The 144,179-nt window shown below is 37.7% G+C and overlaps 1 protein-coding gene across 7 annotated transcripts; it reads left to right on the top strand.

The window, feature by feature from the left end:
• The first annotated feature begins 25,860 nt into the window (after positions 1-25,860).
• Positions 25,861-136,295, top strand: AHI1 (Abelson helper integration site 1). 7 transcript variants are annotated; one of them, XM_068938391.1, is made up of 25 exons: positions 25,861-26,178; positions 30,215-30,286; positions 31,120-31,235; positions 36,797-37,407; positions 37,971-38,137; positions 38,963-39,182; positions 39,924-40,116; positions 41,558-41,653; positions 42,881-43,075; positions 44,300-44,416; positions 46,523-46,655; positions 47,631-47,754; positions 50,215-50,444; positions 51,856-51,959; positions 52,551-52,669; positions 55,752-55,882; positions 57,404-57,544; positions 59,752-59,954; positions 81,593-81,710; positions 108,351-108,409; positions 113,825-113,890; positions 116,022-116,184; positions 117,653-117,753; positions 130,915-130,994; positions 135,047-136,295. In XM_068938391.1, exons 2-25 carry the CDS (start codon positions 30,277-30,279, stop codon positions 135,273-135,275), a joined length of 3,726 nt encoding a protein of 1,241 aa, XP_068794492.1. In that variant the 5' UTR covers positions 25,861-26,178; positions 30,215-30,276; the 3' UTR covers positions 135,276-136,295. The 7 variants fall into 7 exon arrangements, with proteins under 7 accessions (XP_068794492.1, XP_068794491.1, XP_068794488.1 ...); XM_068938390.1 differs by having other exon boundaries at positions 44,264-44,416; positions 117,656-117,753; XM_068938387.1 differs by having other exon boundaries at positions 44,264-44,416.
• Positions 136,296-144,179: the final 7,884 nt, after the last annotated feature.

Genomic DNA, 144,179 nt, shown 5'->3' with positions numbered 1-144,179 from the left:
TACTGACTCACTATTCTTAAATGAATTGGTCCATAAGATATTCGTATCATCACAGCACAACTCAGTCTGAAAGGGACCTCAGGAGGTTTCTGCTCCAACCTCCTGCTCAAAGGTCAGCTGTGAGGTTAGATGAGATTGCTCAGGGCTCTGTCCAGCCAAGTCATGGAAACCTCCAAGGACAGAGAACGCACAGCCTTGCTGGGCAACTTGTTCCACTGGTTGACTGTCCTCATAGTGAAAAGGTTTTTTCTTATATTCAGTCTGAACCTCTCTTGTTTCAACTTACACCTGCTGTCTCTTGTCCTCCGCTATGCAGCCCTGTGAAAAGCCTAGCTCAATTTTCTTAATAATCTTCGCATGGCTAGGGGAAGGCTGCTGTTAGGTCCTACCCAAAGCCTTCTATTTTCTAGGTTGAATAAACCCATTTCCCTCAGCTTCTCCTCACAGGGCAAGTGCTCTGGCCCCCTGACCATCTTGGTGGCCCTCCACTAAACTTATTTCAGTTTATCAATGTCTTTCCTGTACTGGGGGGCATGAAACTGGATACAGTATTCTAGATATGGTCTCACGGGTAGTGGTCTCATGAGTACTGAGTAAAGGAGGATAATCACTTCACTCGATCTACTGGCTGTGCTCCAGTATGGCCCAGGATGCTGTTGGTCTTCTGTGCTGGCAGGGCATGCTGCTGGCTCATGTTCAGCTTGCTGCCTGCCAGGACTCCCAGGCCCTTTTCAGTAGAGCCCTTTTCACAATCTCTCTCTAAGAATCCCTAATCTCCAAATCTCTAGTCATAAAAACCAAATCCCTGTCAATGACACCAGCTGCACAACCCAATGTTGACCCACAGGCTCTGTCTGCTCTTCCCCATGCCTTTTGCCTGCACCAGCAGGACGGAGGGAAACACCAGCTGGGCCCCCATGCCTTTGGCTCTCACTCCCAAAGCTGTGCAGTCACCCTTGATATGCTCAAGGTCTTCCTGGAAGTATCACTAGTGTGCACGTCTTTAAGAAGCAAGAGTAATAGTGTAAGTGCCAAACAAGCCTTGGTAGTTTCTCTGTAACATCCTGGCTCCAAGCTCACAGCAAGCAACCAGCCTCCCTAGAGAGCAAGTCAGGTCTGCAGATGGGGGCTTCTGTCATCTGCAGCATGGTGTCTCGCCCCTACTATCACTCGCAGCATCTTCTTCATCCTAATGCATAGGTCACCAGGTGGCTCCAACTCTTCTCCAGAGGTACCTTTCTCCCCCTTGTCTACTACCAACGCACTGAACCAAATCTGCAATTACAAATCTTCAGGTGGAAAAGGAGCCATCTTCCTGTTGCCAAAAGTCACAGTCTTTTCCATCATGGGACCCCCCCCATTTGTCCCACAACCAACCAGAAGCTGCCTCTCCCTTTGTGCAGTTAGAGGTTCCGAATCTTGCCTCTGAGTGGTCTCTGTGAAGATCCTGTGCATCTCTTTAACGATCCTTGATGCTGTGCAGTTTGCCCTCTTGCTCCCACAGCTCCTCATCTTGGCAACACCACTCCTCAACTAGCACACAGCTCCTGCAGGCAAGGACACTGTCTTCCTCTGCCCCAGCCTTAGGGAGAGGCAACAGGCACTCCCTGCAGTCTGAGATCTGGAGAGCTTCATCCTCCCACTGGAGCTCTGTCTGAGTAAAGGCCTCTCCTGTGTCAGGGGTAGTTGCTCCATTTGATGATGGGAACCATACTCTGTGGTGCAATACTACGATTGTTGATGAGTTCCATATGGCCTTTAGCAGATTTCTGGCCCTCTTCTACTTGCCTTTCTGCACAAACTGCTGCTTCTGAGAGCTGCACCTTGGAACCTATGCTGTGCACCTGGCAATAATGTAGCTCTTCCCTAGCACTAGCTGAATGGGCATTTGACCCTCCGTAATCAGGAATCAGCCTTTCCCAGCAGAAACAGTCTAGATCTGAAGATGTCAGAAGAAGCTCCCAGAAGATCTAGAAAAGAAGCCTGGAAATGCTAAGCAATCTGCAAGCACTAACAGAGAACAGCAGCCTGAAAAGCACGCCAGTTCTCCTGCATGCACTCTGCCCCATGACCTGCCACTCTAACTGCTGAGTCCCTCTTTGCAGCCCCTAGTTGCTGTGTTCTCTAAGGGCCAGCTAAAAAGCAAGCCCGCCACAGGTGCCTGCATCTCTGGGATTAGGCTTCTCCCCCACCACTGGGTCCCTTCTCTAGAGATTACATTTGAACATCTCCTGACCGCAATTCCTTTGGCTCATGAAATCATCCCCATTGCCTGCACTGCCCTCACAGCAACTAGAAGCCTAGCACAAGCATCTGCTGCTCCGGGATGAGACTCTCCCCCCACCCCAGGAGTTGTGTCCTTCTTGCAAGATTAAGAACCTACCAGGATGCCCCTCAAGCACTAGTCACTTAGCTCACGAAGGCCACTGTCACCCACCCGCATCACCTTCACAGCAACTGGAAATTCACTGCAGGCATTTCCTGCACCTGGGAAAGGACCGCCCTGGACCGCCCTGGTTCTCACAAGACTATGAGACTGCCTGAATGCCCTCTGAGTGGGACTCACATAGCTCATGACTGCCATCAGCATCCCATGCTTCTGCCACTAGCGCTGCCCTCACAGCACCTTAAAGCCAGTGTGATTCCCAGAGAAGTTATCATTTGATTTTTAAGACAGATAGATTGACATTTGCTACCTCCCAGTCCTATAGCACAGCAGTGAGTTTTAAAGAGACTGCATTGCTTTGTTAGCATTGCAGGCACTTCGTCTGTAAATTCTCCAGAACCCTTGGGTGAAGACTATCAGGGTCTAGATATTTGCTCCTTTTTAATAATCATCTTATTTCAGTACTTCCGTTTCAGACACTTCAATCATTGACAAATGCTTCATCTTACTTAAATGAAAAGTGGATAGAAAGTCCCTTAAAATGTTATTTTTCCTTTCTCTGGACTTAAAAAAACTCAATGAACCAAACAAAAAAACTATGTTATAAAAGCAGACTAAGTTACACATTTAAGGTCATACTGTGTCCTTGGATATGCACATACTGCTCCCACTAAAATGAAAAGGTTGCATGCATACTGAGGGGTAGACTTTAGGTTAAAATACTGACATCCTGTTTAGACTGAGAGAGATATTATCAGAAGTGATAGGCTAAAAATGTGACTAAATATTTTTCTTGTATCGTTTTACAGAGTCCATGTAATTCCTTGGGCAGGAGGGTAGAACAAAATAAAATGCAACTTTTCAAAGCTTTACACAGGCTAATAAAATAAAATAAATGCCAACAGTCATAAGTTGTACCAAACTACTATGAGATGGAGAAAATATTGGTAAGAAAGAAAAACATTTCAAATTCAGAACGCCAAATAGACTCTCACAGATGACTATGAGGAGAAAAGACTTTAAATACAAGAAGAATTTGCTGAAAACTGAAATAGAATAATAAACTACAATTTAATAGTAAAGCAAATAAGTACTAAGATTAACTAAACTATGCTATGTGGATGGTTATGAAAAGACTGTGGAGGAGGAGCAGTCTTTGATATAACTGCATTTTGTCACATTTGAGGAGAAAGTGGGCATGTGCAGTTCTCACTACTATTGATGGAATTTGTACCTATCCATCAAAGACAATGTGGTTCATTGCACATAGTAAGATTCATAAATCAGGAGAAAAGTTACATAAGAATGAGGAGCTATGATCTATTAACATTTTTTCTGCCCGTGGGTATCTTCTCGAACAGTTTAAATGGAACTGAAGGTCTATGCGATGAGACTGAACTCATGTTCTTTGCATAACAGGAGGCAGGTTTGGATGGATGAAGGGAACAGAGACAGCACTTGCCCCTGGTAGATATAACACTGCCATCATGTCCTTTCAGATTTGAGAATTAATTAAAGGATTTGCCTAACAAGCTCTCTCCTAACGTTTAGGGTTCTCCCAGACAATAGAAGCAGTGAATGTCCATTACCTACTTCTTGTCACTCAAGGATTAAAAACTTGAATTAAATATCCAGTTGTTTTGAACACACCGTTCTGAAATAGTGTCCAAGGAAAAATACTGGGAGATTTTAGTTTTTCATAAATGGTTACATTCCTGACATTTTGTCTCTATGTAGGATGAAAAATACTTCCAAATCTTGAAAATTTTCACATAACTAAAATTCAGTTTGCTACATACCTCTAGTTAGCACAAAAACCGTTTCAAAGAAAAACACTACTATTTGATGTAACTATGTTCGAGGACACATATTTTAGAACAAAAAAGGGCTAAAGTAAGCTTAATTTGTTGTTTTTAAAAACAAATAAATATTTCTGTAGTTGCAGGGAGTGAGCCTGAGAGGCCTGGACACTGTTCACATGTACTAAGCTTAGAAGCACACCAGGATACGGTTTCTGGAATCGTTCATGTTTGCAGGTTCATTGCACAAGAATTCAGTGAGGTCTGTGACATCTTATACCTCCAAAGTTACTATCAGGCAAAGTGAGAGCCTCTACCCCGGCTTATAAGAAGTTTCTCAAAACCTTGTTTTCCTATGGGAGCTGAGGAACATGTTGAGAGAGATTCCTGGAGCAGTTTTGCACACAAGTATTGAAAATGTTTTGTATTCATTAGCTGTGTCAGTTCTTTCGGGTAATGTTAGCCTGTCAGCAATGTAGAAGTTATATACTTTATGTCTTTTGCAGTGTACCTTGATCAAGCTAGTTCATATACCAATACACAACTTTGGCACAGGAGAGATGAGACAATACATTCGTCAAGGCCCTCTGTGCACTAATAGGGCTTAATGGCCCTGACCAGCCTCACCTGGGGCCTCCACCCAGACCCTCTGCCCACAGCCTCAGGAGCCCCATTTCAGCTCAGCTCTTGCCTGAGCTATGTTGTAGGCATGCTTCTCTCTAGCCCTGCCACAGCTGTGCCCCTGCCTGGCCCTGGGCCCCACTGATCCAGACCCCAACCTGTGTGCCATCTGCCCGGCCTCAGACTTGTCTCATCGCTATGGACCTGCCTGGCGATCACTGGACTATGTCCAACCCTGGCTGCCATCACTGGACCTGATCCTGACCAGAGGACTAACTTCCCAACTTGACCTTGAGCCTGCCTTGTCCCCATGGAGGTGCCTGATCCCCTGCGCTCTAGGCTGTCCCCAAGTGCCCCCTGGTCTGCTCCTTTGTGGGGTGGTAGGATGGGCTTTGGCTGGCGAGGCTTTGCTCTGCTGCCATGGGGAGCCCTTGCGGCTCACCAGCCCTTAGGGGGCAATCAGCCCTCGCTGCACCCTGAGAGTCGTTTAATTTCAAGGGAAAAATTCTACAGAAGACAACCTGCTTTCTGGAGCTGTCGTGATAAGTACTCTTAACTGCACAGTCCCCCACTATATTCCATATGCCACTTCATCTTATTAACGCAGGAAACATTTAAATTATTTTCCTCGCCTAACATATACTTTCATATATATTACTGAAACAAGCTGAGCTGCAGCTAGTTCTCCCTGAATTCCTGATTTTAGTATTTAAAATCTAACAGATTGATAATTACTTACACCTTTTTGCACTGCAAAGGATGAATTAAGAACTCTGAAAAGTCTTTGCTACTGTTATCATCACTTATTGAGTCAACCTGGAAGAATTCACTCTAAAACTAGAAAATACTAACCTTGTAACAGATCACATTCTGTCTGATTGATAGAATGATTTTGCCAAGCAGGTTATACATGTAATAACATATTTGAGCTGATAAAGGTCAGTATGTTAACAGAGATATAAACTGAATAACACAGCATCACGAAATTTCAGTGCAATTCACCTAAGTTTTCCCAGTCTGTGACCTGCAAAGATGCTTAATTCTTTTCAGACTATAGTAGATCAGCATTTCAGCATCAGTACCATAAGAGGTCATTCAACGCCATCACTATGTCCAGTTATTACAGATATATTATATAACATTAATGACCAGCTTTTTTCACCCAGCCAGCTTCTGCATATAGCACTATTTAGAAAAAGATAATAAGATTAAAATAAGTTATTTGAAAAAGAACTTAGCAACTTCAAGTGATTTGATCTATTTGTGATCCTGAGAATTCAGCAGGACTGTTTACCTGCAGGTGACTAAATATAAGGCAAAATATTTCTCACTGTCAATTTCCAAAAATTTTCCTGCAAATAAATAGTAAGATAAAAATAACTCAAGTATCAACATACCTTTTTTTCCCTGTACAATTGTATAATCATTTTGGACAGAATGTCATGACTGATCTTATGGTTTGGAAGCTCTACACGCAAGTATAAGTCAGTACAAAACATGACCTTCAATTCTCCATCTGCATCACAGTTATTTTTTCCATTAGCAGCTTGAAGAGTAAAGCACCCAGCTAGATTCTAACTGGAGAATATAGTCCTGCTCATAAATGCCTAAAAAGTAACACCTGTGTGTCAAATTTGAGAATAAAGTTTGGCATATAAACTAAATCAGTAATTTATCACGGCAATAAAATATAGGGTAGATATTAATAGCGTGCATCCTTTGTTTCTTTTGTTTAATTTACACAGACAATACTGCTGTTCAGTTAACAAAATGTATTCCAGCTAAGCTACGGTGATATGAAGCAATTTCACTTTTTTGGCACTGCTTGAAATAAAAGTTCCATTGTATTTAGCCAGGGTATTTTTAGAAGCGTTAAGAGTTTAATCTAATTTTGCTCATCAAAATCACTATTCAGTTCCTCTGGAACAACAGCTCCCAAACACCACAGAAATTTCCTCTAAAAATTAGATTTAGAACATAGCTGAAGACATTCTTCGCAGTCAAATTCAGGGCTGAAAAACTAGGCTTACTGCTTAGTCCTGTAAGGCCTGCAAAGGGAGGATGAAGACTGAAGTTGGCAGATGGGTTTGGTTCATAGTTCATTTGGCAGAGCACAGGGGTTGTCGGCCTGTAGTTAAGGCTGAGGTTCAGGTCTGATTGTGTCAGGTTTTAAATTAAGGACAGCAGGGACTGAAGACCTATGTTTATCCTGGAGATTGCAAGGACTCTGATGCAAATCGCAACGAAAGATTCATGGCAGATTATTGGACATCCGGTGGTCACAGACCTAGGCCTGTAGTTAGGCTAAGCTTAATGTTATGCTTAGGATTCAAGACAGGAGGGCTCTAAGTTTGTTTTGTTGCTCCATTGCATGAGGTTCAAAGAAGTAGTCAGTGGACAGTGTGAACGTGGCCAATTTAGCATTACATCAGTGTCACTTGGCAATGATTATAACTAGTTTGAATTATGTTTAAGATCATGATTTGGTAGAGTATGGCCTGAGAGTCAATTTCAATGATGGATCCTTGAAGGCCTTGGGTGACAGCTGGTGCCGGAAACACTGGAAACGCTGAGTTGCTTATGGAAGGTTTTATGGAAGTTTGGACCTCTCAGCTATGATTAATTCTAAAACTGGAGTCAAAGTTTAAATAGCACTGTATACTGGGATCTCTTCCCCATCTTGTTGGGAGATGGCCTCTGCGTTCACTCGGGTTGGGAAGCATTCCTTGGTCCTACAGTATAAACAGTGCTGAAATTCAGTGGTGATTCAGCAAAATCTGCAGGAGTAGAAAGCAATTGATGCTGGGAGGAACAATGGCTTATGATAGGGCAATTATGGACCTCTTGGTTATAGTTGAATCTAGAAAAATGATGTTAAACCATTTGTACAGGAATCAAGTTTGACACATGAAGATTTGTACTGGCAGTGAAAATGAGTTACAAATCTTTTAAGTTAAATTTGGTGCAAAATATCCAATAGCTTAGCCACCACAGTCATGATCACCTTCCTACCTCTAACCTAGAGAAACTGGCTTCAAGAGGTCAGTATAGTAACATCTGTAACAGAATACAGAAGGCACAATTGTTGTATGGTAGGGAGCTTTGAGTGGTAAAAACGTATGTTATATGTTACTTGTATGTAGATTGTTTGATTTCGCTAATCAGTGTATCAAGGTACTAATATCTCCAGCTATTTAATAACGCCTTTGTTTTTGTAGTATCTAGTTGTGTACCTCTGACGAAGAGAGACAACTATTTATCTCCCCATTTTTGTAATTTCTGAACCTCTGACTGCTGAGCCCATTGCATGAGGATATTTCAGAGGACAGGTTTCTGTTTGAATACTACAGATTTATATCATATGCAGCTCTGCAAAAGATAAATATATTTCACATCACTGTAGCAGTAGTTCCATTTTCTTTTAATATAAAGCATGAGAGTTGGTCTTTGTCCACTGTAGCAGTAGTCCCATTTTCTTTTAATATAAAGCATGAGAGTTGGTCTTTGTCCTCCAATCGGCTGGACTAATAAGTTGTCCAAATTTGAAGACAACGGGAGCAAACAAATCCCTAGTGTATCTTAGGAGATTGAGAACCTCTTTTTATAAAGGTCACTGAAGATCAGACAATATATGAACTTACATTGCTTAATTTACTATTCAAGATGTGTAGCAAAACACAAAGATATGGAAAACTATAAGCAGTTAAACAGTTTTACCACAGATAATTGGATAATAATAATAATGTCAAGTAATCATTACTATACCCGCAAGTCTCTTAGGCAAGGAACTACTTCTACTGATTTCTTGAAAAACAGGTGATTCCTTAATTAGTATTTAAAAGATACGTTTTCATTATCTGAGCATGATAATAAAGTTCTTTGCTTTTTGATTTGTTGTAAATTGGTAGCTCAAAAATGTTTTTTGTATTTTACAAATGTAAACAAGTTTGCTCGTTTTGCCCTGTTTAAATAACCTAAGTAGCAAAGGCCTCAAACATGGAATATGATCTTCTCTTTCCTGACCCACCATGTATTTAGCTTGGATATCCAGTTATACAGCAAGAATATTAAGAGTATGCCAACAGTTGTTGCTTTTCACTGTGTAAAATGAAAATTTCAGTACGAAATTTAAAATTTCTTAATTTTTTTGAATAATGAAAACACACTAAGTACCTAACAGGGACTGCAAATTTATAAATGTTAGTTGTATTATAGTCAACTGCTTTTGTATGAAATGGTGACGTATACAAAAAGTTAAAAATCCTCAGCAGTTTCCTGTAAGCCAGGACTTTGCTTGTGCCCTCTAAAAAAGCGAGGTGATGAGACTGATATGATACAGGACAACTGTAATGAGTAATTGCAGAAAGCAGGATGGTATTGGACTGATTCATCACTGCTCACTACTCTTCAGTATCAGTTAAGGCACAGTCCCACTACATATTCAAAGTGTGCAGAAATAGAGTCACAACGATTATTATGATTTATTTTTGAAATATTTGATCTTCATGTTAAAAAATGTGCAATGTTTTCCCCAAATCACTATGTGTCCTTGGGTTTCCCCAAGGAGAAAGGGAAAAACCCAAAACCCAGTAATAACAGAAAGTCAATTAGCTTTCATCTCCTGGTAAAATCTCTGCTAGCTTGTCACTACAGTATTTTCAGTAGTGTAGAAGTCCATTATAAGACCAATTTTAAAAATAAGAACAAAAAGTGTCACTTAAACTTTTATTCAGCTTTTCTATTTGGTGCATTAGAAAGTAGTAAATGGAAATCAATGATATAGTTGTTGGCAAACAGGACACATCATTATTCAGAAAATAACCGAACTGATTAATACATTTTGGTTCAGAAAATAATCACATAGCACTCAGTGAGAAGGGCAGGTGTTAAGACATGGATGCCCAGTGGATGCATATGGAGTCATGTTCTTAATTTGTGAAAAGGTAATCTGTTTGTTTGCCACGCTCATGGATGTTTTGGATATATGATTTTTTAAAAACAGGCATTCTGTTTTTAACTATCACTCATACAAAACTCTAGGTACATGAAAAAACAGGAAGAGAAGAAACGCTGTCCTCTTAACTAGGTCTGTTACTTACTCCCTTTCAAAGCAGCGCTAAGATTTTTAGCTTCCATTTAGAGCATAACATTCAGATAAAATGTGTTTGTTTTAAATTAAATAAAGGGTTTTTACCAGTACACATATTTCAGTACTCGACAGAACTGTACAAAGCTGCCATAAAGTCAAAATAAAACTCTGTGTATTACTTGGCCTCATTCTCTTAAGAGCATGTAGAAAAGCCAAAGGATAGATGAGAACAAAGCTCTACAAACAGTACACGTAAGCATAACTCAGAGTTTTGAACAAAACTCACATGAGAAACAGTGGCTTTGTATTCTTTTCACCCCAAAAGAAACTAGGTATCTTTACGGTTTAATATTTTGGTGAACATGTCACTCATAGTTTACATCCCCACATTTACCTCATGTCCCAAATCTGAAAGACATGGCTTCTGTAAAACAGCTGAAACTGCTAGAGTTAAAAGCCTCTGTGTGTTCCTCATGCATAGGGGAACAGTGAACTACCAGCAGAATATCCTTCAAACGATGGAAAGAACATATTAACTAAGAAGATATTGTAAGGGTTCAGGAGAAATCTCCTTTCATCTCCCCTAGGCCAGGTGGACATCATTGAAATTAATGTCAAATGAAAATTATTCTTCCTCCAGTTAGTCCATGCTTAGATCTTTCCATTCTTCAGGGTGGTCCTGAGGTTCTTATAAATATTTAGCACGCAGCAAAGAAAAAAAAACAAACACTCAACTGATTTATAGACCTTTCCTAGCCTCAGAGAAAGCTACATGAATGAATATTTCAACTTTTCCTTTCAGAAAGTAATGACTCCTTCCCTGTTTACCAGGAAAGTTTTAGTTCTCACGTCTCTAAAAGGCTACCCTTCCCAAGGAAGAATGAGCATATTATTTCTACCAATGAAATCATCTCAATCTCTTGCATATATGTTAGCCACAGAGATAAATGGTCCTTAACCTGGTGATTTCACCATAATCATTCTTTTCACCAAGAACATTTTCAAAAGCTTATGTGCAGTAGAAATTACCCAGTATTGACAGGTTAAAAGTTATGATTTTAATAAAGAACATTTTATGTGTTCTGATTTTGGGATGTCTTTAGTTTTTTGGGTTTTTTTTGTTTTTCTTAATCCTTGTGTCCCTGAAGAATGTGTTTGTATAACAGCTTGTTAACTTGCCAGCTTTGGCCAAAGGATGAACAGGACAGTTTAAGGCAACTCCTGAATCTCAGATCCTCTCCCTCTAAGGAAAGATTTTTACTAATATGCATTAGAAGAAACTTCTTTCCCCAAATGTTACCAACTTCCAAGTTACCAACTAACAACCATGCCATTTCACTTCAGTTGAGATGTGCCAACCAGATTCCTCAGGACTTCTCAACCACTACAATGGTATGCCACTCCAAGGGTAGTCCAGAAATGTTAATGTTCCCACCCACAGAGGAATGGACCATCCACTATCTGCCACTGTGAAAATCAGACTTAGGACAAGAAAATATGTAGGAGAAAAGTGAAAAATAAATTTATTTCAATATATTATGAAAAAAGTCCCTACTAGATTTGGAGAAAAATACAACAAAAATGACAAAAAATACACCTGCTGTGCATTGGATTCTTTAACTTTAGGATCTCTCCACGCTTTTGCTTAGCTGGCAGAACTGAGAATTAAAACTAGTGAAAAATTTCTGCAATATTTAGAGTTGTGACCCAGTTCTCGGAAGAACTACATCCTCTAGGCATTACCTTCCTGAGTAAGAACTACTGCTTGCAGTAGTCAGAAACCCCCCCTGAGTGTAAATATATCCTTTCATACTTCCTGTATCATTTAATCAGGTAGTTGTTTTAACAGAGGTAACAGATTTTAACTCCTCTGCTAATGAAATGCAGTTTGTCACTAAAAAAGTGAGGTAACTTTGAAATCCAACCTTTTGTTCGATAAATCTGGAGAGATTTAATACTTCATTTATCAGTAAACAAACCCACTGGTATTACACTGGCTGTTCTGTGTAAACTGAGTGTGACGGGCAATTTTTTAGGACTTGTGCACACTAGCTCATTTCACTACATAATTTCTCTTTAATATACACATTTGAGGATCAGCTAATGTATAATCAGTGCATGATAACTAAGAATGCAGTTTTCTACTAGCTCTTGGAAAAACCTAGACATGCTCATTAACAAGAAAATGATGAAAATAATAGCATGCTTGCATTATGTGCATCTGAATCACAGGTAACCTTACCTGGAAAATGACACCACAGCAATGTAAGAAAATTTGAACTTCTGCTACAGGAGTTCACAGTTTCTCATATATCAGATCCCAGCACCTCAAATCAAACTGGGTTCTCTTGCCCCCAAGTTCATTCTGCACTTCTCAGTCTCATCTCTGCTTTCTCTTAAGCTAGCAACACAAATCATTTCCAACTTCTGCACCATGACGAAAAAGGAAAGAAAGATGAAGAGGGGAATTACTAACAGTCACAGGCTAAGAAAAAAGCAGCAGAACTTCCTTAAGCAGCTGGATTTTCTACTTCTCCCTTCCTGGCTTTTAGAACAACCCTGGCTCCTGAAACAATATGGAGAAAGCGTGGTCTGTCTCCTGAGGCAACGCTGTTAACACAAGGATGGCCAAGAGAAGCTTAGGAGGGAATTAAGACTGCTCTTTAAAGCAGCTCTGCAGTTCACATGCTAGAGTTTCTTGAAGGATGGTGAAATGGACTACAGCTCAAGCTGAAACTACAGCTGAAACTCACTGGTTCAGGCAAATACTATGATGCTGGCAATGCAGATAATGGGTTAAATCGTTACCGTCTTTAGCCTTGGACCAGTCTGAAGTTTGTATGATCCATCACAACATCTGTGAAATGTCTGACCAAATGTGAGAATACTACCAATAAAATCACTCTCACATAAGGGCATGAGACATTAATGCCTTTGTTATTCAAGTTGCCTTACCTACATCATAGCTCAATAACATGAAAAAGCATAAGAAAAGCAGAAAATCTTTAAAATCTTTTAACTGAAAAGAAATTAATAGGTAAAAATTACAACCAAAGCAAAGTGTAAAAGAATGGGATATTTCTCAATGGCTAAAAACCAGACTATTTCCTAATATATTTTTACATCTGTATGTTACTGAATAAGCACTGCATTTTCTCCAGAGAGAGAAACAAGCCTGAAACAGGCAAATGAACGCTGTTGTCTGCCAAAGACTTGAGTGATGATGAAGGATTCACAGCATACGTGGGTCATCAGAATAAATGATACATACTAGGGGACAATTTGGTCCTCCCTTCTGCCTGAGGGACCTTATGATATTTTGAATATGCCCTGGTAATTTTTTAAAGTGGAAAGAGGACTGTGAAATTGAAGTGTTGCATCTTTAGCCATTTCTAGCTGGCTGAAGATAGCTAATTCACTAAAAGGACCCAAAATTTAAATTATTACTCTACTTTTATTAAATGATTTTGGCACAGATTTTCCTTCTGAGGATGGCTCAAGGGAGATAAGGCCAGCTCTCTTACTCCACAAACAGGGCTTTGGCATTTGTAGTTGCAATGCAGTGGTTACAAGATGGCTAAATATATTTGTGACATTATTTTTCCTGCAATTCTTATCAGATTGTCATCAAATAGTAAAAATTTGAATAGCATTCAGCTACCTTGAAAATACCTCAGCATCAAGTCTTTTATGCTTTTTGTGCAAAAGATACGTTTAGTAAGTTTAATATTACAACTACACTTAAGCACATTGTTCTGATTCTACTATATGTAAAAAATATGCATTTTTAAAAAGTAAGACCCTATAAATTTTAAAAAAGCAAGGAAGACTCTCAGTTGACTATGAAGCAGCAGAAATCAATCTAAATTATTATTTGCTTCTAACAGAGATCTTGTGTTGTAGGAATGTACGGAAGGAGTTTCCAGACTGGTAACACACAATTACCATTTGCCAATATGTAGCATCATATTTGAGGCTGCAATTAAGTGTTTGGTCTTAGTCTAAGAAATATGGATTTCTTATGCCATGCACAGAATAGCGCTCCAATAGGACCTTGGAGTAAAATCATCAAAGGAGGCACACATGTTAGTATCAGAAAAGGAAGCAAACGGAATCTGAAGAATTCTTCTATGACAGATTACTCTTAAACTTCATAATATTCACGGGCTGAAAGGTCCATCGAATCACCTAGTCTGACCTATGGAGGTCAGAGGCCGTTAGTTTTCAACCAGATACCTGTAAAGGTATCTTAAAGATTTCAACAAAATGTTTCATTTTTCAGATGAGCTCTGTGTCCCGAATAAAGAGAAGGCTAGGCTCTCAGTAGTGAAAGACACTGGCTAAGGTGAGAGACATGCAGAATGGTATTTGCAGACAAACCATACCCTTAGCTATTGAAGAAAGCACAAGTTTGCAGAAGTCTTTGCCAACCCAAGCCAGAGAAAAAAATCCTTGCATTTCTAAAGGTAAGGATTAGCATGAGCCTGAGCAAATGAACAAGACTTCTGTAATCTAGCAGCTAAGAAAATTATTTCACCTCAAAGCTAGTCTGATGCCTAGTAATGTTTCATCTCTGGTACTTCACAGGCAGATGGGGAAAAAAATGCAATGTATCTTCTTAACTGAATACTGACCTTTGTAGTCTGACCTCTGCAGGCACTGCCTATCGTCTTCAGCATAATAACTGAAGTAGAATGATGATGAGCTGCAAGTATTGTAAGTGTGCTGAAGATAACATATACTCTCATCTTCTCCCTAGAATAACTCAAAGGAATGAACAAACGGATTTTCACAGGTGCACATGTTCCAAAGTAGCTGTGCCCTGACACAGCCCTCTAGTCTAACCCTCCCTTACAGATGTATTTTCCATTTTTAAGTACCTCAACGCAAGCACTTAAGTCACCTCAACTTTCCTTCTAATAAATGGAATTAGCCTTAGATGTTAACACTCTTTTACAGTTCTGTTTTTGTGATCTATTTTTGTGCGTCTCTAGAAACTCTAAAAACTGGAAAAGGGTACACTTGAAAAAGTAGGGGGACAATTAAAGTAATAGATACGATATTACATAACAGTCAGTTTAGCATCAGTTCCTATAAAAAAATTCATGGAGTGAATAATCAAACCACTAAACGACTGCAGTAACAGCCATCATAGTTGTGTCAAAAAGAAATTGTGTTAGAACATTCAGTTTCTTTGTGTGACAAGGTAAGAGGCTTTGTGCATGAGGAAGAGACAATAGATACTATACATCCATCTTTTGTAAAAAGTTTTTCACACTGCCTCATATGCCATTTGCATAAGCAAGCCAGAGACACCAGTCTAGATGAAATAATCATATAGTTGGTATAAAACTGGTAGAAAAACTATTTAGAAGTAGCTATCTGTGATTCACTGTCAACCTGCAAGGCTGTATCAACAACAGATTTGCAGGAGTCTGTCCTATGTCTGATGCTATTTGATGTATTAGTTATTGAACTGGCTGGTACAATCAAGAGAAAGCTTTTTTAACTGCCAGATTACACCAAGCCATGAGAAACTGCAAGCATTTTAGACAAAAGGATTATAATGCAGAATGGGAAATAGATTTGAAAAAAGAGTGCAATTCAGTAAGGACATACACAAGACTAAAGTTATACAGGAATAATAATATGTATACAGGACGGGAAATGCTTAGCTGGCAGTTCTGCTGGAAAGGACCTGAGATTATAGGGATCACAAACTGAATGTGAGTCAATGATATCAGTGCTGTTGGAAAAAGCATACGTGACTATCATTCAGAAGACCTGCAAAGCAGTTATTTATCTGTTCAACACTGCTAAGGCCTTACCTGCAGTACAATATTCAATTTAGGCACAACCCTTTAAAAAAAGACTTGGACCAATTGAAAAGAGTCTAATGGAGAGCAATGATCAAAGGTCTGTAAAACATGATCTATGAGGAAAGACAGAAAGCACTGAGATTGTTCAGGCTGGAGAAAAGACTGAAGAGAATAATGATAACAGTTCAGATTCTGAAGAATGTTTCTCTGTACTGATGCAAAGAAAAAGGCAGTAATCTAGTCTCTTTGTGGTTAATAGGAATAATAGACCTAATGGTAGCAAAAGGGATTTACGCATTAAAAATAACTTTCTAGCAACCTTTGGGAACACAATAGTTGGAGAGATTGAGGAAATTCCAGCTCTGGAAGATTTTAAGAACTGTCTGCAATGATATAGGTATAGTTGATCTCGCCATAAAAAAAAAAAAAAATAGACTGTAGATCACTTCAGAATCCTGTATTATATGACTCTAGGATAAGTATATTTTCTCTATAACACATTTGATTAATATCAGGCACTGCAACTACTAAAACTACTAAAACTGAACAGAATCAATTCAATGAGCTAGCCTAAACTAGACAGGCTCTGTCCTGTCACAAAAAACTTTAGGTTCAAGCAGTGCAAACAAAAGGTGAGAGCTATAAAACATCAAAAATACACGGAAATGCAAAGTACACTAAAAAGCATAGTGTAAAATGAAATAATTTCAGACCCATTCACTAGAAACTGGACTTGCAAAGGTTATACAGCAGTGAGGATTCAAGTGATTTCCAGCCTTATCCAATAACACAGAAAAAAAGCGGGCTGCAATATGGAAAGGGAAAAGCAAAACCACTTAGACAAGAGTCTAAGTTCTTCAAAAGTATTGGAGAAAGTGAGAGCTGATCAAGAAGATAATGGAAAAATGAAGGTGACTTATTTTGTAAATGAAACTGGTCTGCCAACTCAAATATTAGCAAATAAGTTACTCATTATAACTTAATACAAACTAATACAGTGTTTGATATGTTCTAAATTGAAAGTTATTCGTAGGTTCAAGACGAAAAATGAAAGCTTAAAAATGGAGAGAAGAGATTCAATAAGCAGTTCAAGAAAGCTTCAGAGAGACGGAGCACTCCAAAGTGAGTTTTGTAATCCTGTGGAGATCTGCAGGTTAGAGCCACAGAAATGTTCAAAAGATCAGAGACACAAAAAAGTAAAACGATTGAATCAACAGGTGTAATTCTGAAATGGAGAATAAGGAAAAATTACTGCATTTGATAGGTGAACATGAATATCTATAATCTTAGGGAAAGTTGCAATAAGTTGCAATAATAACCTTTAGGCAAGGAGTTTGCAAAATTACAAAAACACCTAGCAAGAAACCTTGCCAATTAAAATACCAAACAGATGAAAGTAGTTAAAGTACCTAATAATTATTTCACGAGTAACTCAGTGAATACTGATACTGTTATTTTCCAAAGGTATTAGGCAAGCTAGGTTTTCCATTTGACCTGTTTATGTACTTGCAGTTTTGTATCTGATGTCTTTGTCTCCAGTGTGGTTTTAGTTGCTATGTCCTTGTTTTACAAGGCTTTTTTTTTTTTTTTTTGCGGTGATTTGAAACCAGTGGCCAAACACATAGGTTAAGTTCTACTTCCTGAAGCAAAAGAGGACTTACTTAGCATTATTCTCTTGCAGCATTCAGAAAGAATAGCTGCCTTTAGATTCCCTAATTTAACAGAAAGAGGATTTAGAAAGACCATAAAAGAAGAAGTTGTATTAATCAAGAAAAAAGCGTTACAAACAAGGGAAGAGAAGGCAATATCTCATTAAGCACAAATTCTGACTGCATTCCAAACATAGACAGAGAAAGCTTTAGAGACAACCGGAATGCAGAAGATAGATAAGGAAAAGTAGGAGGACCAAGGCTAATTCACAGAATTTTGGCCTTAGAAGCAGAAGTTAAAAATGGAGTTAATAAAAATATATCCAAATCAGGAACTTAGAAAATAAAAAATTTTTGCTAATAATTTCTTTCTAAATAAATAAGTTATGTCTGTACCCAGGAGATGTCAGAATCAAGATGGGCATACGAGTAGGAGTCAGAAAATGTAGAACTGATAATATGTACATAGAAAAAATGGATAAAGTAGATAGCAGTAAGAAGCTGTGACAGGGTAAAGATATAAAAGAAGCCTGCCAACAGCAGATTCTTAAAAATCTCTAAAGAGAAGGGGATAGAAATTTGTGGAGCTGGTCAAGACTGAAAATTGAACAGGTAGAAAAGTAGGTTTTGAATTAATCCCTGGTTTCTTGCTCAACAGGTAAGGCAGAAATGGGAGAAAAGAGACTTAGATCTTGTCTATGCTAGCTATCTGAATTACTTACAGGATTTGTTTTTAACCGTAAGCATCATTACAAGTAATTTCTGTTCTTACTTTGCACATTACTTAAGGAGGAATATGCTACAAAAAATAATGTGTTCTATTAATTTTACTCTCTGTCATCAAACCATTTGGATATTTAAATTAGTCATCTTCTTCATTAAGTTTAATTTTCAATTTATTCTAGTCAGAAATAAATTTCAAATGTCAACTTACATTGACTTCTAAATTAAATATCTTTATAAAAGTATGTCACTTTGAAAAAAATTTGTATTTAAGTAAGACAAATTAAAAATAAAGTTTTCAGTTTTGCTGGTCAGATACCAAAATCTGACCATACCAGTGTACCAGTGCGTCACTTAATAAAGGTAACATTACTTAACCATTACTCAGGCCCATTGCTGTAGATAAAAAAATCTCTGTTTGGTTGAGTGCAGAATTTCAGTACAAAACTAAGTTGAGATTTCTCACGTTTTTTGGTGCCAGACTGTTTCACAGCAAAGTAAAACCCAGTCATAACTTATTCCATCTTTCCTAGAATTTGGCCAGATTAAAAAGTTTTTGCAAGATTCCTCACCTGTGACTGGTATTTAGACATGCTCAAGCCCAAGTTGCTCTCTACAAAAAACAGCTCCTTTGTATGTATTGGCCACCAGTGACATAGTCTACTGGGCCACATAAAGCGTTCCTAGACTCTACTTAGTCAGTATAAATCCATAGTTTTGTTATTCCATTGCTAATAACAAAAGGATGAAAAATTGTTATGGCTTTGATACAAAAATATAAAGCGTGGAGAACAGCAATGTTTGTGATAACTACAGTTTGCAAAATTGCAATGAAGGCAGGAGAACTCATGCTATTTCATTTACTTTACAGATACCTTCAGTGAAGCAAGACTCAACAACAGATGGATTAGAAGTAAATAAGAACAATAGCAGATTTGCAATAGAAATATTTCCCAAATTACAAAATGACAATTTTGCTGACAGGAATAGTTCAGATAAAAAAAGAACCTACCAAAGGACCAAGAACCAAAACTCTCCAAACTGACCTGCTAAAAAAGGCTTTAAGAGAAAGAAAAGATATCAGATGAAACAAATCAGTAATTACATTTAAAAGAATAAATTACTTACCTAAGAAAAGATTGTGGCAAGTAGTCTGCAAATAAAAGACTAATTATCTATTAATCATAGGAGACACTAGGGAAATAATTCAGAAGAGTCAAATTCTCATCATAAGTCTTACTCAAAGCATAGTGTATAGCTATTAGACAGCATAAGAGAAAAACTATGTAATTAAAATGTATGCACACTGTTGAGCAAAGATGCACTAACAGTTCAAGGAGAACAATGATATTTTGAAAAGTTCAAAAGCAATAATGCTGCACCTGCTTGCAGGCAAATTCTAGCTCCAATAGCCAAAAACCTTCAGAGACATTAGACTTAAAGACATGTGCTGTTACACTGCCATCGTGTGGCGAGTTGCCTGCAGCTTTATATGAAGAGACAAAATGAGATTTCTTCAGCTGTTTCTTTGTATTTTTTTCCTCACCTCCATCCCTGGAAAGGTGATGGAACAGCTCATCCTGGAGGCCATCTCGAAGTGTGTGGAGGACAAGAAGGTGCTCAGGAGTAGTCAGCATGGATTCACCAAGGGGAAATCATGCTTAACGAATCTAATTGATAACCTTCTACAATGGGACAACTGGCTGGGCAGATGACAGGAGAGCAGCAGCTGTTGTCTACCTGGACTTCAGCAAGGCTTTTGACACTGTCTCCCACCACATCCTCGTAAGCAAGCTCAGGAACTGCGGGCTGGATGAGTGGAGGGTGAGGTGGATTGAGAACTGGCTGGATGGAAGAGCTCAGAGGGTTGTGATCAGTGGCACAGAGTCAAGTTGGAGGCCTGTAGCTAGCGGTGCCCCCCGGGGGTCAATACTGGGTCCAGCATTGTTCAGCTTATTTATCAGTGACCTGGAGGAAGGGACAGAGTGCACTCTCAGCAAGTTTGCTGAGGATACAAACCTGGGAGGAGTGGCTGATATACCAGAGGGCTCTGCTGCCATTCAGAAGGTCCTCAACAGGCAGGAGAGTTGGGCGGAGAGGAACCTCCTGAAGTTCAACCAAGGGAACACTTGCAAAGGAATAGCAACATGCATCAGTCCAGGCTGGGGGTTGACCTGCTGGAAAGCAGCTCTGCAGAGAAGGACCTGGGAGTCCTGGTGGACAACAAGTTGACCATGTGCCAGCAATGTGCCCTTGTGGCCAAGAAGGTGAAATGATATCCTGGGCTGCATTAGGAAGAGTGTGGCCAGGAGGTGGAGGGAGGTGATCCTCCCCATCTCCTGAGCCCTGGCGAAGCCACATCTGGAGCACTGTGTCCAATTCTGGGCTCCCCAATACAAGAGAGACACGGAGCCACTGGAGCGAGTCCAGTGAAGGGCTCCTAAGATGATGAAGGGACTGATATGAGGAAAGGCTGAGGGAGCTGGGACTCTTCAGCCTGGAGAAGAGAAGACTGAGGGGAATTCTGATCAATGTGTGTAAGTATCTGAAGGGAGGGTGTCAAGAGGATGGGGCCAGACTCTTCTCAGTGGTGCCCAGTGACAGGACACGGCAGAGGCAACAGACACAAACTGCAACACAGGAAGTTCCATCTGCACATGAGGAGAAACTTCTTTGCTGTGAGGATGACTGAACACTGGAACCGGAGAGGTTGTGGAGCCTCCTTCCTTGCAGACATTCAGAAGCTGCCTGGACAGGATCCTGGGCAACGTGCTGTAGGTGACCCTGCTTGAGCAGGGGGGTTGGACTGGATGATCTCTAGAGGTCTCTTCCAACCTCAACCATTCTGTGAGTCTGTGACTCTGTGACTTCCTAGAGCCTGGGTCTCATACTGGAACTATTCTTAACCACATCCTCAGTAAGCTGTTTACTAATTCAGAACTAACCATAACAGCCTTTTGGACTATGGATCAGTAATAGGCGTAGCAGAAGCCAGGGGCAGGTGGGACTGTTAGATTTATTGCTAGGTACCTTTCAGGCTGCAGTGATAAACCGAAGATCTATACACCAGTCTCTTGACCCTTCGGGCTCCAGTTTTAACATAATCTTGAAAGTCTTCCGTAGCCATCCACAGAAAAATAGGGGCTTTAATTTCTCTCATTCACAAACCTGTAACTAGTATCAACCTTTATCAAACCCCAGATTTCCTTCAGGGTCTACTGCAAATCAGATGGCTGAGGCCTGAAGAATAAAGTAGAAATCTTTCTTCTCCTAGAATACCGGAAGGCGTAACCCAGAAGGAACACTCTTTTGATATATGGTGGAAAAAAGGTGAATTGAACATAAGAGAAAAGAGTAGATAGATGAGAGAGAAAGAGAGAAAAATGTTATGAAATGAGGAAAACTGTCAGTTGTAAGGCTTGGAGCCCTGGGATGCAAACCTAAATACTCTTTGCAGCTTTGCTTTAAAAAAAAAAAAAAAAGCTCCAGTGAACTAGCATTAGTATTGCAACCAGCATCACTGGTGGAGCAAGACCAGTAACCAGTAGTACGGATCACTTCTTGCTACGAGCAGGGATACAAGCAGAGATCACCCTAAAGTTTTACTAAGTATGAGTGAGATGGTCATTTTGGAAGTCAGAACGAGCTAGCCACCCAACCCTTCGCTTACCCTGAAGGCAGGAAAGAGTAACAGGTACACTCCAGGAGAGAACAACTAAGTATTGTATGTTATGTAGTCTACCTCTGAAATGCCCTGTCTCTTCCCACCCTTCAAAAGATACTTTTTGTTGAGCTAATTTGTTTATGTGAGCATTTAATTTTTTCAGGTTTCTGGCTGGAGAGGTTGAGACTGTTTATTACTGAACTCATTAAAATATGAATCCAGCTATTGTTGCTGCAAGCCGAGTCCTGGCTGAAGAGTTAAATTTTAGGGGCTGTTGTTTATTAATTCTCACTTAGTATGCCTCGCAAATTAGCAAAACTAATTTGTGTAACATGGGAATGATTCCGTTAGAGAACTGGTGAGTGGCAAAACATCCTGATTCATAAAAAATGTCTCCTGGAGACAGACACCAGGATAGGTGCTGCACTGGTATCACATGGCAGACTGCTCTAGAATATCTGCAGATGTGCAGTGTGTGTAGCCTTATGTTTATGGGGAAGGACAGCATTTGTGTGGCATTATACCAGGTAACTGCGAACCTTTGCAAGGGAGGTCTAAGGTTGCAGTAGAACATGGTATGTGGAAAGCTTTTGGGAGTCTGTCTTCACCATTGTCCTATAACAGATTCTTAAGAATATATCTAGTTTTCAGCACAGGTTGTTACACCATGTCTGACACACTTGGCATAGGGCTACTAGCCACAGTCCTAGGGACAGCTGCCTCAGCAGAAGTGTCAGCCAAAGCTCTAATAAAGCACTGGAAAAGGCAGTGCAGCCCAGTTCCAAGTTAGTTAAGCATAGCCTGTGGAGGTATAGTAACTACACTAGGGTTAAAACAACAACCTTTATTTGACCCCTGACTAGAATATAATTCGGAAAAGCCAAGAGAATATCAAACATCCAAAACAGAGCTGGAGGCCAAGCAGGGTGTCAAAGGTTATTTTGGATAATATCAGACACTTATATTTAGGCTATATTTAGAAGCTAAAAGTCCAGAAGTGGCAGAAACAGAGCTATGGTAGAAGTTTGGAGCAGAAACCATGTAGGCCCCATTCTCATATTCTCTAATCGCAGATCCTGATTAATAGCTGCAATTAAACCACAATAACCGGTAAACTAAATAAGGTTTGAGGTCTCATATGCAACTGCCCCCATTGTTCAATTGTCAGCATGGTTCTTGACAGTTTTGAACGGGGCCAAGTAGCGCTCTCTTGACAATGCTATGGTAAGACAGGTGTTAGCAAAAGTCAACGATTATTATACTCAGTACTGCCTACAAATGCAGCCAATAAAGCAGCACCTGCTGTCAAATCTGAAGGACAGAATGTTCTGCTGCCCTTGATAATGCATTTTAAGTTACCTTTCAATCCTTCTACAGTGAGAAGGTAAGACATTCTAAAAGAAGTAAGCTGGTGTTGCTTTAGTAAGAGACAAACATCTTTACCACAGCTCTGTCCCTTCCCTTGAGGAAGCTATTGAAATAGCTATTTCCTATTGAAATAGGAAAACTAATAAACACTCTCCCTGACCTGCAAGATGTCCATGATATAATATGCAAATGGAGAGCAATTCTAAGTTATTTAGAATATTAGTTAATTACTGCAAACAGAGGGTAAGAACAGTCCCTGTAGGTTTTGACAATTCTGTCACTATAGTCAACATCCTATAGAAAAATCAAAATCATTATTATAAGAATGCTTTTTTTTTTTACTCAAGAGAGCATTGATGGACATTAGCAAGACTGCAAGAATGGTAGTTACTGGCAGAGGTGAAGTAGGTTTCAGTAGGTTTCACAGCTGTATTAAAAGCCTTTTGCAGCTGTATTAGAAGCCAAGGTTGAAGTTCGGACTAGGGCTTGTTAATAATGCTTAGATGCTTGTTAGAAACTTAGATGGCTGGCTTGCAAATACTTATGAGGCTACTCTTAAGTCTCTTGACACTATTATAATAGAGTTTCCTGATTGTACCAAAGTGTTAAGATTGGTATTGGTGTTCGGGTTCAGGGAAAAAGGTTTTGAAGAGGTAACTTTTCTGCTGGATCCTAAAACAAACCATGGAGATAAAGTACGGCTAGTCGAACAGAGTAAACACATCACAATAATCATCAACCAGTATTCTCTTTTGGGGGACCATTTTGACACGTACTCTGTATTGAAGGCTGGGGCTAGGATTTGCATCAGAGTTTGGGACATACAAGGTCTGGAAAAAACTGTTAGGTTCCTTTTTTCCTGAATCCTGCTAGACCACAGACGTAGAAATTTACCTGTAGGATGGAAGAGGTGGCATGGAAGGCTTCTATTCTTTGCTGGAACTTCCTGGGACCACAACGCCAAAATAAAGGCTGCCGCTGACTGAGATATCTAGCTTACGACTAGCCCAGAGACCATTAGGTGGTCAGTAGAATTTCAGTAGAATCGGTAGAATTTCTCATAGCTTTAAATATAAAAAGGATTAACTTCCACATTTGGTTCTAGTTTGGTTGGTTTTCCATATTTTCATTTTAACGATAGGGACAGTCACTAGTAACCAAGAAGCTCCATATTACAGGGATTCCTATATATCAGTAATAAGCAAAAATGAAATTATCTGAACCGTGAGAGGCAATAGTTGTCCTGCTAATACCTCATTCCCCTACCAGTTGAACATTTGCATGCATTTGAGAAAGAGGAGGGCAGAAGAGAACTGGAAAAAGAAAATAGCTTCTGCTATTAATGCATCTTGAGGAGCAAACAAAGAAGGACGTATGTTCTTTTGACACAGATGGTGTATCTTGACAGAATTCTAGGAACTGTTATACCTGAGAACAGCGAATGTCACAACCACAGTATCACAAGCATTCACTGACCTCTAGGTCATACAAATGGTACATGGTCAACTGAAAGTGAACTGAAGACTAATTTTGCCTGATTTGGCTTATGAACAGATACAGTCACGCTAATTCAAGACCGGCATTGATTTCAGGAGCTAAAACAGTGAGCCCTCTAGCGTTGAAGAAACCTGCAACATCCACTTACAAATAAGAAATGATCAAATCTGTCTTGATAATCATCAGTATTTAATTATACCTAGAGAACAAAAGATTGCTTAAATTAGCAACTAAATCACAGAGAAAACAAAAGTTTCTGAAGCATCTGTCTAACTTCAGTACATACGTCTGTGCTGCCATTTGCAAGAGCAGATGTCTTTGCTCTGCAGTCCACGGAAAAACTCCCGATTGCAATAAAGATCTACTAGCCAGAGACTTTATTATTCTAAAATAACTTTCACTGTTAGTATGAGCCCAGAGAAGGGTTTTGACTTTTGAAATGAACTACAATTTAAGGTATCTTTACGGGACTGCTCTGTTATTAAAGCTTTCCACGGTTTTTTTTCCTGTTTTAACTTCCCACTTTATGTTTTTCAAGAAGGGGCTTATCAATCTGTCACCCATTAGAACGCAAAGCTACGAACAGGCTCAGGACGCCTGAGCAACTGCAGAACTAATGAAAGCTTCTGACCTTTCTCTGTTTTGTAAAATACACTGTCCTGGTCTAATAAAGAGATCTGTGCAAGGCACATCGCTCTTAAATGATTAGTATTTCTCTCCCATTTTCCACACGCAGTCACGTAGGCGCAGCGAGCAAAGGCGGGGTGCAAACCGGGCCAGCGCACTCCCGCGGCGGAGAATGTTATCTGAAGGGCTTGTCTCGGCCCCCGCCACCTGCCAGCTCCGCCAGGCACCGCCTGGCCGCAGCCTGCGGCGGACCCGGCGGCGGGAAGCGCCTGCCGCCAGGCGGCCCGAGCACTGCCGCGAGGCCGGGAGGCTCCGCAGCGCCCTGCGCCGTGACGAGTGGCACTACACCGCGGGAAGCGGCGCCTCCAGGCGGCGCCTCGGCGCGGGCGGCAGCAGCGGCCCGAGCGCTCCTGGCCAGGCCCAGCCGCGCCGCGCCGCGCCGCGCCGCCACCGCCGCCTCGGGGCGCCAAACGCGAAAACGGACGCTGCCCGGCCCCGCACGACGGCGGCCCCACCCCCACCAGTCGTCCTCGCGCATGCGCACGAGGAACACCGCCGCCCCCCCGCGCGCCCCACAAACTGCCGAAACGCCTGTCGAAGCACCTGCCCCCGCCGCGCAGGCGCGCTCCGCTGAGCTCCGGCAGCTCGCCACGCATGCGCCCCGCTGCCGTCCAGCCGACGCCCCCTGTCCGGCAAGAAGGGCCGTGTGGGTGCCCCACCTAATCCGACCCGACGTGAAACCCAAGCCGTGCGGGCTCCCCGTTCCGCCCTCCTGCACGCATGCGCGCTGTTTCCTTGGCAGCTTGTAGTTGTTTTCGGCAAAACCAACTGCGAGGCACTGCGAGGGGGGGAGCTCGCGGGATGAGGGAGAAACCAGTGACGGGGGGAGGCAGTACAACGGCAGGACGGAGCCGAGCGTGAAGCCGACAGGCCAAAGTGAGTGATGCCCTCGCGCTGCTGAGGAGCTGCCGGGCGGGGGCGGGGGGGAGCGGGGCGACGCCGGGCCGTGCCCCCGCTGTGGGCGGGAAGGCCGCCGTAGGGCCGCGGTCCCGCCTGGGCGCTGCCGCCGCCCGTTTACGGTGCGCGGCTGCTGGAGAGGCGGGTAGGCTGGGGCACGCCTCCCCGCCGCTGCTCCCTCCCCCGAGCCCCCTCCCCTCGGAGTCGCCCTATCCCTCTCCCCTTCCCCCTGCCGGGGGCGGGGGGCTCGGGCTGGGGGTTGGCAGCCGTTACAGCGCGCGCCGCGACGCAGCTGTTGGCGCGCGCGGCAGCTGCCGGAGCTCGCGCGGGCGGGCGGGGGGCGCCCCGGTCCCATGCGTTAGTCCCCTGGTGCTGGATGCTTCTAGTGGCCCTTGATATCTCTGTTGTTTTCCGTTATTCCTCTAGGCAAAGAGAAACAGCGTTCCGGAAATAAATACCTAAGCGTGGTCTGTTACCGAGAACTCATTTTTGTAATTGTAATCTGTGATAAGGCAGAGACTTAAAACTGTACGAAGTAATCAAGTGAGATGTACTGCTTTATAGGAAACTGAAATCCATAGTTTTGCCGTTAGGGCAGGGACGGATTTTAATTCAACCTTCTAACTAACGAAAGGTCCCGAGAGTTCTGGAAAAAATGACGACTACTCAGAAACTAAAGTTTTCTGGTATGTTACTCGTGCACAATTCAATGGATAGATAGCATCAGCGCTTTTAAATGTTCTTTTAAAGTAGTGTGGACACAAGTTTGTTGCAGGTACGTCTAAACAGCTAGAAAGCTGCAGTGGCTCTAGTAATACTTTCGATACGCTGATTCATAGGTGTTTATGTGGTAATAATAAGGCTTTTAAGAAAGCTGACAGCCAATGCCACTTAAATAACTTTCATGAATAAAAATGGGCTCCTTTTTGGTATCACATCCATCATTAGTAAATAGGGACAGATTCTTTACTGTTACTTTGCTGTATAATTATGATTTAAACCTTTCTCAGCTCTGAAGAAGAAGTGATACCTATAAATATTTAAGTGAGTGATACCTATAAATATTTAAGTGAGAAACCTACTAGTAAAACCCAAGGTATCCCACTATGATGACTGATCTAATTTAAAAGTCTGATTCCATTTGTTTCTAGTCACTGAAGATTACATTTAGTTTTTGCAATAGTGGAAAAATATGAGATTTAGTTCATTAAAATTCTGAAGGATGCAATTATAGTCTATCAATTCAGTTTCCATAGCGATCTTAATCGGATAGGGGGGCTTGTCACTACCATGTAACATTGAACAAATTGTGTATGTTCTCCTTCATTACGATATAGATTTGACTTTTTTTCTTTAGGGGTTAATGAAATTTTCCTGAGATGCGTGCTTTGTGATGTGTTTGGGATAGAAAACATCTCTATGACAGATAACAAAATATAGCTATTGTGAAGACAGCAATAGCTTGATGAATTGGAGAAAAAAACATTTATAAATAAAGACAAAATATTAGAGGACAGCAAATTAGATGATTTTTCAGAAAGGTGCCCAGTAAATTCTTGGAAGCTTTGGCTCCATGATTTTGTTTTTCTGGCTATTCTCGATGGCTGGAATTGACTGTTCCCAAGTGTGATTTTTTTTGTCATTCCTGGAAACATTGTCTTATATTGGCTAACACAGAAAAGATGAAAGTTGATCATGCAGAAATACCACTGAACAGATGCACCTCAATGACAACTGAATTTATTCAGATCGGGGTACTGTGGTTGCTGAATTTGTGCGATTAACTCTCTCCTATTTTAAGGTGAGATTATACAGAGCAAACACCCTTGTTCTTACCCTTGTCGATTAATGGGCTATATTTACACAAGTTGCTTTAATGCGCTATGTCAAAGGTTATGTAATTCTAACTTGGAAATATGTTGGAAATAACAGCGCTGTCATAGGACTTGCTAAGATAGATATTTTTGCTGAGTAAATAGAGGTAAATATAGAGTGGTGAACTCACCGGTGAATTTGGTACGTTGTATGTTTTGCAGAGGAATAGTGGTGGAAATAAGACGGGCAAAGCCCTTGGAGAGGCAATTGTTCAATGATAAGCAAAAATATCTGCAAAATTAATTTGTCTGTAGTTTTTTTGTAGTGTGATTTATTTATCATTTGGCTATAAAATTATTTTCATACTTGGAATAGGTATACACCATGCTTACTTTGCAGTTTTGTTCTATATTGTTCCTCATATTTTTTTCTTTGTATTAAATCTAAAAAGCATTGGTTTTTTTCAAAGGTGGTTGAAATCACTAAGCTAATAATAACAGCAGTTTTTGTGTTTCTACAATCTGCAGTGAATGATTAAAGTGACAGACTCTGCTATATTTTATAGCTATATTTCATTTTCTGCACTTTCAAATTATAAATATTTTCCAGCTGATTGTGAATTCAGTAATTGAAAAGCAGCACTTAACAGCCATGGGCTTTAGAATGGGCTTTCTATGTACCTAAGTATAAACTTCAAAGGCAGATTCATTTTTAATCATGTTTTCTTCTTCATATCTTGTAAGAATTAGGCGTTTGTGTTACTTTTAACTATTACTGTTTTAATTGTGACAGTAAAGATTTGCTTTATCAGGCAAAATACATTTTAGTAAGGGAAAATACTGCTACCCTGTTGGTGAAATGATGAAACGTATTATGGAACAAAACATTTTTTTTCCTCCTCTGAAGGCAGCTCTGGTCAGCCTTGCCCATTTCAAACATGCTTAGACTGTAGGATAGTTAGTATAAATGCTTTTGCTTGATACACAAAATAAACTAATGAAACCTGGCAGCTGACTAATCAGTACTTTTGTAATTCCAAACCAGCCTCAGGTCTTTTCCTTTTTTGAGTGGTTATTGTTTTGGGGTGGTTTTGTTTGTTTGCTTATTTGTTTTGTTTGGGTTTTTTTTTTTTTTTTTGATTTGGCTTGGCCAGTTGGCAGACTAGGCTACTGTAAGCAGTAAGTAGCACTGTTTGGGGGAATGCTAGCTGGCTTGGACTAAAACTGTGCCAGGGATAATTTAACTACATAGACTGGCAATATTTGCCGGTACATCTTAATTTACTAGGATGGATGTAGGATGTACTAGGATGTACTAGTCTGGGTGTACTTAGATAGTAGGGTGTAACAGAAGGTATTACATGAAGAGAACTTGGAGCTATTGCCTAACAGGCTATTGGTGAGATAGGTAGGTATAATAATTTATTGCATGTAAGGCTAAGGGGAAGGTAATACACACATAGGAAGCTAGGCTTCATTAGTTCCACTATTTACAAAACAATTGTTTGGTATTGAAGTTTTTTGTAAAACATATCAAATTCTGTTGATGAAAAGATAAAGCTGTATAATATTATTTGCCTTTAAGCTTTACTTGGATTGCATTTTTAAGCTTTTCTCCCCCTCCAGGAGGGCCTAACATTTTTTCTTTAAAGAAATGACTTTTGTGTAACTGCTCATCTGCTCTATGTAAAATGCAAAGGATTTATGTAAACGTAAATATTTAGAAATTTGCAATAAAATTAGATTTACTGGCAGCTATGAATCTTTGCACTGGAGGCTATCAGCTGACTAAAATGTTGCTTTCCTGATGATGTTATCAGGGCAGGAATCTGATAGAAAGGCTTCTTTGTAAATGGCTTTATGGATAACTGTTTAGATAAATCGTGCATTTTTTTAAAAGATAGAAGGACTATAGTACTGAGATATTTGGCTGCCCAGGAAAAAAAGTCATTTAAATTGTTGTAGCATTGTTTTTTATTTATTCACAAATAAAAAGCATCGGATTAGGGAGAAACCTGCGCTGAGATGGTAGGGCAGAGAGCTTGTCATAACTAGGGCGAATATTTATTTTCAGGCTGTTTGTGTTGTATGCCTGAATTGAGGCCTGTACTCATCCTTGATATTAATTTGCATGCATTAAATTTGTAGTATCAAGTCTATGGACCAATTTGTTCATTAAAGTTGTTAATTACTTTAAATAGGATGATGAATTCGGAGGAAGAAACGGGTAGTATGTTGAGCCATTCTTAATTCAGAACTGAAAATGCCACCAGGTAAGATTATTTTGTGTTTGATTTCTAATATGTATTTTATAATCAGAACTAGATGCGAATGATAGGAGTTACTTCTATCTATAAATTTGTAATGCGTTGACTTAGTTTTGAGTCAGTGTTCATAGCTGATTTTCGAGGGTTTTTTTGCCTTTTTTTGGTAAAAATTTACTTCTAATGGTAAACATATAATAGCTGAAGATTCAATAGCCTTTTTTAGTGATGTACCAAATTACACTTTTAATTCTTTGGCTACAAATGAGCATGCCTCAGGGGAGGAGCTAGAACACCTCCTGCTTCAAGGGTTGAAATGGTGCTAATGGCAGTTTCATGATTCGCGGAAAGGCAGAGTCTCAGCTCCTGTTGAGTTCGAGTCCATGAGCACTCCTGTCTGTTGCAGCTCCATCTCAGAGAGCAGCTGCTGCTTGTCTCCTCTGGGTTCCAGCCTTAGTTTGAACCCAGCACTCCTTCTGCAAGCAGCATGTTATCTCCAGCAGCAGTATACTGCTGCATGTGAACAAGGGGGGCAGTAATCTGTCCCCTGCTTCAGGTAGCCTAGGGCCTTGTACTGATCCTGTTGTGTATGCCCTTCAAAATCGGTAGAGTGCTGACTTCTGCAACGAGAAATTATGTGGTGCGTTTCATAATTTTACTGCTGAGTTATCCTCAGGAAGTTTACATTGTCAGTGAAAATCTTAACAGCTCCAACTGAATTTCTTGGTGATTTTCTCCTAATAAAGTACTGTCATATATTGCAATTTTAAAGTGTCATTAGGCACTGTTTTAGCAATGATGATTACTGAGCAGGTAAACGATAGTCTAGCTTCTTTTTACAGTTGAAAGTGAGGCAAAGGCAAAAACCAAAGTTCGCTTTGAAGAGATCTTCAGAAGTCATGCTGGCCTAACAAACAGAAAGAAATCAAAGAAAAAGAAGTTTCAAGAGAATATTGTGGTGAGTGTGAACACGTCCAGGTTTTGTTTGGTTGCCTTAATGGTGAAAGTTCAGGAAAATATATTTTTTGTAAACATTTACAAAAATAAAATATAAAGTATCTTTGTGCACATAACTTTTATTGTCACTGTGGTTTTTATTTATTGTTTGTATTGTATAGAAATACAGCCTAGTAGTTTGGAGGTATGCCAGAGTTTGAATTCAGAGTATAATGTTAGTAAAGAGTAAGTGGCGCATGCAGTCATACGCTTACTAAAATTCTGTCAATACTTTTTTTTCCATTCATATTTTTCAGAAAAGTTTTAGGACTTCTAAATTCAGTATGGATTTCACTGGCAGTGTGAGGGATGGGCTTACAGGCCATAATAGTATTTAGTTTTGAGATTAAGTAATAAATCTGTGCAGTAGAGATATGCCTGTGTAATACAGATATATACATGCAGGACATCTGTGAAGTGACAACTCATGAGAATTTAAAATAATTAATGTTAGAGATAACCTTAACTTCATTACATTTCCTAAAATTACTAGTATGAGAATAAGAATTTACAAACACTATTAAACAACATTTGAAACATAATTTTTTTTCATTATAGTCCCAGTGATCAGCGTTAATTTGTATGTGCTAATCTTTGTGGTCCCATTGTGACTTCATGTGTACTTAGGCAGTACACATATGTGAAGAGTTGTTCTAAAGATTTGGGCTGCAGTGTATAACGTGCAGATTAGGAATGATTATATCAATCTCACTTTGTCACTAGGTGATTTTTTTTTTTGTGCCCTGTCTCTGATTAAAAGAGTGTCAGAGGTTTCCTAAGATATGGCTCATATTGCGCTCTTTTTCTTGAGCACAAAAATAAATGTTTAATGAGAACGCTATAGATCCCAAATATGGACTCATGCTTGGGATTAAAAAAAAATTGCTTAAAAGACAAATCTACTGGGTTTTTTTATTTTCCTGCTGTTAGGATTTATGTTTTCAATCTTTCTTTCGGTCATATCCATACCGGATGTTGGAAGTGAACGTTCCTTTTATTCTCTAATATTTGTTAAAGATACCGGAGTGGAATTTTTTATAATATCAGAAATTAACGTTTGTTTATTATGCGCAACTACATTCTGCATTGTTGTAAAAGAGTTCTTAGAGCTGTCATACTGAAATATAATTCTGTCTTGAGCTTGACAATTCAAAGTTGGTATTTGCGTGGATATCTTTTTTTAAATTTTGTATGTCTTTTAGTGTGCAACATAATGTCCAAAATATAGTATAGAAAAGTCAAAGGAGTTTTTTTTTTTCTTTCGCTTTGTTGGCATATGTATAAGCATAAGGATAAATTTCTCCTTGCTTAGATTTACTTCTTTGGTGAAACAGGAGTTTTTAAATCTGTGTTTTGTAAGTATGATGTAAATATCCTTGAACAAGTAATTGTACGTTCATATGCAACTGTATATCACTCAAACATTGGAAAATTACTTTGGTTTTAAAATTGGCTCCCACTCTGTTCCAGAAGAGAGTAATGTAAAACACTAGTATTTCAGAGTTGACTGGAAACACTTAAAACCGTGGTGAACTGAGTTGGAAGTTAATGGTTCACACACACACATTGAGAATTGTTTTAGGATCCACGTTGATCTGTATAGAAGCCTAACTTTTATTACAGTTTTGCTGAAGCTGTAGATTTTTAACAATTAAAACACTAAAAAACTAAGAACTTGGGAACAGTGTGTATTGAAACCTAACACTTCTCATTTGGATCATTTCATTAAAGTCTAGCAAACTTGTAAGACCTGAGATTAATATTTTCTATGCTGGTTCTTACATTCCAGTAGAAATTTCTGTAAAAGCTTAAGCAAATACCTATCATTTCTTTGTCAGAAATAAATGCAGAGTGTGGGAGGAGATGGTGGTGTCTGACTGGTTCTATTTCAGTTTTGTTCACTTCATATAATTCAGCTCTGTAGCATTTCACATACCTTGAGAATGCATGAAATCTATCAGCGGTGGTTGTCCTTGAGTCACACATGTGCCGTGAGCAGTCTCCCACGTTTGGTCAAGAACAGGTCATGGCTGAGAGCATGTTTCTACTGGAAATGTTCCAGCCTGCTTCTTTCCCTTTTCTTTACTGGATCTAGCTTTTATTAGAGTAACAAAACCTTCTCTGTTCATGATCCATCAGCTCCTTGAAACCTGAGTTCTGGAACTGTGGGAGGTTGCTCTAATTCTAAACTACAGAAGTGAGAGGAGACTGCCTGCCCACTGTGCTCCCTGTGTCCATCGCCAAGTCTGCCTGGAGAGAAAGGAAGCGGCCTGACTGGAATGAGAAAGCTGGTATCAGTGAGGCAGGAGGAGTTTGAAATCACAACAGTTAAGAATGGAGGAATCACAGTAGAAATGGTGATAGGCAGCAACTGTTGCAAGTAAAAGATCTGGTTTGTTATTCAGTAGCCAGAGATGCAGTGGGTGTGAGGCCTTAAGACATGGCTTTGATTTTGAAATAGAACCAGCAAAAGCCAAGCAATGGGATGCAGTCTGAAAGGGGAATTGCTATTATCCCTTCCAAAGCCAAAAATATATATATTTTTTTATCTTTCCTGGATTGCAGCCTGACCAGATTAGACTATTGAATGGGCACCCTTTGATAAGTAAGGCTTAGTTTTTGAGGCAGGACTTTATCCATCGGTTATCCATTTGAAATTTATTTCTTCCTAGCTCATTCAGTCCAGTCTTTCCCTTTCTTCCTAAGGCCTTAGATGACAGCTTGGAGTTTTGAGTCTGATGAGGGTACCAATAATAAGAGTATCTCCAGCCTTGAAAATTCTTGCATTTTTTTCTTTGGGGAAACATGGACAATTAGTAGATTTCTTTAGACTAATACTGTCTTAGCTTCTGTCCTAGACATAAGACACCCCTGCTGAGCTTTGAGATTGTAGAAGTTTCTCAGGTCTGTTTTATAGTCCATTTTTTCCATGAGCTGATGTTAACTGAATAGTTGCAGAGATTCAAAAAGTGGAATTTACTGCATTTTACAGTAGTGTTTTATTTCATTGTGAAGATATTTTGCTTTTTTTTTTCCTAAGAGTAAATTTGTTGTAATTAAGTATAGACTACTATTATTCATGTCAGATATTTGTGGATGTATGTGTTTGTGTATAGGCATAATAAATAATAGGTGCGAGTAAATATTTCAAGTCAGACTTTGCAATAGCTAACTTTCTTTGAGGAAATGTTTCTTGCGTATCAGAGTTATTTTAGAAATTCTCAAAAATGTAAAAGATTAGTTTTTCAGATTCGGTTTTCTCAAAAAAATGTAGGTTTTGGGCAGCAGAAATGGATTAAAGATCTATGAAAGGCAAAAAAATTTGCATGATCTTGATTGTTGGTAACCATTGGGTCTCAATAATTGCCAGTGTGTTCTAGCCTTCATTCCATATATTCTGCTTTTAAAGCCTTCCCAGTAAAAATGCAGATAAGGAAGTGGATAATGCATGAGAAAGCATTCTTCTTTTTGCTTTAATTTGGTTAATACAAAGTTTGTTGCCTAAAATGTTGTTTTCTTTCTCTGTATCTCCAGTTATATATCTTTCACATCCTCTTAAATATTGACTTATGAATAAAGGGGATGTTGCTGGTCTATTTAGGCGAGAAAAAGTTGAAGGTACAAGACAGATTTTTTCACGATTTGATTTTGAGATAATTTAAACTACTTTTAGATATTTGGTGCTAAAAATAAACATATTGGCTGAAATGATATATGAATGGCTTTAGATTTTTCTGATGTAGTAGATGTGCATCCTTGCATGAAATTCTAGACCCTATTTTTTCCACTGATTTATATTCTGTTCCTGATACTGTCATTTAATATTTATCATTAAAATTTCTAGTTAGTACCTTTTTAAGCTTTATCTCTAGTGTCAGACTTCAGCTTATATTTTTTATTTGTGTATTTTGCTTGTCATACTGCTTTTATTTGACAATTTTCCTATACAAATAATAGACTACTTTGATTTCTCCCTTCTCTGTTGTTATTCGAAACATTCGAAACTTTACTTTCCTTTTCCTACCTTATCTTTCAATAGGTATAATACCTCCATTAATGCCCACACACTCTCTCTTCAAATTTCAGGTGTGAGTAAAATAGAATAATAACGAAGGTTCTTAGGCTAAAATAATTATAATGCAGGCTAAGATAATGTAAGGAATACATTATGGAGATGATGACTTGCATATAGCGTGTACTTCTTAATCAGGCATATCATTCTCACTGCTGGACAGGTGTACATTTTTAAGTCAGGATCCCCCAAAGTGTCATTGCCATTGTAGCTTTATTTTCTGTCAAATAGTGTTTTCTTCCCTTTTAAGTTTGTAGATTTTTGTGATCACATATTCCTTTTTGTATATTGTTCCCTTTTTAAAACTGTTCAAGACAAACATGATTTTTACACTGTGTGTAGGCTATTCATTCAAGAAATGCCAATGATAGCCTTCTTGTTCAGTGTTTGTGAAAAAGTACAAAAGGAGTCTTGAATTCTGCCCATTTTTAACATGCTTCCAAAAATGGGAGAAAAATCCGAGGTAGACTGGGAAGACATTTATGTTTATTGACGGAGGAGGAAGGTCTTGGCGAAGAAAAGATTGAATGTAGATAATTAATATTTTCTCCAACTTCTTGAAGGTATATTTATTTTTATTTGCATTCTTAATATTTTAAAGCCTTTGTATTAATGTTTCACCTCAAGATTCCAGAGAGTTTTAAGACAACAGAGTAAATGAACCTCAGTGACTTAGTCTGTGCAAGAGCAGAGATCTGTGTTTCAAGCTCTTTATAGAATGAGTTTATATCTTAGTTACTTGCTGTGTTGTTTGGACATTTTACGTGGAGTAACAGGGAAACAAACCTGTAAGGAGGGAGGAGAGTTTACGATGTGTTTTCTAAAACCCACAAAAAATGGACAGAAGGAATGTAAAGACAGATGTATTAACTGAAATTAATCTTAGCTGTTTTTACTGGACTGGCTTTAAATTGACTATTTTTTGCCAATCTACTGGCAATATAATGTTTTTTTCAGCTTTATAGATTTTCTAGAAAATGTTCTAAATCAATTTTTTAATTTTAACCCTTTTTAATGTGATTTGAGTGTCAAACTTTGGCAGGCAGCTTTCAGTAGAGTCCAAACAACTGAGCCTGGAGCCTGCCTTTAACCTGCATTTTGAATGGATGTAAATATTTATTTTGGTGGTGCATGTTATTTTCAAGTCTTCCATAGTGTAAAACATTAGCATATCTTTATGGAGTTGATTTTTCTTCTTATTGGATGTACATATAAGTTGTTTAAAAAAAAGCAAAGCAACAATCAGGATGAAGTGCCCAAATAGAAACTTTTTTTTTTCTTTAAGTATGAAATATCTGTTGCTTTTCAATCTGCCACTTGTTAATTCTAAACAAGAAAGCAATTAATGTTTGGTTTTATTTTACTTTGTTTAATGTAACATACAAAAGTACTATGTTTATCCTTAGAATGTAATTTTTAGTATCAAGTATGTTTTATATTGTTATTTATAGCTTGACACGTTTAGAAGTAATGTTGATCTAGCTAAAGCGAGTGGGAACGATGAAGTAATCATAAACAACACGTATAATCCTGAAGAAAAGAGTCCTCGATTTACAAAAAATAAACTGAGAGAAAAAGCCTCAATTGCAGAGAAAATAAACAATGATGTTGTTAGTGGAGAGGAGAACAAGCAACCAAAGTCTAACAAGAAGAAAAAGAAATCCCTGTTACAAGAACAATTTAATGAGGAAGAAAAATTCTGTGAAGCTAAGTTGGAGAGTTTTGAAAAAAAGATTAATGATTTTCCAAAGAAAAAAACAAAAAGTAAATCACAAACAGATGTACCTCATCAAGAAGGTGATAGAAAGATAAAAAATTCCTTGACTGAAGCAAGAAATGTAACTGAATTAGAGGAGGAGGAAGAGCTAATTCAAGCCTATCAGATGCACGTAGCTGAGGATGAGGCAAATGCAATTAAAAAGAAAATAAGAATGAAACTTAAAGAACAGATGTCTGAATTTACCTCCACTATTCAAAGCCATGAAGTTGTATTGAACAGTGAAGTGGGCAAAAAGAAGAAAAAGAAGAAAGAAATGCCAGTTTTATGTGAAGCTGAAACAAGGTACCATCATAAACTGTAATCAATGATTTTAAATCTTTCGCAGTGTTGCACATTGTTTTAAGATAGGCAAAAGCTCTCCGATAAATTATTCGTATTTTCCAAGTGAGGAACTGACTAGGTGATTCTATTATAGAAAAAATTTTACTACCTAATGCTGTTTCAGAACGCTGCCAAAATTCATAACTTAACTTACAGATTCTTTTTACCTTTTCAAAAATACCCTCCATTACTATTTGACGTTTATTTCCTGTGAAATCATCTCTTAACTAATTTAAAACAATTTTATGCATGTTTTGTTGGTGATGAGTGATGGCCCTGATTCAGCAAAAAGCAATTGGCTTAGCTTTATTCACATGAATAGTACTACAATTATCTGAAAATTAGTAGGAAACAGAGGGGAGAGAAATGAAAAAAGATGAGAGAAAGGTTACGTTTTGAAGATAAATAGATTATGAGTTGGAGAAGTAAGGAGAAAGTTTCAAATAGATTAACAATGATAATGAGTAATTGTATCCATATAGGCAATACAATATAATTGCTGATAGTAATCCATTACATTGCAGTGCAATGTCCCTCTCAGAGCTGCAGCATTATCCGCAATATCCAGCAGAAGATGATAATGAAAATCAGTCACTGGAAAGACTGTTTACACCGGAAGGACAGAAACTGGAGGAAGGCATGGAAAAAGAGAAACCTAAAGCAAAGAAGGTTAAAAGGAAAACTAAAAAAGGTTTGCCATCAAAATGTTAGAATGGTGTGTTTTATTACCCAAGACTTTTTTCCTTTTTTTGGTTCTAAAACACATTGTAACCTAGTAGTAACACAGAAGTGACTGAGACTGTTGTTGATGATACTTTGTTTCCTTTACTTAATTATATTTTTGTGCTTCCCCGTTCTGAGGTTAATTTCTAAGTAAGTCAATTTGATGTACTTGTATAAAATAATGAGAATTCATTTATCGCAAATAGTTTTGAAATTGATAAATAGTTAAAATTGTTTTTGAGCATCATAATAATATATTATGCTTAATATATACCAGCTTTACAGCGTAGTACTTAAATGCATATTCTGATTATCTTGTTAGTGCCCTCACTGTAATATCTAACTCAGGCAGTTCTTAAAACAATGTTTGGTAGATTCAGGGAAGATGCACTAGAGAAAGCATGAGTTGATACATATCTTGTTTCTTACGTTTTTCTTAAGAAACTATTACAGGCTACTGTCTGTGACAGGATGTTGAACTATATGGATTTTAAGTCATCGTGGCGGAGAAGAACCTGTATTAGTTAAGAGAAAGAGTTTAGGTTTAAAAAAAATTTGTCAGTAGAAATACGTTATATGAATTAATACATATTCGTTTGTACATTTATTCATAAAATAAATATACAATGCTGCATAAATAATTGCAGTATAAAATACTGCAATTTTGCTGATTTTATTTTAGCCTATTACATAAAGAACACATGAAATATTATTGCTTTACTGTTGATTGCTGAGAAAATACTTTTAACTGTCCGTAACAGAACATAGTAACCTCTATTTACTTCACTCCTAGCTCTAGAAGAAAACACAGAAGTTGCTGCAGAAAATGTAGAGGAAATGAACAGTTCAGAAATTTCAACTCAGTCTAAATTGGGTTGTGATGATGATCTTGTGTTGGGAGTTTATATCCATCGAGCTGATCGACTCAAAACTGATCTCCTCGTGTCTCATCCTATGGTTAAAATCCATATCGTTGATCAGAGAACTGGCCTATACGTCAAGAAGAATCATAGGTGACTTTTTTAAATAAACTGATTCTGTTGTCAATGATTCTTATACACATTGATTCATCCCTAGAAAATATGAAAGTAGCGCTGAATTTTGAGCTTGCAAGGTCATTCATTAGGTTCTACATCTCTGATAATGCATATCTAAGAGAAAATTAGTGATATTCCTCTTTTCTTTCTTGGCACTTGTAAATGCTCTGCATTACAGTATTGATCTCAAGGTTCACACTTTTGCAGCATGCTTCATTCTGTCTTCTTTCCAGAGAGAAGAATTCCTAAATCTCAAAATATTTAGAAGCTAAGATGAGAATAAGTAAGCAAAACTCATGTGGCATAAATAGCATTTGCCTTTTTTTGTAAAAGCACTTTTAAAATGCTGAAATGAAATTTAATTCTCCATATTTCTGATCACTTCACTGCACTTGTTTCATTTTTTATAGGTATCCTGCAAACCAAATTTTACAGAATTCATACAGTATACTCCACCAGGATCATTTTGCACAAATTTGGTTACGTTACAGTAACTTAATTGTTAAGATTTTGTTCTTCAGCCTTTCTTATTTCTGCATACATGGTCAATCGCCTTACATTTTGGGTAGCTTTAGGAATTTCTTTCTAAAATCAAGTGAACGCAACTTGTATGTTTCTTTGTTTTCAGTAAGTGGAAATACTGTTTGTTTTTTTTTTGAAGTGTTTTTTTTTTTAAGGCATTATAACCAATGTAACTCTTTGGAAATTTTCGAACAGCAAGAGGAAAGTTGCATCTTACTACGAACAAGAACGAATAGAGCACGTTCTTCCTATTATGACGCAACCATATGATTTCAGACAGTTTAAATCAACACTTCCGGAGTGGGAGGAGCAAGTCATATTTAATGAGCGTTTTAGTTATTTTATTCAAAATACTGAAGAAAGTCCTATGATAATTCTCTTCTTTGAGGTAAGGATTAAATATTTTACATCAGATTTTCACATGTTATAATTTTCTGCCTGTGCTTCTTCAATAGTATGTATTTAACTGACTTAGTTTTCTTTTTCAGTTATACGGGATTATATAGCATAGCTTTTTAAGATAAAGCATTAAGTGGAGATGCCAGAAAATAATAGTGGTGCTAGTTAATGCTAATAACCACTACTTTAAGAAACTCTGTTTTGGTAATAGTAAGGAGGATGGACCGTTCTTATTGACTCATTTGAGAAACTTCTGGGGAAGACTGTTAAGATTGTTCCAAATCAGGAGTCGTGACACCACAGAGAAAGCATACAACTTTCCTTTTCCACATTCTTGAAATATGAAGAGATGCCTAAGCATCAGCAGCTAAAAGATGGAGTTTATCTTTCTGTAGCAACACCTCTTTTTTTCTTGTACCAATGAGAAGCTTTTGTATTGTTTTCCGCTAACATTGTAGCCATCTGCTTTTCCTCTCCTGTTCTTTAAACAGTAATTGTTACTTCGGCCCCCAGTAAATTTGTGTTTATAGGAAAAATTGTGAGGTGTGTTTTCAACATACTTCTGAGCTTAAATATTTCAGTATTTATAAACAGTCTATACGAGAGGGGTTCTGCAGTGTTTACATGAAAATGGAAACCTTGTGCAATAAATATATTTTCATTCCATGTTATTTGTGTTTCAAATACTTTGAATGCAATATTGCCAGATGTTTCTTTATGTTCTGTGATATTCATAAATGAACACGTTTATAGAATTAAGAGAAGTCTCTGATTGCTTAGCACAAAAGTAATTACAGTTGTGTTTAAAGAGTCTTCACGGAAACAATGTTAATGTTGGAACCAAAAGTATGACTGCACTGACAGCCTGTTATTTGACTTTGGTGTGATTTTTGAAATACAGAATTGAAGATAGCATGATTCCAAGTTTTTGTATACCATGTAGACTTCGAGGAGTGGCTAAATATCCAAAGAGTCTCATTACAGACCAGAAAAACTAAAAAGACTTGGTCATAGCTCATGACATTAGGAAAGGAAAATTAATTCTTTGCCCTTTTTAGCTAGGTAAACATACAGTTGCTTTGGCGAACTATAAAGGATTTATGAAAATTACACATGAAATCAGTGAACAATGTCTCTTTCCTAGCAACTTTTTCCTTTTCTTAATGATAAAGTGGGAAGCATGAATAATTTTTAAAGACTCGCTTATGATCTTTTTTAAAAATAGGTTATAGCCATCAGACAAATGCAAAAAGGCCTGCTATTTGTATCCTTGTATGCTTGTGTGGAAGACGTACTGTTTTTGTAATTGTCTAGAACTGAAATCTGCTTAATTTAATGAATCACATCTAGAATATTTTCAGTAGTATTTTTTGTTATCATGAAGTTATGTATTCATTAGAAATATATTTATATTCACACTGTGCTTGTAGATCCTTGATTTTCTAAGTATGAATGAAGTAAGAGCCAACTCTGAAGTACGAGTTCAGGAATGTGGTTTCCGAAAAATCTGTTGGGCATTTCTAAAGGTAATGTAAATATTCAAATAAAGAAACAAAAATTACAAACATTTTTATTAAATTATATGTAGAAAATAACTCGAAGTGGGAAAATGTTTTGAATATTTCCAAGCAACAGACATGAAAAACAAATCCTTGCTTGCTTGGCTGTTTATTCTTTCCCTCTGCTTCCCTGCCCCAGTAAAGTTCACAGTACAGAAAGCAAGTCTGACAGTAAGGAATGTATGTCTTTCAAGGAAGGATAAGTATAAGATTTCTTCTTTCATTGAGTGTAGAACTTGGTAAAAAACTAGCAAATACACTGAGGAATATAATTGGGTGAAATACTAAATGTCCTGCAGGTTTTCTTTGTGTTCCTGAGACTGTCTCTGCAAAGAAAAGGACTAATTTGCTGATATTTTTACTTCAACTGTTCTGTATTCTAGTGCCATTTTTAGTTAACCAGTCTTTGAAAAGACTCCCCAGACTAATTATAAAATGCCTGTCACTTCTAGTTGCAAAGTTTGAAATGATCCAGCGATGAGATACAGGCTGTTTAGCCTGCACATCATGTACCTTTTTCCCCTTCTAGGAGAGGCTTGGATGTGCCAGCTGATTGGCCATTGGGAGCTGACAAGATACTTCATGCTTTAACTTGCCTGAGGGTTGTTCATTTTCACCTGTCCCTGTGGATAGTAGATCTTGACAGCCATTGACCGGTCTAAAGCAGGAGACACACTAGGGAAGCTAACTGACTGTGAGCTTTGGCGAAGGGGTAGGGACCTCCAGATCATTATAGACTGAGTGTCTTCTCATCTCAAATCAAGATGAGTCTCAGGAGTCAGGGGTTTGGAATCCCCTCTCTGGGTGTATATTGATGGGGACTGTGCATCTGGGCATTCAGCACAGCCTAATAGTGAACAGATGCATGAATTTCCAACTCACAAATACAACTAAAATAATGGCTTGTTGTTTATTACTATTGCATCTGTTTTTGCATTTGTCTTTTCACCTGTATCAGTTAAAGCAGAAACATCCAGATAACATCCAGGCTGTGTTCTGAGCTTTAATCTTAGTGGTTTATTCATGGGAATAATTAATGCATGCTTACTTCATTACCACTTTCAGGAATAGTAAATTTCCCCAAAGGGAAGTGGATTTCAGAATTTAGACTGTAGTTATTTGATGTTAATAATAATAAATGACTTTTGTTAACTTTGTGTTAACACATGTTTTCTCTTTTAATCACCCTTTCAGCTTGTAGGTGCGAATGGAGTTCTAAATGTTGACAGAAAACTGCGTCTACAATTGTATTACCCGCCTCCAGGACCTCCAAGGACCAGGTCACATTCGAATGTTGTTGAGATTTATGAGTGGTGGGCAAAATGTCCTAGAAACCGTTACCCATCAACTTTGTATGTAACTGTAAGAGGCATAAAACTGCCAGATCATGTAAGTTAAATATATATATACATGAAATTCTTCTGCAAAAGCTAGTAATTATAGCCGTTGTGTGTATGTGTATATGTATATGCATTTGCATTTATGTAAAAGCTATATCATATATATGATATCAGATAGCTAGTATATAACTAGCTTTTTACAGATCCTGTCTAGTCTCCTGCTGCCTCTCCAGAAGGGTCCAGGTCTTCCATGTTACCTGCATGGGCTAGTAGATGTGAAATGGATATCTCGGATACAGTGAAGCACTTCACATGAAAGCAGACACCTACGTATAGGCAACTGAATGAAGTTTCTAAATTGATTTCTACTTGCGTAGTAGGTATCCAACCTCACTTTTTAGTCAGTGGAACTGACTGAGTAATTCACACTATAGTGGATACCTACTGACTGTCGGTCTGAAAGAAAGCAGTCAAAATGGTTAATTCTGCCTGACAGCATTTCCAAAAAGACTTTTTGTGAAAGTGATCAGAACTGCTGCCGGTGTTCACTGGCCTCTGTGCCTGCCAGCCATACTGCTGCTATGTTATTTCATAGCATTGTTTCCTATACGTTGAAGCTTTCTTTAAATCTTAGCTAAGGTTTAGTAAGCAGACTTAAAGGATGTTGGAAAGCGTATATGCTTCACCTACAATTAAAATCACAAATGTTATCAATCCTCCTGTTCTTTTGTCTTGGCAACGCTTGCAAGTAGTTTGTTGAATACACAGAGCTAGTAATGTCTTCTGGTATCTTGAACGAAAAATACTGAAGCAGTATTTTTGTTTGTTTTGCAGATAGTAGATTTATGCCACTGGAACCATTTACATGCCAAAATGCTTTTTTTATACAACATCTTTACCAAAGTGTTACTAATTTCTATCAAGCAGGACAGTTACTAAAAATAGAAAAGTATTAAGTATTTGAAAAAAGCATTAATGCGATCTGATTGACGCAACTTTGGAAGCCCAGTTTACTTTCTGACTTGTTGATTACATTAAATGAAATACTTGTTACGTAGTTTTCATGTGTAAGGCTTTTTCCAGTCTGTATATCTTACAGAGATTGCATCTGTATATATTGAAAAAAAAAGGAAATTGCAGTGGATTCCATGATAAAAGCACTTCTTAAATTTTCAAATACCACAGTGTTCATTTTGAAAATACTTTTTTCCTGCTGTTTCATCTTGTTTACCTGAAGGTTGATCCTTCTTTCCGTTCTATGATGGCTGTTCAGCAGGAACAAGGTAGTACAACATTCTGTGATCTTCAGAGTGAAGGCTGTAAAAAAACAGGTGAACCTCTTCCAGAGGAGAAGAAAGAGCAATTTAAATGGACGAGATTGCCTGGACAGGTGAAGCATTTTGGTTTTGTCTTTTTTTTTTTTTTTTAATAATTTAATGTATCTGTTTATAAATTTATGATGGACGTGTTAGGAGGCCAGTGGTTCATTAAAACAAATTTTTTAAAAATCAGCAAAACATAAAACATAAGAAAACCTCAGAAATAGGTAGAGGAGGCTTAGCTTCATGCCCAAACCAAGTGTGGTTGATTTAACCATTTTTACCCAGAATGGGCACATGACTTTTCTCCAAAATTTTCCAGGAATTTGAATGAGTAGGGCTATTCAGGTAGTGGCGTTAAGACAGAAAAGCATCACTCAGATTTTGACTTCATGCGTGTGTTTTCTTGTTTGGTTTCTTGGGTTTTTTTTTTTTTGATTCTCTCACTGAAAAGATATTTTAATGGTATAACAGAATTCTGAAGGAATTATTTTGGTGACCCTTATTATGAAGGTTGTGCTGGCTTCATGCCAGCTCCCAAATCGCTGTTGGAAATTAGCAATCATGAAGCGAGAATCTTTTTGCAACCCCACATAAAATGTCCATACAATGATTTCACGTTATTCTATTGAATGGTGTTCACAGGTCAATAACAATTCAAATGATAAACCTATTACACAAGGCACATTTGTTTACAAGAGAATCTTGATTTTTGTTTTCTTTCCATACCATAAACCTTGTACAGATCATTTCATAAAGAACATTTAAGTATATATGGACATCATGTTATTTTCCAGTTTTACAACGGAAATTTTTGTATTAAAAATGGCAGAACACTTAAAGCATGTATTTATGTTAGTGTTAGTTATTTTTCAGAAAACTTCTCAAGATGACATTTTTGTCATTCTACTAATGATTGTGTTTTACAAACTAAGTGAAATAAGATCCTAAGAATATTGACTTGCCATCATAAAAATAAAATTTCGCAGCTGATCTATTCTTATACTAGTTCATGTACAAATTGAAGAACGGAGTAGTAATGATGATGTATTTTTTTGTTGGCTGTCATATAAAAAAATTTCAGTAAGATTAGCATGATGTTGCATATATCTTTCTTCCAGAGAATGTTAAGGCATTTATTTCTGTTTAAAAATGAAAATTACTCAAAATTATTTCCTTTATATGCACTACAGTAACTTTTACATTGACCTAAAAGGTAAATTATTGTTTAGAGAAGTACTCCACATTGAGACTCCGCTGTCTCTGTAGATATAGATAAATGAATGACATGTTACTTTCCCAAAATTCTCTATAGAATTATAAATTTGTTGTATATATTAATGACATAATACATATAAAATGAATTTTATATATGAATTATAGCTACATGACTTGTAAGGAAAAAAGGTTTGTTCTACCCTGAAATTGGTTCAATGTTGTGATGTTTCATTTTAGACGTTAACAAGCATTGCAATGCTTAATTGCATATGTAGTTTCCAACAAGATGTATTTACATAGATCTACTTTTATTTTTTGAATCCGTTCATAATCAATTTCATTCCTGAAAGTATATAAAGTTCAGGTTAAATAGTAAAGTAACTACTTTGGATAGCTTAATTTCCCTTCAAAATTTGAATTTATTTCTTGAGAAAAAGCATATGGAAGTATTTTTTTTCTCTGGTTATTTGAAAAAAGATAGGAATTGAAATTTAGATGAAAAATGCCAAAGGTGATTTGGTAAAGCAAAGTTTTGTTTGCATATGGTTAGTTTTCTGAGGTTACACTGCAACAAGTAGTGAGAAAAATTGAGCTTGGACTCCTTAAACACCATAGACCTACAATCTAACTATGCAACTTATATTAAGGTGAGGCTAGTTGTTATTAAACATCTCTTAAAATTAAGGAAATCATTTTGGTTTTAGATTTTTTAGATTTTTAAAAATTGTTACTTATCAGTAATAACATCTAATGGAACAGAAATTAATACACAAACTAAATGGGGCCTAAGTTATGCAGCAGAACTGTCAATTGACAAGGTTGAATTTTTGTTTTACATTCCCTTTAGGATATCAGTAGCTCTTTAAAATCTATGCATGTCAAGAGCTGCAAATGTGTTTTAAGCATTGGATAATTAGTATTCATAACTGTGAAGTCATAATTCTTACCTGAAAAACTAGGTTTGTCGCATACCAAACAAGCATCTGTTTTCACTGCGAGGAGGAGATATGGGCTGTTTCTGTATTCGTTTCTCTCATGATGGGAAAACATTGGCAGCAGCATGTGCAGGAAGGAATGGCTATCCCATTATTTGTAAGTTAAAAATGCATCCCCCCACCCCAATAATTCATGTAGGTTGGAATTAAAGGAAAAATGAATATTTTTTAAGTTCTTTTAGGAATGTTATTTTATAATTATGTGTAGTAAATTGTTCTGTGCATTAAGCATTAAGCAAAAATGTTGTTCTACCTTGAACAGTTGGCTTTTTGTGCATGGTAATGTACATGCAACTCAAGGGCACAAAATCATAGCGCTTTTGCACAGAGTTCTGATGGAAATAGTCAGTTTGCACACAAAAAACAGATTTGCTGATAATAAGGTTTTAAGGGGCATAATTTTTCAGTAACTTACCCTCCCCCTGAGTTTTATATAAGTTTTTTTGTTGATTTTTTTTTTTTCTTTAAACCTCTTATGAAAGTTGGATACCTGGGAATGCTGACATCTCCAGAGAGACTACTGGAGGCTGTTTTTGGTGTTCCAGTACAGTTCATTTGGAACTGGAGCTATTCCATATTATTTTAACTGGGGCCTGTTTTTCACAGATGCATCAACTACATAGTACTGAGACCCAGTGTAAGAGTTTTGAGATTATATTATAGAGAGCAATATTTTAATTGCAAAATAAATGTTTAAATGCAAGGTACAGTAAAATTATATTGCTTTACTACACAGCAGCAGAAAATGATCTCTACATTAATATTTTCCTAAGACTGCTCAGGTAGCAGTAAAAAAAATTGCAATCTGGCTCTGATAATTTAAACCAGGTGGGCCAAGTTTAAGGGTTAATGTGTTACTGACATCCTTAAACCACTAGGTGGAAGCATACACTTGCTGTCCATGTGTATCCAGCAGCTATTTGATATCTGACAATGAGAAGTTGAAGGAAAATATTTTGCTTATGCTAGCAGAAGCTCAGCCTAAGACTGAACTAAATTGCACTAATAATTGCATACAACCCCTTGTAAATACTTACACATTTTTTTATTTTTCTATTTAAATTTTCACTAGTGTATGAAATTCCTTCTGGACAGTACCTAAGAGAATTTTATGGTCATCTTAACATAGTGTATGATCTTTGTTGGTCAAAAGATGATCAATACCTTCTTACTGCATCTTCTGATGGCACTGTCAGGTCAGTATGACTGAAACGTTCTGGCAAATAGTGTGAGAAACACAAAAGAAAGTGGTGCACTCCGTGACGCGTTACTACAAACTGTGCTGTGAGGTTTTAATTAAAGATATTGTTGCAATGTGACTTCTAATGTTATAAAAATTGTGATGGATCTACAGTCACTTATACTATATTTACTATATTAATCTTCAGTGTATACATATTTGAGAGTAAAGCTTTTCCAGTAACTATAGGGTCTAATTCTACAGCACAGCACCAAAATTAATGGCTTTATATTTCAAGAAATCAGTGGGACATTTGGAATATTTTATTTTTGAAGAAATTCTCCTATTTTGAATGCAGTGTTAAGTTTGCAAATGTGAACATGAGGCAGAAAATTTAAAAGCTAAGATTCATATAATGTATTTAAATTGGCCGTGTTGTATATATATGTAGTTTATTGAATTTCTGGACACATACCTAAACAATTCAAGTTAAATTACTTTAAATGTGATGTGATGGTATTATTTTTGAGAACGTTTATCTATTTTTCTCTATAATTAAAAAGTATACTTTAATGCACTGTTAATGTTGAAATCTCAATTTGTTTGAGATTTAAAAGAAAAACCCTCAAAACTCTAGAAAAAACATGAAAAATATGGTTATGACACTGCACAATTTTATTATGACCCTCAACTTCATAAGTTTTTATATTTTATTTGTTTGTTTTGTATTTTTTGTTTTTGGGGATTTTTTTTAGCTCTTCAGATTCCTGTCTGTTGTTTCTCTCATGCAACTTAGTAATGCTTCAGGCAGTTGCATAATTAAAATGCCAGAATTGTTAAATGTTACATTTGTATGTGTGGAATTGTTTTGTTTTGTTCTGTTTTCTCCCACTGATTACTACCTGTACGTAGTAATAAAAAGAGTATTTTGGTGTTTATCTCACGTATTTTATTTTTGATTTGGATACAGATTAAATAAGAATTTTTGATATTGAAATGAATATCAATTTCAGTCATTCGTAGTCCTTATAAAAAGGCCTGAATGTTTCTCAGTTCTTTTTACAATTTGTGGCAGCAATATGCAACTCTAATGGTCGGCCTCCTTTTCAATGTACTGTGCATCGTCATGGTATGAGTTGTTAGTTCACGTATTTATTGTCCTTTGTCTTAAGCTCTTTTAAAAAAATCTAAGTTCAGGCAACTATTCTGTTTTCCCTTTCGTATTGGGGTCGTTTTGCTGTGGAAACATGGCAGAATTGGAGGATGAGGACTAAAGGAACCCTGCCGTTGTAAAGCCCTGTCAGTTTATTTCCTGTATCGTCTGTCAGATGGAATTCTAAGGCAGCTTGGAGATAAGGGAAATTTGGGAGTTTCTGTAAGTCCTTTATATGGACATGGACATACATGGACAATGTTATCTTTGAGCCTTTTCTGATCTCAAACCCAAACTTTTCTCCCACATTATTTCTGGGTACCATTTAAGTGAATTTGATAACCTCTAGTTTTCTCCTCAAAGACTCGCTTATTATAAAGTTAACTGGCACTTTAAGCAGTAATAAGCTTTTCTATAGTCAGAGTAAAGCCAATCTAAAAGATAGGTGGACTGTTTGTGACCTTTGTATATTAAAGTTGCAGCTTAATCACTATGTTCTTAGACATTGTGTTTACAGAAGTTTTGTAATGAACACTTTTTTTTTTTTTAAGCAATCTCAGGGTAAACTTAAAATTCTTCGGTTGTCACCAGAAACAAAACCTGGAAGGATAACACTAAAAGCTGCCTGCCATATTGTAATTGTATGTTCTCTGAAATGTGCTGTCCACTCAGATTTCATGATCTGGGTACCATTCCATTCTTTATGAACTCATCTTGGGGGGAGGCTCCATGGTGAAATGCACAAGTGCAAACAAAGAAATACTTCCTAAGAAAAATCTGATCTTACAGCTGTTGGTGGTGAAGCATAGGAAATACAAGAACTGAATTTATGTAAAGAAAGCGTCCTTGAGATCACAATCGGTATCTGATAGATAATTTTTGTTCTAAAACCTTCTGGGCTTTTATATATATTTAGTGATCCTAAATATCCCTTGTGTGTGTGTGTGTGTGTGTGTTTTTAATGAATGAGATCCCAAAAGTTCTTAATAATTTAACTCCTGAAGGAAAGAGATTGATGCATTCCTTGGAATACTTTATGTGTATTTTAAAATGTGCAAAATGCCAAATATCTCTTAAATGAAAACATGGTCATGAATTTACTTGGAAGACAGAGTCATAGCCAATATCTTAATTCTTGTTAGAAAGTACCATATTAAAGGATTAAGTGTAGGTGGAAAAAGTTGCCACGATTTGGACAGGTGCCACTGAGTATTTGCATGCAGTCGCCTCTAGATCCATTAGCCCAACATATGGTATCAGTTATAGGTAGCTGTGTATGTGATTGCTTTATACAGTAGCTGTCCTAATTTTCTTTCCATTTAGAATGTGGAAAATTGAAAACCAGGCTACATCTGCTGTGAGAGTTTTCCCTCATCCTTCATTTGTTTATACTGCAAAGTACCACCCAACTGCAAACTCTTTGGTTGTGACAGGATGTTATGACTCTGTGATTAGAATTTGGAATGCAAAAGTGAAAGACATCCATGGGCAACTGCTACAGGAGCTTGATGGTCACAAAAATTTCATCAACACAGTTTGTTTTGATGCAGAAGGTATTTTCTCAGAATTACTTCTTCATCACTTTTTTCTCATATCAATTGAAGACCAGCTTGAGCATTACTAGTTTGCTTTATTTCATAGAGGCAATATGAATACTACAATAGAATGGAATAGTTTCATCTGTGTTTGCAATGAATGTGTCAGTGCCCTGTCTTATTTGGGACTACTTTGAGCAAACACAAAGGGACATGTAACCCCTGATATAAATTAAGAATAATCTGGAAACATTAACTGTAAAAGAGACAAGCAAACAAACATATAGTTATCAAGCGATGATGACTGTGCAAATTCTGACAGTAGTTTAGTATTCATTGTCCCTGTAGCTAGCTGTTATTAGTTAGTTAATGTTTTGAACATATTACAGCAAAACAAGCAGAAAATAAAGCCCAGAAGCTACTGTTCAGAGGGCAAAAATGCATCAGGATACAGGTGGAAAGCCTAGTAGTGTAGAGAGGTAAGCTGGAAAAAAAGGCAAATTTGGATAAAGTAAGTGGCAGAATTATGTAGCAATCCAGCTTCTAGAGAACTCTCTCAGCAGTTCAGAACAGGAGACATGATCAGATCAGTAGGCAAAGACAGTTCATTCATATTGTCATTCAAAGTTATCAACTCCATACAATGACAAAGAAAATGAGGTAGCAGTAATTAGATTGTGAGGATTTTAATGCTAGACTAAAGAAGTGGAAAGGTGATGAACTTTTCAGTGTTGATAGAATGTGGAAAACCAAGAAGACGGAGATTAGTCCAAACATTGTGAAGAATGTTCACTAGTAGATTAACAACTGAAAGTAGGTGTCAGAGATGTAGAGAAATGCATAACCGAAAGAGTTGAAGATGGGTAAATAAATAAGATACTTTAAAGTGTTTGACTTTTTTTGGGATATTAGTGACATCATTAGTAAATAGGTGGTTCACTGAAGATATTCAGGAAAGGAAGGAACTAGGAAGAGAAAAGAGTGCAACTTTTTATAAAGGATAAGAATTTATGTGTGATATAAGAACAACGATTGGGAAAGAGTATTTGTTCTTGTTCAAGGTGCTCTCAGTGAGTGAACTCAATCCATAGATAAGCGTTAGAAAATCATCTAAAGCTCACCGAGGTAAACATTTTCATTTTTTGATGGTTCCTAAAAGATGATACAAAGTGAAGAAATTTAATAAAATATTCAGCATCCTGGTATCTGAGTTATTACTAGCTGAATCCACATTCATGATATCAACTTTTGTCGTGCAGTGTGAGCAAAATGTATTTGCACTAAATGTATCATGTGAAAAGAGAGGAAAGAATTGGTGTTTGCCTATTCACAGAGTAACAGAAAAAGTTGTTTCTTGTTCATACATCCTTTTCTTTATTTGTTCTTTTGTTTGGTATTCTTTTGGTTATATGAAGGTATTATTTTACAGGGCTCCACATGTTCTCGGGAGATAGTTCGGGACTGATTATCGTTTGGGATACATTTATCAAAGGAAGTTCTCAACATCTGTTCCAACAGTGGAGCATTAATAAGGTATACAGATTTCTTGAATTAGCATTATAATGTTTATGTAGATTGTTCCCAGTCTGGTCACTTGATTTGAATTTTGTTATTTTTATGTGTTAATTTTTGTTGAACTAGAAAGATATTATTTTCTTTAAGTAACTTGTTAATGATACAAAGCAGTTGATAGAATGTGCTGTGATTCACTATGTTAGGATTTCTGAATTGTCTTGCAACTTTAATTTTTCTGTATATAAAACATAAAAATGCTTCAGATTTAATAACATCATATTAGCGGAATGATAATGTGTTAGATTTATTCTCTCATGTTCAGCCAGTTTATCTGTCATCAAGCATGTTTCAGAAGTTCGTAGTCATAATACAATCTGCCTTGTTGTGAAAAGTTAATTGCCTAGGATGTAGTGCCTTAATCTAGGAAAAAACTTTTTTTCTTAATCAAATAGTGAAGAAGGAAAAAAGTAATGGAAGATTAAATTTAATTAAAGAGTACAAACATGAGTTTTAAAACACGGAAGTTACCATTTTTACTCTATATCCCAATTTTCCAGAATTAGCGATACCTTATAACAGAATCCATTTCGTTATTGTCTCTTTCTGTAGGAAATAAAAGAAAATGATATTAAAGGAACTCCAATAAGTCATTTGGAGGTACATCCAAATGGAAGACGTTTATTAATCCATGCCAAAGACAGTACTCTGAGAATTATGGATCTCAGAATGTAAGTAGATTTTGGTATTAGTGCATATTTCTTTCTATTTTAAAATTTACTTATCAGAGAAATGAGGTGCCATGAAATTAATAAATACTTATTAGGATATCCTTCGACTTTGCAATTAAGGATAGCAATGTTAGGGTTAAGAAATGATTTCAAAACTGCCATATTACAAACCTTTTGTGTGATGCTGGGTAAGTAATTTCAGATAGATAGAATATCCAAAAATGACTGGATGACTTGAGAGCTTGAAACAGCATGAAAATGAAGAGCCTAGCGTCCTAAAGATTAAGTTCACTTTTAAAAACGTAATCTAGGCTTGAAATAGCTTTGAAATTATAACATTTATTTATTCGTGCCTTAGTTCTCATTGGTTAGACTCTAAAAAAAGTGTTTTGATGATAAAATAGAATGAAGACTGTCATCACAGATATTAAATAATACAATGATGTACCTATTATGCTATATTGATTAGGTGGTGAGATATTTCAACGTAACTATTGATGATTTTCTCATTTCTAATAGTGTTTTAAACATACCAATTTAATAATCTACAATAAAAAAAAACAAGAGGTTCACAGAATCACTGAGTCACTGAGGTTGGAAGGGACCTCCAAAGATTGTTGTAGTCCCACAGCTCTGCTCAAAGCAGGGTCACATAGAACAGGTTGCTCAGGACATTGTCTGGTTGGATTTTGAGTATTGCCACAGCTTCTGTGGGCAACTTGTTCCAGCGCTCGGACAACCTTGCAGTAAAGAAGTTTTTCCTCATGTGCAGACAGAACTTCCTGTGTTTCAGTTTGTGCCCATTGCCACTTGTCCTTTCACTAGCTACCACTGAGAAGAGCCTGGCAGCATCTTCCTTACTCCTTGCAAACAGTTATTTATATACACTGGTAAGATGCTGCCAAACCTTCCCTTCTGGAATGTTACGTTAAAGATATGAACACGCTTTGTAAATGAAATAACCTTAATTTCATGTCTACCTCTCTGCACACACAAGACAATGAAAGGTCCCTGGTGTTCTACTAAAATTGCCTAAGGGAAAATACCTTTTAGACTCTGATAGCACAAGGAGCTACGTTCTTTTAGAAGGTGCTTTTGTACCCGTATACGCTCTTTCAGGAGAGCTCACTCTTAAAATAATATATGGATTGAATGTTTGAACTAGCTGAAGACTTTCCAGTATTATAGTCTACTTTTCAGCTTTTACTGTAAATAATAAATTAGAATGACGATGATAGAAGGCCAAACTATCCATACAATCCAAGCATGAAATGAGTGGATTGACAGAGGGGTCGTCTAGTTTTTTGAAGCAGGTGGTCTATCACTACCGTCTCGGAAGAGTGTGGAGTTGTAGTCTGTGAGAGAAAAATGTAGATGTGTATTAACCTCTAAGAAGGGGTTAACATGGTGTGCAAGTTCACAATTATTTTAAGCCAGTCCATCAATAGGACCTACGTTCTCCTCTTCTCCTCATCTCCCACACCTTTGGCCATGTGTTGCCAACGTTTCCGCTTTATCAGCTCTAGAGACCTTGTGGCGCAGGGTTAAGTCAGATAGGTGAGCTGATCCGACAAAAAATCAGCCTAAAAAAATAATGATTAGTCTTCAGCTGAATCAATTATCTGATCCAACTCATCTGATAGCTGCCAAAACACTAGAGAAGAAACAAGGGAGAGCCTGGGAAAATAAGGGTGGAGAGGACAGAAGGACTGCTGCTTTGACCACAGCCCACAGTTACATTTGCTTAAGTCTATCAATAAACCATGGGGTCAGATGCCCAGCAGTGATAATTTAACACGTCAGCATTAACTGCTCTTTCCCTGCATGAGAAAAGAGGGGGTGGAGGTCACAGATCAGCATAATTTACTTTGAGTGGCAGCTAGTTGTTCTTAATTGTCCTCTTTCAGTTTCCTTTTCTGATCTTTTTGGATAATGCTGCTATCCTGTCACTGAGGTATGTGATCAGGGATTTGGTTTTGGTTCAGACTTCTTAGGTTTATATCTTGTAGAGTTGTTGTACATGACATATCAAATATACTATCTTTCTTACTCATTCAGGCAACTAAAACTCTTATTTGAGCTAATATGGTCTTGCACTATGATCATTAAAGCATCCTTTTCTCTTACGTGTCAAGTGGAGTTGTATCTCAGATATATTTATTCAGAATATTATTAAAAATAGTTCTCCTGTCCTGTAATATTAACTGTATTGTGCTTCCCCCAACATCTCCATTGTTTCTGCAGTATCAATCACGTTTTTTAAATTATCTTCTTTCTTTGAGGGCTGTCATGGCCTATCCCTATTCTCCTTGCCTGAAACTCTATATCGCAGTATTACTCCAGTATTAGCCTCCATTTTGATTGTGAACTTCTTTTTTTTTTTCCAGCCTGCACCTCATGTTTGAGACAACCTTTTGAAAGCTACCTTACTTACATTTTGGAAAATCCTGTTGCAAATTCTCTATTACATGATGCCTGCAAAACGTTTAACAGCAGTTAGGTCATTATTACTGTGCTGACCAGTAGTATCTCACTGAAGAAGACTAGGATGCCCAAGCAGCAAAATAATATTAACAATAGTAATGTTAATAGTAATTAATATTGCTGCCTGAAGTTTACTGACGGTATTACTGTTTTTGTAGTCAAGGAGACATTAGACTAAAGAGTTAAGGGGTGCTGCTGGATAAATTTCAGCATTACTGATGTGTTATCAAGCTTAGGAAGCATAATGAACTTTTTTGGCACAGCTTGGAATAATATTGTCAATTTGCCTCTTTTCTACAAAGCTAAGGATCAAAAAGGTGCAAATAACTATATCTGTTCTGTGCGTCTGAATATTTCTTTACTCTAACCAAAGGCAATGATAGATACTTTGATCTATAGTTTCAGGCATGTTATGAAGGCCAGGGAAAAGGAAGGGTGAACAACTGCACTCTGCAGAAAGTGTTGCTTGCGTTATCTGTTTTGGATACAAGTTGTATTGATTTTTTTCTGATGTGCAGAGAGAAAGATTGACAAATAAAATGTTTGATTGTTTATTATGAAGTATTTTCCGTGCTTGCAAACTATTCTTTATCTTTAGCTTGGCTACAAAGAAATATATAGGTGCTACAAATTACAGAGAAAAGATCCACAGCACCTTAACGCCATGTGGCACGTTCCTTTTTTCGGGAAGTGAAGATGGAAAGGCATATGTTTGGAATCCAGAAACAGGTAACTAATTATTTTATACCTTAAGTGAAGCTGTCAAGACTAAAGGGATGGGATTTTGTAAGCTTTCCTGAAACACATTTGATATGGAATAAAATTTCAGTAAGATACTCTGAAATCCTTAAACCTTTACTCCACCTTTTAAATAACTATTGTTAATCTTCTCCTCTAAGATCTAATTGATGTAATTCTCTGGAGGAGGTAAATAAACAGAGGTAGGACCTGTTATATCCAGCAAGAACGGAGCACCTTAGGCTCAGCTCCTTGTGTATTGCAATTTTTTGTATGTGGATGAGGGTCTTAAAACAATGCAAAAAAATTTTTAAGTCAAATCAGTTTTTGTTGTTCTTTTTTTTGATTTTGGGATTAGGCTCTTTTTGAGAACAACTACTTCTTCTTCCCAAGGACTTTGGAGTACAAAGTTTCTTCATAAATTATTTTCCCTCAATTGAATAGTTTTCAAATAACTACCAAAGTCTTCCTGGAAAAATTTAAGCAAAGCATATATAGATAAGGTAAAGAGAGTTGTCATCTTTGTTGTACAGTGAGGTAGAAGGGACAAAAATGATAGCAGGAGGTAACGGAAATACATTCTAGTTTTGATGACATTGTATTGTGTCCAACTATAATATAAATAATTTTTTAAAAGTAAAAATACTGAACTATTTTAAAACTGACAACTAACCAACAGTTCTGTTTCGAATTTCTTTCCATATTTTCAACTAAATTAGCTTACATTTATGCCACTATGCAATTTGTCTGGAACGTTTAAATGATAATAAATATAAAAAGAGAGACTTCATTATTTTTTCTAATAGGCTTTGAGTCTTGCTTACATGCTGAACTTTACTTGTATTCATAATGTTGTCAACTTAAGAGCCAATTTTATTTTTTTAAATAATATTGTGCTCAACTTTCACTCCTGTTGCTGTGTCATCTAATGGAAATCCGCAGCTATGATAGCTATCTCCTGGCAAAACGCAAGCACGAACAAATACTGTGGAACGCCACCTTTCTGGAACTTGCTTATCAGAACAACGCAACTCAGCTAACCTAATGCATCCCGTGTGGTTTCCTGCAGCTGCTGCAACTGCACTATTTTTTCTGACTTATTACAGGCTTTTAAGTTACTGAATGTTTTTTGTTTTACACCAAATATTAATTTTCAATAAGGAAAATGACTGAAGAATACATATTACAGTGTCATCACGGTCAGCACACTGCAGTAATACAGGCTTTGGCCAATCCAGACAGTGTTACGCTTCCGAAGTACTTGAATTTTGCCATAGTACAGTTGACTATCATTTATGTTGTTGTGGTGTCTTTGGCTTTTTAAGTAGAGGATCTCTCTACCTTGATAGGAAAAGAAAAAAAAGAAAAGAGAGAGTTTCAAAAGCATTATCTATTATAAAAGCTAAACAAATACCTTTCCTCTAAGGCTTTGTCACTATACAAAGTATTGCAATTAGTCAACCTTACCAACTACATTTTCATAGTATTAATAACTATATTTCACTTCTATAGGTGATCAGGTGGCCATATATTCTGAACTCTCCTTCACATCTCCGCTTCGTGATGTTACCTTTCATCCACATGAACACATGGTGTCATTTTGTGCCTTTGGTCAGAACCAGCCAATACTTGTATACATTTATGATTATAAAGGTATAGTAGAAACTTTCTTGATACATACAACTGGGAATTTTTTATTTTTGAAGTGATTTGCTAATGTTTTTCTTTATTTTGAAGGAAAAAAGAAACAGTCATGTAATAATATACATCTCCATGCTTGGAGATGCTCAGAACCCCGCTGGACAAGGTCCTGAGCAACCTCCTATAGGTGACCCTGCTTTGAGCAGGAGGCTGGACTACATAGTCTCCAGAGGTCTCTTCCAACCACCAGATTATTTTATAACTGATGCCAAAATCTCTAAAAACAATTTAAGGTTTATTTAGAAGTGGCTTTGAGTTTGCTTGGGTGGGACAGATTTTCCGAATCAGAACTTTAGATCTGCTCTTAGTGTCTTACTCTGTGCGATGCTTACAGCACTTTATGGTACATAGGCGGTGTCATACAAATGTTTAGAATCCTCTCTTCAGGATCAAGGTGGATTATGGAGTCAGACAATATGATTATTTTGAAAATTAATGAATAGCTTAATGGAAATCTCAGCATTTTATGCTGGCTACATTACAAATAATTTTGAGGAGCTGTATGGAGATGATTTTAATGTGATTAAGTATAGCTTGTTTTTCTGAACAAGTATTCTCTACACAGGTAAGTCTGTGGTGTGATTATGTGACAGATGTGTTTATCCCTCATGTTATCTGTATATTAAAGAGACGTCTACCTTCACATTTTTAGTTTGCAAAATAAAATCCAAAAGGTCCTTTTCAGGCTTCTCTGGTTTTACATTTTTGTGGTTAGCTTTAGCAGTGTCATTCTCTCAATTAAGGACGTAGTTTCAGTTATGTTATATCTTAATGGTAGATAATGTTAATATGATTTATACAGTAAATTATGAATATATATGAATTATGAATAGCTATGTATATATTTATACAGTGAATTATGAATAGGTAATTCTGTAGTTTTATTTACAGTGTACATCTCTTCATAAAATTAATATTGTCTTTATACATTTGCTTTTTAAATAACATACTAATGAGATTACTCATATCAAATCTCGCAGTTTAGGTTGTCTATTGAACTGGTTGACTTTTACAGGAAAATAAAGTGGAATGACTTCGTAATTAATATTCAGTGCTAACTTCAGGCCAGTAAGGCATCTGCATTCTTTAGTTGTAGTAGAGAGCAATGGAAAATTTATCTCACACTATTACAACAGCTGAAAGACTTTTTTAAAATTTTGACTATGTAACAGAGAGTGAGTCTTTAAAAAGCTAATAGGATGTTTTAATATGTATGTGTGTGTATATATAGAGATCACACTGATTTCACACTGGTAGTTATTTGTATCGTCTGACTGTTTAACTAAGTCACTGGTGACAGTAAGACTTTGCATAGGTTGTGGTCTTTCTACGTTGTCTGTTACTAACTTTTTGTTCCTTTTTTGGTTAAAAGCACACATTTTGCTTTCAGAAGATACTCTTGCTGCATTAGAGCTGAAAGAGTTAATCATATAGTAATACTAATTTTAGTCACTGGCACGGTTTTTAAGGCTCCAACAGTAGCACAGTGTTTTACATAGACCAAAAGTTTTATAAATATCCTGGACAAAACTTATATGAAGAATCCTGTTACCCTTTGTTGGCTTAAGACCAGAGTATAAAAGTTGCGAAAGTCAAGTCTGTTATTTAAATGAGAGTGAGCACAACTTTCATCAAAAGTATCCTATTCAAGAAGGTTAGACTGCCTCCCAAGAATGATTGCCCTGCCTGTGTATTTGTTTAGCAACTTTTGAAATTTTCCTCAAGTATAGTAAGCTCACCTGAACTAGACTGGAAACAGTAGTAGCTTGAAGTGTACCTAGCAAAATGGATCACTTGAATTCAGTGCAAGCTCTATACTTTTTACTTAAAAGTTCTCTTTTTTTTTTTTTCCCCTCCCTTCCTTTCTCCCTCCCTCCCTCCCTCTTCATGGAGAGCAGCACTGTTTGTCAGTAGTACACTACAGCTCAGTGGGCACGGTTACCGAATACAAATAATGGAAAGGAGACCTTATTATTGGGAACATTTAGGATTGTCAAACATGTCATTTTGAAGTTCTCCCAATACCAGATTTTTATAGTGTTTCAGTAAAGACATGGCTGGCAAAATGACAGTGGCCATTCAAAGTAGTTGCTTTCTTGTTTAATTTTTTCATGGCAATGTAAGGCTTCATCTGACATTAATATTGATTATTTCTGCAGTTGCACAACTGGAAGCTGAAATTGTAAAAGATCACAGTTCATCACTTACCACAGTTGCACCAAGAGGACCACAAATTTTTAGCAGTTTTTCTGAAATTCCTGTGCAACAAAGTTCAACAATGTCTCCAGCAGATCAGTTTGTCAGTGTTGCAAGAGCATCAGTGAGAATGCGGAAGGTGAAACAAAAACTTGATTCTGTTACAGTAAGTCAGATTTTTTTACTTTCAAGGAATGTGCAGTTTTCTCAGGCAGTGCTCATATTCTGGAAATGCTATATTTAACAAAGTATACATATATAGTATTGGGATTTGTTCTCCTGGAAATGAGTATATGCCTTACTAGTATTAATGCACCTAAAAGTAGCTATTCAGAAGAGGTTAATCACATAAAGCTAAGTTACTTTTGTTTACCAGGTATCAATGACAGGAGTTTCCTTTGTTGGTTTTCATTGCCGTTCATATGACATACTACCCAGATCATTATGGCTGAGCTTAAGAAATTTCACCTTTTTTTTTTCTATTCACCTTTAGAATGCAGAATATTCCTGAATTGCACTCTGCAGGTCTAATTGCTGTTTAGAATGACACGAACTGTGTTTGGTTTTATGCTTATTATTTTTTCATTATTAAGTACTTTTGAGCATGTATTATTTTCATGTAGTTTTAGGCTTTGTCTGCATTAGTAAGTAGTAAAGCACAGAAGAAGCAAATGAGTAGATGAAAGCGGTTGTTGCTAAGGACCTGTAGCTACACTTATCATAGTTCTGGTACTTTGTTTTGGATTAGATCTAGGCTCATTCCCTGGCCTGAACATCCCAGTTAAGCATGTGGTTTGAAATGATTTAAAGGAAAGCTATCCCGTAAACTTTTACTTTCTGGACTGTGGGTTTGTAGTGGACCCCTTTATGAACTACTGTACCGTGGCTAACATGGAAAATGGTAGTTTGTTGCTGCTGCCACCACCATTACCTGTGGAAGGAGGAAGCAAGCCTTGTTTCTGTTTCTGCTCGTTTTGTTCCCACTTATCTATAAGTGACACCCTGGTCACTTCTCTAAGTGACACCCTGGTCACTTCTCTCTGAACCATCTCTTGAGTTCATTATCAACCAGAGAGGCACAATATGGAAAGAATGGAGCATGTAACCTTGTGCTTTGGACTCTAGGAAGACATCCCAAAAGAAGTGATTTTCCCTCTTCCAGATCCTTCATCTGAGGGAGAAGATAATGATTTTATGGGAGTCCTTATCATTACAACTGTTTGGCCTCAGATTGGCCAGAGGTCCTGTGCTATGCGAGAAAAATCTGGATTAGTAGAACCACATAGGACTTGGACAGCATCAATGACCACCAATTTTTGGTTACAAAAATGGTACATTGAGGCCTCTTGCCACGAATGGGCACCACACGTTTCCTGTAGTGTGAAATGAAATAGTGTGTGCCTATAAATTTAAGAGAACGACTGTCAGCTGCTGAACCTTTGTAACCTTAAACTCCCATTGCTCAAAGGCTAAGCGATTTGGAGTGAGCAAGTCCACTGTGAGCAGAATCATGATCAAGGTCTCAGATGCCATCTTCCAAAGCCTGTTCTCATAAGCCATAGCTGTAGGAGATGTCAGAAAGATCGTCTGAGCGTTCTCTCGCTCTGGGTTTCCAAACAACAGGGGAAGGCAGTTGAAAGAATCCACATCTAGTCTGGTGTCTGCCTCAGAGCAGTGATAGTTATGTAAACTGCAAGAGCTTTTTTTCAGGGGTTTGTGAACCACTGAGATCTTAGGAGGAGACTTTCTTTCATCAGAAGGACCTATGATACTCACATTTTCTGTATTTTAGCATTAGATTCAAAGAGGAAAGTGGAAGCTCCTTTCCAACGAGAGACAGGTTTGTTTCTGGTATGTGGGTGCAGTGCCTTGCTACGTTATGAGAGATTCTGGACAGCCCCCACATTGCTGGGTCAGGAGGCTGCATCTGGGCAACAGTGGAGCCCAAGCCACTGTTTCCCACCTCTCTATTTTTTTTCTCTTTTCTTTGGTATCTTACCTGCTGCAGAATGGCCTTCTAGGGTGTATATTGCCTCCTGCCTGCAGCCATGGGGGGAATATAGTTTTCAGGGAGGGGGCTTTCTCTTCCCCTGTGGCCCCTCTTGAACAAGGGAATCTGGAAGAGAGAAAAGTAATCCTGTCAGTCTTTTACTGTATAAGGATACAGTTCAGTAGTTTGTTAGCTGTTGCTATCCTCCCTACCCCCAGGTTGTCAAGGACATAGTTTTTGCAAGGCAGTGGGTGCACTGGGATGTCTACTTTTTCCCTGACTAATTTTTCTGAACGGTAGGTGAAGTAGAGCTCAGAACAGAGTCACTCCTCTACCCAGTAATTGTAAGTTACCTTATGCCATGGCTAGCCATATGCTGTAGGGGAGTCCCTCCTACTATCTGCTGACCTTAGAAGCAGGGGAAGGCAGAGCAGCTAGGCGTTTGGGTGGGGAGTGTAGACAGGAAGGTTGGTGTAAGGCAATGAAACAGAAAGGACAGAAGACATTTCTTGTGGTCATACCTATTACTTGTTTGTTTCTCCAGCCTCCAATGAATGGAGCATTTATCTACATTCCCATCTCACAGTGTTATGATACATGCTGTAGACTCATGGTATATGAGATGTGATAGGGCATTCCTTCCCGTCCTACCTGGGGTATGTGACCCACAACTGATATCTTGTGTATTGGTGGCCCACTGAAACCAGGAATAGAAAGAGCCCTGTTCCTAACAGCCTTCCTACAAACCCCTGGCTCTCCAAACCCAAACTGACTGCTTAGTGCTATGCAGGATATCTAGGCGGAAAAGTGTGTTACTGGGGGATTAGGATTTTGCCATAAGTGTTCACTGTCAGTATTAGATGGAGGGCAGGAAGCCATTAAACTTTCCATGCTTGATAGAATGCAAAGGTGGGGAGATTATCCCCATGACAAACACAACCTCAGCCTCTTAAAGCCTCATATCCCAAATAAGTGGAAACTACTCCAGCCTGTATTTATCTGCACTGATACTATGGGACTGTGATTGGTGTCTTAATTGCGTGGTGCTGATACCATGCCGTCAGTCTTTGCACTGTTATTAAAGTTATAAAAGCCCTCCTGGTCAAGCCAAATATATTGATCACCTCTTTGCAGTCCCAAGGCTATTTCTGTGGTTCCACCTGAAGCTTTGTACGTTCCCTTCTTCTCTTCTACCCTAAGAAGATGTGTAAGAAGGCATTATGCATACCTTGGTTGAAATCATGGGCACTGTCACAGAGAGTGGTTGATGAGAGTTGCAGCTGGGAGTATGCAGAAGAGAAGTCTGTGGATGCTGCTGTTCCTTCGCAGGGGTATTTTTAAGTTCCAAGAACAGGAACTTCAGAGCAGCACAGGAGGTGGCTTTTTCCTCTGGACTCTTCCAAACAATAATCCTGGGCAGCAGGCTTAGTGCTATGGTCCCACCCAAAGACATGTTCATGACCTCTCTAGCCAAGACAGCTGTTGTGCTGCCCCAGGCATCTGGTGGTTCTCCCCAATCTTCAGAAAGACAGTCTTCATCTCTGAACTTCATGCAACACTGATCACTTGTCCTCTCATATTCATTGACAGTCATGAGATGAGCGACTTCCCAATAGCAGCACCACTAGATTGTCCTGCTGCTAAAGGAGGTTTGGCCACTTAGCGTGGTTGGTTGAGCAATGTTGTTTCCTGGAGGCCTTGGGTGGCCCCATGCTGATTGGCTGAAGAGGTTGATGTCACTAGATTGAATAGCAGTTGGAAAAGAACAACAGAAGAAAGAAGAGCCTTAGTAAGGAAGAAAGATGACAGAAGGTAGGACTTGTAAAGAGGAGAAAGGGATGCTGAGGCAGGGCAAAGGTTGATAAGATTAAGAAGGCGCTGCAGAAGCACAAAGATTTGAGGGCTGGTGATTGGCAAATGCCATTTGGCTCTTCATATAGTATAAGGAGTGCTTCAGGGTTTTGTGTAAGTTCTTGACAGTTCAAGAGCATTTGCACTCACAAGAATACTTCATGGTGATGTGGCCCACTCATTCGTTTGGATCCTTATGCCCCTGATTAGGATGAGATTGCATTATATATGCACACCTGGAGTTATCTGTTTGGTTTCTTCCAGAGGAAATCCAGTTCTTGCACATTAGAATTACTCTGCAATGCACAGCAGTGTGCAATAGGTGGGAATCACTGTGGGATGCACTTGAAAGGTGTGCTACTTCTCCATGTTAAAATGTAATGTAGATAGTTTCCCTTTCCTGGGAAGGATAACGCATTCCAGCCTTACAAATGGGTTGAAATATTGCTCAATGCTGTTACACCTGGGAATATTTCACAACGTGACTTTTCCGTGAATCACAGTTGATGCTTCTACCTTGCCTTGCAGGCACAATACAGAAGGAGTAATATTTTTCTTTGTCAGTGGAATTTTGTGAAAGGTTTAAGCTCAAGGTTGAGCTCAAGAACAGTGCATCCCCGTGAGCAAGAAGTTGAGCAAAGGGGGCAGGAGACCTGCATGGATGAGCAAGGAGCTCCTGTCAAAACTCAAACAGAATAAAGAAGTGTACGGAAGGTGGAAGCGGGGACAGGCCAGTTGGGATGCATACCGGGGCGTTGTCAGAGTACGCAGGGACGGGACTCGGAAGGCGAAGGCCCATTTGGAGTTTAATCTGGCAAGGGATGTCAAGGACAGCAAGAAGGGCTTCTTCAAATATATCAGTAAGAAAAGGAAGACTAGGGAAAATGTAGGCCCGCTACTGAGTGGGGCGGGGGCCCTGCTGACGAAGGATGCAGAGGAGGCAGAGATACTGAATGCCTTCTTTGCTTCAGTGTTTACTGCTAAGGCCGGTCCTCAGGAACCCCAGACCTTGGCGACCAGGGAGAAAGTCTGGAGAAAGGAAGGCTTTCCCTTGGTGGAGGAGGATTGCGTCAGAGATCGTTTAGGCAAACTTGACTCCCACAGGTCCGTGGGCCCTGATGGGATGCACCCACAAGTGCCGAGGGAGCTGGCAGATGTCATTGCTAGGCCTGCTGGAAAGCAGCTCTGCAGAGAAGGACCTGGGAGTCCTGGTGGACAACAAGTTGACCATGTGCCAGCAATGTGCCCTTGTGGTCAAGAACGGTTCTGGTATCCTGGGTTGTATTAGGCCGAGCATTGCCAGCAGGTGGAGGGAGGTGATCCTCCCCCTCTACTCAGCCCTGGTGAAGCCACATCTGGAGTCCAGTTCTGGGCTCCCCAGTACAAGAGAGACATGGCACCACTGGAGCGAGTCCAGTGAAGGGCTGCTAAGTTGATGAAGGGACTGGAGCATCTCTGATATGAAGAAAGGCTGAGGGAGCTGGGACTCTTCAGCCTGGAGAAGAGAAGACTGAGAGAGGGATAAGTATCTGAAGGAAAGATGTTGAGAAGATGGAGCTAGACTCTTCTCCGTGGTGCCCAGTGACAGGACAAGAGGCAACGGCTCCAAACTGCAACACAGGAAGTTCCATCTGCACATGAGGAGAAACAACTTTGCTGTGAGGGTGTCTGAGCCCTGGACCAGGTTGCCCAGAGAGATTGTGGAGTCTCCTTCCTTGGAGACATTCAAAAGCTGCCTGGACAGAATCCTGGGCAACGTGCTGCAGGTGACCCTGCTTGAGCAGGGGGGTTGGCCTAGATGATCTCCAGAGGTCCCTTCCAACCTCAACCATTCTGTGATTCTGCGATTATGTGAAGTCATTGCATTGTATGATTTATGATTTTACAACTTATAGTAATCATGCTTCCACTTAAAGTTTATTTAACTTTTTCTGCCCAGGTGGGAATAGTTAAGCAAAAATAATGATATGGCTGTTTCAGGAATTGCATGCTTAACTTTGTGTAAGCTAACAGTGCCTTTAGAACTCCAGTGGAGTAGCACATTCAGATAAGAAATATCTGAATAAGAAAGCAATATAATTAAAGTTAAAACAAGTATTTACATGAGTAGCAGAACATATGAAGTTTGATTTCCTGTGATTTTCATTTGTATCTCTTTTCTGCATGGATTTTGTGATATTTAAAAAAAAATTAGTTTGCCAGATTTTGCCAGCTTTTCTGTTAACGTTGAGTCTTATGTGGATTTTGTTTTCTAGTCTACTATTTATTTTAATGATGCTTTTAAGAACATAATATTTTTGTCACCTCTTCTGTTCTGTTCAGTTTATTTGAAATTTGAATGAAGAGGTTTAAAACTCACTGGGGATTAAGAAACTGATGTAGTATCAATGTAATTAAACCTAATTTTATGAGGAAATCCAGGGTAAACTTTGATTCTGAAGTAATTACAGGCAAAACTAACAAAAACCTACACATATCATAAATAACATTACTTCTAGAACTAAACACAGTAGTTATTTCAGAACCAGCTTTAATAAGCTTTGTAATTACAGTCTTTGGCCTTAGTCAGCATGTTTAAATGTTACGTATTTGACATGCTCTCTGATTATTTTCCATCTGTGAAGACGCTAGTAAACTCAAATAGCGAATGCTCGTTCAAAAATATTTATGCTGTTATTTAAAAATACTCTCATAGATTTTTCTTTTTTGCGATTGAAATTTTTTTAAAAATGGACTCCATATTTTTAAATTTAAAATATTTTTTCCATGTAGAAAGCTTTTTTAATCTCTTGACTTCCTTCTTTGTAATCATTAGTTTAAATTTGAAGTATTATATATTCTTAAATATATAATATAAATAATATAATGTAATATATATTATGTGAATTATATAATTATATGAATTATATTATTTATATAATTCATATAATAAGCATGAAATAATTCTTATTTACCCAAGAACAGTAGTTATTCATGTTTTTCCTGACACCTATCAAACATGATTTGATGACAATATCCATGACTAATGATGACACCTTCCATATAAATCGTGAAAATATATCAACATTAAAACTTAAATTTTCTACTCATTTGTAGTTTGGATTTACAGCTTCAGATGTGTTCATAAACATGTGAGCAGTTTCCTTTTTCATGTGGAAAAACTTGATGTCTGTTGATGTATATGTAAGTGTAGATTCTCCTGGAATATTCATTACAATATGTGCTTGCATAAATGCTTTGCTAAAGTGTTAGTCAAAGTAGGCCTCATAGAAGTTGTGACCAGCTACTCGGCTGCCTATGTAAGAATGTGCTAATGTGGCTGGGATGATGGCACAAGATTCTCAGTCCTGTGAAAATAGAATAAGCAGCCCTTATCATGCCATATGTTGGGTGGCAGGCTGCCCTATGATAGGGACGGAAACTGAAAATCCAAACGGGGAGGCAAGTGATATCTCGTATGTATTTGTCTAACGCTGTGTAAAAGGAGATTGGAAACAGTGCAAGCTTGGTACTAGTCTGTGGGTCGTGTTTGGATGCCAGTGCCTTGTCACAGACCCATAGGGATTACCATTTGGAACAAGCGTGCTGGGGGCATACCTGGTAGACACTAAACCTGGCCTGAGGTCAAGCCTGGGTTCGTGTTTTATGAGACAAAGGTATTGGAGTCTCTGAACAGCAGATATACCAGCACAGAGGTCTCTGGGTACAACATACATGTATTTAACAGCAGTAACCAGTGGGTATAGAAATAACCTGAAAGTGCCAAGTTTGGATGTCTGCAACTTAGACATCTAATTTGAAAATGTAATGTGAATAGATTAAAATTTGGTTTAAGTTAGATAGGAATAGAGAGGAATTTGTTCTTCTATGAATTCTGTTTTTTGTATTGTGACTAATGCCTCTTTTCCAGGTACTTTTATAAACAATCTGTTTGTTTGTTTTTCTTCTTTGCTACCTAAGCAGGAACCCTGATGAATGATAAAATTTCTTTTCTCCTCCTTTATTACACTCTCATTCTTTTCAGCCCAGAAAGTATGTAATTAGAACAAAGAATTGAATATTGGACTAAAGTTTTAGCAATTCACTATAGCTAGAGCATTTTACTACATTGGAGCATACACGTTGAAAATATTTCTGCATCATGTTTAAAAGTTAAATATTAATTTATTTGTTATACCAGAAGGGAGAATTTGCTTCTTTGCCACTTTGAGAAATTACACTGTACTGAATCTCGTCAGCAATTATTATTTGTCTCTGTCTCAAGGAACTAATGCTAATGTATGTTCTATTCATAATGGTTTTTGATAGGAAAACACTTAACCCACAAGCGTACACTTAACATCTCTAGTCATCAGAAGAACTCCTAAATGGTTTTCATTCAGTGTTGCTATTTATGTACTTAAAATTTCATTTCCATCTAGCAATCAAAGTACCCATTTATAACTTTTCGTAACAAGAAGGTGATATATGTTATGAAGCTATGGTTAGGAGGGCTTCCTTTAAAGCTGTAACATCCTAGCTGTGACATTATGCTTTTTAAATGTCAAAACTCTCATGCTATAACCTGAAAAAAATAAAAACTTTATAGCATTTAAGAACAAAATCTATATGTACTCTATAGGGCTAACCCTGCAACCAGTTATATGTTGGCTGCCTTCTCTCTTTAATATCTGAATACTTCTAAATAATTAAAGTGTTTAATTTTTCAAGTCTTCTTTATTTCACAATATATTTTTGGAAAATGTTATTAAAAGGTTATCAAAGTTATTAATTTTTATTAAAGGTTATCAAAGTAGTTACTAAAATTCTAATATGTAGAGTTTTTGAGGTGCAACAGCAGACAACTGGAATGTAAAAGGGAATGTGCTTTCCTATATACAGAACTACCTAAAGCTGTTTGAATTTTTTATTCATTGAGTGTAGTTACTACAATGCCAGAATATATTAAGAGAATAGGGACTGTGAGGTCATACAGAAACTTTGTCTTAGTGTGCATCAGATGTACTGAACTTCCATCATTGCAGATGGTGTCCTTTTTAGAATTTAATTGAGATGCAAAATATATCTTACTATGTTAAAACAGAATTAACTTATAGCATTTAAAGCCACTATTTTTCAGAAAAGATATGCAGGCTTTTTATTTAATACGTAAACATGATACTGATATTATGTAAACAACCAGTTAGAAGAAGCTGGAAGCTTGTCCTTTTTGTCCAACAAAGACTCTGAGCCAGAGGCAGACCCTGAATTTATGTACATTTTTTCTCATATTGTTGTCGGTCTTGTAGGGATCTGTCCTCCAGATCATCTTGTATTTGGTAGAATCTGAAATACCTTACTTGACTTTCAGGTTTTAGTGCAGATCAGGAAGAGAAGAATTTTGTAGTGACGGTTAACAGCTTCTACCTGAAGATGGAAAATCTGAAGATTGTAGTATATTAAGTACTTAGGACCCTGGTTAAAACATTGCCAATTTTGTGAATATTTTTGGTCAAGTATTGGGAGATTCCAGGGTGTCTCTGCAGTCTGAAATAACTTTTTCATTTGATCATGTCTGTGAGCAAAAGTATTTATCTACGTGCTGTCAGAGGAGGTTCTCATACTCCATAATCTGTCGATTGTATGTATTAGAAATTTGCAGTATTTTTAAAGCCTCCTTTACACTTTGAGTAAGTTCATAGAATTTTCTTTACTCATCTCCCAAAGAAAACTTGCAGATGGATAGAAAGCCTTATTTTTTTCCCCACTATGCCTCCCATAGTTGAAAAAAGTGTACTTTTATTTCTCATTGCAAACGAAAAAGCTGTAGCTGAGGAGTTTTTAAGAAAGCTTAAAAGTAAGATCCATTAAATGATACAGCTAGTTAAATTAGTATCTTATTAAAGGTAAATGAATGCTCTGTTAATAGAATGAAAATATTAATTTAAATCATGTGTTTTGAGGTCATTGTTTTTAATTTAGAATTTTTTCATTTAAGTTTTTAAATTGATAAATACACATATAAATAAATATGGATGAAAGTGTCCTCCCCTGCAGATAAGTTTTATCCTTCATTTTTTAAATTGTTTCATACGTTTTCAATGTAGTTGTGCATTTCTTACCGGTAACTTGTTTTTTTTTTTCCTTTAAGTGGAAAACAGGTTGTAGAATATTTCTTCGCCTTTATTCTGCTTTTGCTAAACTTATTTTATTTATACGTACACACAGTAATGATTCTGCATTTTGTATTATCCTTTTGGATACCTAACTAACTACAAGGTGATATTCTGGAATTGCATTACATGTTATCTGCAGCAAACAATTAAGCAGAAGTCAGATACTAAAAGTAAAGGAGAAGACTTGAAATACTAGAGCAAGAAGACAGAGATGAGATATATAGAGCTTGCCTTTTTAAACATTAGACATTATGTGATTATAGAGAGTATTTCTTTATGGCATTGGGTTAGAGTGTCATGGTGCATTTTTTTTCATTCTTTATGAACTTCCTTTCCAATCTGAGTTTTCAAGATGACGGTAGAAAACAGGTAAAATCAGCAAGAAAATATTGATAACTGTATGATGTGCAAGTTCTGTATGTAAGTCCATTTTAAACAGATAGGATCTGATTTGTTATATATATAAGTGTACAATTTGCAGATCTGTGAAGAGATCCTTTTCCACTACACAGGTACCTATATAAAAACAGTTATTACTAAAATAATATTATTTTCAGAATGCTAGTTGCAGTATAGTTAGGATGAAAATACGGTTGGTTGGTTTTCTAGATTTTAAATGATTGTTGTTTTGTTTTTTTTCTTTAATACAGCCCTAGCCAAACTATGTGGGAGGGGTGCTTGTGTGTTTCTACTTAGGAAATCCAGGGTGAACCCATGTATTGAACATAATAATTAGTTCTGGCCATTAGTAATTAGTTTATTAGTTCTGAAAAAGAATCTAATAAAATTAAGAGATATTCAGACAAGAGCAGGCAGATCCTAAGAGATACGGAAGAGCTTGCATAGAAGGACACTAAACTGACTGGAGTTTCTCAGCTTTGCATAAAGGACAGCTGGAGATGACTGAGATGGGAAATGTGATTAGAAATATATATAATCATGAATAATACGGGAAAAACAAGAAATTTTTTTCTATTTCTCACAGCTGAAGTGGGAACAAACACTGAAATTATTGAAAGATTGCCAGAGCGCTGTGAAGGTCAGAAATGTAAATGTTTTTGCCGATATTTTAGGCAATTCATAAAGGAGAGATTCAGCAATAGCTAGTGGCCCATCAAACTGATTTTACTTCACACTCAAGCTCAAAAAGTTCATAAACTGTTGACTGATGAAAGTGGAAGGGCCTCCCAGGTACATACAAGTCTAGAGAGATTTTTCTCCTGTCTGCTGTAGTGCACTGTTGGAGAACATGAGAATGAATCTCTGATCTAATTCAGCATAGCTATTCTTATGATATTATGGAGTATAAAATATATCTAAAAGTTATACTGATAAATGCGGCATTATCGTGTTATGCACCAGTGGGTTGTGTGGTAATTCTCCAGAAGAGTTACTAATACTCTTTTCATTATATCACAATCATAACTAATTTTAAAAAATCCGGTAAAGTTCAGTTGAATTTGAAAATATTTATTAAGGTTTTCTTGTAGTTTTGCTTCTATAGTGAGTCCAAGTAAGATCCATGTGGCCCACTGCATGATAAGCGTGGGAGCTAGTTTATTAATTATCACATTCAAGCAGAACATGATAGTGTAACAGTCATAGACAAAGAGGCTGTCATTTTTCTGAATAGCTGTGCAATATATTCCAATGGAATGAGGGCTCTTAAATTAATAAGGTGCTTTTCAATATATATATTCTTTTGTTACCCAGTTTTCCTCCTCAGAATCTTAGGAAATGCTTTCCTATTTCTAGGAAGTTCTATCCCAGTTACTACTTTAAACATAGCTACTCCGAGCTGCAGACCTATGAGGATGTTTTATAAGCCATGGTGGTACCACTTTGGAATCTGAAATTGTGAAACCTTAAGCGCTTTGTTTACTAGATACAAAATTTTCTTAGAAATTTCTTCCCGTTTGCCAAGCAGATAGTGTTGAGTAGTTGTGATCACACAAAGCAATTGTTAATATAAAATAATTGAAGTATTATTTGAAGCTTTATGTTGGTAAAGTACTTAATGATGCGTGAGTGTTTTGCCAGAATTTGCCATTGTATATTTTTAAGAAATCGTTTATTATAAAGCAAGATTTTGACAATGAAAAATATTTTCAAAACCATTTCCACCTCATTAATTTTGTCAGCTTTAATTCCAAGACACTTTACTGTAGTTCGACTTCATTCTAAGCAGCTTTTAGATTCTGTTACCTGTATTAGGAAAAGTTGAACAAATAACTATTTTTTCTATACAACAGTTTCACAAAGCAGGTCAGATCCTTAAGATCTAAAATATTTCTTCATTACAATTTCCTTTGTTTAGCAAAATGTTTGTCTAAGCTTTCTTCATTTTTAGCAAACATCAGATAAAATATAAAACAACACAATCAAATAGACATGAAAGAAAAGAAACTATTATCTGTATTTTGTAGATTAAAAAAATTATGGCACAGATAAGAGATGAGTAGCTGTGTAAAACCCTGTTTTCCCAATAATTTATAGGGACTTAAAGCAGTTTGCTACTCTGCAGTAACTGCTAGTGTTCCCATACTTACCCAGTGATAAAAGAAAATAGGTATATGAATGTCATAGGTATATGAATGTCAGGTAAATGAATGTCATTATCTATGTAGTTACCTTGGAATAGGTAGCACACTCTAAATACGTATTCCAGCTTGGTAGTATGTGGTCTGATCCTCAGCAGAATAAGATATGTGATAAGATCTGTTATGAGAATTCTGAAATCTCACTTCACTAAAGCAGTAATTAAAATAGACTTACTAAAACGTCTCTTTATTGGTAGGTCTGTACTTTCAAATATCTGGTCATGGAGATACTTCTGAATTCCTTGAATATGTGATTTAGTTGTGAAGGATTTTTTCTTCTGTCCGAGCTTTTTTTGCATTAGCAATAGATGTGGAATTTTCCATTTCAAACCATTTCTCTATTATTTCTTCAGGCTTTTAATGTTGAAAGTTAATGAGGAACTCTGTTAATCTTTTGTTGGATACACAGATTCCTGTTATGATAGGGAGAGGTTACATGTTTTAGTGTGAATCTGGAATTTAAATCTGCATGCTTACAGCCTCCACTCAAGCGGAGTAAGTGACCTGTATGAATCTGTTTGTAGCATCAGGGGAGAAGTATTTATACAGGGTCGCTCTTTCAGCTGCTCTGTAAGCACAGGTTATCTGTTTTTAATTCTTACTTGATACTTGCTGACAGTATTATTTGAAGAGATCTAGTTTAGCACTACAGCCAGCTGTGGCAGAAGAGGGAGCAACTAGAATGTATGGAGCTCTGCCTCGGGGTGGATGAAGAGCAAGTTGAGAGCCTATGGGTAAGGATTAAAGGGCAGGGTAACATGGGTGACACTGTTGTGGGGGTCTACTACAGGCCACCTGATCAGGAGGAAGCCATCGATGAGGCCTTCTACAGACAGCTGGAAGAAGCCTCACGATCACAGGCCCTGGTTCTCATGGGAGACTTCAACCACCCTGACATGTGCTGGGAAGACAGCACAGCTAGGCACAAACAGTCAAAGAGGTTCCTGCAAAGCATTGATGATAATTTCTTGACCCAGGTGGTGGAGACGCCAACGAGGAGAGGTGCAGTGCTAGACCTTGTACTAACGAACAAAGAAGGTCTAGTTGGAGATGTGAAGGTTGGAGGCAGCCTTGGCTGCAGTGACCATGAGATGGTGGAGTTCAGGATCCTACGAGGAGGGAGCAGGGCAATGAGTAGGATTGCAACGCTGGACTTCAGGAGAGCTGACTTTGGCCTCTTCAGGGACCTACTTAGGGGAATCTCATGGGGTAGGGCCCTAGAAGGAAGAGGGGTCCAAGAAAGCTGGTTAATATTCAAGCGTCACCTCCTCCAGGCTCAGGATCAGTGCATCCCTCTGAGGAAGAAGTCCAGCAAAGCGGGCAGGAGACCTGCATGGATGAGCAAGGAACTCCTGGCAAAACTCCAGCAGAAGAAGGAAGTCTACAGAAGGGGGAAAAGGGGACAGGCCACTTGAGAGGAATACAGGGACGTTGTCAGAGCGTGCAGGGATGCGACAAGGAAGGCTAAGGGCCAGTTGGAATTAAATCTGGCAAGGGATGTCAAGGACAACAAGAAGGCCTTCTTCAAATACATCAATAGCAAAAGGAAGACTAGGGGAAATGTGGGCCCGCTGCTGAATGGGGCGGGTGCCCTGGTAACAAAGGATATGGACAACGCAGAGTTATTGAATGCTGCCTTTGCTTCCGTCTTCAGTGCTAAGGCCAGTCCTGAGGAATTCCAGACCCTGGGGACAAGAGAGGAAGTCTGGAGAAAGGAAGACTCTCCCTTGGTGGAGGAGGATCAGGTTAGAGATCTTTTGTCCAAACTTGACATCCATAAATCCATGGGCCCCGATGGGATGCACCCACGAGTGCTGAGGGAGCTGGCGGATGTTATCGCTAGGCCACTCTCCATCATCTTTGAAAGGTCTTGGAGATCAGGAGAGGTGCCTGAGGACTGGAAGAAAGCCAATGTCACGCCAGTCTTCCAAAAGGGCAAGAAGGAGGAGCTAGGAAACTACAGGCCTGTCAGCCTCACCTCCATCCCTGGAAAGGTGATGGAACAGCTCCTCCTGAAGGTCATCACTAAGCATCTGGAGGACAAGAAGGTGATCAGGAGTAGTCAGCATGGATTCACCCAAGGGAAATCATGCTTGACCAATCTGATAGCCTTCTATGACGGAATGACTGGCTGGGTAGATGAGGGGAGAGCAGTGGATGTTGTCTTTCTGGACTTCAGCAAGGCTTTGGACACTGTCTCCCATCACATCCTTGTAGGTAAGCTCAGGAAGTGTAGGTTGGATGAGTGGACAGTGAGGTGGATTGAGAGCTGGCTGGATGGCAGAGCTCAGAGGGTTGTGGTCAGTGACACAGAGTCTAGTTGGAGGCCTGTAGCTAGTGGTGTCCCCCAGGGGTCAGTCCTGGGTCCAGCATTGTTCAACTCATTCATCAGAGACCTGGAGGAAGGGACAGAGTGCACCCTCAGCAAGTTTGCTGATGATACTAAACTGGGAGGAGTGGCTGACACACCAGAAGGCTGTGCTGCCATTCAGAGGGACCTGGAGAGGCTGGAGAGGTGGGCAGAGAGGAACCTCATGAAGTTCAACAAAGGCAAGTGCAACGTCCTGCACCTAGGCAGGAATAACCCCATGCACCAGTACAGGCTGGGGACTGACCTGTTGGAAAGTCGCTCTGCCGAGAAGGACCTGGGAGTGCTGGTGGACAACAAGTTAAACATGAGCCAGCAGTGTGCCCTTGTGGCCAAGAAGGCCAATGGTCTCCTGGGTTGCATTAGGCAGAGTGTTGCCAGCAGGTGGAGGGAGGTGATCCTGCCCCTCTCCTCAGCCCTGGGGAGGCCTCACCTGGAGTACTGTGTCCAGTTCTGGGCTCCCCAGTACAAGAGAGACATGGCACTCCTGGAGAGAGTCCAGCGGAGGGCTACCAAGATGATTAGAGGGCTGGAGCATCTCTCCTCTGAAGAAAGACTGCAAGAGCTGGGCCTGTTCAGCCTGGAGAAGAGAAGATTGAGAGGGGATCTCATCAACGTGTACAAGTATCTGAAGGGGGAGTGTCAAGAGGATGAGGCCAGCCTCTTCTCCGTGGTGCCCAGCAACAGGACAAGAGGCAATGGGCAGAAACTGAACCACAGGAAGTTCCATCTGAACCTGAGAAAAAACTTCTTCACTGTGAGGGTGACAGAGCATTGGAACAGGTTGCCCAGAGAGGTGGTGGAGTCTCCTTCGCTGGAGATATTCAAAACCCGTCCGGATGTGATCCTGGGCAATATGCTCTAGGTGACCCTGTTTGAACAGGGAGGTTGGACTAGATGATCTCCAGAGGTCCCTTCCAACCTAAACGATTCTGTGATTCTTTGATTTTGTTCCACTACTATATTGTTAATTCTCTGTGCTCCTTTTCATGGCCTTATATTTCTCTCAGTAGCTTATGTTTTATACAGAAAGTATGTCAGACACGAGGAATGTTTTGCATTCATTTTCAGCATAAATCTGTAGCCATTATAATTATTTTACTGGAGAGTAAAATAAAATGATGTTAACCATTTTAATAAAGCCTATAGGGATTGTACTGATCAGTCCTTTAGTTTTGTTTCCTGTTCTGTCACCTTAGTTTTCTCTCTGTGAATGTTTGTGCAATGTTAAGGAAAAGTTGCTCACTGTTTTTTCTAGGCTGAACAAAGTAAACGGGGATATCTGAGTAATGCTATGTTTGTTCATATCATAGTCAAGAGCAGAGAAAGCTAGATTCACTCATGCTGGTGAAAGGAAACAAATTATATCACTTTGTGCCAGCTGGCTTATTGTCACCAAGGTGTGGGGAAAGCTGCTTTCATTAACAAGGAGGACCCATACGAACTTTTAATGCAAGAGTTACCTTAAACACGCACTGATTCGATTTGCTTAAGAACATTGTTGGGGCTGAGACAGAATGTGTTGTAAGATGTTGGATGCAGAGGGGGAACGTTCCATTTTTGCTGTAACATACCTGTATGAATTTGGTCATGACCCAAATACTGAGGTACTATAAATTGAGAGTAGAAGAAGCATAGATGAGATAAAATCTCTATAGATTTTTAATACATTTTCACAAATTCCTTTTATTTTTTGTCAGCCGAGGTGAGCAGTTCATTTCTCATTCAAAAAAAAAAGGCTAACTTCATATACTTCCATCCCAAACTGCTGCTTATTCTGAGGAGATATGGTCAATTTTTGTTAGCTTTCTCTCTTTATGGTATGTTAATCTTTAGAAAAAATCAAACTAGGGCTTATCAACATAGGAAATTAAATTACACTTTGTGTTTAAATGCATAATTTTAAACCAATTCATTGAAGTGCAAGCCTGATTATAGAAAATCACTTTTTTTTGTTCAGAATAATAATGTTCACAGAACTTACCTACAGAGGATTTTATGTATGATGGGAAAAGCCTAGGAGCCAAACAAATACTTGGCAGGGGGAGATGGAATGACTTTAGAAATGTCTTTGGGTATTTACATGATTGCCTGAAACTGTGTACTGTATTTAATGAGTCATGCCCTAATGTCTTTTATCAACAGATATAGAGGAATAGGTTTCTGTATGTATTTAGCAAGCTATAAGTCAGAAGATTTTCCGGTGTCCGTTTTTCTTAGAAGGAAGAGAAATAAAATCGTAAGACAAATACCTTCTGGTATTTTATTTTAAATGGGACACAAGTTAGATCCATTTTTCATTTGCAAGAAAATGGACTTTAAGCTGGTAAAGAAAATCACGAATTTTCATTTTTTTTTCTTTTTTTCCTGGCCATATGCTTTGATAAGAAGCATCATAACCAGCCTCAGAAGAGGCAAAGGTTTACGTAAGTTACTTAGATCTTACTAAGCAAGACAAATCTGCTTGCTGCTGCTGTTGGTCGTTCGCCTTTTTGTTAAAATGCGTACATGCAGACATGTAGTTATGCTGAAATACCAGCTTTATCCAGTCCAGGAAGGGTCATACCCTGTGTGCTTCATGACTGAATTTACACAGCATAGCCTAGGTTTAACTGTTTTGTGTCTTGTACAAAGAATTTGGTTTTTCTTGTGGGCAGAAAAAAGAAGCTTACTAGTCCAAGTGTTTATAGGAGTCTTAGTTTCTTCGTAACAATAAAAAAAAGGAAGAAAGGTTTTGTGGTAAGGACTGTAATAGAAATGCAGGAACTCTCTGACAGAGCTAAGGAGTTTAATACATAAAATTACTGCATGACAAAACATATGGTCTGTATACAATGGCTGTATTTAAACAGTAGGTTCAAGCACCTTCTAGCTTCCATTTTCACATGGATGCCCTGAACATCTCTGGGCTTCTATGTGGGGGAAAAAAAACAGGCATCCAGGTTACAAGGGAGCTATATTGTAATCCGGATGAGTTCCTGATCTGGATCATCAGAGTAAGAGGACTATGGTGATCATCAGAGGAACACGCTTGCCTCAGACGAAAGTAGTCCATAGGTTTCAGTTTTGCATGTGTATCTGTGATTACAGTAGACCTACCACAGTGGAATCCCAGTCTTTGCTGGAGTGCTTCTAACACTGCGGTAGCAGAAAGAATTGCATTTTACATAGATGTAAACTTGACTCAAACTTCTATTGCAAATTTAAAAATTGTAGCTCTGTTCTCTTAGTTTAAAGTTAAATATTATTGTTGCTGTATCTCTTACAGCATTAAGAAAAAGAAATAGCAGAACTTGTGTTTTGTTTTCATTTCAATTCTGTTGTCGACTTTAAATTCTATAAAATCACGGTCTAATAACTTTTTAACTACCTTTAAAAAGTGTGTTCTAAAGGCCTAAAATTTCAAAGGAAAAAAGCCTAAAACTAAAAGAGTAAGAGGTACTACTATAGAGCTGGCCAACTTGATTTTACTTGCAAGTATATATGGGAAATGTTGATTATATTGGTTGCAAAGGTCATAAAATTGCATTTTCAGGAAAAAGAGAAATTATTGTTGTCAGCTTCTCAAGTCTTACAGTATTCTCTTTTTTTTGTCTCATGCAATTCTCTTTTAATGTGAAAACTAGTTCCACTGAAAGCGTATATTTGCATGATTTGCATAGAACTACCTTGACACAAAAATGAAAATGCAAATCAGCTTTATTTAAACTTTGCAAAAATTATGTAGGTATTTTTTTAATCTCTACAAAAATTACATTAAGTTTATAACTTAGTTTTACTCAGTTTGGGATAGTAGTAAATTGTCTTTGATAAAGCTGCGGTTTTTGCATGAAGCAAGTGAAGTCTGTTGTGAAAAAGTAGTAGACTGATGGTTGGCTGTCTTAGCTAACCTTGCTCGTTGTTGTAAAGGTATTTAGCAATTCCTTCCCACAGCATGCATTTCAAAAATAGTGATTGCTTCACTCTGTTCTATAGTCTTAGATGTCTGTCTATTGTATGAAGAGTAATTAATTTTCCTCGGCAATTATACTTCACCTGGAAACAGTTCTGCTAAATCATTGGTACTCAACTTTTAGCTGAATGCTTCCTTCCTCTCTTACAGTGTTGTTCTTTTCTCTTTGGTCTTTTTAGAGTTTTAAGTAATATTTAAGAGCTAGTGCCACAAGGATCATAAAAATGCTGATTCTACGTTTACTTCAGGCGGGCGGACTTTTATAGCTCAACTGCACTGAGCTTCACTGCCTTTAAGGAGGGATGAGTCACTCTTGTAAGACTTCTTAAATTTAAAACTTTTCACGCTTCATTTGAATATCTCTTTTATAAAAGCCTTTTTTCGTCTTGTTATTTTAAGGACTTGGAGAGAAAGGAAGACTAGTAAGATGGAACTTAGTCTGCATTTTAAAAGGGCCAATTTTCTTAAAGGAAAACTTCAGAAGCGTATTTAATCTTCTAATGTACATGTCTGTCTAGCATGTATAATGAGTGTATTTGAGTAATACAGCAAGAAAATAGAAGTGAATTCAATTCTGTACAGATAAAATTTACACACAGATTTTCATATGTCTTCCCTCAAGTACTACAATCAAGACGAGTGATTTTTTTTTACTTGCTTCTTTTTTTCTCTAGAGTGAACCAGAAAAATGTCTATAAGGGCTAGTTTTGAATAGTTTGCTCTGTTGCCTTTAACTTGGTTTCCAAAGGCTGATATAATCAAACTGTCTTCATTCCCTAGTAATTCCTGAACCAGCTGTTCCATATCAAACACATTTGAAAGAGAATTCCAAGAAATTTCATGAGGATACTTCCCTGGACAACATACACCGGTTTAACTCATTGAGGAAAAAAATGTAGTGTGCACTCAATCAGAAATTTGTGCAGGAGGGGGATTTTTCTCACTACAGTTAACAGTCAGTGACAGAAGATGAAACATTGGAAAACGGCGATTTACATGTTTATAGAAAAAAATATTTTTCTATGTTTCAGTGAACACATAAGCTAATGACTTTCCACCATATTTTGTGTATATAAGAGAAAATTTAATATTAAAGAAACTTACTTACATAAATAACATAAAAAGCAAATCGATTTTTTTGTTGTTCAGAAAACAGGCCATTCAGCTTACATTTCACAATTACTATTTTTAACATTCAAATAAATTCATACGCTCTAGTAAAATTCAGCTGTTATGCTTTTATATCACATTCACTGGCTGATCTGACCTTCTGTCTGTCTTCATTTTCTTTTTTGTCAGTTTTGGAATATAGTCATTCCAATTGCAAGCAATTGCTAAGACAATACTCTATTGTACAGAGTAAAAGTTTTTATCACATACTTTTCAGTATAATTACATCTGTATTACTGCATGAAAACCACATGGAGTAAAATGAAGGTCTAGTGTAGTAATAATTTAATCTGTTTGTAATTGATTTATGGATAATATAGCATTGAAAATATGTGCAGAGTAACTTGACTTAGGGTTTTCAGATAGCGAAGAGTCAGTTACCTTAAAGCTTGCGTTAAGCTTTGACTAAATAATAGTGTTTTGGTCCAAGGGATGTAAGCACATATGTAAGTGTGCTTATAATTAAACATATGCATTTACAGTTAAGCAAACGTACATGTGTTGGCATAATTGAAGCCTGTTGAATTGTTTAGTATCTGTTAAATGACCGAAATAGTTACATAAATGATATGACTTTGGGAAATAAGTTGTTGTTTCTCTTTGTCTTAGCTGTCTCCATTTCTTTAAATAGAAGTTAGAATCCATAAAATTGAAAACTGGCAAAATATCATAGTTACATTTTGGCTAACAGCTAAGGTTTAAGGGTTTGAACTGGAGTTTATGAGGCCAAAGGAAGTGTTTCACTGAGTGTGGGCTTTCACTTGGATTAAGTGGCCACATACATTTATTCTAGATTGTGGAATAGATTTGATTTTTTTTTAAGGGTTAAGAATTCTTTTGTTTTATGTAAATGACTCTCTTAAAAGTTTTTACATATGAGTTTGTTTTATTTGAAGTTAATTAAGAATATTTTATTTAAGGTCTATTTTCCTTTCCCTTTGGTCATGTTACAGAGACGGCCAATGAAAATGTGTTTAACAAACAGTAAAATTCTATATTTGATCATGTAAAAACTTCAGATTGTCATAATATGTTATCCCAGAGAGCCTGTGAAAGAATATGTCAGGAATAAAGTTTCGGAAAAGTTTATGCTTTGTAATAGCTGCATGTGTGCAAAGAAACTCCATAGCAAATCATATCTTCTCTTTGTTATTATAGAAATAATGACACATACTGCAGGTGTCTTGTGTACCTTGCATAAAGAAAGTGTATGGTGTTTTGGTGTTAATATCTGTATTAGTTTGCAGAAATCAATTTTGACTTAGGATAGGTTTAATTTTTTTCACTCATTCTAATACAAAGTAGTTTCTTAGATGCTATATAGTGTAAATACTAAAATAAGCAGTTATTTTACATTTTTCAGTTTGCTACCCTATATAAATGTAATTTTATTTTATACCCTAAGAAGCAAAGAGAAGTTGCCAATTCAAACACTTCTTTTCCGTTGTGCTCACTACTTGATGTTTTCTAGGTATTCACATATAAACATGGAATTCCATTTATAGCCCTATCAATAATTTTTCTAAATCTGTATTTTTGAATATTTGAAAAAAATGGCCATTGAAATTACTGTTTACCATTCATTTGACTCTTTTTTTTTTCCCTTCCTAGAACTTAATACTCATTTAGAGTAAGCAAATATTTCTCTTTTAGCTGTTGCATCAGTAAGTAACCCAGGAAATTACACTTCATTTTCTGATTTGCCTTTCCTATTACAGGCGAGCTCAAATCTCTTGCTTCCTGCGCCATCATTGCTGTCACCACACTCCAAGTTAAGACTGTCGGGCACTCTGAGTACTTCACTGAATCCTCTGTATCCTTTCACTACAAAAAGTGGTAAGCTTCTTTTTTTATTTGATCTCTCTCTCTAGGGAATGAGTAATAACTGTTGAGATGACTTTTTCCTGTCTATATAAATTTTACTGTGAATCTCTTTTGTGGAGTGGCCAGGTTGCTATCTGTGACATCGTTTATGCAGTCAGTGTGGTGTGATACAGTCCAATGCTGATATTCGTTCCCTTGTAATGTTTTTTCTTCAAGCTTTGCACTTAATAGTGTTTTAAGTTTTTAGAACAATGTGTGATTACCAGCTTTTCTTAATTTAACGTTTTGTTTTAGGATAGCTTAAACGCAGACACCACAAAACAAAAAAATCACAATTAGCAAAGCATAGTTGTTAATATAAGAAAACAGTAATAAGAAAAGCAGTTTATTTAGGAGCTGTGTTGTTCAATCATTTTTTTGCAATTGTGTTAAATACGTTTTTAGGCTTTTAGGTTTTATATTCATGAGAAAAAGCTAAACAATGAAATTATGCATTTTTATGATACTTGTTTGTTTTGACAGTATCTTGTTACATTGCTAATCAAAATATTTAATAGCAAAATGGATAATTTCATTTATTTTTTTGGGCTCCTGTAAGATTAGACACAATTGGTAGCTTAGTTTCCCAGTGTTTTCATTTTGTATCCCTAAGCAGAGTGAAAAAAAGAAAAATATAAAATAAATAGGAAATAGAGATTCAAAATATAGACAGTAAAGATAGGAATAGTCTCTATAATTGTATAGAATTATCTCCTAAAGGGAGATAATTTTCTTCATAAATCAAGTTATGATTACTTTTCGAGGAAAAAAAAAAAAATTCTCAGCATGGGCTAAAAGATTGACTGCTAGTCTCAGAATCACTCGTATCACTAATTCACAGTACAAATGGTGAACCACCAGTTAACCTCTGTATTTCCATTTTTCTGTCTTAAAAAGAGAATTGTTAAAACCATAATAACATCCATTTATATCACAGCAGATGCTCAGTATTTCCAGGGTGTGAAAATCATATAGAAAAAGTAGAATACATATTCTGTCTTCTATATTGTGAATATTTAAAATAATTAGACTAACCTTTTTTAATAAATTAACATATACTTTGTTTTAGGTGTTTATAACTAATACTGCTCAAATCAATGCACGCATTATTGTCTTAAATTTGACTTTAGATAGAAGCACAGATAAATCTGTAGACAGAGACCTTTTAATAGCATGATCAAACTTAAATATTTGCTAGGGTTGTTCATGCATGCTTCCAATACAGTTGTTGCCAGAACTGGCTAATATTTTAACGTACTCCTCAAGCACAGAGTGTTGTTTATGCAAGAAAAGTAAAGTAAAAAAGAAATAGAAGTAGCTATGCATCGTACATTTTAAGGGTTTTTCAATAGACAATGAAAGTAACAAGAAAATTTAGATTCTTAGGGAAAAACAGCATAAAAGACTAGTGGAGAATAATTGAAATATATTTTCCTGTAAGAAAAGCTTTAAAAATCCTAAATTACATCTCTCTGTCATTTTAGGGGGCTCCAGGTTGTGCTACTGTGATTAAATTGCTATGCTAGAGTTGTTTCATCAAAATGTAGAAGGAAGTTTCACTCTAGTTCATCTTTTCCCATTGATTATCAAGTGTGAAGATAGGTGCTGGTGTCTATAGCTCTTCCCTGTCAATTTAATCTTAATTTTAAATAGTATGAAGTCTGTGCTCACACAGATCTGCTCATCTGTGAGTGTGCTGGAAGCACAAAGACACTTTCTATGCTAGTTTCATATTTACACTATATATGCTTTTCTGTATTTATTATAATGGACCTTGCATTGTTAACAACTGCCTGTAATAAAGGGATCCTTCAGGAATATGTAACTATCTGGTGGACATAGATGAAGATTTTGTGGCGTGCTGGTACTCAAGTTATTCTGCCTTATATTTCTCAGACTTCCCTGTTACCATTTTACATTTTTGCTTAATGCTTCTCAAAGCAGAACACAGAATTCCCATTACAGTGAAGTCCCTACAGGTAGCATGTGTAAAGTCCTGTTAACATTCTTTTCTAGCTAAAAACAAGTTTATGAGCATGCTCTACTAGCTTGATAAGGTTGTACCTGATGTCTTGTGACATGGACAGGGTAGCAGCCTGTATACATGCAGCACTGTGTTCTTTTAACACGACAGTTTTATTATCTACGTCTTCCATCAGGCAGAAACATTGGAAAATCTGCGTTTCCGCCTTTGTGATTTTTTTTGAAGGTAGCAGAATCTCTCCTGACTTCTAAGATTTCTTGTGTCCAGATATATTTGCAGAAATAGTTGTAAATGTTTTTATAGTACTTCAAAAAAGGTAATTTTTGCATTTGCAAAAACTTGCATTTTACATTTTGCCCTTTGCGTTTGCATTTTACCCTTTCTCTGTGCACCTCTGAGAAGTCTCACTGTCTTTTCAAACCTGCACCCTGATGTAGGTGAAGAAAGCAAGTAGATCCTCTTTGGCCTTCTGCAGGCTGAACAAACCAAGCTCAGCCTATCATCTTACAGATGTTCTCCAGCTTCCTAAGCATCTTAGTTGCCTCCTGCTTGAGTTGCTCCAGTTTGTCAGTATATCTTCCATATTGCAGAGCCCAAAACTGAACAAAGTACTCCAGATGTAGCCTCACAAGTACTGAGCAGAGGAGAATAACCACTTACCTCAGCCTTCTATTTACATTGTTACTAATGTTGCAGTTAGCCATCACTGCTGCAAGGGCATACTACTGGTTCATGTTCAACTTGCTGTCCACCATAACCCCCTGGTCATTCTCTGCATACCCTTTCCCTACCCAGTCAGGCCCCAGCCTGTACTGCTGTGCTGTGTGGGGTTGTTCCATCCCAGGTGCAGGACTTCGAAGGTCTTGTCAGTGCATTCCTCGAGCTTGTTAAGGTCCCTCTGAATGGGAGCCCTGCCCTTCAGCATACCGACTACTGCCCTCAATATGGTGTCATCTGTAAAGCTGCCAGTGGTGCTTTCTGTCCCATTGTTCTGGTCATTGTTGGATGTATTAAGCACTGTTGGCCACGTAGCAACCCCTTAGGACCCTGAGGAATGCCACTGGTAAGTGATCGACTAGCAAGGCTTCAAAGGTCCAGCCAGTTTTTTACCTATCTTTTAGTCTAGCCATCTAGATCATATTTTCCCAATATGGCTATAAGAATGCTCTGGGAGACTGATAAAAGCCTTCTGAAGGCTGAAGAAAGTACTCACTGCTTTCATCTCATCTGCAGAGCCAGCCATTTCATCACAGAAGGCAAGATTAGGCAGGCACAATTTGTCCTTGATAAATACAGTATACCCAGCCACTTTCTTATATCTGGAAATGGTTTCCATGAGGACTTGCTCTGTAGTCTTTCTAGAGATGGAGGTGAGGTTTGACCAGCCTGTAGGTTCCTGGATTTTTCTTCTTGCCTTTTTTTTTTTCTCTCTGATACAAGGAGTGTAACATTTGCCTTATTCCAGGCATCAGGAATGTCAGACTTTTGAATAAAGATGGAAAATGGCATTGCAGTGATGTCAGCCAACTCCCTAAGAACCTTTGGCTGCATCCTGTTAAGTCCCATGAACTTGTGTATGTCCAGTTTACTGAAGTCGTTCCTAGCATGATCCTCCTCCTACTACCACAGGTAGTATTTCTCTCCTCCAGACTTTGCTGCAAGACACACAGAGAAAGGGCTGAGAGCAGACATTGCTAGTAAAGACTGAGGCAAAGGTGTCACTGAATACCTCAGCCTCTTCATCTGCCTTGTCACTTGATCTGCCCAGTCAGCAGCAGGCCCATTGATGCTTCTGGATTCCTCTTGGGTAACATCCATGCTTCCGCCTTCTGTGTGCTGCCTTTTTTTTTTTTTTAATTTGAGCTCAGTCAGGAGTTCCTTGGTCAGCCATACCTGCTCATTTTCTTGCACATTGTGATGGACCACTCTTGTGCTTTGAGGAGGTTATCCGTGAAGACCAACCGTCTTTATTGAACTCCTGTATCCTTCAGGGCAGTTTCCATGTGATCCTACCTACCACTTTCCAAAAAAAAAAAAATAAATAAAGTCATTAATTTTCACAAATTGTTATTATAAAAGTAGGTACCACAAAGCAGATACCAGACATGCAGATGAACTTATTTCTTGTATGTTAAATTCTATGTACTTCATTAGAGAGATTTCCTTAAATTTAACAAAATTAATTTAAATTGAAGAAAACCTATCTTCTGTGCTGTTCTCTCACAACAATCTTGTTAAATTTGAGAAGGCATGGAACATAGGTTTTTAGTGATTATCTTGATAGCCTATTGATCAGACCTTTTCTGCAGGACTGTTATTTGTTTTTCCAGATCAGATTTTCTTTGTTTGTGCCTCAGTAATGTTGCAGCTGAAGTAGCTGATAGCTATCTCAGTGGTCTGTAAAGATTGCTAGATGTGTGTTTTTGGAGAAAATCACCTCCTCTTATGAAGTCTTATGGCTGATGCTAGCTTTGACTCTCCTCTGATTTCTCCTTGCTGTACGTACATACAGCAAATTACTTAATTCTTATTGGACTGTTTAGTAAATGTTAGGGAAACTCTCCTACAAGTATGTAATGTTCAAGTTTCTGGCACTGTGGAGTTTTTTTTGTTTTTTGGTTTTTTTTTTTGTTTTTTTAAGAAAATTTGTCTAGTGCCTGTCTTTTGTAGTCAAAATTGAAGTTTTGTTTTCCTTGCGCTGTATAGCTCTGCTTATGGTCATGTTTCAGTGCTGATTTTATCATACCCATCCTGTGGCACTACTCTGCAGCAATGCAGTCTTAGATGCTCCTATCTTTTCCTTCTCATGTTCTCATCTTTGAACCTTCTTCCAGGATAACGCATTTCTTGCTTGTTATTTTTTAAACAAATGAGGAAGTAGCAAAAGCTCCAGCTTTCATTTATCTGTTCTCTGAGGGATATTAAAATCAGCACTGTTTTTTTTTTTTTCTCTTTGCCTTCCTCACTAAGATTGTAAGTGTCTTTGCACAGTGAAATCACCTCCTTACAGTTTTAGGTACTATTTTGTAGATCTGTGGCATGACATGAAAGAAATGGCCCACTTTTTTAGGCTTTATTCAGCAGTCACATTTGAATTTGATAACTCCTACTAAGTTCGGGATAAGTTTTCTAAAATAAGTTTTAGGTTTCAGACAGTTATAATTAGCAGTGACCTTAATAGTTCACTGCATGGAAGATTAAAGTTTGGCTATAAATATTGCACAGACCTTTTCACTAAAATTTTCACTTCAGTAAAGACAGATAATTAAACTTGCTCTTAAAAATTAATTACGCATGTGCTAGAAACATGATGGTTCTTGTATCTTAAAAAAATCTTAAAAACAAAAAACACAAGGCTTTGGCAACGTTGAGAACAATTAGAAAGTTTCTATCCATTAATGCAACTGACAGTCAAAGGTGTTTTCCACCTATATAAAATGAAAATTTCAAAGGACTCTTTCTCACTCTTTGAACATATTAACAAAACTGAGTATTGCAGTTAGGTCCTCCCATATATGTGACAGACTATTTAAAAATCTTTTTCAGTCCCAAGCAAACAAGGAAATCAAAAGTAGTATAGCAAAGATATCAAAAGTATTTATATGTTAGCTAAATACTCTTAAAATGCTATTTTCTTTTTCTTTTTACTAGGAGAAAAAGGAGATACATCAAGTTACAAAATTCACATATCTGCAGAGATATTGCAGAAACATTATCAAAAGTTTAACACTTGTATGTATGTTAGTATCATTGATTACTGCAGTGTTACTAGGTTCATGCAACTTTTCTCAATGTTTTGTATTGCCTCCCCATTACCATAAGATCTGTCTTTTATACTACTGTGCTAGTCCATGGAGGGCTTAAATGGATTTTTATTTTGACAAGTTTTTATTTTGAGGATATTTATTTTATAATATTCTAGTAATATTGCTTGGAGATCAGAGTTAGCGTACTTTCATGGGTTTCCTGGGTAGAAAAAAGTGTTGTGATTTGATTATCAAAGTTGTTGTGCCTAATTTGTCCTGAGTTTGGGTGGTTATATGAGAATTTAACATTTGCTCATTAATGAAAGAACGTTCTAACAGCTTTCAATATGGACTCTTTGAACAAACATTAGCCCCGACAGCTTTAAAGTCCTATACATCAGAAAGTCCTTTCTTTCAAAAATAAGTTCATATTTGAGGGAATGCATCTGATTCATTATTTTGAGTTTGGAGTTGACAGTATTACAACCAAAACACTGATTCTTATGATATACAAACTTTAAAAAGATACAGTGAAGCTCAATTACTGTATTTCTTGTGTTAGAATTAAAATATTACAGCTTAACAGAGAGTGACCAACACCATTCAGTCAATTTACAAATCAGATACATTTTTGCTTATTATCTTAGCAATTGCATAGAAATACAAGTTCTTCTGCTAGAGCTTGCTTGTGCACAGCAAACTTCACTCCCTGAAAGAGAATGAAGCAGAGATGATTTTATATTACCTTTGAAGCTCCCCAGTACTTGTATCAGCTTGAGTTCCAGCACAATTTATAGTAGGATGGGGGATACTCCAAATTGTTCTTGGCTATCTAGAGCCCAGTTAAGCCTATCTAGGATAATTCGATCGTATGTGTTCTGACTGTGGCTCTTATAGTTGACCAGATCTCCTTTGTGGACTGAGAGAGACTGGAGGAAGGCTACCAACATAATATTGTGCTAGTCAAAGAGGAATGTGAAAAAGCCAGTTCATTGTGGCTAATCCGGTGAATCTCTTGTTATTAAGAAGCTGTAGGGGGGAAAAAAAATTGCTATACAAACTGTCATTGAAAACGTCCTGTATCAAATGAACAATTGATTTCTATTGGTTTTACTCTTAGAATAGCTTACTTTGCAAATGAACAGTAATAAAATATCCTAAAGAGGTTCAAGAGTTAAGATATTGAAAGAGATGACAGAGTACATATTGAAGGTACGGAGTATATATGAGATATATTCCAAGTATAGCATGAAATATAGCATTGGTAGCGTATCATCGTTTGAATACAGGTTGGTGAGGTTTTCAAAGGTGGCTAAAAGAATTAATTAACAGACAGATGACTAAGAGAAAGCATGAGGTACGGCCAACAGCATTGCAGGCTTTCCCACACTGCTGTGCTAAAGTTGTATAATAGTGACCTTGAAGGGACCGTTTTTGCTTAGTGGGAGTGCCAGTTGGAGAAACCTGTTTACTGGGACCTGATTCATGCAAGTGAATTAAACAGCACACAGATCACTGAATACATATATTTCTGTTTTTTGATCCTAGCGTAGTAGTGCAAATACTATATTTTACCAAGTTTAAAATAGGAGTAAAGTATCTTCCAATTCATCTTTTAAGAGAGAGAGCTTTGTTGGCTTGTATGTGTTTTATATGCATGTGTGTAAAGGAGAAGGTAAAGATAAGAGAAGAACTCTCAGTTTTGTCGTGAAAAATCTGGGTATATCCATTCTCTGTTGAGCTTGAATTTGTATTGCCTCACTAACTCACCCAATAGCTTCATTTAGATTTGATGTAATGGGGAAAGCAGTTAAGCCTGCAGAGCTGTACAGATTGGAGCTATTGAAATGGTGTAGCAGTTTGCCATAATGTGTAATTTCAGCTGAGAGAACTTTTGAGTCATTTTGAGATGTTTCTTTTCAGCCTTGCACTTTCTTAAAATTAGGGCAGGAATATAATGTGGTCAAATATATACAAAAGAGTGATTCGATACCACAGTCTTGCTTGAAAATGGTCTGAGAGTAGTGCAAGATGCTAGGAAGTGACAGGCAAGGATAGAAGCTAATTTTCATTACTTTTGTTCATTGGAATGCTTACAAAGGAAAAGTAGGTAATGTTTAATATAAAGGCGGTCTTACAAATTCATTAACATTGGTGAGTCTGCTGGGTTTTTTGTGATACTAATTAAGAAAAGAGTGAAATGAAATTATGAATCCTGCACTAAATAATTTTACGAGTTTGGATTTTATCCAATGTCCTGATCTTTTCTTACTTGCTCTTACTATCACAGAGGGAGAGCTGTGTGCTTCTTGTTCACTGTGGGGCAGTGATAATAGCCTTAATTTTATTACGCAAGAAATTTCTTAGTATTCTGCTAGCTATTTTGTGTTTTATCTCATTTAAAAAAAAATCTGTAACAACTGCATGTAAATATAGAACATTTTGTCCTGTAGTGTTTGTGCTGAAGCAGAGAGTGGTCTAAGAGTATGTGAGAAGAAAGCTTGCAGAAGGACAGGATCTTTTACTAGATTAGCTCATATATTTAAAAAGATGAAATATATATATCATCTGTTTCATTGAGATGAAAGAAATCTATGCCCAGAACTTCCTTTTCAGTTATGTTTCTGTTTTTATGCAATCTTCTGTTTTCTTGCTCTACCATACATTTGAAGAACTGATCCTACCTAACACATTTTTTTGTAAACTTTACCTTGTAAAAATTTTCAAGAGAATTCCCCTCTCATTTGAATTAATTGACTAGATTCCCAAAAGTGCAAGATACTTAACAGCTCACACTTTTAAGGTGCTGGAATTTTCTGGAAATGTGGCATTTTCATTTAATTACTCTGATGGCAAATTGGTTCTAACTTTGAAAATTTTGCCCATTAACTCTCTTTTATTTTGCATTCATAATGTAAAAACATGAATTGACTTTTTATTATTTTTATATTTTTATTACTATTACAGGTATCTAAGTGCAGCTCTGCAGAATTTTAGACACAGATCCATTTACAGTAATTCAAACAACTTGAATTATCATGGAAATATCATGGATAGCCAACTATCATTTTATAAAGTGACTATACTTTTATTTTAGTTTCTAGGTTTTTTTTTATATTATTCTGATTTTTTTTTTCCTGCTAATAAGCAAGATAGCTTAGATAATATCTTTACATTCATTACAAGAGTGGATTTTAGCTATAAAGCATTGCATATTCACAGAGAAATTACAATAAGGGGTTAAGTTTTAAATCCAGTTAGCAGAATTTCTCTTTATTTTTCAAAAGAGGGTGAAAGAACTGAGCAGATAAATCAGATCTTCAGCAAGTATGAGCTGACTTATCTATACTTGAAAAGTGTTAGTTAAAAGTATTTGATTAAAGGCAGAAGAACACTGGGTTTAAAATTTCCAAGGGCAACTTGGAAAGTATCAAATGGGATTACAGAGCCCTGGGGATGGTCGTCAAGGATGTGGGGCCCCAGGTCTTCATCTCCTTGATTCTGCCAGTGAGGGGAAAGGATGGGAGAAGGAGTAGACGGATACTGCAAGTAAACAACTGGCTGTGCAGCTGGTATCAGCAACAGGATTTTCATTTCTATGACCATGGGACCCTGTTTGAAAATCCACCTGACAAAAGTGGGGCAAGTGCATCTTTGCCAACAGGCTGGCCAATCTGGAAAGAGGGCTTTAAACTAGGAAAGATGGCGGAAAGGGAGAGTTGCAGAGACCATGCAGCTAGCAAAACAGGGCTCAAGTGGGGATACTTGCAAGTGCATGCAGCTAAGGAAGTACCTACAAGACAAGACTATGGGGAAACCTCTTGCACCCCTTCTGGGAAACCAGCCTGCTTGAATACCTCTCTGAAGTGTCTGCACACAAATGCACGCAGCATGGGGAATAAACAGGAGGAATTAGAGATCTGTGTGCAGTCACAGGGCTATGATCTCATTGCGATTATGGAGACATGGTGGAATAGCTCGCATGCCTAGAATGCTGCCATGGATGGCTGCACGCTCTTTAGGAAGGACAGGCCAGGAAGGCGAGGAGGGGGAGTTGCCCTGTACGTGAGAGAGAAACTGGAATGTGTTTAGCTCTGACTAGGGGTTCGCAATGAGTGGGTCAAGAGCTTATGGGTAAGGATTAAGGGGCAGACTAACAAGGGTGACACAGTTATGGGTGTTTCCCACAGGCCACCTGATCAGGATGAAGTAGTAGATGAAGCCTTCTACAGACAGCTGGAAGTAGCCTCATAATCACAGGCCCTGGTTCTCATGGGGGAACTGTAACCACAGTATCTGCTGGAGGAACAACACAGCAAGGCACAAGCAATCCAGGTGGTTCCTGCAGAGCATTAATGATAACTTTCTGAGATGGGTAATGGAGGAGCCAACGAGGAGAGGTGTGCTGCTGGACCTTGTATTAACAAACAAGGAAGGGCTGTTGGAGATGTGAAGGTCAGGGGCAGCCTTGGGCTGCTGTGACCACGAGATTGTGGAGTTCAGGATCCTGCAAGGAGGAAGCAGGGCAGTAAGTAAGTTTGCAGCCCTGAACTTCAGGAGAGCAAACTTTGGCCTCTTGGGACCTTCTTGGAAAAATCCCATGGGATAGGGCCTTAGGAGGAAGAGGGATCCAAGAGAGTTGGTTAATATTCAAGGATCACCTCCTCTAAGCTCAAGAACAGTGCATCCCCGTGAGCAAGAAGTTGAGCAAAGGGGGCAGGAGACCTGCATGGATGAGCAAGGAGCTCCTGTCAAAACTCAAACAGAATAAAGAAGTGTACGGAAGGTGGAAGCGGGGACAGGCCAGTTGGGATGCATACCGGGGCGTTGTCAGAGTACGCAGGGACGGGACTCGGAAGGCGAAGGCCCATTTGGAGTTTAATCTGGCAAGGGATGTCAAGGACAGCAAGAAGGGCTTCTTCAAATATATCAGTAAGAAAAGGAAGACTAGGGAAAATGTAGGCCCGCTACTGAGTGGGGCGGGGGCCCTGCTGACGAAGGATGCAGAGGAGGCAGAGATACTGAATGCCTTCTTTGCTTCAGTGTTTACTGCTAAGGCCGGTCCTCAGGAACCCCAGACCTTGGCGACCAGGGAGAAAGTCTGGAGAAAGGAAGGCTTTCCCTTGGTGGAGGAGGATTGCGTCAGAGATCGTTTAGGCAAACTTGACTCCCACAGGTCCGTGGGCCCTGATGGGATGCACCCACAAGTGCCGAGGGAGCTGGCAGATGTCATTGCTAGGCCACTCTCGATCATCTTGGAAAGGTCCTGGAGATCAGGAGAGGTGGCTGAGGCCTGAAAGAAAGCCAGTGTCAGTGCAGCCTTCAAAAAGGGCAGGGAGGAGGACCGGGAGGACTATAGGCCAGTCAGCCTCACCTCCATTCCTGGAGGCCATCTCGAAGCACGTGGAGGACAAGAAGGTGCTCAGGAGTGGTCAGCATGGCTTCCCCAAGGGGAAATCATGCTTAACGAATCTGCTAGCCTTCTCTGATGGGATGACTGGCTGGGCAGAGGAGGGGAGAGCAGTGGCTGTTGTCTACCTGGACTTCAGCAAGGCTTTTGACACTGTCTCCCATCACATCCTCATAGGCAAGCTCAGAAGTGTGAGCCGAATGGGTGGACAGTGAAGTGGATTGAGAACTGGCTGAGTGGCAGAGCTCAGACGGTTGTGATTGTGATCAGTGGTGCAGAGTCTAGTTGGAGGCCTGTAGCTAGCGGTGTTCCCCGGGGGTCAATACTGGGTCCAGCATTGTTCAGCTTATTTATCAGTGACCTGGAGGAAGGGACAGAGTGCACTCTCAGCAAGTTTGCTGAGGATACAAAACTGGGAGGAGTGGCTGATACACCAGAGGGGAACTAATATGGGCTGGGAGGCTGACCTGCTGGAAAGCAGCTCTGCGAAGAAGGCCCTGGGAGTCCTCATGGACAATAAAGTTAAACATGTGCCAGCAATGCGCCCTTGTGGCTAAGAAGGCCAGTGGTATGCTGGGCTGCATTAGGCCGAGCATTGCCAGCAGGTGGAGGGAGGTAATCCTCCCCTCTTCTGAGCCCTGGTAAGGCCACACCTGGAGTGCTGTGTTCAGAAAATTAACTTTGAGAAAAAAATTTTAAGTTAAAGATAACAGTTTTTCTATCCTGTTACAAACAAATCAAAAGAAGTTTAAAAGACTTATCTTTCTTTTCTTACTCTCCTCTCTCTTATACTATTGCCCAAAGTGAAAGGTGAGAGATAAGAATACCTTAAAATGAAAGATCATTTTCCCCAGGGGAGTACCCGTTCACATTAACATACATAATCACAGAATGGTTGAGGTTGGAAGGGACCTCTGGAGATCATCTAGGCCAACCCCCCTGCTCAAGCAGGGTCACCTGCAGCACGTTGCCCAGGATTCTGTCCAGGTGGCATCTCCTTTCCAGCAGTATCTCCAAGGAAGGAGACTCCACAACCTCTCTGGGCAACCTGGTCCAGGGCTCAGACAGCCTCACAGCAAAGAAGTTTCTCCTCATGTGCAGATGGAACTTCCTGTGTTGCAGTTTGGAGCCGTTGCCTCTTGTCCTGTCACTGGGCACCACGGAGAAGAGTCCGGCCCCATTCTCTTCTCCCTTCAGATACTTACACACATTGATCAGATCCCCCCTCAGTCTTCTCTTCTCCAGGCTGAAGAGTCCCAGCTCCCTCAGCCTTTCTTCATATCAGAGATGCTCCAGTCCCTTCATCATCTTAGGAGCCCTTCACTGGACTGTCCCCAGTGGTGCCATGTGTCTCTTGTTTATAATCAGCATTATAAACATGTGTTACAGGATCTTGCATATACCTCTCTGGTTCCTTTGTAACCTGTTTTGCTATACCATTTGCATTCTGAAGGCAAGGTACTTCAATATAGTGTCTCAATTTCTTCAGCGCAAATAAATTATGAAAACTCAGTTGTCACCCACATCCAAGCTTTGTATGTAGTTCCTTGATCTTAGTGCTTCCCTTCAGTCACTAGAGCCATCTCCAGGGTGCTCTACTTTGTCCTTGACTTGTTCAGGAAAGAGAAGTTAGAGTACCAAGATGTGGCCGTATCCTTGCTGTGGCTCTGTCACCATTCAGGTGATGCTGAAGGGAAAGACACAAACTTTCCATAGAGCTCTGTGGTCCTCCCATGCTGTGCCACCAGCACCAGTTGCCTGTGTCAGAGTTCTGGCCCAAGGCACAAATACAGGAATTGGTCTAAGCTAGAAGAGCTTAGTGTTTATGTTTATAAAAAGAATAGTAAAATGAATTTTTAAATTTGAAAACAAAAGATGTATAAATAGACTCATCTAACCACAAAAATGTTCCAACAGAGTAGTAAAGACACAAAGACAAAACCATTAACATTAATGACAATCTAGTTCTGTTTTAAAAGGTTGGTTATCCAGTTTCCTCTATCTGATTGATAAGATGTTATAAATGTCAGAAGAGTTTGTATTTTCTAGTTCAACTTGCTAGAATTGTTTATACTGAGATCAAAGATACACATGTTCATTTATTTTATGTTGTTTTTCATGTTTCTTCTAGGCAAGTTAATTAAAAATTTTCACTAAAAATTGCACTAAATACAGAGCACAATAACAGGAATCTTTGAAGATTCCAAAAACGTTATCAAAAGAACACCATTTACATTTACTTGAAATTGGTGTATGTTAGGGTAATTACTACTGGGCCTTCAGGGTAAAGGAAGTACTCTCAGCCAAATTATACAAGGGTGTGGATTAAATGAAGCGTTACTCTCTGTTTGGCAGCAGTAGATATAGATTGCAAAATCAGGGTGTGACGTAGTACCGTAGAAAGACTCTGCCAAAAGTGATTTGGCCTGTGTGTGCCCTTATTTTTTTCAATTATGTGCTATCCTAAAACAACCAAATCTAATTAATTCCTAAGTAGAGAGGTCCTTTTAACCGTTGTCAGTCTGAGCTTGTCCGTACTTTTAAATGGAGCTTGCCTGTATTTTTTGAGCTATAGAGCCACGAGACAGCAATTGTTGACAAAGTGCGTGCTTAAATGCAATTCCAGCTGTTTTTAGAGGTGAAAACAGTGCACTTCTGCCCAAGGGCTGTGCAGTAAAGTGTCAACAGCTACTTTCAGCAGAAAGTTCAGGTCAGCAAGGACCTGATAAGCAATAAGCATGGGTGAAGAAGGTGAGCAAATTGACTCCTCCATGTATTGCTCCAGTCTTTCTGACCTTTTCATTTCCTGAGGAGAGGGGAGGACTGTAGAAAAGACCCTGTAGCAGCCACAGTGTACAGGAGGGAGGCTTTCTTCCTCCTGCAGAGAGGACCTGATACTTTGATTTCATTCTTGGGTTTTCGAAAAGTGAGCAAATACCAAATACGTTTAAAACGCTGTTCTGATTTTTGAAGTACGTTATCCTTCCTTGTTTTGGTGTGCATGCATACTTTTTCAAATACTTTTTAAAATCTTTGCTAATTTTATAGATTTTTCTTCTGTTTGAAACAACTGGATTTTCAGGGAGTCAAACACAACTTCTGTTAATCTTGTTGCTGAAGCACCATTTTCAGTGAAGAGCCAGTTTCCCTTGCATGATTCATTCTGTTAATTTAACTCATTTTAAATTAACTTTGGATATCTCTGGTCTGCATTACAGTCTTGAATTTATGCATGTACTGTGGTAGCAAGGTGTCTCATAGTAACTTGATACTGATTCTGTTGATCCCATAGAAACCAGTGGTACAGGATGGTTATTTGGGAAAATGTTAAGAAAACAAAGACATGTGCAGAGAAATGAAGGCTTTTTTGGGTGCCTAACTCAGATATTCCTATTGTCAGACAACTTTGTGACTTGGTAACATTCACAGAGCTGTCCCCAACATGCTGCTTTGCTCCAGATGAGAGGTGTTTCACCAGAGCTTGCCTCCTGACTGTTAGCATTCTTATTCACAGGAGGTTCTGAGGAACAGTGACTAATCATTGCCTGTTGACTTCAAATGAGGTGGCCTTAGACCTTTACACGTCACTCCTTCAAACTTTCATTTGGAAGTTTTCTGCACCCTTGTGGCATGCTCAAGTGAAAGAACTGATCGCACAGGTTCCTTTCCTATCTCGCGCTTCACAAATGGGGCTCAGTCTCCTCAGTTTTTACTTGCTCAGCCGAAGAAAAAGATCAGAATGACATGCAGGCAACTTTAAAAAAAAAAAAAAAAAAAAAAAACCTTCTTTACAGCGTTTCCTATTCACTGGACCCCAGGCTCAGCTCCAGCATGCCAGACAATCCCTCTTCTGCGGAAGACTCTTGTCCAGGCTATCTAACAGACAGTATTTGAAACGTTGTATATCTCATCTGAAGACTGATTCTAGCATATCACATCCCCATTTGTTTCTAGATATCATGTCCCCATTTCCTGTCCTGTCAGTCTCTGCTGTTTTGAATAGAGAGCCACTGTCTCTAGTTGTCTATCCTAACTTCTGGTGCCTAATTGATTGAGGTTTTTCCAGATTTACTAAAGCACATTGCAATTACAGGTCTTGATATGTCTTCCTGGAATCCATTCAGAGCCTGACAGGTCAACAGCAGCAGACTGCTGCAGCTAATATATCGATAAATAATACACATAAAAGTGGTATTTACTTAATAATATATGCTGATCATCTTTTGGTGTGATAAATCGCCTAGCACCAGAAGATATTCTGAGAATTCTTTCACCTTCTATCAAATTTCTAGTTGTTGCTAACCAACAGTAGAGCATAAGAAGCAATTCTCCCAGTTTTTTTTCTGGCAAGGGCTATAAACGCTTAGACTCACTTTGTAAGATGCCATTTTATGTACCATTTTTCAGGTGAAGAGTGAACAGGCTCTGCTTTCCTGCTCCTTACGTCTTTGAATTTTCATTTTGGATAACCACATTTAAAGCAGAGTTCACCTCTCTAATAAAAAAGGGTCGTCTTATCTTTTAGGTTTTTTCCCTTAGGCTGTCTTAATTCAGAGGAGATAGCAGAGAGGTTTATCATCTCCTGTGTTTATTCAGAAGAATATACTGTTACAGAGCTTTTGATAACTTGCACATGATGCTCATTGCTATTTGAAGAATTTTTTTTGCAGGTTGGATACTCTTAAGAGCTAAAACTGACTTGGTATTTACCCACATTAAGGACTCCAAGTCACACTGAGGTCTTAGAATTTTTAATTCTAGAAAGGAATATATTCAAACTTGAATATTAATTTTAAACTACATATTTATTAATTAGTAGTAAGTAACTTTTCACCTTCTGTGTCCAGCAGCTGCATCTAGCAGTGTGTTCAGCCCGGTTGTATTTGCTCCAAATTTAGCTGCTTTTGTATAAAAAGAAGAACTAGCAGGAGAAGAAAGAATTATGCTGCTGCTATTTGGGTGAATCTGAAATGCAGTGCCCACTTAATGTGTATGTGTAATATACCACGTCGTGTACCACATGATAACAGTACTTTATTAGAAAGTTCTTTTGCTTGTGCTAAAGAGCATGAAAGGCACTTCCACCTGTCTTTGGCTATTCATACATGTAAAGCATCTGCACTTGCGGTTAGAATTAAGATTCTTCCTTTAAATCAGCCTTTCTTCTTATCCAAACAAATTCTTTTCAGAGTAAGTTCCAATAATCCTGCAAAGAGAATAAGGTGTGTCCAGAGTTGTGTCTGTGTCACTAGTGTTTGAGTTAATAATTTGGTGCATGCACATGTGCAAAAACCATCTAGGAAGGTCCAACACCTCTGTGCTTTGATGTCAACGAGTCTATTGAGGGGTATGTTTTGAGAGTCCCAAACTTTCTTCGTGTTACTAGACCGTCTTGTATGTTTTGTACAGTTGTGTGGTCCTTTTGAAAGCATAATACGCATGTTTGTGTAAGAGCAGTGAAGTCAGTTTTAAATAAACGCAGATATCCTTCATAATGCAAGATGTATAGAAACAGGTTACTTCCATAGGAGGGCATGGAGAAGATTTTCCTGTCGTTGAGTGTTCAGAACTCAGTAATGCCGTTTCTTTTACCGAGGAGTATGAAAACTTAGCAGTCACTGCTTTTGTATAGATTTCGGTTATTGGAGGTGCGGTATGAGCCACAGTCAGTAGTTATTTCACAGGTGATATTAATCAAATCAGAGAGAATGTGGGCTATAATTAAGGTTAAATGTTAAAATACAGCAATTTATATCAGTTTGGCAATACCTGTGTGATGATGCGAATAAAGCTTTCATGATACTATATTAAGTATTTAGTCAAATTGTATTTCTGTAGTAGTTTTTAAATTTAAGCTTTTAAAATAGTTTTGTTTACATCTTTAGACTTACTATGCAAATAATCCTCTTTTTAAAATTGCTGTATAAATAAGAAACAGGATTAATTGGGTAGAAAACTTACTGGCTCAACACTGAGATAAAGCAAAGTCTTGCTTTCTTCTCACACTAGATGCAGTGATTTGGGCTGCTGATTGAACCTTAAAGGAAAAGTCAGTTCTTTCCAGGATACCCAGAGTTCTGGCAATCTGATCTTACCGTAAAGCTTGACACAGTCCCTCTTTATGAAACCCCTGTCCTGTTTTTCCATATTTTACTTCTCCTCAGATCAGGTGCTGCCCTATAAAAGAAAGGGAGTATTGCCTCTTAATGATGCTCAGTTAAACACGATCAGTTTCCTTCGTATGTTTATATTTTGCATATCCTCCACCTCACATCTAAGGAAAATTACTATCTACAACAGATTGCTTTCCAGCTCTTTGTCAAGTAATAATTTAAGCTGTCTAGCGGGGGTCTCCCTTACTAGAAGGCAGCCACTAATGGCCAAGTTATCTTTTTTGCTTTCTCTAAGGCAGCATAACAGTTGGTGGTCACGTATTTGCCAAACCAGTATGATTTCTGCACAGTGGCTGAAGGCTGTGAGTATGGCAGTGGTGATGCTTTCTAAAAAGCCAGTGCCATAGAAGTAGCAGCAGATTGCTATTACATTCTAGACAATTTTACAGACTTTGTAGGTCAAGGGAACCGAAAAATCGATATCCTTGAAATCTGTGTCTAACAGGATCTGTAACATTTTGCTTTAATGTTGGACTTCACGTAATTTTTCAGTAAATTTTCCTCTGTAATGGATGATACCAGCTCGGTATTAGTCTCTCAGTACTTAATGATACGTAATTTGACAACAATATTTTCAGATTTTGTTACCAAAGTTGGTCTGGCTATTATTTTGTTTCCATGTACAGATAGAAAGGAATTAGAAAGGACTTATTTATTCATACACATTCTAACCACTGATAAACTGTTCTTAGAGTAGTTTATTTGTAAATTTTTTGAAAACTTGAAAGTTTATGCAGGCACAAAAAACTTATGTGGGACATAGGTGCCAGCACATACACGTTCTCATGAAATAGCTGACCAATATAGTTGTTAAGCTAAAATGTAGAAAATTAATTTTGGAATGTATTTTAAAGACATAATCTTGTATTTCTAAAAATACAATAGTAAGTTCATCTGCTAGGCACAGATTTGTATTGCTCAGTTAATTTTAGACCATATTAAAATGAATCTGGTTTCCTGATTTTTGTTTCTGCCTATGATCCTGCATTTTTCAGGTTTAATATGTATGGATTGTTTGGCAATGTCATAGAATTTATTAGTCATGTTTTCTGAAAATCAATATTCTGTAGTACTTGCTGAAAGTACTAGTTAAATAGAGAATAGGCTGGGTACAAACCAGTGGCTATTGCATTCATGATAAAGACCTGAAAGATCAAGTTGATTAATTTTTCCAGCATATTGCATGTGGTTTTGCTGATATTCTTTTTCCCTGAATGTAAATGTTCCAAAAATACTGCATAATGTTCTTCAAGCAGTTATAAGACTTATTTTATTCTATTTTATTTTATATTAATTTTTCCCCCATGAAGACTGAATTGACATTGTGAGATTACTGGCTAATACAGAAACTCATTAGTTCACAACATGTGGTAGCTGTTTATTTTCTCAGAGAAAACTTTCCATTGCAAAAATGTTAATGGGTGATTTTTGAAAGTTTAATGATATTTTAGGCATATGTTCTTACAGCTTTTTGTTTGCAGAGCAACATGCTAATCTGATTTGTTCTAAGAAACTGTGGGGTAATACTGGCCAGTGCTGAAGACTTTTTTCAATTGTGGGAGACAGCATGCTAAAATAAATTACTTTATTTTCCTTCCTTGCATAATTTTCATTCTATGTCTTTTCATTCTATTCAAGCATGGTTCTTAAACACATGAACAGACCTCCTGAAGTCAATAGCTACTTGTCTTTTAGAGTTACAGATACAGTTAAACTCTGTATTTGATCATGACTGTCATTATCTATTTTTTATAACAGATAAGCATAAATCCTGCTTAATTGGTCCGTTTCCTCTGGTTTAAGGAGGGGAAGTTAATGCAGCACAACAGAAGAAAAAATATTACCAAACCCAAATGCGAAGGCTATTACTTCAGTGCCGGGCATCTACAAGCCTAGGGGACTACAGGCTTAGCAGTGTCTATATTTCTCAAACGTATTTTTCCACAGGGTAACACCACAGGCTTTATTTATTATAATGCAAAATAAGGTTTTTTTTTTTTTCAAATTTGATTTATGTTTTTTACTTTTAAATAGTCTTGATGAGCTTAGCAAAAACAATAATGACTCTCAGGATATCTGCAGTGCTGGAAGAAAAATAACTCCTTATTAATACAAAGTATGTGTCATAGTCCATTTTTTCCTTAAATGTTTTTTATCTGCTATCTAGGACTTGTAAATAATATTGCCAATCTGATTGCAGAAAGCTGATGATATCTATGCAGGCTTATTGATGTTAGCTATGTAGTCACTTTCCATTCTCTACATTGTAGGAAGAAACAGCTAGGTACTATAACTTCTGTTGATTTTTCAGTTGTATCTAATGCCATTATGATGTAAAGTTAGAGATTGTCATAAGTTAGCACGTTCCTCATTAGCCTGAATTCAATATATGTGCTTTACTTCAAAAGAATGCTTTGGACACGTGCTACTACTTGCATTGTTTATATATGGCACTGTAGAAACTTAACATTTGCAAGAAAAATGTAAGATGATGATTTGATAAGATTACTCAGAAATAATTAGATGGGTGTGTAGGCTGCTAAATGTATCTGATTTTAATCTCTAATTAAAAAGTTGGGATTTTTTATTGTTTTTGTGATGCAATAGTTTTTACTCCATTATACCTTTTATAAAAAGGGGCCACATTCAGCCTGTTCTCAAAGCCACACTGACGGAGTATCTCCTTCGTTCCTTTTGGAGGATTATTCTAAGATTCAGAGCAAATACCTGTTAGTGCCCTTGTACACCTTGAGCTAGGAATGAAAATGGTGGCCAACCTCAAATGAATATCTCTGTGCATTCTTTTGGTTGATCGTAGATGTAATTATTTTGTGGGATATAGTACTGCCAGCAGCAGTGTTTTTAGTGTTAGTGCTGTCTGATTCTGAGATCTGCTGTATGAGGATTGGAATTGTTTGGTGTTGCAGCGAGGGTATCTCTTTGCAGATCTACCAGTGTGAATTCATGTCTTGCTTCAGTCCACTGCTTCACTGTTCCCTCAGCCCTGCCATAAGGGCCGCTTGGGCTGGGGAATCAAACAGCCAGGTGTAGTAGCTACTGATAACTCTGTCAGTCCTTTCATATCAAGTTACTGTGTTTAAGCCCATTAGACCAGCTGTCTTTCTCAGCCTAGGAGAAACATGACTGACTCATGGTTTTAAAAGCCTGAATTTTCCCAATCCCTAGAGTTGAAGCATCTGCTGGCAAATAACTTGGTCTGGAAGAAGCAGCAGCAGTATGTGTGAAACTGCATAGTACTGAATTGTGTAAGTCTCTAGAGGTACCTTTCTAGATGACTGTTATTAATACCAGTATTTAGTAAACAATTGTTAAAAAGGTAAATGTTGGCATATTTTTTATGGAAAGCTTATCTCCTCCTGTGCAGATTTTTCTGTATTGTATAATGTTTTGAATGGCAACCACAGTCTAATCTGTTGACATAAGCGCCCGAGTTTCTTTTTTTTTGTTTGTTTTAAATTTTTCATAGTATTAATGGGATTTGGGAAAGGAAATTGATGAGAAGTTATGCTTTACCATCTATCAGTTCTATTCTGACTTAGTTGATTTTTCTTGCTGTTGCCTTCTAGATCAGTCTCTGTACTACCTAGCGCAGTGACATCCGGCAGCAGTAGAGCTAAGGCTTCTCTCATTTCTTTAAATGTGCAGCATGAGAACGGTTCTCATATTTGACTGGTAACATAAATCAGTGGAAGTTTCTTTATATATTGTGTACAAATTGGTACAGTAAAGAGAGGGAAATTTTATTTATCCTTTAATTTTGTGTTTTGGTTTCAAGTGGATGGATTTAGATAACAAAGTGGAACCCCTTTTAGGAAATAAGAACTAAATTAAAGATAGTTCAGCTCATGTCAGATGGCTGAAGAGATTCCCTAAAAGAAGGAAGAAAAGTGGTAAAGGCAGGAGTAATAGAATGAACTTACCTGTCATGGAGTAGACTTCTGCAGAATACACTGCAATATTTGGATGTTTGTGGCAGACCTTTCCATTCAGTACTGATGCCATCTCAGCACTGAGGACAGTCTGTTCTGCGGATATACATATCAAGTGGTTTGCAAGATACAAAGAGAGTTAACCATTTCCTTTGGCCTTGTGCTGGTTACTAAAAGTAGTCTGTTCCTTACCTCTCTCTGAGCTGCTTTAGAGCATAGTTTTCCTGCTTCACAGCTTGAGCCGAATGTGTTCAAAACTAATTATGAAAGCTTTGATATGTGTTAAACTTTGTTGAAACAGTCTTCAGTACATTTTAGTCCTGTCCATTTTCCTACTCAGTTTGGAATATGTTGAAAATCATAGCAACTAAACTGAATCATGTTTGGCAGCATTTGAAACAGGTTTTCAGCTACAGGATTGGACATTAGTAAAACATATATTTTTCTCTGGTAAAATAAAGAGATAGGTCTATGTTAAGTGGGTGCATCCATTTCTTTAATTCCATATGAACTGCATCTGGAAATGCTTGCAGCATGTTTTGAAAGTATTTATGATCCTATTTTTAAATAAAGGAAAACAGTTTCTTATCCAATATATAAATTTTTTTATTTAATGAATTCAGTTTGATCTATTACAGCATAACTGTTGGGAGGATAAAGCCTTTGAGGAAGATTAATATATATTTAGATAATTACAAAACAATCTTCTTTCTCTTTTGCGATATCTAGCTGAAAAATAAAATTCCAGTAGGAACTGAGTGATGCTGCTTGGAAAGCATTTATTTTAAAAGAACCTTTCCTTTGAAACTTGAATTAGAGGCTATACTGCATACTAAAAGATATTTTAGTTGCAAAAGTCATACTTTTGAATAGGTAACTATGCTGAAAACATAATTCTGTTTGCTGGACATAGTTTTAAAGCCAAGAAAGATATGTAATAGAAGAGACTGAACTGATATACACATACTCAACTCATATCTGAGTTCACTTTTTTTTTCCTGTATTTGTTATTTATGTCGATATGTCTTAACTATGCTGTGTTGCAAGAGGTGATTATATAAATTACAAGAAGCATGTGTCTACAATAAGAAATACTATCCCTTAGAAGCATAGTTTATCTTCTTGTCTTTCAAGGTTTGATTTTCAGATACATTATTAATTGATATAAACTTCAAAGTAAATTTCATTTAAGAGTAGAATCATGTGGAACTGGAATAGATAGAAAAAGATTTTTTTTTTTGTGCTCATTGTGCTTTAGAGGACTTCATCACAGAAGTAAGTCTGGATATTAGCTTTCCTCAATTCTGTTAATTATTTATTTATAACATGTTATTTATATTCTATAGTTGCCTGCAGATTTTCCAGGATAAACGTTTGATTGATTTTGCAGGTGACTGTAGATTCCATGACACTGGAATTCTTGGAGATTTGTCACGTAACAAATACCTTTATTAATTAACAGAATTAATTTATCAAGAGAATTTCATGAAGGAAGAAATAGCCTTCTTTTGACAAGTTAATTAAAACATAATTCTGTGATAAATGCTCTCTCAGCCTCTATTAAATGAAGAATTTTTCACATAAACGTTTAATATTAGTTGATGGTAGACACTGCGATTGTATAATAGTGGAATTATGTGACTACATAGGAGGACTTTTTCCCATATTCTGGCTCTATCTCCATTAATTTTAAACAAAGATAATAAATAAAAATGCTGCTGTTTAATAGGAAGTATTTTCAATTTAATTATCATGAGTGCCCTTCTGGGGTATTGTTGCTGTCACTATTGCTGTAAAATAGAAGTTACTTTTTCATATAGATTTCTGCATCAATGTAATGTGCTTATAACTGAACTCATCTATTTCCTATTTATTTCAGCCAGGCTCTTTGGCATATGGTCACTTCAAACTTATGCAGAGCAGAGAGGGTAGTTTTTCTCTTTCAGTGAAAGCACATATAAAACAGGGAAGTTGGTAGTACAGGCATGCAACTACCTGTTTTCTAGCTTTTCTTTTCCCTTTAGTTGCAAAGGAAGTTGTCAAGGCAGGCAGCTACGCTGTTTTTCAAAAGATACCCCTTCTTTGGTAGTCATTTGCATGAAGTCAGCACATGCTTGCATTCACAAAATAGTCATAACCATTGGATTATGTGGAACACAAAGAGCGACTGTCCCACTCTTAAACTGTGTGAATATGGAATTCTGATAGTCTGAGGAAAAAGTAGTAGTACCTGTTATTTTGAAACATTTAAAATCATATTTAAACACTATCAGTAGCTTCTTTTAGAAATAATTTATCTTCTAATGTAAAATTCCATGTAAAGGAAGCAACTGAAGAATCAGTGCAGAGTAGTAGAAAATAGAGGAATTCAAATGTTAGTACTTTCATAGAGCAGATTGGCTTCCCAATACGTACAGGGTTTTAAAGGTGAAGATAGCAAAAGCTGTGAAGAAAAAAGGTTGCTGGAGAGTTCAAGTAAATCCTCTGGACTAAATAAGAACACTTCCCTGTGAGTACTCCTGAAACATGCTTAAGATAAGACGGTCTAGATTAACCCTGGCTTTTTTTCCAGGTTTAACCTTACAAGAGATTTAACAACCCTTATATAAGCTCAGGCTAAATGAGACTCCCAGTAGGTCATGGTGTCCTGCAAACTTCATTTTTGGATGAAGTGGAAATGTCCTCCCACAATCCCGACCTCGGCTGCAGTACCTCCCTATAGTAGTTCAAAAGTTTGCGCAGCCTGGATCAGAGCTAACCAAAGCAAGCGCCGCCCCGACTGCTGCTCGCACCTGCTCAGTGCAATTGACATGCTTCGTCAAGCATGCAACCATGTCCAGCCAATAACGCTGCAGAATTGCTTTAAAAATCTACTACATCGTTTGAGGAAAGAGGTGGATATTCCCCTGCTTGCTGAATTGACCTTGTTTTGTGAATGAGTGAGATTTGCACTTTTTTTTTTTTTTTGGGAGCGTTCTGAATGCAGGAGCTAATAAAGGAATGCTTGATAAATGGAAAAAGTGACAACACTAAAGAAGAGTTTGAGGAAACCAAGAAAAACAGTTAATCTAGGAAAAATGAAAAGTAATTACAGTTGTAACGGGCATGATCAATATGAACAAACAGCATTGGCTCTGTGAAGTGTTGAATATTGGACAAGTGTTTTGTGGACTGATTTATTGTTTCCACCTCAACCAAAGTAATAAAAATTTCCTGATTATTCTAGAAGAAGACTGCTTTACTCAGGGAAAGTGGAAAGTCAAAACCACTGCTATGTTAAAATTCAGTGCAGCATTCCTTGTATCTTTGCGTTACAGATCTCTTTCCTATGTTTGCAGCAGAGTAGGTCTGCACTGCCCTTTATTCGGGCTTGATAGGGGGATATCAGTCTAACTGTAAAGTTTTTACCTGACAGGCAGCTGCACATAGGGACTGCACAGGAGTACTCACTTACTTAAACGCACAATCCTGAACTAGTAACCAGAAAATACATCTTTCCCTTAGGATAATGAGAAATTTTTAATGATATTACTGCTAAAAAAAAGGGGAAAAAAAAGCAGTCTTAAAGTTGGAAGAATTTTTCAAACAAGGAAATGTTTTCATCAGACATTTTATGCAGCTTTCATTTAGACAATTAAAATAGATTAAATTTCAGTGTACTTGGATTCATGTGTACTAGCATAACAGTACAATGCCAAAATTGAAAATCCTACAATGGAATGTTTAATTATCTAAAGAAAAAAAATGTTTTTTTTCATGCAGACATTTTATTGGTCTCGAGTTTGAGGGTTTTTTAATCAAAGAGTTGACATGTGACATCTTCATGTAATAATATATCAGTATATAGTGTCATCTTTGCAGCAGCTTATATTGCAGCTGTATGAGTACGTAGATAACATTAATAGGATTAACATTCCCATTGACTTTTGATGTTAGTGCTAAACACATGCTTTGGCAAGTAGCTTATTTGAACAAAAAGTAAGCTTCAGGTCGACCATCTTAGGAGTGTGGGTTGAGTTCAGAATTAGTTTCAGTCCCCATCTCTTCTCTTCCAAAAAAAAAAAGTGAGAAAAGTGTTTGAAAAATAATAAAATACCAAAGTAAGCCTTTCAAAATCAACTATTTCAGAAATTTAGAGAAACTTTTTTTGAAATGATTAGGAACACACTATTTTTTAATTCGTACACAAAATAGAAAAATTAATTATTGCACTCCTCATTTAGGATTTCTCACAAGCGCAGAGTTACTCGCATGCAGATTTGCAGGAACATGATTTCCTAACAGTGACTGAGCTTGCACCTTTAATTCATTTTGCTTTCTCTAAATATAATAAATGATTAAAGATTTACAAATAAATCTCCCGTCTAAACCACTAAGCTTTAGACAAGTATACTCTAGCTGGAGTTGTACAAGCTTTCTTATGGATCTGTATCAGTACATGGGAGTCTGAATCTGAAAAATCCTCTTTGTTCAGATGTGGGCTCCCCAAAATGGACATTTTTGGGGTAGTAAATGAAAATGACATTTCAGAACTTACTCCTGTTTGAAACTAAACTTATTTCAAATCTAGTATCTCACAGAGAAAATCTTAACTCTCTGTTGTCTGGTATCTGTATCCTTGAAAATGAGAAAGGTCAAACCTTTCTTCATTGAAGCAGTAGCATTTTTCATTGTAATGTTCAACAATTTTCAGATTTCTGTATCTTTTTAAGATATTTTCTTAAGTGTACAGCTGAGGAAACCAATAAGGAAAAGATAAATCCATAGATGATGAAAGGATTTTCCTGAACTTAGTAGTTAATGTAATAGTTTGAAAAGGAAACAATTTACAAGTACTTGTTCAAATGCACTATGTAGAGAGTGAATAAAATAAACAGCAAGATGTGTGTTGTGATAGGAACTCAGATGATCAAAGAGAGCTACTGAATAGGCATAGTTATTCTTTCAGATAAAATAAGGAAGTAATTCCTTTGAGAGGTTTTGTGATCGTTTCTGTTGGAAAACTTTATATGCATTACTCAGAAATTCAATGAAAAGAAAAGCAATGCAGTCTAGATAATAGTGTCGGCTCTGAGCACGAGGTGGTGGCATGTGGACATAGCTTGAGCTATTTCTCCAAATCATTTGAATGGAAATATTGGATTAGTTAACCTTGTGTCAGGTCTGTTAGTTAAATAAACCCTCCAACTGTTCCTGACTGAGGGATGCATAGTTATGACTGAAAGATGCTGCTGCTTTTCATTAGAATTTTGTCAAACATATCCTGCTAACATAATGATTTTAAAAGAAAATGGTTTATTCGATGGAAAAGGATAACAAGCAAAAAATTCACAGCCTTTTCTTTTCACAGGGTGTTTCAGCCCAGTAGGAAATCCTCTTAGCCTAACACTATTGGGCAGACTACAGACGGTAAGGAATTCTATCTTTGCATTTATTTTAAAATTGATGTTTAACTATAAAATGCCATTATTCACAAGTTCTTATTGTAGAGAAGCTTTTTTTTAACATATCTTTATTCACAAAAGAAATATCTTTAAGCAAATTGTCTGCATGGGCAATAAGCTTTTGTTGCAAGCAGCTGGTAGAAAGGTCAGAGATCTGCAAATTAAAGCTTTTTTTTTTCTACTGTTTACTTTTTGTTGTTTGAGAAATAAGTAAGCCAAGATTGCAGTCAGTATTGCTGATTCTTACTAAGAATGCAAGCACTGATAAGTAGGGAGAGAAAACTGGAGGAATAACTTGAATCCTATTTGCAGTGCCATGTTTATACTGTTTACTCATATTTCACTTGCTTGCAACAAGTGAAATCATAGCTATCCTCTATTTATGTAAGTATTAATTGGAAATTCCTAGCAAAGATACTTGTTAATTTCATTATTACATTTCTTGTTTCCTGACTGCTGCGATAAAAAAACCAACAGAATGAGTAAATGCCGTTAATTCCAACTATACGCTTGATGAACCCACGTTAAACAAACACAAAACATATAGGGGGACTAGTCATTGACGAATCAGTAGTGTTCTGAATACTGAAAGTGTGTGTGGCCCTAGAAATCTGGGCCTGTTGCAGTAGAGTTGTTAAGTCTACCCTCCCATGTAGAGAATACCATGATTTAATACTCTGATTTAATTGTGTGCCAGGTGCAGTTTTTCAGAGACTAGTTAGAAAGAGACATAAATTAAGTTGGATCCTTTATACTATAAAGCTATTTTACAGTTTGGGCTTTTTTTTTGTACCTACCTCCTTTAGTCCTTGCTTTAACGTGATCTGTTAATAGAGTTAGTGTAAGGCCAATCTGATAACTGGATTTATGAAGAAATTTCAGAACTATCTTTTTACCCTTCCTTTTTTTTAGTGGCTAAATGTTTTTTGTTTACTCATTTTCCAATTTCTAATTATCAATATGTAATGATTAGGAAAAACTATAAATTGTTCAGTTTATATTTTAGTGTGCTCTGTCACAGAAAGACCTATAAACATTTATAAGATCAGCTGTTTTGGAGAATATTACATAGCAGTTAATTGAAAATATTTTTTGTATTTTTGCTGGAATGAGGGAGGTTAAATGAAAATTTTGAATATTTTCATTATTTTTGTTTCTGTTGTTATAAATGCAGTAATATATGTTATAAATGCAGGTAAACTGAATTCTTTAAATCAAGAAAGCAGCATATTTCCAAAAGACAAAATAGTTGAAGAGTTTTTGAATAATTTTAGGAGCTAAAGTATTTCACATACTTCTGAATTGATTTCCACTCCCCCAACCACCTTTTTTTTAATCCCTGTAGGCTTTGTTGCAGCAGCTGTGTTTGCATTTCTGTTTTCTGTTTGTACATTGCAGCTTTCAATATAGTGCAGCCTGGCACAGTTTTTTCCTCTAGGCAGATTATAGATTCCCATGCTCATTAAATATTGAATGGCTATAATCAAATAAGGATTGTAGTCCTCTGAAGCCTAAGGAAGTAACTTTACAGTAATTTCATGATAGCAGACAGATTAATTAAGACCAAAGAAGAGTACATTATTCTTAGCAGTTAATACTTTCAGAATCGTTTTAATTTAACTATTAACATTGCCCTTGTCTTTCTGTTTTCTGTACGCTAAATTTGTATGGTTAGGTGGCCTGAGCTAGGCATATGTTGACAATTAATTGGACCAACTAACAAGAACAGAAATACAACAGTCCTAAACATATTCAATTATTTTATGCTAAGTTTCAGCTTATTTAGTGTTTTATTTAAAACTTCACTTACTGGGGTAAAGAAATTGTGTGATGTTCTTGGAGGAGGAGAGGGTTAAATATATTTCTAACCCTCGTGTTTATGAAGAAAAATGGAAATAATGGAGTGATTGTAAAAGCTTGAGTGATTCTATACATTTTTTAAAAATGGTTAAAATATATCTCATCTTTAAGCCAGTCATGATTTTTTTTAACATTGTAAATCCATTTCTCATTTTGACTCTTTTAAAAAACCCTAACAGCCTCAGAACCTAGGCTGTTATACGCTCAGGCACAGATTTATGGGAAAGACTAGGGAAGCTTTAACATTCATTTCCTGAGTCCTTATGAGAGTGCTTGCACCAGTCATGCTCCAAGTTTTGTTCCTGTTTTGGCATATACTAGATACAGGAAGGTGGAGAGAAGCTGTGTCACTGTGCAGCAGGCAAGTTATAAATGTTTATCCTTCTCCATATCAGAATCTGTCCAACGTGAAAAAGGAGGAGGGTGGCTTCACCCCTATATGTACACACATCGGGGTTCACCCCAGTATATGTAGCGTCTGCCTAAGAATGATCTTAGGAAAGTTTTTTTCCAAGGGTAGTTTCTGAGAGTTAATGACTAATTAAAAGTTGAACATTATCTGTACATGCATCCTATTACAATGCAGAATCTGTTTAGATATAAGGAAGAAGCGTATGAAACCCCTGGTAGACTTTTAAGTTTTTCCATATTTTTCCTTTAAACTTTGATATTGTGATATTTAAAGTGTATTTTTGGGTAGTAGGAATGAAATGCCAAAATCAGTACAGAGAAGAAGGCAATAACTTACCACTTGTTTTTCATCAGTGCTGCTTCTCCTGTGGCAATGAATGCTATCTAATGCTGAAATCTTGTTGGCCAGTACTGTATATAGCTAGATGAATAAAAGCAAGGCCTCCATTACCATAGTCACTGAAACTGCCCAGTAAAGAAGTCATAAACATTTTAATTAGTGCTATCATCAGGCATCAGTGATGCTTGATATAACAACTTACTTATCTGTCTATTCTTGCTTGCAGTGCTCTCTTTTGTCTTAATTTTTTAAGTTTTTGTTTATTTTTATATTAGAAATATCAAAGCAATCTTACTGGGGTATTGTGAACAACCAGTATAATATTGCACAGTCTAGAACTCTAAATCAGCTGCTGAATCTATTTATCTTTTGTGGAGGTTCCTTAAGCAGTTCCTTTACAGTTTTGTTCAACCAAAACCTGTGTGACACAGCAGGCTTTTTCAGCAAGCGTTTTCTTCCTGTTTCTCACAGATGGTCTGTCTCCCAACAAGACCAGCTCCTCAGAACATAACTATAGGTCCCACATCTGTTCCAGATGCAACAAAATAGTTAACTAGTTTTCGTCTTGCATTGAAAAAGACAGAAACATTGCGTTGAGTTAACTATGCATACGCTTCAGTGTGTCTGTGGCTTTTTTGTAATTCTGAAAATGTAGCTGAATCTTGTGCCTCTGTTTAAAAAAAAAAAAAAAGTTTTTAAACTGAAAAGCCAGTAGTTTTCACTGGCTGTTACTTGGAGTGTAACTGGTAGTTAGCACAACTTAAGAAATTATACAGCATGACAGAGCCAGCTCTGCTACCTTGCTGTAGCTACCATTTGTGGTGAGCAGCCATGCAAATTCGTCTACGCATGCTTCTCCCTGCTAACACTTGGACTGGAATCAGGATGTTCGCACATTCAGTGACATACTCCTCCTATCTCTTTAAGTCGAAACTCTTTGGATTGTTGTTGCATTGCATTAAAAATTTTACACAGTATCTGAGAACATTCAACATAGTCTCAGGATGACTCATGGATTTTAGCTTGTTATTTCCAAACAGCTCACTCTCTTCAACTTCTTCTTATGTTGAGTGTTTTAGAGTACATAAATACTTTATTAAAGAGAGAGAGAGAGACTGATTGAGACACAATAATGGGACAATATGAGTACCTGAACTAAATACCTAAATAATACTGCTAATAATTCTGATGAATCATTTTTGAGCAACAGGAGGCACTCCCATCCCACAGGCTAAGCACATTGCCTGCAAAATTCTCTTAACCTTGAGAATGAAAAATGAGAATTAGCTGAAACCTGTAAGACACTGTTACCACTGAACAAGCCACATGCTCTGAACTGCAATTCCACTGTTCTCTGTTCAAAATTTGTTGTCAAATCAGGCAGATATATTTTTCTCTGGAAATGTACGTAATTATTTAGAACTCTTTAGGTGGTAAGCATAGATGTTCTTATATATTACAAGAACTAAATGCCAGTGTGCATTTTTTTTACTCCATTCATCTATATATACTGTAAATATCTGTAGCTACTCTGACACTTGATAAACAATCTAGAGATAGATGAAACTGTAGTTTTCAGGATCATCGATGATTTCTTTGCTATATGAGATAAGCCTTGCTGAGTTAAGGAAACAATGTATACAGTTGGGCAAAGGATCTCTGTTCTGGAGAACGCCATTAATTCTGCTGAAGATTGCTATGAGGATGTTCCTTGGATCAGCCTAATAAAACAGTAGAGAATGAAAGGAGCAGTTCACTTCAGATGTGTGTTTAGAAAAGTGAGAGAAGAGAAAGACACTTTTGCCAAAGACAGTTAAATGGGATGCAAAATACAAAAAAGCAGGAGTATGTTAAATAGAAATTCTCAACTTTTAAGTATTGTTTATAATGTGGTACAATGTGTTACGGATGGAAACGGTTACTTTACAATGTTCACCTTTGATTCTTATCCTGAAATGTTGTAATTGCCTGGTCCCTAGTTTTATGTTGGCACGTGACTGTGTAATATTTCTGTTCTGTGTTGTAGTTTGATTTCTCTGACACATGCAACATCTAGGGGAAACTGATTTTCCCCTTTGCAAAGATAAGCCACTGAAAAAGAAATTAATTTAAGAAACACCAACAAAGAACTCCCATCTCTTCCATTGTTCTAATTTATTGTTCCTCTGATAATGTTAGTAATTGTTCAGTTTTAAATATTCTTTCACATGAAGAATTTTACTGCTTGACAGAAACCTAATTTTGTAGGCACATTCTAATTATTCCATTGTATATCCAGCATTCCTTTGATTTCCATGGAAGTCTGAAGAGTAAGTGGCAAAGGTAGAACAATTAGAAATAAATGTAAAGGTATTAGTTATTAGGACCAGTAATTCTCATTACATGCAAATGGCATCTAGTTCAAAGGTGAAGTTCACTGCAAAAATTTCTTAAACCTCTACTGCAATGTTTACAGTACAGATAAGCTTAGACTATTACAATCATCAGTCCACTATCTTCCCACGTGTTGTCTTTAGTGAAGTGTACCTACTTTAAAAAAAATCCCTTAATAAATACCTTCTCCTAAATATCTAGGTAGCCAATATTACTCAAGTGTTGTTTAACATCACTTCTACTTTTTCTTTTTTTTTTTAAAAGCATTTTTATTACAGATTTATTACAGATTCTTAACTTTTATCTTACAGTGGACATGACAAATATGGATGAATTTCAAAATTATAATCCATCAAAATACTTCATATTAAAATTAAAAATAATTTCTTCCTCTAGAATAGTGACTGCCTGACTGCTCTCGGGGTGAGAAGAGGAAGTAGTTGTCCACTAGGGCAAGAGACAGTAAGTATTATTTAATTTTTTTTTTCAGTATCTCTGTACTTGTTACACTGTATCTGTGTTTTTGAAAACATGTTCTTTTTTTCAGCTTGAACCCAAGGAATTTCTTTGCAGCCCCAGGTTTTGGAATTGATAGATACAGATTTTTTTGCTTAAAAGCGAACCCAGACAACATTTAACAAACACCTAAATATGAGATCAGAAGACATCCCATTGTTCTGGGCATAACTTTGAATCTTTTACATTCTTCTGTAGGTGACTGATCTTGAGGGGCATTTCCTATATCCCCTCATGATCATCTTTCTGATCCTATTTCTCTAATGAATATAATGCCAATTTCCACATTTCTTTTAAATTGTCAGGTTTGCTAAGCCAGTCATATTACAGGACACATTGCTGTTTGAGTTTTTTATTTTGGGGAGATAGATTGTGGTGCTTGCTTAGTTGGTTTAATCTGTTTGCTGGCAGTATTTCCATGTTACTGAATTTTCCTAACTTTTTCAAAATGACAAAATGTTTACGCTCAAACTACCATATAAAAGACACTGCAAAAGCCAAGTATTTGTAGCTCTGTCTTTGGTTGCTTTTCATTCTGCCAGTAGTTAAAGCATTACATTCCTTTTTTACCTTAAGTGACCTCATGAGTTTCCTAGGACTATCACTAAGGAAAACTTTCCTAAAGTGGGCACTGTTAGAGCACCCCTTACTGGACAAGGTCATGTAAGCTGCTGGTTCTGCATTGTTTCTGTATTGTATTCTGTACTCTATTTTAATTCAATTCTATTCTGTAGTCCGTGCTTCTGTATTGTCAACATCACCTGTAGTTATTGAACTAGCTTTTCTAATGCAGTGAAGAGAGTAATAATAGAGGATGCTATTTCATTTCTTGGCCCCTTAATGCAAATTAATGGTTACTGAATGCGTATTTAGATAAAATTCCTGTCTACTGAGAGCTAAGCTCCTCTGTGACATGCAAGTATGAAAATGAAAGCAACATCAACTATATATTTTTTATAGCTATAAGTCATAAGTAATCATACTGAAAACAGAAACATACAAAACATTGTGCAGTTCAGCAGTCTTAAGGTTTAAATGCACACATCAGTAATAAAAATGGAAGTTTATCACATATCCCTATCTTCATAATAACTTTGCTGCTTAATCCCCTAGTGAGAAGTGACCTTCTCTCATTCCCTAACAATCCCTGTATCCGACCTCTTTACTTGCCATTTCGTGGAGGGATCTGATGTGACGATTATATAGATGTGAATAGTGTTCTATGTGTAAAATATGTCATAAGTTTGTTGTTCACTTATGACGAAGGAAGTGAGCCATTCTCTTATTCTTGCAGTTCACCACTTTTCAGTCTTTTCTGTTCTGAATTAGTCAGGATGGATTTCTGATTGCAGACCATGGGAAGCAAATAAGAAAATGTACATGATATTTTCATATTCGGGTAGCAGGCAGACTTCAGACAGAAGGTAGTGTATTCTATATAGTGTGCATGGTGCTGACCACTGTTAGTACTTTTATTCAGCAAATATTGATGCATTGTATTTTAACCAGCAAAATGGCTTTATTATGTACAATGGAGTATGCACCTATTTTTACAGATATTTATGAAGTTGTATATGTAAATACTTATTTTTAAACAAAAAAGTTTGTGAAAGAATCAGTATAAAACTTTGCAATGACATTTTTCCACTAAAATTTTCCTTCTAGTAAAACTATCACGCTGTTGAAGTGTTTATTCAAATGCATGTACTTCATGTACACACATAGAATAGGATCCGAAGGTGGTGTAACAATTCTGAGAAAGTGAATGTATGAAGTGTTTTTTTTTTCTTTTGCTTCACAAGTAAATTGCTTATAAAACTAACAGCTGCTGTTTTGAAGCTAATCTTAGTGAATTGAATGTTCTTAACCATTTCTACTATCCCACAGTCCTTTATCTTGCCTCTCCTGCTGCTTTCCCACCACCCCTGATCCCATTAGCAAAACTTGAGAGAGCCTCAGCTTTTACCAAAGTGCAGCTTTGGTTTCAGCTGCTTTTCTGCAAGAGGAAGTGAATGTTGCGCTTTTTTCTCTGTGGCATGGTTGTGATAAAGCTGTGGTGCTCTTATCTCTCTTTTAGGTAGTGGCTCTTTATGACTACACAGCGCATCGATCAGATGAGCTAACCATCCATCGCAGTGACATTATCCAAGTGTTATACAAAGATAATGATAACTGGTGGTTTGGCAGCCTAGCAAATGGACAGCAAGGCTATTTTCCAGCTAATTATGTGGCTGGTGAAAGTAAGTTTACTGCTCTCTTCCTGGTATACCGGTGTGGGTTTAACTGATCGTCCAAGATTTTAGCATGCTGTACTGCTTATTACTGTAAAGTTACAAATTTGTGTAGCGCACATATGGCATAATGATGGGTTACTGTAATGCAGAAATTGTGCAAAATTAGCTAACCACTTAGCAAGTTGACATATCTAACTTCAGAAGCTATTGACACTTAGTTAAACATTCTAGCTTATATAAGCTACTGGCTTGATTGTCAGTCAACTGGCTTGACTCTTCCCTTCTAACATATAGCCACCTGTTCTTGCCCTGCCCTGACAGTGTTTTAGGACACATCTAAGCATTTCACAGACGTCTTGGACTTCTCTTAGATCTCTTAGGTTTGACTGGTTACATTTAGAAAAACTCTGTTTTTCCCCCTACTCTAACAGGGAATGTTCAGTTCCCAAATAAGTGGATTTAATTATGAAATTCTAAAAGAGCAGGGATGGTTAAATCCCAGGTCTGAGCATTTAGCTTACTACCAGGTCCTTGTGATTAAAACAGTTTTGGTTAAACTAATACAGCCAAATGTAAAACAAATAAATAAACCATTGAAATCTGATAGAATAATATAGGAAGTATTCTACTGAGTCGACTAGTATAAGAACGTTCCCTGTCTTGCGAGTTCTTAATATTCAATTTATAGACATAGTGTGTGGTCTCATGCTACAGGAAATTCATGTGCTTTCTAAACTATCAATTATACTGGTGTTTAGAAATCTCTTAACCCAACATTTCTGAAGATGTTTTCCCCCATTTTCTGCTTCCTCCCTCTGTCTTCCAAGTGAACTCTAGTGTTTATGCCCCTTCCCTAAAAAGCTTGGACATAATTCTGTGCTAATTTAATGATGCTACTTGAAATAAGCTTAATTGCGGTCTTTCTCCACTGTCCTCCCCTCACACATCCTGTGCATTTTTCTCCTTCCTCTCCTCCTTGCAAAGTAAGCCAGAGGGCAGCCTGTAGGAACAGTCTTCAATGATGGCCTGTTCTTGAGAAGGCTTTTAAAAAAGTCTTTGAGGCAGTTGGCCAGCTGTGCAAAAAAACCATGGTGTATGTTTTCTTATTTCGTTTGGTGACCATCTTATTATGTACATCAAAAGAAGTGTCCGTGATATGTGTGTTTCAATTTTATTGCTTCAGTTTTATTGCTATCAGTATAGATTCTGTTCTGAGTTGTGTAAATGTTTGATTGTTGATATTTTATGTAATTACCTCTAAATGTAGATCTAAGCTTACTGATATAGATAAAACAGCTAATGGGGAATTGTTGATAAATTACCATACAAAGTTTGACTTCAAACATTTTTGACTAGTTTTAGTTCACATCCCAATATCAGCTAGATTATAATATCATAGCTGTTCACATAAAATAGATACTTTCATAATTAGATCATGGTGTGCCCAATGGTAAATTATGGATCATGTTTTCAGAAGAATATGAAGAACAGCCTTCAGGATTTGTACCAGATTCTGCTCCTCTCCTACCTGATGGACAAACAGAAGCAGAGAAGGGCTCTCTAACACTGAGTAAGGTAATTATTTGAGAGGAAGGGGTTCTATAAGTAGTAGGGTACCATATATAGAATACAGTAATTTTCCTTGCCTTTTTGGTAAAATTTCTAATGTCGAGACCTCATTCCAGGCAAGCAGATATATTTTCAGCTGATGTCTAATGTTCATTTCTTGTGTGGATCTAACTCTTCTGTCATATGGAAATTAAATATTCAGCCTACTCTTGCACCATTGAAATGAACAGCAAATCTCCCTTTGACTCCAAGGTTGACAGAAGCGTCTCTCACAGCTACTTGGTGTAAATAGCTGCTGAAGCAACAACATGGATTTGCCAAAAACTGATATATTTTCTGACACTTAACTATCAGTCTTGTAATATGCAGAGCCCACAAGTTTTACCAATGTTCTTCTATAAAATTTCCTTATCTATCAAGTTGCTTAGACAAGCCAAACTGTGTTTCTCTGGAGAGTTTGTCAGCCCATGTAATAATTTCCTAATTAAGATAAGCATGTGACCATAAAGTCTCATTACCAGAGTATGCAATATGCTGCCTCCAAACCTACTTACTTGACAATGGATGTTTCTGTTTAAAAGCTGCTGATGGTTCTCTGATGAATAGTAGCACCCTTCCTGTAGGTTGTTCAGGAGGATATACTTTCTAGTTTGGAGGAGCAAAGTAAAGAGATATCAAGAAGCTTAAACAGAAACAGTATATGATCTTTTTGACTCCACCCCTTTTTCTTAATTCCAAATGTAATTATTTTCTGTGGTAATACGTAACACATTACTGAAATAGTACTTCTAGATGTTGTCTGCTGGGTTAGTTATTTTTATCATTAGAGTATGATCTAACTAAATAAATCAGAGTAGTTATGTTTACCAGCCAGTGTACATGTATTCCACTGTTGGTGCTTAGTAAGGCTTTTGTCTTGACTGTATCTGCTATCTCTCCGCTCCCACAGCATGCATACATTGGGTTGTAATTGCTTATTGTGTTATGTTGGTGGTGGTTATATATCACATACTATACTGTATGTTTATGAGACTTTACTGTTTCTGTGACATTAGTTAGAGTTCATATTGTAGTATGTACAGAAGAACAAAGAAACTACAGCTGGTTTTTAGTCAAGTTAGAGAAAAGGTACTGTATATGAGGGAGGGGGGGAAAAAAATGATTTTTTTCCCAGATATTTAGAGATACAGCTATGTGCAAAGCAGAATAAATGACTCTCACTTCTCCAGACAAACAGGGATTAGAAACTTTGCATAGTTAATGTTCCCCTCCTGTGAAATAAGAATGATGATTGTCTTAAACCATAGGATACTTTGTAAGCAAAGAAAGTGATAGAAACAAGTTCAACAGCTGCTAGAGTGTAAGAATTATTCTTCATTCAAAATGTTTGTAGCCTTCTTAAGTTTGCTTTCCACAGCTATTCAGTTAGTCAAAGGGGACTAACACAACTACTTTAAAAATGACATTTTTTCAGAGTTCTTTCAAAAGACTTGACTTCTCCATGTATTTTCTAAACTGGATTTTAATATTTTATCTGATTTGCAGGACTGTAAATGAATACTGCGTGGCTTAGTTACTATTTTTTTTCTTTTCAGATGATTTATCTAAGCTATACCCCGTAATATATATTGTAATGTTCAAGATTAAAACACACAAAACCACAATATAGGTGAATAAAAGTATAACTTTTGTTTTTACATAGTTGAAAAAAGAGGTAATATTTAATAAATTGTTTAGTACAGATTGCTCACTTGGCAATCTTGTTGAAGCCCACTGTTGTAAATCAAACTATTCAGTGTTTTAGTTCTAACAATATTTTAAAACAGAATTAATCACTATACTGAGTGAAATAATTAATTTGAAATATATTTTACTTTACATCTGAGAAACTCACAGCCAAATCAGGGTCCCAAAAAGGTAAGAATGCATTACTTCCGGATATGTTCTCTACTCCAAAGGCTGAGAGGAGCAAATATAGGAAAAGATGGGAAAAGTAACAGCATTATCAGATAGCACGAAGATTTCTTGTATCTATGGTATATAGATTGCTGGAGGCAAAGAAGGTATCCCACAGGTATGCGTTGTTATACTTACCCTGTTTCACACATACCCATATTAGAAAAGGGAGAAGATAGAAACTATTTAGTGTCATTAAAGGATGAATGATTTTTATCCTCATCTTTTTTTTTTTTTTTTTTTAATCCAGTAGAAATCTACCTGGTTTACTAGATGGAAATAATTTTCAGGCACATTAATGTCTATCAGTTATAGCCAGTATTTATTATTCAGCTTTATGGGAAGTAATGTTTGATTATGTTTGATCACTTATATCTTCTCAGGTATGTATGGTTGAAATATGTTTCCAACAATAGTTTCTGTATTACTAGTAGCACCTTTGATTAACACTCATTTTTAATAATATTTCAGGGAGAGTTTCTTTACTATGATCCTTCTGGCACTTTGAATTAAATTGACTATACTATTAATCATTACTTTGCATTTTGTAGTAAAGGTTATTTGATACATGCAGAAATTCCAAAGATAAAATGAATTAAGTGCTCAGTAATAATCCAAAACCAAACAATTGGATTTTTTTTTCTATTGCTTTTTGATGTTGATTTAGATTTGCTATTGGTACAGATTTTTTGCTTTTTGTCTTGAGCTGCATCCAAGGGCACTACAAAATGATAAGGGGTTCAGAGAAAAGTAAAGAAAGGTTTTGAAGTCCTAGAAAAAATAGTATAAGAGAATGCATTGAAAAGATTAAACTGGGAAAGAAGGAGCAGTGAAGAAAGAATATATATAGTAATACATGGTGTAGAGAGCGTGCCCTGCTGTTAAAGAAGAACAGGGGACATTAAGCTGAAATTGAATGCATCTAATATCAGTAGAAGGAAGTATTTTGTTTATGTTGTGCTTAGGTAACCTGGTAAACTTGCTACCACGAGATATCATTAAAGCTAGCTGCTCAGGGATTAATTTTTTAAATATGAATTTTAGGCTGAGGTAATGGCTGAGATTCCAAAAGCATCTAAATGATTGGGAAACACTAATCTTGCTGATTTTTTTTCAAGTTACAGAAGCACTGTATAACTTGCCACAAGGATAGTGAGTTGAAGTTCCAGCAAATGAGTCAAATCCCTGTGTAAGGCGTGATATGCCTTGAAGTATAATTGTTTTACAAATGCTGTTTAATACTGCATAGAATGAAACAAATTGTCATTCAGCTGTTTGTCATATTCAAGTAAAGTTCTACAGTGTTTTGGCTTTAGGCAATACCAGATACTTCTGAGACAGAACTGCTGAAAGGACCACTGTGGGGGCTGATCAGTTATGGCAGTTCCTGTGTTGCCGCAATGGCACAGCAACTCTTCTTCCTATCCCTTTCATTTTTTTCTGAACTTTGCAAAATATATTATTTTTAGAACCGATCAAAGGAAATAGCAGTTCTTTTTACATGGGAAATATGGAAAATCATCATTTTGAAATATGCTATGATTTTTTCTGCTTTGACAGGAAATGCATGGGTTTCTTTGAAAATCGAAAAATATTTATTGAATAATACATTAACTTGTTGCTTAAGTTTTTATCTACAAACAGGAAAATATAACCAAAATTCTTGTTGTGTTTTTTGGCCAAAAGCATTTTTCCTGAGCGCTTAGATAGTTATATCTAGGTCTGCTATATCTCTTCTTTCTGTAATTTTTAACGAATACATAAATATTTAGCTGTGTTAAGACTGCAAAAATACCATTAATGTAAAAAAATCATAGGAGTTACTCGGTTTACTACCATACTAGAGTGAAAAGGGCACTTAAAATGTAGATAAATAATACTACAATTTGAATCACGGAGAATTCCATATAGTCTTATTTAGAAATAATTTTCCCCAACTGCAGATATTATAAACAGGTTAACTAGCTAGCTAATCCTCAGAATCGTATGATAATGGAATCATCAGTTTGTATTAGAAGAGCCTGTAATACTTAGAATTCAGTATTAATCATTGCAAATGTAGACCGTTTTGTTGTAGTTTAAAGAACCTACTTTTAAAATGATTTCTGCCATGAGCTTAGCATTCATAACATAATAATTTTATGCAAACCTTATTTTCCTGCCTTATGAGTTACTTAACTTCTGAGCCACAAAATTAGGTCATAATCATCTTTAATTACAACATACGTCTAAACTGCCAATAGAAATTTCATGGAGTAAAGTTCTTATTGAGCAGATGAAGAATCCCAAGAAAGGGAGACAGACCCACCACCGGTCTGCTTCAGTAGCAGCTATTTTCAAGTTCCTTAAGCTGAAGGCAAAAAAGACAGCAATTCAGACAGATTTCTGTTAGAAACCAGCACTTGGGTTTGGCAAAATTTTGTCAAATCTGAGACATTTCAAATTCAGCTGACTGCCGTATTTGGCCAGAGATGTTCTGCTGTCTGTAAATTCTTGCGAATATGTTTTATAATTTAGGGTGACCTAACAATCATTACTTAAAACACACCTCATTGGATTCTAAATGTTAAACAGGGTCAGTTCTTGATTATGTGGAAATAATGGGAAGAAGTAGTGGATAAAACAAATACCTGGTAGTATAAAATGTCTGTAAAAAGTGTAAGAAGATACTTTTTCTAGTACATTTGTCTTTGAAAAAATGAGGGTAAGATGTGGTGTAAGATCAGAAGCATGAAGAAAAGGGTTACCTTCTAAGAACTACATTATTTTTGCACAATATGGGTAATCTACCCAGAGATCACCAAGAGTTGATTCCATGTAGATGTAACCAAAGTTTGGGATTATTGCTGTGTTCACATAAATAATTCATATTCTCTCCCTTCTGGGCTTGAAGTTTGATATGGGTGTTTTTGTGAGCTCAAAATTTATTTATTAGGCGTAAGAATCAAAAAAGCTTAGAAAACTTGCTCAAAAATATTTCTAAAAATATTAGCTAGAAATTTTTCTAGTTATTTCACCAAGCGCTTTAATTCTATAGGTTGTTCTGTTTCTGTTTTCTCCTTTATAAGTGCCTTTCTTCATGTTCCTGGGAAATACCTCAGTGAGTGAAACCTAGGGTCTAGGAAGATATGATACTGTGAATGAGGGAAACATGGTAGGATTACCATGGTGGAACTCTAATGATGGAGCTGAAGACTTTCAATATGTTGGGAGTATGTTCATTTACTTTAAAGACTCAGAGAGGTTGCAAACCCACAAAAATGTCATATCCAGTTTAATGAGAGTTTATTATAATAAAGTTTATAATAAAATGAAGTTTATTATTCTAGGCTTCATTCTTACCTAATGGGATTAAAGATTTATTCTTCTAAAGGCATTGCCACCTTCTGGGCTTGAAAGAAACTGTGCTTTTCAAAAAATCAGTCTGCAAAGCTGCTGTGTGGTCTTCCATACAATCCATTGAACAGCCATTGAAAAATAGATACCTCTTCGCAAATCTTGGTCTTGAAATAGTAATTACTTCGATTGTTCTTGGAGAAATCCCTCTTCTGAAGGCAGTGTTGCTAAAGGTACCATCTAGGAAGAATAGACCATTTTCCTTAAATATTATCTGACCTTAACATATACCACCTTTTTAGTTTTTGATCTGCAGTTTCCTATTTTTAGATATTTATTTTCCTTTTAAAGTGGAGTTTCTACTTTTAAAGTTGAATTGCTCTCTATTAGGCATGTATGTTGCTATGTTATTTGTCAGCTGGCAGTTCTTCCTTTTGCAATTCCAAAACCAGTCGCTGCGGTTCCTAATGAGTTCTATGTCATGAATCTTTGTGCCTGTGTCTGTAATATTACTTGAGTCACTGAAAGGGCACTGAAATGGCATCTGGTTTATTAGCAAGGGGAGAAAAGGGGGAAAAAAAGTAAAAATGATATGGCATCAATAGCCATTCACTGTAAATGATTGAAACCTAGTGTTCTGCTTAAAGATAAGAAAAATCAGGCTGAGCCACTGAACTGATGAAGCAGAATCAAAAATATTATTGAGGGGCTTTTACATCGTTAAGATAGCTCGCAGGGACAAGCTAACTTCGCTCTTCCCCGTTGTTTTCTCCTTGAGCCCTAACAAGCTCTTTCTGAGCAGGATTGAACTATTTTTATGCAAATTTTAATGCAAATCTAACCACAGATAAATTCCCAGAGGCCAAGACTTTGAGACTGAAAACAGCTGTTCTAAGCCATAGTACTTCAGTCTAAAGTATCTTGTCTCCATTCTTCTTCCTCCTTTTGCTCTCTGTCATAAAGTCTTCCAGTTGATTTGATATCTGGGGTTTAGTATTTGTCAGCATTCAGCCATGATACTTAAGATTAAGGTTGTTATCCCCCTGACTTCCTACTGGTCTCTCCCTAGTCCTGGACAGGCCCAGACTAGAGAAGGCAAAGTCCTATCTCTGCCTGTTGCTCTAGCATCCATGGATGGAGAAATTAGTGAGTGTCAGCTTAATCCTAAACATTTCAGTGGCTTAATAGCTTTTTGCCTGAAAGGATCAGATGCACTTCAATGTCTTTCTCGTATATATAGAGCCCCAGTTCTGCTAGATAGCCATAACTGAATTAATACTATTAGACATACAAGGACAATATGGTGAATCTGATTTAGAGATAGATTTGTACTTTAAAAACATTAGAGAGATAAAAAAAAAAAAAGTAGTTAAAGGTTAAGTTACATTTCAAATAGGGAGGTCAGAGGAAAAGAAATCTTTGTGATTCCCCTAGTCAAGCTTCCTGCCAGATGTCCATTTTGGAGGGATATGGAACAGGAGGAGAGAAAGGGTAATTAGTGGGGTGTGATGTCTTGGCATTTCTCCCAAATTTGACTCATTAGGACAGTTTTGACAGGAGACATCAACATAGTTCTGGGGAGAAGTATGTTGGCATAAGTCATTTTATCCATGGACTAGTTAGTAGAAAACAAAATGCAAACTTACTCCTAATACAAAAAGAATTTAGTGTCCTAATGACTAGAGTCTGAAGAGAGACATGTTCATTCTTGCTGTCTCTGATCCAATAAATCTTTAATTAGACCAAGTTATGTAGAAATAGCTTATATGGGAGAGTTCCCTGTGCACAGTAGGCTATATAGCAAGGGCATTTCCCTTGAGGGACTGAATCACTTAAGTGGAGGAAGGAAATCCATTCAAATCATACCATTCCGTTCTGCCCATCTACTACTTAATCTACAGTCTTGCAGGTTAATTCTGCAGTCCATCAGTCTTAGAGGCAACTTTTCACAGACCAGGAAAAAGTAGTGCCAAAGATCTAGACTTAAGATGAAACTTTATCTTTAGTATTAACTTTAGATTCAGGTTTTGCTGTGTAGTGCATTCTGATGCATTTGGTTCTTTCCATGCATTGCACAAGGAGGGTTAAGTGCCCAGTTCATGGCTGTGCATTCTTCTGCCAGATTCAGGAACTGAAATGCTGTCATGGATATAGCCTTTAATATTTTTGGCTTAGTTGCTTCTTAAGTGGAAACACTGAGATGGTATTAACTATTAAAGAACTGAGAGCAAATGAATTGTAAAGCAAAGAAGTCTTCTGGAAAAGGAAAGTGTAATTTATTGTAATTTTTATTTCTGTCATAGAAAACAAAAAAAAAGAAAATTTAGAAAATCTAAGCCTCTACAGTTGCTATGAACCGATGACCCATTATCTTTCTTATGGGCTGTATCTTTCAAAATATGGAGAATTAAATGGGTATGGCAAGAAAAGTGAACACCATTGGTGGTACTATACAAAGGAGCTCATATTTTCTACTCTCTTCAGTATTTGTTCCCATGGGCATAAAACTTCAAGATATTCATATTAATTATCTGACTCTTTCATTAATCTTTTCTCTAAAGTAAGCACAACCTCAGTAGTTCTGTATTAGTATTCAAACTCTGGAGTCTGGATTAATTTAATAGCTAGCATCGTATCTGTTACAATGCTGGGTTTACTGAATCTCAGTAAAGGCACACCATGACCATAGTAGAGAGGTGTTTGAAGCTTACTGTGAGATCTACTCATGCATAGAAAGTTTTAGAAGTGGGGCAAGAATCACAGAATCACAGAGTGGTTGAGGTTGGAAGGGACCTCTGGAGATCATCTAGTCCAACCCCCCTGCTCAAGCAGGGTCCTCTAGAGCATATTTCCCAGGATCGCGTCCAGACGAGTTTTGAATATCTCCAGCGAAGGAGACTCTACAACCTCTCCGGGCAACCTGTGCCAGTGCTGTTCCAGTCCTTAGTCACAGGAAAGAAGTTTTTCCTCATGTGCAGATGGAACTTCCTGTGTTGCAGTTTCTGCCCATTGCCTCTTGTCCTGTCACTGGGCACCACGGAGAAGAGATTGGCCTCATCCTCTCGACATCCGCCCTTGTAAACATTGATGAGATCGCCTCTCAGTCTTCTCTTCTCCAGGCTGAACAGGCCCAGCTCTCTCAGCCTTTCTTCAGAGGAGAGATGCTCCAGTCCCCTCATCATCTTTGTAGCCCTCCATTGGACTCTCTCATAGTGCCATGTCTCTCCTGTACTGGGGAGCCCAGAACTGGACACAGTACTCCAGGTGAGGCCTCCCCAGCACTGAGCAGAGGGGCAGGATCACCTCCCTCTACCTGCTGGCAGCACTCTCCCTAATGCAGCCCAGGATACCAGCGGCCTTCTTGGCCACAAGGGCACATTGCTGGCTCATGCTTAACTTGTTGTCCACCAGCACTCCCAGGTCCTTCTCTGCAGAGCTACTTTCTAGTGGGTCAACCCCCAGCCTGTACTGGTGCATGGGGTTATTCCTGCCTAGGTGCAGGACCCTGCCCTTGCCTTTGTTGAACTTCAGGCCCAGCTCTCCAGCCTGTCCAGGTCCCTCTGAATGGCAGCACAGCCTTCTGGTGTGTCAGCCTCTCCCCCCAGTTTAGTATCATCAGCAAACTTGCTGAGGGTGCACTCTGTCCCTTCCTCCAGGTCATGGAGGAATACATTGAACAAGACTGGACCCAGGACTGACCCCTGGGGGACACCACTAGCTACAGGCCTCCAACTAGACTCTGTGCCACTGACCACAACCCTCTGAGCTCTTCCATCCAGCCAGTTCTCAATCCACCTCACCGTCCACTCATCTAGCCCACACTTCCTGAGTTTACTTACAAGGATGTGATGGGAGACAGTGTCAAAAGCCTTGCTGAAGTCCAGAAAGACAACATCCACTGCTCTCCCCTCATCTACCCAGCCAGTCATTCCGTCATAGAAGGCTATCAGATTGGTCAAGCATGATTTCCCTTGGGTGAATCCATGCTGACTACTCCTGATCACCTTCTTGTCCTCCACATGCTTAGTGATGGCCTCCAGGATGAGCTGTTCCATCACCTTGCCAGGGATGGAGGTGAGGCTGACAGGCCTGTAGTTTCCTGGCTCCTCCTTCTTGCCCTTTTTGAAGACTGGCGTGACATTGGCTTTCTTCCAGTCCTCAGGCACCTCCCCTATCTCCAGGCCTTTCCAAGGTGGTGGAGAGTGGCCTAGCGATAACATCCGCCAGCTCCCTCAGCACTTGTGGGTGCATCCCATCAGGGCCCATGGATTTGTGGATGTCAGGTTTGCACAAATGATCCCTAACCCAATCCTCCTCGACCAAGGGAGAGTCTTCCTTTCTCCAGACTTCCTCTCTTGTCCCCAGGGTCTGGAATTCCCGAGGGCTGGCCTTAAGCAGTGAACACTGAAGCAAGAGAAAAAGAGAGCAACAGCCTCTTCAGCTGCTACACACTCTAGACTTCTGTTACTTGCTGCTTGCATTAGCGTCCTATCCCCGGTGCGCTGTCAGCATCCAAGTGTTACCACTGCCTCCTTAGCCACGTATCTTCTGCCTGTTCCTCCACCCTCTCATTTACTGTGCTGTTCCTGCTGCTCTTCCTTCTGTTGCATGAGTTACTGCACTGCCATCTCGAATCTGCTGCTGAGCCCACTTGCTCCTTCAGTATTGCTCATGTCACTGGGATGAAGATAGTAGTTGAAGGAGTGGGCTGACTGAGGGACACAAAGGTATGTGAGATAAGAGGAGGAGGTAATGACAGTGAGGTCTGCTTCCAAAAAAATAAAGTAATCCGTGCAGTTCCTGTCTCACTACGTGCTTGAAAGTTTGTAGGAATGAGGTAAGAAACTGCTGTCATATTTGAATGCTACTCTGGAGAATTGGGAGTCTGTCTCTACCTATCCAAGGAATTCTCACTGATTACCAAGTAAACTGAACATGGTTATTCCAAGATAGACTCCAATTGTGCACTTTTCTTTCCTTGATACACACATTGCAATGCTGTACTTGAATATATAAAAACCTACGTAATATCCAGATGATTTTTAAAACAGATCATAAGAACCTTTGGTCAGGCAGCTTAAGTTAGTGGATGCTTTAATCTCTTAACTGTAAAACAGGGATAATTTTCTGTGTACAGATGCTGAAGTATCTGAAAGCTTTTAAAAACTCAAACCATTTTTGATAGAAGATGTCAATTTTCTGTAGTACCACATAGGGGGATTCTACCAGAATGTACTTTTCAAAGATCTGTATTTGATTACAGTATCAATACAATGCAGAGATTCTATTATCAAGATTATTTTTCAAAGTTACATTAGCTCAAAAAGGAAGATGAAAAGTCTAGTTCAGCATCATTCCATCACATAGAATTTTCAGAGACAGATTTAGTTTTGACTGCTAGCAAAGGGAGGGCATAAGTGTGTGTGACAAGGTTATGAATACTGAAGAAAGTATTACTTACAGTCATTCCCTTTACAGCACTCCATTGTATTTTGTTATTAGTGGCATTATACTTCCCTCTTTGGTGTTTATTTCTACCATTGACTAAATCTCAAGCTTATTACTATATTAACAAAGATTTTGTGTGTGAATGTAGTAGTTTTTTCTTAGCCCAGCTACCTTATTTTATTCTGAAATAGTGATTTCTGTCTAAACAAATGCAGTGAACTGTGTTATTTCAGCAGACTAATTCTAACAACTAATGCTTGAACATGGTTGCTGTGAGCAATAGGCTTATATGAATTCAGGAAGACATTGGAAGCTTGATCTGTTACCTTTTAGGAAGCAGGACCAAAATAATAAAGTAGGAACTTCGTACAACTGCTAACATTGAATAACTTTTTTTTTTAACTAATTCCATTCTGATTTTAAGAAAGTAATTAAACTGTATCTGTTTAAAGCTTAAAACTGAGACTTGGGAGATATGGGTTCCATTTCCGATATAGTCTTAATTTGCGTGTGGCGAGGTAGTTATTGTCTGTGCCTCACTTGATCCTGAATTAAAATCAGACACTAAGTTGATGACAGGGGAATTTTAAGTTTTATTCATTAGTGCTTATAAAGCGCTTTGAAATCGTTGATGGAAGAAATTAGTATCTGAAAACTATTTGCATTCTATTTTAAAATACTGAAACTACTGCTTAATTTTTTAAAATTGCTATGAAAAGAACCCTTCATTTTCTCCCTGTTTAGTTTAGATATAGAGTGGCTATGGTATACGCTCCCTATGAAGCTACACAAAATGAAATGAACAGTTAGCAAACTAGAGGGTCAATAACTTGTGTTTTGTTTTTCCTCTCTGTGTTGCTTTCAGAAAGTTCTTGTTGACTTTGTAGTTATTTCTTTTAGGAGCTATAAGGCAGTTCAGAGCTTCTGAATGACATTCCTTTCTTAGTACTGCTGATTTTGGAGACAGTAATGTCAATAATAACTGGCCATTTCCTGGAGCAATGTAGGGTGATATCAGAACAATAAACATCTCATTTACAAGCAGATGAGTATCTCTGTACATGGCAGAACTGGATAGACTGATCTTATTAGCACGAGATCTATTTGAGAAATTCAGGAAAGAAAATGTAGTGGGTTTGGCATCAAGCTGGATATAAATCTAAAACTCAAGTAACAGTCTGAGAACTTGGCCAACATGTATGATTTTTAGAGAGCTGAATTAGTTTCAAGACCATCCTTCTCCTTTGCTCCCTAAAAAATTCTTATTTTTTGGAAACTACCAGCTCTAGTCTCTCCCTCTTTTCTCTGGCCTAAGGCTCCAGTATCCTGAAAGCGACTTTTTCTCCAGCTTCCTAGGATCTTCATAGGAACTGGTCCCCACTCTCACAGTACCTACCTGGATATGGCTTTTGGGTTTTTGTTCTTTTTATTTTTTCATATGTGCCATGCCGAACAGACACATGCAGAATGTAGTAGTCCTGTCAGCCTGAAACAGAGATTCAAGAAAGTATTTTTTCATGATAGCATTATGATACTAGCTCTGAAACTAGACTATTCTTGCTCCTTTCCACAGCTTCTCTAGTTGACTGTGGTGCTATTTGGGCCTGAAGTTCAGGGCTGGGTATGTAGCATAGGCTGGATCCCAAAGAGCTTTTGAGTGAGACTGTCAGTTGTGTTGGCTTCTATCCTCCATGAAACTACATAGATAATAAGCATTTGTGAACAGCCTGGGTAGAAGAAGGTAGAGAAAATAATCTGTCCCTGAAGACAGTAAACTCAGGAAGGCCACTTACCGCTTCTTTATGGGAATTCTTGCAGTAAACATTGGATCTGTTAGTATTAGAAGAGGTTTGGATTTATAGAAGGCAAGTTGGGTATGAACCCACTAGTTACACTGGAAACTAGACAATTATATAAGACTTGAAAATGCTTTCAGTTTTTACTTTTTTTGATCCCAGAACTACAGAGTAGTCTGGAGTGATTTGAACCACTTTTGAATGAATCTTGCAGGGTTATATTAGTTGAGAGAAATAGGCAGGTTTCATATTGTGTTTTTAAAACTATGCAATAAAATGGCTTTTTATTCTTCTCTATTTACTCATTCAGTAGCAGAAATAGCTTAATTCAACACAGAGCGTGTATATTTTAAGCTTATTTCAAGCAGATTCATAGCCTCTTGTTTTTACCCACACCTGAAAACTGTCTTTTATTTGCAAGTAGCATTCTTTTTTTCAAAGCAGGGGTACTGTTTCCTTGTTTTTAACCGCATAGGAGTTAACATTTTATGGCTGATAGACATTCTTTTTCAAACGAGGTATATTCTCTCCTTATTCAGGAAGCTGGTGGGTTTTCGATGTACATGTGTTGGCCCCATTGTCTGTCTTCTTTTTACCTTCCTGCTTTTTTTTTTTTTAATTTCTTTTACAGATGTCACCAGTCATCAGTAAGTCAGGGGACCTGAAATTTATCTCAGAGCATGACACAGATACAGACTCACCTGCAACACAGTAAGCAAGACATATTTAAAACGATTTGCAGTGTTATTTCTACAACTGCTGTTAGGAAACTACGAGAAACATTGGAGGGCTTATTTTGTTTTAGCAGGCAGAACAAGAAACTAGCCTCAGGATAATCATTCAAAGAGTGTGTGTGACACACAACATGTGAAGGAAATAATGGTTTATATATGTGCACATACACACACATACAAACACATGCATGCGTGCATGCACACAAACACACTCACACTCTCCCCCCAAAGAGTGAGGACTGTGGTGTACAAGTGAATCAAAGGTATAATCTAGAGATACAGGATTGCCCTTGAGGCATCCCTTAGTTGTGTGTGAGCCCTTATTGCTACCACCGGCAAACTACTTTTGTACTTTGTAAAAATTAATTAATGTAAATTGAAAAAGCTTGTCACATACAGAGAAGATGAGCAAGCTAGTATCTTTGATTGTGATGCTTGTATTTATAAAAATTTGTGTATATTCATTGTGTGATTGTTGGAGGCAGATAATATCTCAGTGTTTTGAGCATGAGCTTCCATGACATCTTTAACTTAGTGCAACCATTTATATTTGAAAAATACATGTGAAAATACTTCTTTTGTTTGCCATTACAGGCATCTGTCATCTAAACAGTTATTTCACTGATCATTTTCCAGACCGGCCCGCTCTTCAGATAATCTGCACTTATATAGTATAGATGCAGATAGATACCTAGTTTCAACTGTTCTTTAAATCGTAATTTTCTGTCTCTAGCTGTATCTAGATTTGAAAATAAATTGTGAGTGGAAAGTTTAACGCACATGTTTGAGGAGGAAGGGACTGTAAACTACACCCTGACAGAATTCAGGGTTGAAGTATTCTAACAGGACTTACATTAAGGAAGGAAATGCCTTTTGGTGGAGTTACTGTCACAGTTGATAGTCTGTCAAAAGGCAGGATCCAAAATTTGATATGATTCAGCTGTGTTAGTAGAACTTCAGCAAACAATTATTTTGAGTGACCCTTCCAGGGTATGCACTGAAGAATATGGGACCACAGATTTAAAACTTGGAATTAGAAAGAATTTAATCAAATTCAGGAGTTTTGAGTGATATGAAATATGAAATATTCATTTTGATGGAAACTAACCTGAGATCAGGTAACACTAGAGTGTTATGCTGAAGAAGCAGAGGCCAAAAAACTTTTCAGTTGCAAGATGAAAAAAGACACCTGGAATGTACTCTCTCCTCCTGAGCAGTAGGGAGTGGGAGCATCATGGAGAGGCCTGTCTAACCATGAAAGCCATGTTTAATGTCACTGCTATACTGTATGGGCAAACAGCAGCATTGCAAAGCCTCATTCTCAAGCTTTTGGGGTACCAAGCCATTTACACCTGATCATTAGTGAGGGAGAGTCAAAGGCAGTGTCTGATGCAGTGGTGTACTGTCTGATGCTATACCTCGTCAGGAGAGAACTAACTTGAAATGGAGAAAGATAAGCATGTCAGTACTATGCGGTGCTGTTTCTGCTATGGCTATGGTCTACGTTCCAGATTTTATTACATTTTTACTGCTTTATTTTTTTTCCCCCTCTGTGGTTTTGTTTGTCTGTCTGTGGAAAGGACTGCTTTCACTGAATTTTTAAGATCAGAATGCAAATATGAGTAAGGCCTATTCCTGATCTAAAGCTTGAATCTGAAAGCATATGCTTTTTGAGCTCTTCCATGATCTAGAACACAATGAAATGGGATCCATATGTCTTTGTTATTATAACAGTGACTGCACATATGAAGTTATTTCAGAGGAGACCACAAGGTTTTGCCTTATTCAGAGAGCTGGAAGAGAAAAGGATCTTCTTGCATTTCTAATGCCCCTGGTTTGAAAAGACTGCTCAGTGTTTCTGTTTACAAGTTATCTGCGTAGTACAGATTACATGGTAAAACATTTCAGAAAAATGCCTGCAGATGCATCATTACGTCTGTCACTTCTTTTTATCTGAAACCTTTTCTTGTTCCCTGCAATTAGTATGTCTTGAAATATCCTTGAAAACAATGCACTTGCAAATATTAGGATCTTAACTGGAAAAGGTTTCTATTTTAGCATCCAATAGCAACAGTACAAGACTTGAGATGCAGTCCAATCTGTACTTAAATACTTGCTTCACCTAAAACTTTCCGTTTTCTTCCTATTTTCTGTGAAAATACACTCAATATCCATGTCACGTGCTAATTAGTAATAGGAATTATGGAGTAAATAAATTTTTGAAGAATCAAGTGAGATGTAATTGCAAAGTACACAGTTTCACTATGGAGAAGTGAAATTGTTTTAGCACCTGCACAACGCATTGTACCTTTCTTTGAGCCTGAAGATGAATGGTTGCTCTTTTGCCTATTTGAACAGTATTCATTATGGCTGTAACATTTCCTGCACAAGAAAGTGAATTGCAAGCCCTTACGGCATATGCACCCTTCAGAAGAGTTGATCTATCTTTTCCAGATTTTAGAAGAAATAGAGAAATGTCCAGGTGATGGATGCTAAGTGAACGAAGGCTTTTATCTAAGGAGGCTCAAAGTTTTTATAAGTCGCCACATCTGATACTCAAAATAATAAAAAGATGAGAATTACTTCTCAAACTTTGAGTAGGTGAGGTTTTATACTGTAAACCTGCATGCTGGCCTCACCCTTCTAGTATTAGTGGTTAGATGCCATTTGTCAGTATAGACATGGTCTCCTCAGGTATATTCCAATTGAACAGTTTTGTTGAGCTACGATAGGTAGAGCTCTCTCCATAGATTTACAATTGATTATGCACTAGGCCCACTTGAATGCTTAGTTTGGTAGATTGGTACTTAAATTACTGTTTAATTATGATTCTGTGCCCCGGTTTCCTCAGGCAGCAGTACTTCTCAAATGATTCTAGGAATCCTAAAGCAAAGGGTCTTGAACTCTAGAACCTTTTCCTTCAGGATGTTCCACTGTTAGAACTGCAGCAATTTACATATTTCAAGAACACACAATTTAGGTTAAAAAGAATGAAACTATAGGTAGATAGCCATAATTCCATTAGCAACACTGATGCGTAAAGGGTTTCATTTACAAAATGTTATTACATTAGGACAACATCACCAACAGTAATTACTGCTTTTGCATCAACATTTTTGGGGTAACTGCACACACCTCATTACTATCTTTAGTCTTAATTCATCCACTGGTTTACATATGTTTCAGCAGCATCTAACAGTTCCAGTCACAAACCAAAACCTGTTTGTGCTAAGGGCAGCACATATTTTGAACAAAGACAGTACCTGCTCTCTAAAGATTACACTCTAAGTACTATTACTTATTCGTAGTTAAATAAAGTTACAACTTCTGCCAAGAGTGAGAATTCATGGTAAAAGTGGCGTAAACTGTGTGTAAGCTATGTGTTATCCCTGGCATCAGCAGCAAGACCAGTCTAATCCCATTTTTAAATGGCACTAACTGGGAAAGATACAGGAGGATATGGGCTAGATTGATACTTCTGGCGTTGTATGAATTGACATTAAAGTGACTTCTGATTCATAAGCGTATCCTAGTTCAGGTAAATTAAAATGGGCAGACTAAATTTTTGCACTTTATGTCCCTGACTTTCCTGCAGTAGCTGAATAAATAAACTCGAAATTTTTCTTCTATTGCAAATATGTTGGCATTGGAGCTTAGGAAAATAAAAAAAAAAAGTTGTGCAATGACTTTTATGAGAGGAGGAAGTTGGTAATTTTTAGTTATATCTGTTGATTATTGTTCAGTGCTCTAGCTGATTTTTAAGAACATGGGCAGTTCTTTTCAAAGCAGTGCTAGGACATGCACTGAAAGGCAGACCGATGGATTTGGAATGGTCTCCCGTATTTTGTCCTCATGTTTTTTCTGGTTTTGTTCTGCAGTGGAACAGTAACTTTTATAGCTGTTTCAGCATTGTACTCAAGGGAGACAGGCAAGCAATTGTTTTAATATGCCAGATGTGATGGAAAAAGCTCTAAATTTGAGTTAACTTTATGTGTTTCTTTTACTCTTTTTATTTCCACCTTTCTCTAGAGGTGCAAAGAAAAAGAAGAAAAGGATACAGAAAAATGAAACAGAAAATCAGCCCGACTTAATGGGTCTTGATACTCCTGTATCATCAATTACAGCTAACGGTGTTGAAAATGAACCTACAGCCCATGGAGTGGAATTGAAGAAGAAGAAAAGAGCAGGGAGAGACTCAAACTCGAGCACAAATGGAAAGACAAATATTGCCTTTGAGCCTGAGAGCTATGATGTATAGTCATAATTTAATTCCAGACACTGGTGGACATTCCGTATATACAGAATAATGGATTTGAATCCTGCAATTATGATCTCGCTTCTAGGATTATCAAGAAAAAAAGACAACAAATTAAAATACGCAAATACAAAATGGCACCAGCTGTGACTTATCAAGGGTGCAAACCTGTTTCAGAATAATTCCCCCCTGCCCTCTGGTTTCCTTGAAATCAACAGAACTTGAATATTCAGCTCCTCGCTGGACTGGTAAAATCTGAAATGTACTTTGATATTTCCTGAGAACCCCACTGACAAATGCAATTTGAAAGAAATTAAGATCTGATTAGCCCCCTAACGTAGGCTAAACAGGCATTTCAGTAGACTTGAAATGAAGCTAAGAAGTGTGAAATCTGCAGACCAATCCATTGTGAGCAGAGAATTGAGTTGAAAAGTGTGATCTAAAATAAAACAAGCCTAGTCACGACAGAAGTTACTAAATTAGCAGCTCAAAATTTGTTGTCAATAACATAGAGCAGTGTTCAGAATAGTAACTTTCCAAAGGAATGCCAACATTACAGTGTACCTTAAAACTTAAGCTTTTAAAAAATATTTTCCTGACATGAAATATTCACTTGGACTGCATTTTGCAGCTGTTGAGCAAATCGTTGAGTAACTACCTATGCAACTAATCTGACTTCACTGGGACTCCTCAGGCTTACCAGTCTAAGTAAGTGTTACAAAGTCTAGCCATTTGTGTTTTCAGATGAGATTTTTATGCATATAATAAGTGTGCATTACAGTTTTGTTAGACTTTCTGGCTGCTTTGGCAGCAGTTTTGCCAAATACATTGTCTTTTGTCTGAATGAAATATTGTATATGCAACTGTGTTGTTTGTTTTACTTTATTGTGTAACCCTTATTCACTCGTGTGTGTCATTAATCTATTTTTAATTGAGTGTTATGTGGTGAACTTTTATTAATGACTTCATTATCTACAATTCTGAATAATTTACATTTTATATTAAATGAAACACTTTCTATCAGTTAGTGTTGGTATTTTTTCTGGCTGACGATGTCCAGTTTATTTTTACTCTGCTAGGAAATTCCTCCTCCCCCCTACTCTGAAGCAATAAATAACATAAAATTAGAAAGCCCTTATTTAGTAGACAGGGCACTTGATTCCATTAAAAAAAGAAGTGAGAATGACAATGTTGGGCACTGATGTGTGAAATGTACCCAGATGCAGAGGACTAGTTGCTATATATTGTAATACCTTCCCTGCACATGCTTTAAAGCCAGAAAAATTGGTAAACATGTTTCTTTTGAGTAAAATACAGTAGAAAATATTCTTTTTTGGCCGCATTGATAGTTGTTCCCTGCTAACAGTCCTAGTTCTGCTCTGTCCAGTGCCTGTCTGTGCCCTAAATGGAACTTAAACATATGTGCTGCCACATCCTTGTTTGTCTCCCTAGTCATACATGATATAAAATTGTATTAGTCCTTGGACTGCCTAATTGCAGAAAGGCTTCTAGCTTCTTCTCTCTCAGCTTTTGAAATATATTCTAACACATAATTCTGTGTGAAATACAGATTTTCCAAGGGAGAAAAATCTCAACATCTTAGGTTTTTTAAAATGTCCTGGGTCACATTTAAAATAAGGGCAGAGCATGACATCAAACTCCACGTCAGGCAGAGCTGAGCAGTAGCCAAGATCTGGAAGCTCATTGGGAAGCATTGTAAAATGTTAATTTGGCATTGTGGACACTGAAGACAGAAATAACACTTGAGATAAACACCACAGAGAGATGGTAGTTCTAATCAAAGACACAGCCACCTCCTTTCATGCTTGCGAACTAGGGCTCCAATTATGTTCACTGTTCTGAAGCTGAATAGAGCTGCTTTGCCACACTTTCCAAATTGAGAGGAGAGGCAGCAGTAGTGTCTTCCAAGGCACAGTTCCAAATAACAATTAAGCAGAAGAAATCAGATAAGAGCCCAGACATGAAAATGCATGGAGTTGAAAATAAACTTTTCATAATACTTTTTTTTGTAATTGCAGTAACTTTTGTTTTTATAATTTTTCCTCCCTCCCTCTTGGTTGGTTAGATTCTTCTAATGCTTTTTGCTGTTTCACTGCAGCATTAGAGCTTTCTGCATTTATTTAACAGAAAATGAAAAAAAATAGATTTCCATTTAAAGAAAAAACATTTCTAAGTGATTTTTCAATATTGAAATTAGAACCTCCAGACTAAAATTGCTTCTAATCAAATTACCACCAGGCATAATGTTTACCTTTTTTTTAGACGTATGGCTAATACGTTCATTTGAAGGAAAGCACTTTATTTTTCTCTTCAGTGTTAGTGGATTCTGACTATGCCTACCTACATTCAGTCTTCAGGCATTGCTGTTAGGATTCTAGACTTGCAAGAAAAAATAAAACTTTTGCACAGTTTGGAATAGAGTGATGGCTTAAAAAATAATTTTTGAGATTAACTTGATATAGTGCATCTTGTTTCTGTTTTTGTTAACGCAAATACTATACTTTTTAAGATCACTTTAAAATGTACATTGCCTACATCTCCTCAAAATTGTCCAAGTATTTGAAGGTGTTACATTTCAATTTAAGAAATTAATTCCAAAAGGATTCAGGTTACCTACTGAAAAAAGTCCTTCTTTTATATAATTAAAGAACTACATTAAGTATCCTAAAGCATGAATGCACTGCAAAGTTGCTCCTGAAGTCATGATTTGAAATGCCAGAATTATAAACACCTGTTTGAGGAGTTCTTACAGACTAAATTCAGTGCTGTTCACTGGTGATGCTATTTCAGTGCTGGAACATAGCAGGTAAAAATCTATATGCAAAAAGATTACATGCTAGATATTTTTAAGTGCCTGATGATAGCAAAGTACTATATCTGTCATTATTATGGGTTTTGGTGGGTTGGAGAGGTTGCGTGGTTGCAGCATGTAGCTCCTTCTATTACACATTTGTGATTTGGCAGAGACATCACGAGCAATGCACGAATTAAAAATTAAGATAGATAGAAAAGAAGGGGTGACACATTTTTTCCTTGTGTTTCCCAATAACTATCAAAATGCATTTAGTTTTCTTCCTTTGAACAATTTAAGGAACAGACATCATAAAACACAAGTACTGTATTTGTAGCATCACTTAATTCAGAAGGCAATAGGGAATGGATCACAGTCAGACAAGGGCTAATGAGAACACAGAGGAACATGACAACTGAAAGTCTCTGTTGACTAGTGAACTAAATCTGCCGGCTGGACCTGATTGTCTGAGGGAGAATTGAATGTCAGGATCATTTAGGGTTAACAATGGCCCATTACAAGCAAAAGCAGACAGCTATGAAAAATAGCTGGCATGGTAGCCATTCTGCAGGGACTGTGGATGCAAACTTGATAATGAGGCACTTCATTCACTACATCCTTCTGCTCTAGTTACTGAGGTGAATAGGAAATACTTCGTTTAAGGCGGGAACAGACTAAAGCAAAAATACTTGTTTGGTAAACACAAAGAGTGATGGAGTGTTTTACTGATCCTTTTCTGGCACATATGAAATTAGTATGTATGCACTACAGCCTGTTTTATGAATGTGGAAATTGGGGGGAAAAAAAAGAAGTACTTTCTGAATACTGAAGGAAGGCTGGCAAGATTCACGTACACATCTGTAGTGTTTTTTTTCCTTAGCATTCTGTCCAATGGCTCTCCAAAACGTTATGGAGAAGTTAATTTATGGATATGCACCTGCACTTGTGAAAACATATTGTATCAATTCAAGGGGGTTTATTGCTTGCAGTATAAAATATCTGCATTTGGAGCCAAACTGCTGCATGTAAGGAATAGAAACGAGAGGAGGTCTGAGAGAGGGAAATAAGCAACTTGAGAAAACTACTGTTGTTGGGGGAGACTTGCAAGAATGTGGCAATTAGAAATTGGAACTTAAGAAGAAGGAACAGAAGATAGTAGGAAAGCATGTTATAGCAAAGCTTTGGTGGCTTCAGTCATGTTTTTTGGACTTTAGAAATTAGATACTTAACCACTTCACCTTTTAACACATTAAGTTTTATGCCATTTACAGGAGCCTTTTGGATGAATTCTTAAAACCGATGAGGAAGATTCTCTTGTGTCTCTCCAGCAATTCATAACTTTTTGCACTTTCCTAACCCTGAGCTACAGTGCAGAAAGGCCCACATCATATACAGCTTGTACTGCTGTCTGGGATTGCTGAAGCTATGGTTCTGTAATTCTGCTTCTGGCAGAGGTCTTCAGCAGATGCCTTCAGGGATGTTGTCTGCTGCAATATGTACCTCCGCGTAGGCTCAAGCAGCTCCAGCCTCTTCATCTGGTATAAAATAGCTAGAGCGGAGATGAGGATTTCACACCAATCTCCTAGCTGCTGATGTTTTGAACATTAGATATTGTACAGTCCTTTTCTCACGTAGCACTTAGTAGAGCACTTAGAGGTGCTTTCCTCCCAGTGTTTTTGGCAAGAGTTTTACCCGTTGTTCTGTCTGTTACGTGCCAGTTGGTTGCTGCCTTCCCCTGCCGAATGGTCTGTGTTGCAGCAGAGCCGTGTATACAGAACAGTCCCAGTCCTGCAGGCTGCTCAGAATAGACCCCTGTACTGAAGCAAAGCCACGGCAAAGTCAGCAAGGTCTAGGCTTTCAGTAGCAACATCAAGGCTGTAGTTTATCCATTAATCTACATTACCTAAAAAGTCTACAGGAATCCATTTTAGTTTGCACTCATAAATGAAAGTGGTTGCTCTGCATTTCATCTAAAACTTGAGCCACCTGACTTTTTGTGAGGCCTTTGTCAGGCTAAATGATTTTGTACTATGTCAGGCTGTGGCAAATGAGTTTTACAATTCCTGTCTAATGCTCAGATGCAAATAGTCAGAAGAAAGTGCAGAAGCCACTTTCAGCGGAAAAATGTTTCCACACCGGGTAAAGCAGTATCAGTAAAATCTATGCACTAAGAAGACATCAAATTCTTGTTGCACTTATATCGCCTGCACAGGCAGGGAGTATAATAAACTAGTGTGTAGCAGCTGTAAATTTTCTGAGGATTTATCTAACCACAAATACATCGAAATGGGGAAATGGGGCTATATTAAACTGTGCAAGATGCTGCTGGAACTCAGCCATTTCTGCAACATCCTGTAATTAATTTATTATGACAGGTCTGGCAAACTGAAACACCCAATACACTTGCGACAGACTGTTATGATATAGCTGTTTGAAAGCTCTGTAGTCACATAAAGTGCAAGTAAAGCTGGAACGGGGAGTGGGGGGGGGGGGGGAAGAGTGAGACAGAGAGACCAGTATTACCATTATTTCTCTGAGTCTAGAAATTGCTCCCAGACCCACATTCACTAATGTCCTAGAATGTGCATGGCAAAGTCAGTGCAGACAGAGGTACTGGCTGGAAAGGAAATCGCTGCAGAATGTATTGGCTTAGATCCCACTCTGCTGGGAGTCAGAAAGACAGTTAATGGTACTCTGTGGACATGTTCAACAGAGGAACTGCATTTCACACATTTTGTGAGTCAGTGCAGGCACTAACCATGTTTTTCTGATGATGAAAGTAAGACTTGGAGCTGAAACACACTGTGTTGGTGAAACTTTCTTCTTGATCAGCTCATATTTGTGTTTTTCTACCCATGTTAAGCATGCACAGTTTTTCTGAATAATAGTGACAGAGTTCCAATGAAGTTTTCTATGGGTTGAAAAGAAAATTAGTACAAATTCCTCTGAAATCTTTTTTTTTCAAATGTCTCTTATTGTTCCATTCTTAGGAAGATGATTAGAGTAGGCCTTCCATGCATTCAACTGCTCATCCTAAACTCTTTGCCTTGGCTCTCAGTTAAAAGGAAGATATATTGAATTTCATCTTTTTCTGGGGATCCCTTCAGACTTGGATTATCCTGCTATTAATCCATGTCTAAATGTAGCCCATTCTGCACTGCACATCTGTGCAATTTGAGGAAAATTCCTCCTTCTCCCCTCCTAGATTTTGATGAGTGAAATAGGCTGTTTTGCTCCCTTGCTTGCTCGGGTTGTTTCAATGTACACAAGTCTCTGTCCAGTTATCCACTGCTGCAGGTGAGAGTGAGAGGTGCATAGTAAATACAATTTGTTAACTTTGCCATATGTTTTATATTATTCACCTGGCAATGGCTATTTATTATGGGCTCTAAATGTTCCTTTAGTTCCACTTTGATGTTTTTATTTTGCCATTGCATCATCAGCCTTTTTGTTTTTCTGTATGTGTCATCAGTATTTTGACACCTTTATATAGACACTGGATAAAGCAGCTTAATTTTATGCCCTATATTAATTTTAACAGTTAATGGGGACATATTCAGTCATGACTATAATAGTGACTTCAGCTCCAGACTCATTAAAAGACACGCCATCTAAAGCCAAGCTCCAACAGCTTGTATAAGCCTATAATAAGCTTATATGGAGGTGGTTGATCCTCATTGTGATTTGATATAATGTCATAATGAGAAAGTGTCACCAGGAAAAGGGCAGAAGGGGCAGTAAATGCGCTGGGCGCCGTGTCTGCGGTGATCAGAGCTCACTGGTAGCGCTGACAAATGTGCTCACCGTTAACCACAGCAGAAGGACGCGGCTGCACATCTTGCAGTCACGACTCTCTCTTTAGACCCTGAAGCTCCCGAGCCGGTGCCTTGGCTCCAGCCAGCTGGGCCGCTGCACCAGCAGGTCAGCGGTCAGCACCTGCGCGGGGCCGTGGGGCTGCAGAGCCGCAGGCAGAGCCCTGGGCTGAAGGGCCAGGCCACCGACAGCACCCGTGGAGTGCTTTTTGTATTGGTTATCAGGTAGTCATTAGACAAAACGCAGCGGCGGTCTGTGGGCGCTCTCGCAGCTAAGGGCAGCGAGCTGCAGGCCAGGCTGGTCGGGAGCCTGTGCTGCTTCCCGAGCAGCAGCACTGCTGCAGCAAGGGGGATGCAGCGTTTCTCCGCTCAGGGCACACTCCTCCAAGATGGGGCAGCAGGTTCGAACTGAGCGGGGCCCAGGCTCCAGGCTTCGCACTGTCCAAGTACATGCTCTAATCATTAAGCCGTTACAAGAAAGGAGGTGGGAAGCACTAGACAGTGCTTCCTGCCACAGGATTAAGTGAAATGATAGCTATCGTTGCTTTTGCTTGCAGAGCTTTCAGTCAAGGTTTGGGTTTGTTCTGAAAGCAGAAGAAGCCCTAGATGACAGTTCATGGAGTTCAGCATCTCTGGAGCTTTGGAGTTCATACTCTTTGGCAGCAAAATAATATGGGTTTTCAGGCTTCATCCAGAAATTTCGACACCCACCTTCGGCTGAGAATCACTTGAGGCAGTTTTTTGACACAGGGTTTGTTGGCCAAGAGGTACAGACTCGACTGCCTAAAATTAGGTCCCTGAATATTCTGAATTCACAGAAAAAAATTGTCCAATACTTCCCAGGTTCTAAAGTTTGGACTAATTTTGCATTGAAGTATAGACACCTGTGTAGACATAGTCTAGCGTGCAATTTCCTGCCTCTTGTTCTAACCATTACTGAGACCCACATCACAAACACACCAAATTAGCTTGTATTATCATCTAGCAGCAATTTGATTCAATCTATCTGGTTCATTGGGAGAGCTATTGCTTTAACAATACTTAGCCTTCACTGGGATCTGTTCATGCCATCAAAACAGGATGAAATAAAGGCCATTGATGGCCAGAGCAAATGAAGATTTCTCCTGGGCCAGGAAAAATTGGGAGGTTTGGAGGAGAAAGCCTAAAGGATAAAATCCCTTTTAGCTTAAGCGATAAGTGCACTTAAACTGGGCCTGCTGCCAAAGACTACAAACCTGATGTTTAGCTCAGGTTACTTACTCTAGGAACAAGTTTTGCTGGGAGAGGAAAGAGTGTGACTCGCGGCGACACACTGGTCAAACACTGTCAAGATTCAATCTTCTTTTAGGCTGAGGTTGCTTCACTGATGTCAGTCAAACCCTGCCAGTTTCCCCCACTAAGAAACTAGCACTCTAACATCTGTGAATGTTTGGGGGTATCTTTTTTTCTGTTGTTCTATTTTTGGATATGTGGGAATACATATTGGAAACTTACCTCTGTCCCATTCAGGAAACCTGTTCCTAATTCGTTCGAACTCTTAGTATCTTCTTCTGGAGCCTCAGTGTCTTTTCTTAGACTTGGAATCAGCTAAGTCTAGATACTTGCTTTCTGAGGGCTTCACAACAGACTGACACAGCTTCCAAATTTGCAGACACATGTATTTGTACCTGAAGCCTTAGTTCAGCTCCGGTTAACCTCAGTTGTGCAGCATCCCTTTGTGACTTGGATGGAGTTTCTTATATGAGTACATTTTGCAAGGTTAGGTTTAATTCTGTGAGCTGAGTAAGAATTTAGTGAGACAGAACAAGAGAATTTACTTCTGATTTGCCATTACCACACACTTGTCATTTGAGCCTGTGCAAAATCAGTGGAGAAATACTTAAAGGGCACATTGATACGCTCTTTGCTGCACAGTGCAGCAGCGTGGAAAACAGGCCCTGTTATATGCGTATTTGTCAGCAGTGGGGAATGTCACACAAGATTAAGGGCTCCCAGGAGGACACACGATTTGTGATGCGGCTCCCATTCTCCCTCACAACTGCTCTTGCTTCCCTCGCCGACCTCCCGCCTGCCCCGGGAGAGCCCAGCTGAAATGGAGAAACGCGATGGGTGGCAGCGTGCCAGATGTCCCAGCACCAAACACCACTCACCTCCCACCCTGCCACCCCCAGGGTGACTGTGTTGGCTGCTCGCTCGTGCCTCCCATAACTCAAAGGGCTCATTCATCCCTGGACAAATTCGTATATATATGCTGATATAGTTGCCTTGTTGTGTACCAGACTT

The sequence above is a fragment of the Struthio camelus genome, chromosome 3 (assembly GCF_040807025.1).
Source record: "Struthio camelus isolate bStrCam1 chromosome 3, bStrCam1.hap1, whole genome shotgun sequence".
Classification (NCBI taxonomy): Eukaryota; Metazoa; Chordata; class Aves; order Struthioniformes; family Struthionidae; genus Struthio; species Struthio camelus.
Note: the sequence above shows the minus strand (reverse complement) of the source record. Positions and strands in the feature narration are given on the sequence as shown.

Coding starts and splice junctions, on each gene's coding strand:
- AHI1 (XM_068938387.1), top strand. Junction 38,138..38,962: donor TAAAAGGAAAACTAAAAAAG/GTTTGCCATCAA, acceptor CTTCACTCCTAG/CTCTAGAAGAAAACACAGAA. Junction 40,117..41,557: donor TGATAATTCTCTTCTTTGAG/GTAAGGATTAAA, acceptor CTGTGCTTGTAG/ATCCTTGATTTTCTAAGTAT.